General features: G+C 28.7%; 12 protein-coding genes, 2 non-coding genes and 1 pseudogene across 23 annotated transcripts; 6 read left to right on the plus strand and 9 right to left on the minus strand.

Moving 5' to 3' along the window:
• Nucleotides 1-2431: 2431 nt before the first annotated feature.
• Nucleotides 2432-8032, plus strand: LOC122850932 (hydrocephalus-inducing protein-like; the record flags this gene model as incomplete). The annotated part of the gene is made up of 10 exons (XM_044149981.1): nt 2432-2990; nt 3069-3341; nt 3570-3866; nt 4332-4663; nt 4802-5090; nt 5178-5497; nt 5567-5987; nt 6087-6541; nt 6621-6905; nt 6971-8032. Coding segments are annotated over 10 exons (4293 nt in total), but the record flags the coding sequence as incomplete, so codon positions are not given.
• Nucleotides 8033-20272: 12240 nt separating this feature from the next.
• Nucleotides 20273-21079, plus strand: LOC122852040 (60S ribosomal protein L35-like). The gene is made up of 3 exons (XM_044151594.1): nt 20273-20415; nt 20511-20647; nt 20737-21079. Exons 1-3 carry the CDS (start codon nt 20413-20415, stop codon nt 20966-20968), a joined length of 372 nt encoding a protein of 123 aa, XP_044007529.1. The 5' UTR covers nt 20273-20412; the 3' UTR covers nt 20969-21079.
• Nucleotides 21080-24758: 3679 nt separating this feature from the next.
• LOC122853576 lies at nt 24759-24877 on the minus strand. The gene has a single exon (XR_006373915.1). It is a non-coding gene; the product is annotated as a 5S ribosomal RNA (ribosomal RNA).
• A 1278-nt stretch (nt 24878-26155) lies between these two features.
• Nucleotides 26156-27434, minus strand: LOC122852041 (probable palmitoyltransferase ZDHHC24). The gene has a single exon (XM_044151595.1). The coding sequence runs from the start codon at nt 27092-27094 to the stop codon at nt 26240-26242; it is 855 nt and encodes a 284-aa protein (XP_044007530.1). The 5' UTR covers nt 27095-27434; the 3' UTR covers nt 26156-26239.
• Nucleotides 27435-29119: 1685 nt separating this feature from the next.
• LOC122852045 (borealin-like) lies at nt 29120-32059 on the plus strand. 2 transcript variants are annotated; one of them, XM_044151603.1, is made up of 3 exons: nt 29120-29439; nt 29678-30648; nt 30804-32059. In XM_044151603.1, exon 3 carries the CDS (start codon nt 30842-30844, stop codon nt 31757-31759), a length of 918 nt encoding a protein of 305 aa, XP_044007538.1. In that variant the 5' UTR covers nt 29120-29439; nt 29678-30648; nt 30804-30841; the 3' UTR covers nt 31760-32059. The 2 variants fall into 2 exon arrangements, with proteins under 2 accessions (XP_044007538.1, XP_044007537.1); XM_044151602.1 differs by having other exon boundaries at nt 29120-29435.
• A 97-nt stretch (nt 32060-32156) lies between these two features.
• On the plus strand, nt 32157-35661 carry LOC122852046 (methyltransferase-like 26). 2 transcript variants are annotated; one of them, XM_044151604.1, is made up of 3 exons: nt 32157-32268; nt 34860-34915; nt 34980-35661. In XM_044151604.1, the coding sequence occupies exons 2-3, from the start codon at nt 34893-34895 to the stop codon at nt 35611-35613; spliced, it is 657 nt and encodes a 218-aa protein (XP_044007539.1). In that variant the 5' UTR covers nt 32157-32268; nt 34860-34892; the 3' UTR covers nt 35614-35661. The 2 variants fall into 2 exon arrangements, with proteins under 2 accessions (XP_044007539.1, XP_044007540.1); XM_044151605.1 differs by having other exon boundaries at nt 32181-32268; nt 34864-34915.
• On the plus strand, nt 32187-34706 carry LOC122852043 (dnaJ homolog subfamily C member 21). 2 transcript variants are annotated; one of them, XM_044151601.1, is made up of 2 exons: nt 32187-32268; nt 32657-34706. In XM_044151601.1, exon 2 carries the CDS (start codon nt 32687-32689, stop codon nt 34688-34690), a length of 2004 nt encoding a protein of 667 aa, XP_044007536.1. In that variant the 5' UTR covers nt 32187-32268; nt 32657-32686; the 3' UTR covers nt 34691-34706. The 2 variants fall into 2 exon arrangements, with proteins under 2 accessions (XP_044007536.1, XP_044007535.1); XM_044151600.1 differs by lacking the exon at nt 32187-32268 and having other exon boundaries at nt 32740-32877; nt 32970-34706.
• Nucleotides 35662-35749: 88 nt separating the features above from the next.
• LOC122852042 (angiotensin-converting enzyme-like) lies at nt 35750-39743 on the minus strand. Of its 4 annotated transcripts, none has more exons than XM_044151596.1 (9): nt 39425-39743; nt 38974-39141; nt 38652-38902; nt 38256-38393; nt 37756-37914; nt 37574-37673; nt 37021-37514; nt 36085-36961; nt 35750-36011 (listed from the first exon to the last, which is right to left on the minus strand). In XM_044151596.1, exons 3-9 carry the CDS (start codon nt 38736-38738, stop codon nt 35911-35913), a joined length of 1956 nt encoding a protein of 651 aa, XP_044007531.1. In that variant the 5' UTR covers nt 38739-38902; nt 38974-39141; nt 39425-39743; the 3' UTR covers nt 35750-35910. The 4 variants fall into 4 exon arrangements, with proteins under 4 accessions (XP_044007531.1, XP_044007532.1, XP_044007533.1 ...); XM_044151597.1 differs by having other exon boundaries at nt 35814-36011; nt 38974-39127; XM_044151598.1 differs by having other exon boundaries at nt 35814-36011; nt 39020-39141.
• Nucleotides 39744-39803: 60 nt separating this feature from the next.
• On the minus strand, nt 39804-42210 carry LOC122852048 (coiled-coil domain-containing protein 113-like). The gene is made up of 6 exons (XM_044151608.1): nt 41847-42210; nt 41633-41755; nt 41335-41560; nt 40607-41276; nt 40356-40528; nt 39804-40268 (listed from the first exon to the last, which is right to left on the minus strand). The coding sequence occupies exons 1-6, from the start codon at nt 41926-41928 to the stop codon at nt 40226-40228; spliced, it is 1317 nt and encodes a 438-aa protein (XP_044007543.1). The 5' UTR covers nt 41929-42210; the 3' UTR covers nt 39804-40225.
• LOC122852049 (fas apoptotic inhibitory molecule 1) lies at nt 42205-43492 on the minus strand. Of its 2 annotated transcripts, none has more exons than XM_044151610.1 (5): nt 43408-43492; nt 42958-43190; nt 42702-42827; nt 42577-42626; nt 42205-42491 (listed from the first exon to the last, which is right to left on the minus strand). In XM_044151610.1, exons 1-5 carry the CDS (start codon nt 43425-43427, stop codon nt 42318-42320), a joined length of 603 nt encoding a protein of 200 aa, XP_044007545.1. In that variant the 5' UTR covers nt 43428-43492; the 3' UTR covers nt 42205-42317. The 2 variants fall into 2 exon arrangements, with proteins under 2 accessions (XP_044007545.1, XP_044007544.1); XM_044151609.1 differs by having other exon boundaries at nt 42702-42851.
• A 93-nt stretch (nt 43493-43585) lies between these two features.
• LOC122852047 (fumarylacetoacetase) lies at nt 43586-50011 on the minus strand. Of its 2 annotated transcripts, XM_044151607.1 has the most exons (9): nt 49742-50011; nt 46505-46704; nt 46064-46293; nt 45851-45991; nt 45527-45780; nt 44568-44774; nt 44359-44504; nt 44144-44261; nt 43586-43812 (listed from the first exon to the last, which is right to left on the minus strand). In XM_044151607.1, exons 2-9 carry the CDS (start codon nt 46586-46588, stop codon nt 43736-43738), a joined length of 1257 nt encoding a protein of 418 aa, XP_044007542.1. In that variant the 5' UTR covers nt 46589-46704; nt 49742-50011; the 3' UTR covers nt 43586-43735. The 2 variants fall into 2 exon arrangements, with proteins under 2 accessions (XP_044007542.1, XP_044007541.1); XM_044151606.1 differs by lacking the exons at nt 43586-43812; nt 44144-44261; nt 44359-44504; ... (3 more) ...; nt 46064-46293; nt 46505-46704 and adding an exon at nt 46719-49648.
• A 24649-nt stretch (nt 50012-74660) lies between these two features.
• LOC122852050 (glutamate decarboxylase) lies at nt 74661-106672 on the minus strand. Of its 2 annotated transcripts, XM_044151611.1 has the most exons (11): nt 106488-106672; nt 105707-105794; nt 105444-105534; nt 102788-103024; nt 96674-96990; nt 95371-95622; nt 95112-95179; nt 91676-91754; nt 86068-86217; nt 77466-77660; nt 74661-77376 (listed from the first exon to the last, which is right to left on the minus strand). In XM_044151611.1, the coding sequence occupies exons 2-11, from the start codon at nt 105761-105763 to the stop codon at nt 77203-77205; spliced, it is 1620 nt and encodes a 539-aa protein (XP_044007546.1). In that variant the 5' UTR covers nt 105764-105794; nt 106488-106672; the 3' UTR covers nt 74661-77202. The 2 variants fall into 2 exon arrangements, with proteins under 2 accessions (XP_044007546.1, XP_044007547.1); XM_044151612.1 differs by lacking the exon at nt 105707-105794 and having other exon boundaries at nt 106488-106501.
• On the minus strand, nt 77768-77887 carry LOC122853584 (annotated as a pseudogene).
• LOC122853583 lies at nt 95898-96018 on the minus strand. The gene has a single exon (XR_006373922.1). It is a non-coding gene; the product is annotated as a 5S ribosomal RNA (ribosomal RNA).
• Nucleotides 106673-142805: 36133 nt separating the features above from the next.
• Nucleotides 142806-143783, plus strand: LOC122850933 (leucine-rich repeat-containing G-protein coupled receptor 4-like). Its single transcript, XM_044149982.1, has one exon. It carries the CDS (start codon nt 142806-142808, stop codon nt 143781-143783), a length of 978 nt encoding a protein of 325 aa, XP_044005917.1.
• Nucleotides 143784-144179: the final 396 nt, after the last annotated feature.

Genomic DNA, 144179 nt, shown 5'->3' on the forward strand with positions numbered 1-144179 from the left:
TTCTTTTAATGATAATGAATCATCACGTTGTTCAAAAAATTATGAAGAATTTTTAAAAATTGAATATGAAAATCATCCAAAAATTGATTACATCAAATGCAGTGCATCTATTAATTATCCAAATATTCGAACAATTTTAAAACCACTCGAATTCAATGTACCTGTTGGGCAATGGGAAGAACAAGAATTTACACTACACAATGACGGACCAATTGAGGTTTATTTTACTTTATCAGAAATAAAAAATAAAAGAAAAATAAATTATTTATACACGACAACTTCTTTAATAACACTCGCTGAAAGTAATTTGTCGGGAGAGAATTGCAATTCCCCAGAGACTATAGAAGATTCAATAGGTAAATTGTTTGATATCTATCCCTCTGAGGGTTTCATTCCACCTTATTCAAGCAACTCAATATCTTGTTCTTATTGTCCTCGAGGAGCAATACATTTAACTAGTGAATTAATTTGTAATATTCAGCAGGGAAAACCTGAGAATATTAAAATTAAAGCTCAATCAGATTTTGTAGAATATACATTAAGTGACACAAAAATTTCTTTCAATAAAAAAAGAATTTTTGAAAATGCCATAAAGACAATTAAATTTGAAAATAAATGTGGAATTAAATTAAATTATCAGGTCAGTAATACAATATTTGATGATGGCAATAGTTTAGTTGAAATAAAACCAAACTGTGGAGCAATTGAGGCTCATTCAATTGAAGAATTTAAAATAATATCACAACCAATAATCCCAGGATTTTTTCAAACGTCATTTAAATTTGAATTGGTAAATATTGAAATGATTGAAATAACTGTTGAAGGTGAGGGAATCATTCCACAGATATACATAAACTTACCACACATTTGGACAACGAGTAATTTAAATTCAGTTAAAAATGAATATTTAGCAATTCAATCAATGAATTTTACATATCACACTGATGATGATGCTGATGATAATGATATTAATCCAGAAGAAAAACAAATAAAAAATTTACTTGAAAATGAATGGGATTTAATTATTGATAGGGACTATTTGCCAAGTATAATGGAAATCGACATGGCAATTGAAAAATTGTATATAAAAGAATATATAAAAGAAAATAAATTATATTTAATAATGTCATGTGCTGACTCCAAGAATTACATAAATACACCACTACCATATTTATTATCAGCTGAGTATGTTTTAGACATGGGTTATACCGTTGTAGAAAAATCAACTTGTCGATCAATACTTGTACGTGCTTACTCAACATGTAAAAATTTAATTCGCATGAAGAAATTAACAAAAAGTAATTATCTTACAAAATATGGTATTGTAGTAAAATTTAAAAATCATGCTGTTTTATTACATGATGAATATTTGTTAATTGAAATTTCTATGAAACCACCACGTGATATAATATCAGAAATTAATAAAAAAATAAAAAGAAAAATATATGTAGAAATTGCTGGTGGTCTTACAATTCCTCTTACAATAATGTCAATTATAACATCTCCTAGTTTGATACCAGATACATGGACTATTAATTTTGGTGATGTTTATGTTGGATATTGTAAAAAAGCATATTTTACATTAAAAAATAATAGTCCAGTTGATTGTGAGTGGAATATTAAAACTTATTATTATAGAAATGATAATTTTCCTTTAACTTTTTTACCAACCAGTGGCATATGTTTGTCAGGAAAATTGACAAAAATAAGTGTGACATATACACCAAGAATGAATCAAAAAATAAGCCAAGAATTTTTAATTGATGTTAACCAAAGTTTACATCCTCTTAGTATCATAGTGACTGCATGTGGTGTTGAATCAAAAATAAAAATAATTGAATCACAAGTTAATTTTGCTGTTGGAACTCCTCACGTTACAATGGAAGAAAAATTAATTGTTATTAAAAATGTAAATGATATACCTGTAGAATTATCATGGCAACATTTGGATGAACTAAGCCTTAATGATAATCGTATAATTCGTGTACTTGCTCATTATTATATGACAAATGAATTTATGCTTCCACCAAGGGAAATTGGATGTAAACTTTTGCATGAATCTATGTATTCTTTTTATGATTCTTTGATCAATACAATGTTAACAGAAAAAAAAGAACAAATAAAATTACTCGATCACGTAAAGCCAATTCACTCCCAAGACAATAACATTTCACCGTCAAAGGATATAAAAGACATCGTAAATGTTGGTGAGTTGAAGAAAAAAAAATCAATATTATCGTTAGAGAGAGTAAAAATAAAGTCACCGATATCCACTATTCAATACAGCTCTGATGAAATTGAAATTTTATTGCACAATTACATTGATAAACTTCAACAAAACTCAGATAATTTTAAATCAACAATAAAAAATCCATTTGATGATATATTTCATGAAGAAAAAGAAGAAATAAAAGGAAATAATTTATTGAAAATTAAATTATGTATTGTTTTTCATGGTGCTCTATTTACTCAGTATCAAGAAAGTGCTTGTAAAACAGCAAAAAAACTAGGAGTTAATTTGTTAAATATTGATGATTGTTTTATTAAATCAATTGCACATTCACAAAACTCAACTATTCGAAATTTAATTGATTCTAAATACCAAGAATTTTTTAAAGATTATGTTGATTCAAATATTGAAAATCATCAATTAGTTAAAGATCATGAAGTGTTAGTTTTTAATAAAATACCTAAAATTGATGTACTTAATTCTTTAGATTTATTGAGTCAATATGAGTACAAAATTGAGGCAATTCATTTATTAGAAAATATATTAAAGATAACAGGAAAATTAAAGAGTGAAAAAAAAAAATCTAAAAACGATACATTTCTTGATGTTGATATAACCCAACTTGTAAAAATTTTACAAGATGGATTATTGGCTGATCATTTTGAAGATGGTATTGTCATTCAATCATTAAAAAATAATTTTATAATAAATGAAACAACAATGCTTTCGACAATCATTCAGCTACTGTCACCAATACATTGTGTGTCATTTATAACTTTTCATAATTCATTTGAAAATTATAAACAACAAATTGAACTTATGGAAAATGAAAAAATAGCTGAAGAAAAAGAAATGTTAGAATCTAAGCTTAAAAAAATCGATGAAATGCCTGATGAAGAGTTTCATTTACTTTCAGAGGATGATAAAAATTTATACATTGAAAAAATTCAAAAACCAAGAATTGAAGAAGCTCAATTGAGACGTCAAAAAATGTATAAAAAAATATCAACATTAATGAGTCCAAATTTAACAGAAAATAATGATACAAAAGAAGTGAAAGTGAAAGATTCAAGCTCCGATATAAATTCAGATATACAAAAAACAACAACAGGTGTTAATACAGATAAAAAAAAATTAGAAAAACGAAATAAAAATGACGAAAAAAATATATCATCAATGAAAAACAATGTTGCGGAAGAAATGAAAGCTTATCAAATAAACTTGACTTCAATAAAACATTTTATAGAATCAAAAAATGATAATATTTATTTTTGGCATGTTAAATCAACTGATCCCTGGAATTCAGATTTATATGAATTTATTGTTCAACAAATTTCAGACAATGTAACTAACAGTAATATTTTAAAAGATGATAATGCTCATCAACATGCTTCTGAATCAAATCTTTATTCGATTTTATCACCCATGGAAAAACCAAAAATTCATAAAAATCATCAATTCGAATTATTGGACTCAATTAATAATGAAAATCCAGATTCACGTATTATTATTCAGGCTGGTGAATCAAGAGTATTTAAAATTATATTTAAACCCAAGAAAAGTGGTAAATTTAAAAATGAATTTGTCATTAGTATTATTGGAAGTAACGGTCAATATCGTCGTATATTCATGACAGGTACAGCTGTTATTCCGTATTTAGATATGACACCAATATCATTATTTTCAAAGGTCATGAATAAAAATTTAAATAATACAAATGAACCCACATTTTTCACCGACACATATACATTTGATTTTGGTTCATTATTTGTCACTCAAAATGACAGTATAAAAATACATAATAAAATATCTGAAATAAAGTTTTATAACTCATCATTGATTGACATTAATGCTTCATATTGTCTAGAAAATTCTGATAGCAGTTTTATTATCGATAAAATCTCTCAATTTATCAAACGCCGGGATATTGATATTCTAAAAATAACAGCAGCAGCTACAAAAATTGGAACAAATATAAATAATTTAATAATAACATTAAAAAATAATCCACGTGTTAATTTAATTAAATTGAAATGTCACGGTGAAAATTATAATATTACTTGTATTAATAATAACATTAAATTTGGACGTATATTGCAAGGTCAAAAAAAAACTAAATACATTGTATTAAAAAATAATTCAACTTTAATTCCTGTATTTTGGAGAATAAAAAGATCTGAAATATTAAATCAACAAATTATTGTACCTCAAAAATCCGGATGGATTTATCCAACAATGGAGTGTAAAATTGAAATATGTTTTATTGGAATGTTGATTGGTGTTATGGAACAATCATTAATTCCAATCTGTATATTTTTATATGAGAATGATGATGATCCATTCTCAATAGAAACAATAAGAGTAGCTGGAGAAACATTTGATGTAAATATTAATTTACAAGATTCTCTTCCAATTAAATTTGGAATTGTTAGAGTAGGTGATGAAGCAATTGGCAAATTTAGCTTAGAAAATTGTGGACAATATGCATTAAATTATTCTATTGAATGTGAAAATGATAATGCATTTATTAGAAAAAGTGAATTTAATAAACAGCTTATCAAAAATTTACAGACAAATCTTATAATTAATCCACAAGCTGGAAAGCTTGAACCAGGTAAAGTTTTTATTATAAATATATTTTTTACACCAACTATTGAAATGGATATAAAAGAAATTGCACTTTTAAAATGTAATTTGTATGATGAAAATAATACGACTTTGGTTGTAACAAAAATTCCATTGACAGTGTCGATATTTGCACAATATCCAATAGTTAAACTTCATCCTAATTATGAGTTGATGTTCGGCCCAATGACTATGAAATCATCCAAAAAACTAATTTTATCTATTGAAAATTCTGGTATATTTCCAATTAATTATAAAATAACACCAAGCCAATTTAATAATAAAAGAGTTGACACAAAAAATGATAAAAAGAAAAATTTAAAAATTGATAATAATATTGTGACTAATCAAATGGAGATAGGTCCATTTAAGCTTGAAAAAAATGAGGGTTTTATTGAAATTGGAAAAATTGAAGAAATCATAATTGAAGCTTATCCTCAAGTTATAGGAAAAATTGTTGAAAAAATTTTAATAAAAATTCTTGGAGGTTCTCCGAGTGATGCCAATGGAAGACTATTAAAATTATCATTAGAATCTTGTATGCCAAAAATTGATTTTAATGACTTTAAATTAATATTTCAAGATAGCCATATTGTTAATGAGCCTAATGATTTTATATGCTCACTTGATAAAGAATACACAGTATTTTCAAAAAATAATAAAACATTGATTATGGAAAATATTATTGTGTCATCTTCTTATTCGTATAATTTGCGACTACGTAATTCAGGTCTTGTTGCGTCAGATGTTGTCATTGATATCATTAAAAATTCATCAACATCAAAATCTTTAGTACCTGTATTTGTTGTTGATCCTGTTAAAGCAACTATTTCTCCGCTGGAAACTCATGTATTTACAATTACATTTAGTCCAACAATAATAAAAAAATACAGCTATTTTTTGGAAGCAAGAGTTTTACTTCCTCCAGATATGACCTCTGATAAATTGTACATTGAAATTATTGGCAACAGCTGCGTGCCAGAAATTGACCTCATTGAACCGTCAATAGATTCTAAGCGAGGTCATGCATATTTGAAATTTGGTCAGTGCCTTGTGGGTGAGACAAGCATTAAAAATATTTCATTCAAAAATACTGGAAAAGTCAAAACTCAAGTACTCATTGAGATTCATAGCAATTATTCTAATTCTATATTTTTAATAAAACAAGAAAATGATGATAATGTCATGAATAAATATTCAAGCAGTTTAATTAAATTAAATTCTCATCCAGGGGAATTTACAAAGTTAATAGTTCTATTTAAACCAGATGAGCCAATAATAATTGAAGCAAAAATTTGTTTATTTTTTACGAATAATCCATATGAACAATTGACAGTTAATTTACAAGGTGAAGGTTTTATTGAGCCGGTTGTTTTTGAGGGTTTACAACTTGAAGAAAAAATTTTAATAAATAACTCTGATGATGACAGTATAAAATCAAAAGAAAAATTAGAATCATCATCATACTTAGTTTATAAAATAAATATGGACTCGTGTTTTATTGGAAAAACTGAATCCGTATCTTTCAAAATTGTCAATAAATCTAGTGACAAATATTTTAAATTTGAATTAATAAGTCAATATTCTGATATTTATTTTTTACCCTCTGTTGGACATTTGGGATATTTTGATTATAAAGATATTACTTTGTCATTTAGATCATTATGCCCTGTTCATTATACTCAAGTACACAATGATAATTACTAATTATTATGATAATATTTAAAAATTACAAAAATATATTATTCAGTTATTTACTTTTCAGACGTTATTAAATTGCAAAATCAATGAAATCAAGTTATCAAATAGTCCCCGAGGCATAGCTTGGGATAATCAATGTTTCACGGTTGATTGGAAAACACCAAAGCAATTCTCAAATGAAAACCAAGTTTTTTTAACTCGTATTCAGAATATTGCAGATGAACCACAGTACGAAATTGTCAATGACATTGTCAGAACGATTCAATTAAATTTTTCAGCAACAGCAGCTTATTCTGTTTATTCATGTTCTACAGAGAAAATACATTTCGAAGATACATTCATCTTCCAGGTATATTTATTATTATAAAAAATATTTTAATACATTTTTATTTATTTTAATCATTATTATTCCAGAAAATCAAATTATCATTTCATATTGATAATTCAGGCATCGTAGATTTGATTTACAAATGGAAAATTATTAAAAAAGATAAATCAATAGACTCATCATTTAATTCACTTGAAAATTTATCAAGTTCAACAAGTTTAACACAATTTTCTTCTTTAAAAAATGTAGTAGTTGATGAAATATTGCCGTTTAGTATTACACCTGAATTTGGTATTATTAAACCAGGAAAAACACAAGAATATTTTCTCACTTTTATACCAAAAGTTGTAAATAGCTATCAAGTAAATGTCGTTTGTGATATTGATAATCTTGATCCAGAAATAAAAACATTAAAAATTGTTGTTGACGGAAAAAGTTTGCCAATTTATTATCACATTGATTTGCCAGAGAGTGTTCATGTAGATAATCATCATTTAGATTTAGCAGAAGACACAAGATTTCTTGAGTTTAATATAATTGGTGTCGGTGAAAATCATACGAAAACATTCAATCTAATTAATCTAACAATAAAACCTTATCATTTTTCATGGACTGAAAAAAAATCATTAAACAAAAATGATAAATCTTATTTTCATTGTAAATTTAAAAAAGGCATTGTAGAAGCTGAATCATCAACAAAAATATCATTTGTATTATCAGCTCAAGATGTTGGAAAATTTGAATCATTGTGGACACTTTCGATTGAAGAATACAAAATTGACATACCATTTGTTTTAATTGGTAATGTTAAATTACCTCATGTTGCTTGTTGTACAGTCAAAATAAATCTTGAAAAAACATATCCAGGACGACAAGTTGAAAGCACCATTAGAATTGCAAACAAGGAAAATTTGGCACTGACATTCAATGTCACTAAACAGGCATTACAAAAAGGCTTAAGAGTTGAACCTTCATTTGGTATCCTCGAGCCAAATAAAGATAAATTTTTTCGAATTATATTTAAACCATGGCAAATAGGTCCCTTGAATACAACCTTGAAAATTTTTGTAGAAAAAATGAAAAAACCATTGAAAGTTTTTATAACTGGTGAGGTAATTGAATTAAAATCACGTATAACATATAAATGATTATAAAAAATTATTAAATTCGATGTTACAAATACTATAGTAAATTACAATTTTATTGTGAAGCGAATATTTGTACACCACGTAATAAAAATATATCGATTGATAATAGTTCCAGGTAAAGCCACCAATTTACACTTGAAGTTGAAGCTTATATGAAAAAATAAATCTCAACAATTACCTGGTCTTATTGAACATAACGTTAATTCAATTATCGCTAATATGTTCATACTGCTTCTTTTTTTTTTCAGTAGTAATAAAACTTACATTTACTAATATTAATGTTCATTTAAAAAAAAATAAATAAATAAATAATATAGTATGTTATAAGTGTTAAATAGTCTTTTATTTATTTTAATGAAAAGTAAGTTGTTATCCGGAAAATTGATGAATTTTTTTAAATTTTAATATCCCTGATATTGTTTTGTTATTTCTCATTCTACACATTGTAAAATTCCTAGAGTGTATCTTCAAGCATTCAATATTTCTTTTTCAAAGGATACTATTTTTTCTTTTAGATCGTATAAAGATTACTAATCTACTAAACAATTTAATCAAATTGCTGATTTATATTAGGATCATAGAACAAGTTAGAAAATAAAACTTTCTTTTTTTCAAATTTTTTGAATCTTTACAAAAGTATTTAATATCGCAACTCCTCACATACCCAGCACACTAACAAGACAATTTTATATACTTATGTAATATATTTTCATGTTTTTTTTAATGTGATGCATTTCTCGCAGCTGCCTATGAGGAGCAACATATCTAATAGAACTATCTATCGCTAAAAAAATTTACATTGATTTTACAAATATTACATTTTAATTTGACATTGATGCAAATGAGAAAATAGAAATAAAACTCCGCAAATGGGGCAATCATCAAAAAGTTGACAAATGTTTATACCATGTTTGGATTTTTAAAAAATACTTAATTGCCAGTAGGAATTTTGTCAACTACGATCCGTGACATTTTTTATTGTCATCCATGTCATGTCACCATAAGAATATTAATATTTATTACTAAACCATAGCTGCAGTTAACATTGTATATGTTAATTGTATTTTTCCTGAATTACGAATAAATTGTTCCCACAATAGACCACTTTTATTTTGTAGAATTCAAGCTCCAACTCTAGAAGTAACATACATAACTAACAAGAATACATTGAAAGCAGGAGATTGTTCAATGCTTGTTAAAAATGCAAATATATTAAAACACAATGGAACTTGGAAATGTCAACTTGCTTTCAATGAAAGCAACATTGGAAGCACAATTATTGAATACTTTTTTTCAGTGCAAGTTAGAAGTAAGATTATTTTTTTTCAATAAAGCAATTATTATAGAAATTATATTGTATATAAATTTAATATTTTTTTTCATTTCAACAGATTTTTATGTTAGATCTCATATGGAATATATTAACGAAATTAATGAGGGGATAAATAAAACAATAATAAAACAAGTAGTTTTTCACTGTGAAATATCGAATTATTTGAAAACGTATGACAACAATTTGATTGGAGGTCATTGCTCGTTTATTGCTCGTGGAAACATCCAAATGGATCCATCATTTTGAAAAATTCAAATGAATACACAATCACTACTTTTACTTTATCCTTACTTACTTACTTACTTTACTTTATTATCATTACATTTTCATGTGATCTTACAATACACAGTTAATTATAATTATATTATTATTTATGTTGACTTTTTATAATTATATGTATATATGATTTTACAATTTTTTTTATTTTAGAGTATAAAATTACTTCAGAGCTGAAACGTAAGATTACTACATACGATGACCATCACAACATTGCATCAACTGCAGGTTCTGATCTCGATTGTCACATATCTTCAGCAGTTGAAGCACATATGATTAGTTGCAAATGGACTAAAATTAATGGTGATCATAATTTCACAGCTGGTGATATTGATGATTCACATTATTTTCCTCGAAAAAAAAACTCTGTATGTGAACTTCGATTAACTGGTAAGTATATATAGATACTTGTATTTATATTGATTATAGAATTATAAATACAACTTGTATACCATAATATTCAAATATATATAGTTATACATGTATTTAATGTCAATTTAATAGAGTGGGTAGAATCTGGTGATAAATCGGATTATGGAAAATGGAGATGTTGCGTTAACATTGTCGACAGTGTGGATTCAACAATTTGTCAGGACATTGAATTGCCAAATGAAGTAGATCGTCCTGCAAAAGAAAGAAATGGAATTTATATATTTATTTCAATTATAATTATTTTTTTACTTGCTATTATTTGCTCTTGTTGTTATTTTATCATAAAAAAATTGAAAGAAAAATTATTTAAAAAAAGAAAGAAAAAACAAAGACTGCAGTCAAGAAGATCAAGATCATCACGCTGACGAAGTCGAGCAAGATCAGCAAGTCATCAAAATCAAGCAAGGTCATCAAGTCACCCAAGACAACCAACTTCATCTCTACCATCGAGCCAACAAGATGCTCAAGCTTCGTAAATATTTTAGAGATTATCAGCGTCGGCAATGTGTTAGTATTTGTTGTAATAGAAAATTGAGCTTGGTTTTGCTGATGTGTCTTGCGCAATTCTAAAATTATGATCAGTTTAATAGTCTCATCTGAGCAGCCAACAACATGAAGTGGTTTTTATTCTTCGTGGTTATTAATACGATGCATGCATGTGTACATATACGCATATGGTATGTTTATTTATTTGAAATATATACAAAAGAAATACAATTATATTATAATTAATTAATGCACTAATATATATATATATATTGTTATACTTATAATAATTTTCAATAATTCACTTTTTTAAATATAATAGAATGAAAAGTGTTTTTTCGAAAAAAAAACTATATAATTGTCCGTGTTTTTAAAGGCATCAATTAAGGGATTACCACCACCAATCAAAAACGCAGATAGAGCCTTGAAATTTTTTGAGCAGATTAATGAAATAATAATACATACGCTCAAATTTTTTGATAATTTTCTTGTAGCTAATTACTTAGTAATTAATTACTAAAGTAGGCTACTTTTTTGAAGGTTATACATAGGTTCTTATGGAGAGTCTGGTTTAGTTTTTAGAAACCTGGTTAGCCATTTTATGGAAAACGCAGATAGCTTTTTCAAAAACTACAGATAGATAGAGGAAATAATAAGGAAATTCTGATATAAAAATTAATAGGGCTTTGAGACCTTTTTATTTTACAATAAATAAAAATAAATTTTTGTCTTTGTCTAAATACTCAAGTTGAAGTGAAAAACAAGATTTTCTCCTTCTTTTTTATCTCGTTCGCACTCATAGAAATATTATGTTTCTAAATTTTATACGCAAGAGGTCTCTAGATATGCGGTGGTAATCCCTTAATCTATAAAAAAATAAAATATATCCCTATATAAAAAAGACAAACATCATCGGTCTTCCGAACATTTGATTGGTCATTGTTTTTCTCTCACTTACTCTCATATGAATTTCTTTCTGCTTGCCTTTTCCTATTATTTTTTTATTTATTTCGTTAACTAACTAATTAGCAACAAAAAAACAAAAAAAAAAAAAGAGTAAGTGAGACATAGTTTGTTTTTTTGTTGCTAACGAAATAAATCAAATAAACAAAGAGTGATCTTCGAAGAATTAAATCGGTAACATATACGAGCGCTTGATAGACCGCGCGACACATAAAATGTTTATTGTTTATTATTGTTATAAACAAATGCATCAGTAGAAATCTACAAAAAAATATATTTTACTTCTTCAAAATGTCCTTCATTTAATGGATTTTTTATAAATACTGTGCAACAAATATTTATTGTAAAAAAAATTGTTTCAACTTTTAAAAAAATTTTAACTTCATAATTTTCTACTGGTTTTTTTAGTTTCAATATTTTTTATTCGATATTAACAGATTCGACGCGCAGTGTTGGTAGCCCTGCTCAGTTTCCGAACGTTTCTTCATCCAAGTCGATTCGAAGAAAATTCGAAAAAAAATTTTGATACCTTTCTTCACTTATTTCTCCGCATGGGCCAATTTGCGAGAAATTAAGAGTAATTGCGGAGAAATTCGGAGTAATCGCGGAGAAAGTCAGGACAAATTGCGGAGAAATATTTTCACCAGGGATTTTCCGGAATTCATTTAGTTCTCCAAAGAAGCTTTTTCGATTTTTCGCGAACTTTAGGAGAACTATTCTCAGAAATTTGCTTTGTGTTTTAACCACTTGTTAAATATTGACCTAGAGTGGTCAACTTTTGTAGGAGTCACAACCTTCTTTTCAGAAGACTTTGTTAGTCGAACGATTCTATTTAAAAGTTTTTCTTGGCAGTCCAAAATGACTTCACGATTATTTTTGCACATTCAGCCGCATTCTTAAACTTGTTTTCCGTTTGAAATCTGAAAACAGCTTCCTCCTCTTCCTCGGGGGAATCTAAATCATCAACAGATTTATCGCCTAAAACAGTCAAATAAAGCATTGGATTTATGATCATATCTTTATTATAATAATAACGATGGGTGGTTATTAAGTAACATCATTAAAATTAGTCCACGAAAAAGTATTAGTAAGGTATTTTATATTCTTCGAGAAGACCCAAAAAAATAAAATATGACAAAAAACTGGATAAATTATTTAAAAAGTATTTGAAATTACATCCAAAACCAATTAATCCAAATACAAAAAAAATACCATCAAAATTCGATACTTTAGGATCAAGTGAAATAGTTGGTGATGTACAAAAATCATATTTGACTATATTTAAAACGAACATAACAACTCATAGGTATACCAGATTGATCAAATACGTTTTTAAACAAATTAAACAGCAAGAAAAAGAGGAGGAGGAGGAAGAAGAAGAGGAAATAAATAAGTATAATTATTATCATAATGAATCAAGAAAAACTATCAAGTACTTTATTACTAATAATATTCATCCTAATATGCAATTATTTGAAAAGTTTAAAGATTTAAATTTTAAACAATTTAATCATGACAGTAGATGGCATTTATTTTTACCATTTTTTGTAAAACTACAAAAAATTTCAATGTTAGCAGTTAGATATTAAAAAAAATTGATTATGAAAAATTATGGGATGATACCCTGGTGAAAATGATTTCTCCGATTTTAAAAAATCGGAGTAATTCAGAAAGAATCGGAGAAAATGCTAACGAAAATCGGAACAAGTCGAAAATAATCGGAGATAATCAGAAAAAGTGATTTTTGTTTTACTCCGATTTTTCTTCGAAACTTTTATTTAACAATATGCGGATAAAATCGTAGAAATAACGGAGAAAAACGAAAAAAAATCGGAAGGAAACTAAAGAACATCGGAGAAAATCAGATAAAAATCGGAGAAATCATTTTCACCAGGGATGATGAATATTAACCCAACAACAAAGTTGAGTTAAAAATTTGCATTAACAGTTACACAAATGCCGTTAAAATATCATTATTATTGATAAAGTTAAAAAAACAACAACATTAGTTGAAGAAGTTGAAAATAAAATGGACAATAACAGATCCAAAAAAAATGTTTCATATTATTATTGATATATATATCAATTTTTCCTTTGATAAAAAATTTAATTTTTATGTCTAATAATAATGTTATAAATAAGTTGTTATCAAGTTTCATATATAGATGTAAATAGATCTATTTAGATGTGCCTATGACAGCTGCTATACGATAGACCCAAATCAATCTATGTAGACCTGCGTTGATCTACATCGTCCAAACATATTTTACTATTATATTGTTTTGTCGGTTGAATAGAAGCGTTGAACGCGTAGATCTACAGAAACACATCTATTGAGAATTTGAGATGTATCTTATTTTTTCCTGGGAGCTGTCATATCACGTCATAATATTGATGATATATAAAACAGAAATTCCACAAAATTTGTATCAATTGATCCAGGAATAAGATTTAAGAACTTCAATAACAGGTATAATTTTTGATGATTATAATGATCTTGGTGATAAAGAAAAAGAACGTCGTTATTGCCAAAAACATACATCATTATTATATAAAAGTACTTTTTATAGAAATGAAAAAAAGAGAAAAAAAATAACATCATCAATTTCAATGGGCCAATTCCGGAGCAATACGCAGTGATTTTAGAGTTTTACGGAGTGTTTCTAGAATTTTACGAGATATTATTTTTCGAGAAAGTATTTCCACCAGGGTAATGAGTCAAATACCAAATTGAGTTATTTTTTAGGTTTTTTTATTGTCCAACCCGAATTTATAACATGCCGAGCGCTCGGAGCCGGAGGCCCATAAAACGTAACGTTGTTCAGGTTAAATTTACAAATATTTAAAAATGATTTGAAAAAAAAAAATACCTTTAATTTTTTTCAAACAATTTATATTCAATTACGATTATTTAATGAATTAAAAAATGAATAGTTTAATAATTTTTTTTTCAAAAAAAACATTATTTTTCCAGGTCTAACTCATCATAACTTTGTTAATAATTGATAAATCGTCTTGAAACTTGGCATATAAATTTGTTATTCTCTAGCAATAATAAAAGTAACATCAAAAATATTATTTACTTTTACTGTTTTCTTTATACGTTATTTGAACTTTAAGATAAAAAAGTGTCGAGAAAATTTTAGAATTTAAAAACTTGTCAATGGCAACACTGTTCATATATCTATATATCAAGAAGTTTTTCCCAAATTTTCAAATTTTTTTAGCAATAATTTACCAAGTTATTAATTCATTAACAAATTGTAAGCTGTAAAGCTGCCGATGCGATCGCAGGTCCGTAGCAAACGGGTTCCATATACTTGGTTGGCAGGACTATGAAAAATAAAAAACTGAGATATACAATCGTTTGGGAAATGATTCTCATAATTTGGAAATGCATAGTTTAATTAATAATTGATAATCAAAGAATGGGTTAAAATCCACTAGATGTATGCGCACAAGCTTATTGCGCATGAAGCATGATTTACACTGCCATCACGCACCGCTATCTTTACATTGGCTTGCATCGGCTTTGCAATATGTTTGCATCAGGATTCAGGGGTATAGCACTACGTGTATTTCGGTAAGGGCTTCCCATTATTCCCACCAGGGGAATGAGTGCTATACCCCTGCATAGCAAATTAGCAATCTTGCATTGTGGACACTTTACTTAAGAACTAAAGAAATGTCATGACACCATAAGGCCAAGAAAACTATGTTATTTTTTCATATAGTATTAATTTTATTCAATTACTTAAATATCAATTAGTAAATAATCTTAATTAAGAACAAATTAACGATTCGAAATGATTTGCCAATTGTAATTTTTTTTAGTGTTTTTTTATTTGATTTATCCCACAAATTTTTGAAAAATCGATTATCAATAATATTGTTGTTCATAATCTAACATTTCTCATCAATAACTTCTGTTGTGTTATTCTTAACTAGATAATTATTCTGATGATGTTAATAAAATGCATAAAAATTTTTAACGTATTGACAGTGCTCCAGGCTTCTTACAAAAATAACACAAATTAAGGGATTACCTCGGCCAGTCACTAATAATGAGAATGCTTTGAAATTTTTACAGTAGATTCTTGAAATACTGATACATTTTATGTAATTTTTTGGTAATTGTTTGGAAGCTCGTTATTTTTTTATTAATTTTCAAAGTTGACAACTTTTAACATGGGCTCTTATGGAGAATACGATTTTTGTCAAAAAAAAGTCCATTAAAATACCGATATCTTTAATCGAAATAATGACATCGTGAAAAAAAACCTATTGGGCTATGAAGTGAAACAAAACAAAACGTATGGAAAAAAAATTGAAGAGGTTTGGAGCTTAGTTTTTTTATAATTAATAATTAAAGTATGAAAAAATTCATCTAATCGAGCAGTATATATGACGTCTACTATATTCTAATGTACGCTTGGCAACACCGAATAGTGATCCGCCATGTTGTGGCGCGTAGGTTTAAAAACGCCAGTAATAAATCCCACATTGATACACACATACTGCCACAGCAGCTATATCATACACTAACACAACCGCACTCTCAGTACAACCAACTGTTTTTTTTTTTTTGCGGTGTTTCACGATTTACACATTTTTTTTAACTATTGAATAAATGTTTAAAAGAATAAAAAGTTGATCAATTATATTTCAGGGATTAATAATATTAGGTTATTATACAAAAATTATTTCAAAAAACTATTGTTTTATCGAAAAAAAAAAATAAAAAGTTCATCTTTTTGAGGTTGGCAATGGCTCTCAGACCAATGTATTAAACATAGGCTTTATCCCCTCTCCTATACCGCAAAATTTGGCCGAGGTAATCCCTTAACATAAGTTAATATTTACTCCAAAATGCTCGAAAAAAAATAATTGCTGATTATTGCTTCCCCATTTTCATCGGGTTTCATTTAGTAACGGCGCAGAAAAGGAGGCGTTGCGTGATGGCAGTGTAAATCATGCTTCATGCGCAATAAGCTTGTGCGCATACATCTAGTGAATTTTAACCCATTCTTTAATTATCAATTATTAATTAAACTATGCATTCTCAAATTATGAGAATCATTTCCCAAATCATTCCCAAACGATTTAATTGTTCATTTTTTTATTTTTCATGATCCTGTCAACCAAGTATATGGAGACTCAAACGTATGCGCACTCTCTAGTCACTTTAAATACTGGGATCCGTTCAGAAATTATCATTTTTGTCGGATCTTCAATATGGCAACGAAGCACATGTATATGTACTGCTTGTATATATACGCAATTTTATACACGTGTTTCGCCGCCATATTGAAGATCCGAAAAAACGATAATTTCTGAACAAACTCCTTACCTCTTGCGCATGCAAACGTATAAATGGTGGTGAATTTTCTAGGGATTTCCAGTAACAGCATATATACGATATACCAAGAAGACTAGAGACTAGGGGTACGTTCCAAAATCTTCGTTCTGTTCGGTATATCAAGACGGTGGATTTCAGTGTTTTTTGACATTTTTTTTTATCGCAATAATAAGTTAATCACTTATACTTATTATTGATTAGAATAAAAAACAACCCAGAAAAAAATCGCGTAGATCTACGTATATCAAATTAGATCTAACTGCTTTAGATATAATTAGATCCGCAAAAAGGCGCGATCTACTCGTATATAACTAGATCTCATTAGATCTAATTAGATATACTTAGATATACTTAGATCAAATGAGATATACTTAGATCTAATTAGATATACTGAGATCTAAGTAGATCTACTGAGATTCCAAAAATTTATTGATTTAAAAAAAAAAAAAATTTCAAATTTAAACAATTTTATTGGTGTTCCGTAGGACACTTACGTTTTCGCTTTTCTGTGACTTTTTGTTATTTCGAGATAAAATGTGAAGTCCTGAATCGAATTGGCTTGTGAGATGCTCATTTTCTTTATTTTTTTTGGCCAAAAGCAATCGTCATATTTATTTCCAATTTTGGGGCCTTATTAGATTTAATATGCCCATTTTTGGACATGGCCCAATTCCAAATATTGACCGATCAATTCCAGCAATGTTTTAATCGACGACGCTTTATCTGTAGACTCTACGATATTTTTTTCAAATTTTTTGGTCGTTTTTTTTTATTCAACGATATGTAGTGTCACAAACTGTTTTTTTACAATATTTTTGTAAACAGCAAGAAAAAAAATAAAAAATCCTACGGAACACTTAGGGTGCGCACCTTGGGAAACTTGACTATCGTTTTTTTTTTTATTTATATAATTAATGATCTATTAGACCGAAAGATTTAGACCACAAATTTTACCATCACCTGGACTTGCACACGGTGTCTTCTTGATGAAAGTACAGAGCCTTACCTACTCAACCATAGCAGCAATAATTAAAGACAACGAAAATTTGTTTTAATTGAATATTTATCATGACAATCCGAGAATCAACCCACACTCGGCTGATGATCGGCAAATTATATATGCATAAAATAATATTTATAAATATTAAACATAAATTTCATTTGTATTAGTTTTATAGACCCCGGAATGTATTTTTATGATCTTGCTGCATTTTCGATATGATTAGATCTGATTATATCTACTTAGATCTAATGAGATCTAGTCAGATCTAATTAAATCTAATTATATATGCTTATATATAATTCGATCCCGCAGCATTTTCGTTATGATTAGATCTGATTATATCTACTTAGATCTAATTTGATATACGTAGATCTTCGCGATTTTTTCCTGGGAATTAACTAATATTATTCTCCTTCCTCTACTAAAAAAATATCAACTGACAGTCTGACACTAATATAGAAAAGTTTATAGGGGTGATAGGGGTGTTTAAAATTTTCATATATTTGATTTGAATCGCTGCCATCTTGATATACCGAACCGAACGGAGGTTTTGGAACGTACCCCAGCACCCGTATTCAGCACCCGTATTCACAGGGCATTACAATTTAGGGCTTTTTTCATCCACCGGTGGCGCTTGTAGAGCTTTTATATGTAAAATCTATATAAAAAAAATTTTATAAGCGCCATCAGTGGCAAAAAAAAGCCCTAAATTGTATAAAATTTGCCCTGTGAATACGGGTGCAGAGGATGTTCTCATTAGGGCGTTTTTTTTCGATGGTGGCGCTTGTGAAGCTTTTCCATGTAAAATCTATATAAAAAGTTCACAAGCGCCGCCATCGGAAAAAAAAAGCCCTAATGAGAACATCCTCTGAATACGGCACCCGTATTCACAGGCATGAAGAATAGAGAACAGGAGGACGAACTCCGTAAGCTAAAAATGTGTATAAAAATCGACTCGTGAATTAGTTTTAAAATTTATACAAAGAGGGCGAAATAGCGCTCTTGGACCACCCAACTGACAGCTGTGAGCTGCTGAGTGTGTGTCGTTGTTTATCAATGTTTATTATTATTAACTAATAAATAAAGTAATCATTTTTATTATTTATTATTTTTTTACAAAATAATAAATAAAAATAATAATATTCATAATAAAAAAATTAATAATAAATTGTCAACAACATAAAATTGATTAGTTATTACTCTTTAGATTACTCCAATGTAAACAATCTTGGTGTATAATGAAGATAAAATAAGTACATAGTTTTTTTTTTATATATATTCATAATAATATAATAATAATAAAATAATGAAATTTAAGTCAAGAAATTAATGCATATAATTTTAATGATAATTACTATGAGTTTTAGGTATGGCTACTAAAATAGTATTCGGCTATTGACATATATATAAAAAATAAACTTTAAAAATGTTTTTAAACTATAACAATATCAACTAATTTATTATATTAAAGGTAACTTACAATTATCTGTAAATAACAAACTAAAACAAATAATGATTAACATAGTTCAAAATTTGTTTTTAAATCACTTTATTTTTGTTATTATTTGATAGATGCTAAATTGTTAATATTGGAGTCAATATTTTTTCAAAGCACTTATGAATTGAAATATAGAAAAAATAAATTCTAAAAATAACGAACATGTTTATACGAGTATTGTATTTCCGACAATATTATTTTTTTTTTTTAAATTAATTTTAATCAAGATTTCTTTTTTGATATAAATTCAATTGATAAATATTTTTATTATTGAATCATGATCAACCTTGATTTTTTTAATTTTTTTTTATAATCATGTATACTTTCGCGCATACTTTTTCCGTAAAATTGTAATTTTTTTCTTTAATCTATTCAATATAATTGTTAAAAGTTATTAAATATATTGTTTAATAAAAAAAACATTAACTTCACACATTGATATGATAAACATAAACATTGCACCTACACATGTAAAGATACCGTTTCATATATTATCACACGTACGTAACTACCACAACTAAAAGTGGTCCGAGCCTCGCAGCAGAGCTATCTACAGGCCAAAATAGAACTAATTCACCTTGTTAGTTTTTGTAGCGTTTTTGGCTCGATAGCTCCATTTTAGTTCGTCCTCCTGTTCTCTATTCTTCATGTTCACAGGGCAAATTTTATACAATTTAGGGCTTTTTTTTGCCACTGATGGCGCTTATAAAATTTTTTTTATATAGATTTTACATATAAAAGCTCTACAAGCGCCACCGGTGGATGAAAAAAGCCCTAAATTGTAATGCCCTGTGAATACGGGTGCGGGTGCTGGATAGCCACGGAACGCACCCACTTATGCAAGGCTTGCACGAAAAGCTAGCATAGTGGACACTCTCCTTTATAGTTCAACAACTCCCCACCCGCTCTACTTGTTTGTTTTCTCTATCTATGTGTTTCTGTCTAGTATCTCTTTTTTTTTTATAATTTTTTATCTCGCGTGACGCAAGTTGCGTCGTGTTGGTGTCGTTTCTCTTTTCAGTAAAACAAGATGGTTAGTTTGTGATTTTTTATGATCTTTAAAAAAAGTTTGGTTAAGTGTAACATGTGTCAAGTGTATTATTAATTTTGGATTAAATTTTCTTTCAGGGTAAAGTCAAGTGCTCAGAACTCCGTACCAAGGACAAAAAAGAGTTGCAAAAGCAACTTGAGGATTTGAAAACTGAATTGACGAACTTGAGAGTTGCCAAAGTCTCGGGTGGTGCTGCCTCAAAATTGTCGAAAATGTCAGTATTATTAACACACGCCATGATTTATTGAATTTTCATCAATTGTTATTGAATCATTTATTAACTATTTCCTTTTTTATTTGAAGATGTGTAGTACGCAAAGCAATTGCCCGTGTATATATTATTATGCACCAGAAACAAAAAGAAAATATTCGTCTTCTTTATAAAAACAAGAAATACAAGCCTCTTGATATTAGACCAAAAAAGACAAGAGCAATCCGCCGGAAGTTGACTCCATTCCAGGCTGGTCTTAAAACACTCAAGACTGTCAGAAAAATGTCAGCATGGCCACAAAGAAAATTTGCACTTAAAGCATAATTTATTCTAATTTCTTAATTGAATAATAAAAAAAATGTCTTATATTCGAGTTTATTTCTCGAATAAAAAAACAAATAAAGGTCTCATTGAATTGTTTTAATCAAAAAACTAAAACATGTTTTTATCTTTATTTAAAATTTTTATAATTATCATTTTAATTCATCTTTTTTTTATTTAGCTTCAATCTTCAATCTCATTGGTGACGAAATCTGAAAGGAAAATAAAAAGTCACAGTTAAAAGTCGAGTTGAAAATCAAAATAAATACCATTATACAAATAAATAATAAACAAAACAAATCTACGATTTTTGTACTCAAAAAAGTCTCAATTTTTTTGCTCCAAAAATCGTAGATTTATATTTTGTTTATTATTTCAATAAGATTCTGATTATTGCTTGTTTTATTTTCTATTTTTGTTTGAATTTATGGAATAATTGAAAGTCATTTTAATTACAGATGGTTAAGTAATGAAACATTAATCTATTGACTGATGGTAGCCCTCAAGGTTTTAAAACATTCATCAGTTTTGAATGAAAAGTTGTTTGAAAAATTACTAATGATTATAATTTAAAAGAATTTCAAGTGTTTTATTCAAATAAGCAAATATTGTTTCCATCATGAATAAATTACTGGCCAAGTGGATCATGCAACAAGTGTTTCTAACCGAATGTCACAAAAATTGATTACTCACCATAAGAAATCCAATTGAATCTTCAGTTTTGTAAAGATTGATCTCGACAATTCATTTATTATCAATCCATCAATAGCTTTGAATTCTTCAAGTGTTTTAGTTGTGATGAAACAACACATCTACAAGCATTAATTCCATAATCAATATGTTGCATTCATTGTTATATCACTTATATACAACTTTTTTAAATTTTGGTAGAGCTACTTTATATGTAATTCCAAATATAATTATCCAATTATCCAAGTACAATAGTATTGTACATCATCTTGATGTAAAACACATGTATGTTCAACTTTTTTATTGTAATACATAAAACGTGATTGACTCAAAAAACTAAATATTACTGCAATTGAGTTGGAAATAATTCACTCGATGATAAAACTACTGTTATTAAACGCCGTAATTTTTTTTTTGCAAATTCTACAATCTTATTCAAGCGTTCGATAAAAACTGCCACATATTTTTACATTCTTGCAAAACAACGAGACATATTTTTAATTTAATATATAAAATATAACAATGACTTGAAAACTTTTATTAATTTTTTTAAGAAAATCTTTTAAACAACACTTTCTGATTTTGTATTGAGTCCTAGTTGTAAAAGCACAAATAAGTAGGTGATAATTGGACTGAATAGCTGTAAATAAAAAATAAGATAAAATCAGATTTATTGAATATACTTATGTATATCTATGGATATATATACCAACCATTCGTAATAATTTGCAATTTAAAGGATATAATCCAAGAATAGAAAATTCCTTTGTTGTGAATTTCAGCTCTAATGAAAAAATTTTTAACTAAACATATCAAATCAATTTAGTATTTAATGTAAACAAAGAAATTTTTTTTTTTTAATGCATCATTTTAATTAATTTTCAATTATACCCATGTAATTTGATGATCTGTAAAATATTCAGATTTGATGTCAACAAGAATATTAGAAGTCATGCGCATCTAGGAAAATTAAATAAACAATTCGATAAAAATTTAAATATAAAATAAAAATATAGAAATAATCAAACGAACAATAATTTTTAAGCTTGAATATTTACATTTCTAAATATAAAGATAAATATTGAGATAAACAAAATAATTGATTTTAATTGTTTTTAAATTCTATTAAAGGTTAAAAAAAAAAAAAAGAATGTTATACGTTATTAGAAAATTAACACTTAAAAAACTAAGCTTTTTTCTTTATTTGATATTTCCTTTTCAATTGTGAAACTATTTTGTCATTTAAATAATATTCAATTTTATATTTTTCTAATTGTGTAATATAAAAATATAATATTTTATACCTGATTTTCAAGATGTTGAATACTAACACTGATAAATATCAACGGATATAAGACAATAATAATCCACAACATAAGATTAAAATTTACCAAATTAAACTCATATTTACCCAAAAAAAATTGTGAAAAAAATGTATGCAAAGAATTTAATAACGATAAAAAATTATAAGTAACAACAAAAAACATTATCAATGAATAAAATTTATTCATATCATTAGCAGCACCAATAATAATATTTCGAGCTTTTTTAATAATAATTAGCTGATTAAAAATACAATCTTCACTGATCAATCGTGCATGATTAGCTGGATAAATATTTACTGAATTATCGTTATTTGGTTTATAAACAAACTTTTTTAATGAATCGTTTAAAAATTTTAATTTATCTTCAAGTAACATGATTGTCATTCCATAATTCATCAAAAAACATCCATTTATAATTTCCGGTATAACATAAGTTGGAGTAATACAAAGGTAAAGAGTTATTAATCCCAAAATAAGACGAACTAATATTATTATTATCCATCCTAATAAAATCATAATAACTGGATATATTTTGCGTTCATTTTTATATAAAATTGGTAAATTATTTTTTACACCTTGTTCAAATTCAATAAGTTTAGAATTCAATTGTGTGATAATTTTTTTTTTTATAACATGTATTGCCAGACCAATCAGTGATGTTAAACAACCACATATAGCCACTGCAATATTCAGAGTATTTGTAAAACTAACTCGAACTCTATGAGTAATTTCAGCAAGTTGTGGAATTGAAATACCGTACATAATTGTTAAAATTATTATAACACTGATACTGTAAATGAATTTCAAACGTGAATATGAATTGTGATGCAATAATGAAATTTTATCAAATAAAATTTTAAATACAAAAAAATTAAATGGTGAAAAATATAATATAATTATTATCCTTAAAACTAATTGATTTAAAAAATTTATTATTTCTTTTTTCAATGACATTTTGTTATTGGTAAATTCTAGACAACTTGTTTCGTTAATTTCTCGCTTTCAACTGACATTAGTAACAAAGGTAAAACAATTGTTATACAGAATATTGATAAAAAAAGAAAAAGGCAAGAATATAATAATTTTGTACTATTTACACGTAGTGTCATAAAACTTATTACTTAGGTATACATATTGTGTAATTTTCTAACAACTGATCTAAAATTGATACGTTACCTGTAAAATAAACAAAACAATTTTATTGCCTGTGAAAAAAAAAAAAAAAGAAAATAATACAAGACGTGGGTCGGTAAATGTTTTTCCATTACGTAAATTTTTAAATAACATTCGTACACATAAAATTCATATACAAAATGAATGATTATTTTCATATTATAATTTTTTATCTAATTCCAATGTTTTTAAAATAAAATTATATCTATTACCTATATGAATCAAAGAAGAATAATATTCGTAATGACTGAGATGAGTAATAGTTCAAAATTTCACGTAAGGTGCCTTTGTTTATTTTGTTTTCTGTTTGTAAATCGTAAAAAAAAATTATATAGGTGTATGTTATGTCCTTGGTTGTTGTTTTATTTTTTCAAATTTAATATAGAAAATGTGAGGATGACACGATATATTTTATTAATTTTTTTTCAGGAATAATCAATATAATATTTGTATTCTCTTTCTATACGCCACTTTGTACTCTTGTATTGAATCTTAGTTGTAAAAGTAAAAAAAAAAAGATTAAGAAAATATATGAATGTGGCATTAATTTTTAATATTTAAAATTACTAATTGATAAATCAAAATATATTTAAAAAAAAAGCAAAAGATAACGACACGTGGTGTTCCCAAGCGGTCACCCATCCAAGTACTAACCACGCTCAACGATGCTTGACTTCAGTGATCGGACGAAAACTGGTATTTTCATCGTGATATGGTCGTTATCTGAAGATTCAGTTACTCCAAACCATTTATCACCAGCTTCTTAACACTTTTCACCAGGTTGATTGCATAAACCAATACAAAAATTCGATCATAGTTAGATCTAAACTAGTCTGATCAAATTTTCGTTTTTACTCGATGCAAATGACATGGAAAAAAGTGTAAAGAAGCTGGTCATAAATAGTCTGGAGTAACTGAATCTTCAGATAACGACCATATCACGATGAAAATACCAGTACTTGGATGGGTGACCGCCGAGGAACACCACACATCTTTTTTTTTTTTTTTTTTCTCTCTCGATATTAACTAATGTTATTTAACATTATTTAAAATCTATGTTACAATTAATTACAATCATTTCCTCTGTCTACTTAAAAAAAAAACAATAATATTTTTCAAGTTTTTAATTAATTATTTATCATCATTTAGAATTTTGTTTGCATCAAGGATGAGAAATAAATAAACAATGAAACAAAGTTTAACAAATTATCATTGACAAATTCGATTATGAAAATATCAATTTTTGGTATTATTAATATTTATAATATTAACAATAATATAGATGTTAATGTTCAAAATTTGTAGATTAATATATTTTTATTTTTTTTTTTTCACTATATAATTTTTAAACCCTGAAAAATTTTTACTTACACAAAATAAATTGAACAGAACATATTACGTGGTCTGACGTGAACATTACTAGCTGTCCACCAACAGCAACAAGTCCACGCTCTTTGTATTGTGGAAACATTTTATGTCTTGCTAAAAATTTTAAGGATCTTACACATTATAACTACACTCATCATATAGAAGTAAACGATCTAAGACGTCTAGTCGTAGTTCTCTGGTGAAAACTATAAAATTTTCGAACTTCTTATTTTTTTACAATTAATACAATAATTTATTTTTTATATTTTAAAAATACTCAGTAAAATAATTATCAATATTTGCGATATTATGTAAAACAATGACGACCAATAACAAATAAAATTGCCAATGAATGATAACTTGAAACATCTTTATCAGCTAAATCATGTAAAATATCAAGCAAATTTCGCAAAATATAAAAGTATTTGGCATTAAAGTAATTTGTTAAACTTTTATTTATATTACAACAGCTTAATTATTTATATAATCTATTTATTGACAAAAAAAAACATGGGTCGTACATCAAGAAAATGTCCAAAAATATAAACTCAATTATCATTAAATTTATAACATATTTACATAGTGGGACTATTTTTAGTTTTTTTTTTCTTTTCGATAACACATATTAATGAGGTATATACATAAATAAAAAATGTTGACGCACGAACCCAATAATAATAGATATCATAAAAAAAAAGTGAAATACTAAATACTATTTTCATCTATTTTTTGAATCTTCTTTCCATGTGGCTGATGGTGGCCAATTTGTTCCATCATGTGGAAGAGTTGATTTGATGAAAGGTGTTATCCAAGTCAAATACCATTTGTCACCAAATACTTGAATAATATTATCACGCCAGCCATTATTGTATTTTGTAATGTTTTTTGATTTTTCATGTGCAACACTTCCAGATAATATCAGATGAACATGATAAACACTGAGTACACCAGTAAATATCATTCCAATGACACACACAATGTAAAACATCAAGTACAATTGTTCCATTGAATCATCAAATCCAAATGCAAATATTGCAAATGGAAATATAAATTTAATAATTGATAATGGAAATTGAAAATGAATACGACCCCATAGAAAATAGCTGTTATAAATAAATGAGTATGTTGTAGCAATAAATAGATACAATAGAAACATTGTGAAGTAACGATGATTAAAATGTCCAACACAACAGCCAGTAAACATGCAATGATGATCACGTTTTAAAATGCATATTTCACATGTTGAACAGTGCCAAGAACGTGGTGGAGCTATTGACTCACATGCTGAACAAAATTGCCAGCCTTCTTGGATTCTTGATTCACTCAATGATTGTTGTATTATTGTTGTTCTTGTACTGGTGTCACATAGCACAGAATAGATGTAATTACCCACAATGTTCATCATTAAAAATGTACCAAATATAAAATGTAAATAATACACCAGTGATGTGGTTGGATATAATTCTGGCAGTACAATTGTTAGCTCAAACATATAAACTGAAGGCATTATCAACAAAACAAACACCATTGATGTCGCATCACCTGGACTTTTTGGCCAAAATTGTTTTCTCATTTTTTTTATTTTTTAATTAAAATTTGTAAAAAAAAATACCGGCAGTTGAGGTTGGGTTATTTGTTTATGTTGTTGATAAGAAAAAATGATTTTTGTAAAACTTCACTGTTGCTGATGATTATATATTTTATAACTTAATAAATTTTAAAATTATGACTATTGTCAGATAGTAGACATTTTTTAATTCGTTTAATTATTTAACAATATTTTGACAAGGTAATTTAATATTCCATTGGTTGCTACAACACAAAATTGCACAAAATATCTATTTATAATTTAACTACTTAAGAACTTAAGAAGGTTTTCCACTGTGCAAGATTTCTATGCAAGACCGTTTATAACTAGATTTTTTAGGGCCGGTTCAGCAGTCCAATTCAATTTCACAGCACCCGTATTCACAGGGCATTACAATTTAGGGCTTGTTTCATCCACCGGTGGCGCTTGTGGAGCTTTTATATGTAAAATCTATATAAAAAAATTTTTATAAGCGCCATCAGTGGCAAAAAGAAGCCCTAAATTGTATAAAATTTGCCCTGAGAATACGGGTGCAGGGCATTACAATTTAGGGCTTTTTTTCACCACTCACAGTGCTTGTGAAGCTTTTGTATGTAAAATCTATATAAAAAAAATTTTTACAAGCGCCATCAGCGGCAAAAAAAAGCCCTAACTTGTAAAAAATTTGCCCCATGAATTGGACTCAAGAAGACTAGAAATACAGGAGGACGAACTTACCTCAAAAAACCGTTCCGCTATGTGATCGCCGCATAATTGAGGGGCGCTAGTAGTACCACGGTAACGTGCGCGACTTCTATCGCTTTTTTTTTACAATGCGCACAATACAAACATACTCTGACAAACATCATGTGTATAATGCTCTACATATTAGTGTTTGTCACAGTATGTTTATTATTGTGCAGTAAAAACAGTAAATCGCGCACGTTACCGTAGTACCTAGCGCCCCTCAATATGCGCGGTTTTACATAAGGTATGAGATAGGAGTAAGTCCTCCTGTATTTCTAGTCTTCTTGATTGGACTGCAGTCCATAGTTACATTTTTTGGTATAGTCTAACGTTTCTCTTCTCTATACTATACTATACTATACAATGTTAACTTAACTATGGACTATCTACAAAACCGGCCCTTAGTGATTTATGAGGCATTGGGTGCATTCCTTTAATAAAAAATTTTTTTCCGTTTTGCGATTTCGCCCTGTAATACCGGCCAAAATTTTATAGGAAAAAGCTGTTTCTTGTAGTGGCAGTACTGGCACATGACATTATTTTTTTTGGCTTCCAATTATTAGATGGATAACTGTTCTATGTTTATATCAAACTGCAGTCTAATTCACAAGGCATTACAATTTAGGGCTTTTTTTCACCACTCACGGCGCTTGTGAAGCTTTTGTATGTAAAATCCAAGAAGACTAGAAATACAGGAGGACTTACTCCCTATCTCGCCTGTATATGAAAACCGTTCCGTTAGGAGTCGCCAGAGATTGAGGGCGTTGTAGTAGTGCGATTGTATCTTTTTACAATGCGCACAATACAAACATACTCTGACAAACATCATGTGTATAATGCTCTATTAGTGTTTGTTAGAGTATGTTTGTATTGTGCGCAGTGTAAAAAAAAAGCGATACAAGTCGCGCACGTTACCATGGTGCTGCTAGCGCCCCTCAATTATGCGGCGACCACAGGCGACCATATAGCGGAACGGTTTTTTGAGGCAAGTTCGTCCTCCTGTATTTCTAGTCTTCTTGAGAAATAGATAGAAAATTGACTTGTTGTGATTGTTTGTTATTGTCACATAGGTCGTAACTCGTACCACACATTATCGTAAACTGTAAAGCCTGGAATATTGCATAGAGAATTTTATCACTTTTGTCGTTGTTTCTGTTCTAGTTTTTAGTCGGTATTACAGGGCAAAATTGCAAAACGAAAAAAAATTTTTTATTAAAGGAATGCACCCATTCTTTTCTGAAAAAACTTAGTTGTGTCTGGTAATATCCTAAAGTATCCTCAAGAAGACTAGAAAGAAGGAGAGTCAACTCCGTACATTAGAAATGGGACAAAATATGTCCTGTACCTCGAGCTTCTCAAATTCGCCAATTTGGCGCTGATTGTTCTCAGCCGTACTTATGCGCTAACTATTTTGAATTAATATTGTTATAGCGCAGATTCGTTTGGGATAGCGTTTTTTATTTTTTTTTTTTCTGTCATGTAATTTATATACATGTTTTATATCAAAATTATACGTAAATATTTCACGAGTTTGTTGCATCAAAAAGTGCTCGGAAAACCAAAAACAAGAGTGATTTGACGGCTTTTTCAGATACCAAAAGTAAGTAAGTTCAACATCGTTAGACCAACACTTTGATAAAAAAGAATTCTTGCCAGAATTTAATTGTTTTTGTTTATGTTAACAGTTTATCATTAATTGATGTTTAAAAAATCATACTTCTTTCATGCTTATAAAATCATTGATGTATTTGTTTTTGTTAAAACCCTATTTATTAACTTTTCTACTGATAATCATTGAATTTAAATTTTGTTTACTATTTTCATGTTTCTTATTTTCTGCAGGATGCTCGTGTAACATGGCTTAATGTGATAGTTGTTAACAATTTTTGTGAACTATATTTTCAAGAAGAAGATATAATTTGATTATTTCATACAATAAATCCCAAACATTGTTGATAATGTCAATAGTGAGACCAAAACGTAGATGTGCAGCAAGACAAACATAATCATAGTTTTGATGATTCATGTGCTGTATTATCTAAGTCAGCAACTCAAAAATCGCGTGATGCTGCAGATGAAAAATAATTAATTTTTGTAATGTTGACAAACAAAATTTATTGTCAAGTGAACAAGTTGATATGATTTTATTACAGTAATATTTTTTATGTTACTTGTTAATTTTTAAAAACGTTACTTATCGATCATCATCACCCAGTAAATTTTTTTGTCTGTTTAATATGGATCAATAAATTGATAAACCTGATATATTCCTTTGACATTGCTCTAAGATGATCGAATAATAAACCTGCGCTATAACAATGTTTATTAAAAATAGTTAGCGCATAAGTACGGCTGAGAACAATCAGCGCCAAATTGGCAAATTTGAGAAGCTCTAGGTACAGGACATATTTTGTCCCATTTGGCCTATCCCCCACTACAGGGAGTTGACTCTCCTTCTTTCTAGTCTTCTTGAGTATCCTAAAGGCTAAAATGCTCCAAAAGAAATATAAATTGTGGTAAATTGCCGGAAAAGAATACCTTGAGGGTCCACTGTGCACTAGTCAAGTCACTAGATAGTTGGTTACAAAACATTACAAAAACAAGAGAAAAAAAAGTTACCAGATATTTCCAGACTTCTCACTACAGCAACACTAAATTAACAATCCCGCCTATTCAATAAAATATGGCTGCCGTATTTGTTGTCTGATTCTCGTATGCAATTCAAAGATAAACGGAAAATAATTGAGGGAATATTGCTCTAATTAATATTATAAATGTTCTTGATATAAACTTTAAACAATATACATTTTTTGGTGAGTAAATATTTTAATTGAATTATCAAAACTGATTGACTATTGTTATTAGAAAGACATTTTTCTTTAAAATATTGTTGATTATTGTTTTTTTTATTTTTTTTTTTTTTTATTCAATTGAAGCTCTGTTGATAAAATATTTTTTTTGTTTTCAGAAAATAAAATATTAAAGACTTGATTAATAATTATTAAAATGCCTCGCACGAAGCAAGTACGAGCAAGACCAAGTAGTCTGGCAAAATCAGCTGAGAGTGAATCATTGCTCAAAGATTTTGAATATCATTCAAACATGCATTATCATAAATTAGAAACTGATTTTAATAATTTCCTACAAAATTTGGAAAATCAAATTGACCTTGCTACATCACGTATACCATTGGAAATTCGTAAAATGACAATTGGACAACTTCTTGAATCAGATTTACAAGAAAATGATTCTGATGAAATAATGTCACCAAAAAACAACAATGAACGGTTAATGGTTCCACCATCAACTGTTAAAAAGTTGAAGAAAAAAACAATAAAACGTCAAACAGCAGCATCATCAATGGATGATGGTTACGTTACTGAATCAACAACAAGTCAAACAAAACATTCGTCAAGAATTGAAAATAATCGTGCATCATCATCATCAACATTATCATCAGCTTCAGTACCATCAACAGCTACAACTAAGACTGGACGAACAACACGTAGTAGTTCCAAAGGCCCAGTACGTGTTCCACTAAAAGATAATGAAACATCAACACGTAAACGTGGTTCATCTGCATCAAGAATGAACAGTAAAATGTTTACACCAGCTGTATCAAAGCCTAAAACAGAATATGATTGTGTTACTCCAAAAGTCAAACCAAATACACCTCTCAATATGTTAAGACGTCCAAAAGATGGAGAAATGGTACTCAGTATGCAAGGAAGTCCAATTCTTGTTTCAGCAATTATTCAAGAAAGAACTGCAAATATCAATGTTCCACTTAGCAATGGCAACATCATATCATTGCTGCCAAATGATGGTCTTCGACTTTCACATATGCCACATCTTGATGAAGAAACCAAGAGGCAACTTAAGACTCTCAAGGGTCACATTGAAAAAGTTATCGGTCATCATTGATGAATTTGTTATCATTTGCAGTCCGGTATACAGTTTTTTTTTTTCTTGTGATGTTTGTTGTGTATTGGATGCAAGTTGAATAGCTTTAATATATTGGGAACAAATAAAAAAAAAAAAAACATGACATAAATTAAAGTATCTTGTATGAAAATATTTAAATTTGTCAAAGCTACTTTTTGATAATAAATTTTCTTTTAATTGCTTTGCCATATTAATATTTTGTAATAAATTTTTTTTTTCATCATTTTATCAATACATCTATGTTGTTTATTTTTTTCAATACACAAAACACTATTTAATATAATAATAATAAAGTTGGCTGAATAATTTTTTCATTCTCTGTGTGTATGTGTGTTAACAAAATGTGTTAAACAAAAATAAGGTTAGAATGTTCGGAGTTGTAAGAAATATGTAAATGTGACAACAGTCGAGACAATAACAAGACAACAAGTTCGTTGTTTACACTTGATACATTGAATTGTGACAGCCTGAAGAATCCCAACAATTGGGTATGTAGTTGTTATAAACTAATTTATTATTGTAAATAATATTTGCATTTTTAAAAATAATTAATATTTCAATATGTTTATTTTTAAATTTGTAACCTGCATTCAAACATGACAGATATTTTTATTTATAAAATAATATAATCTAAGTAGTTCATTTCATTGGTAATTAATTAAACAATCAATTGAAAAAAAAATTACAACATCTTCATTATTATTTCTTTGTCATTGATGATAAACCTTCGTTTTTTATTCAAATGAATATGATGGAGCTGACGTATTCTTTTTTCTAGAATCTAATTTAATAAATGATTAAAGTCTAAGCTAAATAAAAAAATGAAGTAATATAATAAAATTTATGGACATAAATAACAAGAAGATATTTCAATAGCATCAGGTTGCTGAGAAGACATCAGTCAAGATGAAGTGTCACTACGAAGTCCTAGGAGTTCAACGTGATGCAAGCAATGATGATCTAAAAAAAGCATATCGAAAATTGGCATTAAAATGGCATCCTGACAAAAATCTTGATAATCCACAAGAAGCCAAGGAACACTTTCAAATTGTTCAACAAGCATGGGAAGTATTGAGTGATCCACATGAACGTACTTGGTACGATAATCATCGTGAGGCAATACTTAAAGGGGGTATTGGTGATGATTACAAAGATGACTCCATTGATCTTTTCCAGTTCTTTTCAACAGGTTGTTTCAAAGGATATAATGATGATGAAAAAGGTTTTTATACTGTCTACAGAAATGTATTTGATACATTGGCTGCTGAAGATGCTGAATTTATTAAAGATGGAGACTCTGATGAAGAAATACCAAGTTTTGGTGATTCAAAAAGTTCATATGAAGATGTTGTTCATTGTTTTTATGCATACTGGCAAAGTTATTTAACAAAAAGATCATTTGCATGGCTAGATACATATGATATTAGAGATGCACCCAATAGAAAAGTCGCTAAACTTATTGAAAAAGAAAATAAAAAAATTCAAGACAAGGCAAAAAAAGAACGTAATGAACAAGTTAGAAATTTAGTTGCATTTGTTAGAAAAAGAGACAAACGAGTTCAAGCACATGCTGAAAAATTAGCTGAAAAAGCCAAAGAAAATGCTAAAAAAGTTGAAGAACGTAAACGACAACAGTTACGTGATAGACAGAATGAACTTAAAAATCATCAAGTTTCAGAATGGTCAAAATTTACAAATATTGAAAATGAATTGAAACACATTGAGGCTAATCTTGCTGCGGAATTTGGTCATGAAATATCAGGTGATTCTGATGATAATGAAGATGATAATAGTGACGATTTAAATGCACTTTATTGTGTTGCTTGTAATAAAATTTTTAAAACTCAAAAAGCATTTACAAATCATGAAAATTCCAAAAAACACAAAGACAATATAGTACTAATGAAGGCAGAAATGATTGAAGATGATGAAGAATTTACATCATGTGATTCAAATGATATGACAGAAGCATCTGCTGTTAATTCATCAGGTGTTAAATTAGCGACTGGATCAGAAATGCCAGACTTTTTATTGCATCCAGAACAACAAAATGACATGGAAGATGATGATGTATCTGATAGTGAACTTATCTCAGATATTGATGATGATAATAATTCTATCAATATAAAGCAAAAAACTAAAATTAATGAAAACTCAAAAAAAAGAAAAGAAAATAATACTGATGGATCTGAATTTATTTGGCCAGAAGCATCAGAAGATTCATCAAGAGCTGGTAAAGATGATAAAGAATCTACAGATGAAGAAGAACGTGTGTCTGATCAAAAAGATGATGAAAATTTACAAGATGAAGAAGTGATATTAGTTAGAAATTCAAAGAAAAAAAAGAAAAAAGGAAAAGTTATCAACAAACCAGTAGAAAACTATTCAAATGATGACAGTGACCATGACACTGATGATAAAAATTTTAGTCTTGATATTGGATTATCAAAAAAACAACGAAAAAAACGTAACAATCTTAAAATAATAACAGAAGCAAGAAAAAATGAGCAAAAAAATGAAACTCCAACTGAATATTCTGCCAGCAATAATCAAGATGAAATTGATGAAAATACTTCTGATAAAATGTCAATTGATAAAAATGATACAGCATCATCAACACGTGTAACAAAAACAAAGGGTAAAAAAGCAAAAGAAATGAGAAAAAATAAAAAAAAAATCATTGAAAATGAAAATAAAAATCATACAGTTGAAAAAGTAAAAAAATCAGCATTAATAGACGATAATACAGATGTTGATCATTTTTGTGTAGTATGTAAATCAGAATTTCTTAGTAAAAATAAATTATTTGATCATTTAAAAAAAACTGGACACTCAGTGTATTTACCAGATACAGTTAAAAGTAAAAATAAAAAATCAAAGGCCAACACAAGTTCTGATAGTGATGATTAATTGTGTTTTTTTTTTTTTTTTTTTTATCATCATCAAAATTGTTTTATGAGAAATTAAATGATGATTAATAATAGTGTAATTAAATAAAATAAATAAAATATTAATTACTGCAATTGAATGTATGTTATCTTGTTGATTTTTATTTGAATTTGTATCGATTAATTTTCAGAAAGACAGGGAGAAATTATCTGCAATATTGAAAATGAATTCTGCTGTAAAACACAGGTAATTTTCACCACTGATACGACTAGTGATGAGCATACTAATGAAATAGATAAATAAATTTTAGGTCAGCAACATCTGTTGTCAAAAAGTTGATATATCCAGCAGCTGATCGTAATAAAGATCCAATATTAAAAGTTATCAAGCGTCTCATTCAACCAATGCCAAATCAGACATTTATTGAAATAGCATCAGGCACTGGGCAACATATTGCTCACTTTGCTCCTCATTTTCCACAAGTGACATTTTATCCGAGTGAATATGATTCTGAGCTTCTTGAAAGTATATCTGCTCACTCTTTAGATCTTGGTAATGTTGAGAAGCCACTTCATGTTGATATTACAACTGACTTTGAGACTTGGGGTGATGGAATATTCAAAGGTTGTAGCATTGATTACATATACAGTGCAAACATGATACATATTTCACCATTTAAATGCACTCTTGGGCTCTTTAAAAATGCTGGAAAATTATTAAAACCAAATGGAATGTTAATAACATATGGTCCTTATGCTAGTGATGGTAAAATTACACCAAAAAGTAATGAAATGTTTAACAAATCTCTTAAGTCACAAAATCCTGAATGGGGAATACGTGATGTTCGTGATTTAGAAAATATTGCTCGTGAAAATAATATTGAACTTATTGAAGTTATTGATATGCCTGCAAATAACAAAACTTTAGCATGGAAAAAAAATTAAAATAATCTAATATTTATTCTTAAAACAAACACAATTAATTATTCAAATTACGGTTTAACAATTTTTTTCTTTTTTTTGTTTAATTTTTTGAAATGCTAACTTTGAATATAAAATTCTTACAAGCGTAATAAATTGTTGTTTCATTTCATTGACATTTATTGATACATTTTATATTTTTTTATCAGCAACATTAACTCTATATAGCTTAGAAAAAAAAGAATAATGTATAGATAGTTTTAAAGTTTTATATACACTTTTTAAATTTAATTTTAGTCTTGTGATACATTGTTTTGTCCTTTATTGAATCACCAGTATTGTCATGAGTGCTAATAGACAAATAACTGGATTACAAACAACAAGAGCATTTGCAAAGTTTCCATACCAATGTGCAAATAAAGCTGTAAGCAGAAAAAAAAAAAAGAAAACATAATAATCAAAAAATTGTAGTTGAAATAATTTGAAATAACTTGCCTGTGTCATCTTGACTGGTGATCCAACCAATAACTGGTTCCATTTGATTTTGTCGTTGCAGCCATTGATAGAGTGGTTCAAAATATCTTAAAATTGCTCCAGCATCAATACGATTAGTACGTCCTCTTGTCATTTCTCGAACAATATCCTGCCAAGGTCTAGAAGAGCCCTGTGATAAAACATCAGTTAATAATCTACCAGCTTCTCGAGAACGATAAATATCGCATAAATGAAGATTTCCTTGATGTCCAGAAATATCACAAAGAGATTCGTACAATTGAAACTGCATTATAATTCCAACAAAATATTTGACATACGGTATATCAGCTGGAATATGATATTTTGATGCAGGATCAAAGTCTCGTTCAATTCTTGGAATTGGAGGAACGATACCTTGATACTGGAGTCTCAATTCCCACCATCTTGTTGTCATATCAGAAACTCCATCACTAAAAACTCTCCATCTCCATTGATCGACAATATAAGCAAAAGGTAAATACGCTACTTTTCTTAATGCCATCAGCATTAAAAAATTTATATTGCTTTCGTAGTCCTCGGTAGAGTTGTTGTACAAACCAATTCTTTGTAAATGTCTTGGATTCATAACTGACAACTCGATGGCATCACTTACTGCCTCGTGAAATCCAGGAAGTGCCTCATTTCTAAATAACAAAGGCTGATCTTTATACTGAAGATAATATTGCACATGTGCCATTTCATGATGAGTTGATAAAAGATCCTCCATTGTAACTTTTGTACATTGTTTTATTCGATAATCAATTTTATTACAAAAATCCCATGCACTTGATGTACATTTTGCTTGACGATCAATTGGTTTTTCAAACATTGATGATCTCCAAAATTCTGGTGGCATTGGCTATAATTTAAAATACATTATCATAATGAAATTAATATTAATAAGTAATTATTACACACCTTCATTCCAAGTGAAGTAAAAAATTCCTCAGCCATTTGAAACATTCTCAATGGTGTAAAACCTTGAATTATCATATCCAAGGTGATATCTAACCGTTTTGCAGCTGGAAAAGGTTCAACCAAATTGTATATACCTTCCCAATTTTGACTCCATAAATTTCCTAATAAATGAGCAGGCATTGGACCATCTGGGCGTACTTTATCACCGTATCTTTCAATCATTTTTGTTCGGACATAAGTAAATAAATGTTTATAGAGTGGTGTTATTGCTGATATAACTTCAGCAATATTTTGTTGAAAATAAGCATCTTCATATGCCTCACGCATTTGATCACCAGCATCAGAAAAACCATTTAATCTTGCAGCTTGATTAGCCAATTGAACGTAACGAATATATTTATTTTTTAATGGAGGCCCAATAGCTTCCTGCCAGGCTCGCCAATAATGCAACAATTCATCATAATCACGTGATTGTGCCATGATTTTACTCACATCTAATTAAATAACAATACATATTTATTTTATTTACAAAAATTTGCAAATTTATACTTACCATGGTCCATATCTAAATCACAAATTATTCCCATTTTTTTATATGGACAGAGTCTTGTTCGCGTGTATAATTCTTTCATCTCAACGATAACATGATGAATCTAAAAATTAAATAATCATATTTAGTAAGTTCATTGAGTGAAATGATAATAAATATTTTTATTTCAATATTAAACTATATACTTCATTGAATTTATCTTCTGTCAATGCATTTCTTCCCTTAACAGCAATCATTTTTAATTGTCTTCTTGCCAATGGATCAGGTAGTCTTGACCATGCAAAACTTACTGCTTTTTTCCACGATGATCTTTCAAATTTTATCTTTGAAGTTTGTTCATCTAGCTAATAGAAAATACTTTGTAAAAATACTAAATAATAATTGCTTTGAAGAAAAAAAAAACCAAATAATTTATTTATGAATAAATATTATTAAACCTATTGACAAAAAACCGCTGGAACCTTTTACCTCTGTGATTAACGACATATTTTCAGTTTTTTTTAAATTATTACGTGTCTGTGTCGCGATAAATTTATAGAAAAAATAAATAAAAAGCAAAAATGAGAACCATGTAATTAGTATTATTAAATTGAAGGATAACAAGGAACATCCACACAAAGCACAACCATCGATCTCGTATTATAAAATATATAATTATAAAATATTAGATATAAAATATTCAAACCATTTTTCTGCGATTTGCATCTGTTATATTTGTTGCAAAATTCCATTGTGCTGTCATGGTTTTAGTACATATTGAAGATGCCTCACGATCATATTCTCGAAGAAATTGTAATGCCTCACCCAAGTTTATACTGAGCCCCTTAAATAAATAAAAATAAATAAAAATAAAACATTTGTTAAAATACAATTGGATTTCAATGATAGATGGTCAAGTATAAATTATGATAATTATATTGTTTACAATGAACAAAGACTCTATCAAAATGTATATCATCTCCAAAGCACCGTTAATCCTTTTCTTTTTTTATTAGAAAATAACAATTGAAAAATTTTTAAAAATATGATAATCTTGATGAAGATTAAGTAAAGATAATAAATAAAATATTATTTTTCTTACCTCCAAATATTTTCCATTGCTATTTTGAACAACAAACAAAACTCCAATTACACCACCAATTATCCCAATTAATTTTGATTTTTTCATGTTGTTTTTTTGTAATAAAAGTTCAAAAATAAATAAAATAATACTACTGTTTAGTCTATTTTACTGTTGTGTACTTTCATATTTTCTTTGTTATGGTCAATGTATTTATTTTACGCAAATTCATTCACTCTCTGATCCGTTAACTTGGACAGCATGTGTTACACCTGGAATAATAATTGGTTCACTTTGATTATGTATTACACCGGTTTAAGTTGCTATGAAAAAAAAAGCATACTGCTTTGTTGAGTCACCCAGAGACTCGATCGATGTACTGAATTCACCTAGGTCCGTAAATTGTTTGCAGGTAACATAAGGGTGATAAGCTCTGTGATACCGGCGCCAAATACATTGTCTTTCTTGCAAACTACCCATACAATTTTACCAAGTACCTGAGTATTCGGGTCTATTAAATTTAGACTTATTTATTGATTTATTTATTTAAAAATTATTAAATTTTATCATCAAGTTATTACAAATTTAATTTATTTTAAATTCGTAATTTTGTTTTTCAATCATTTTTTTATAATTCTATTAAATATTTAAATGCTCCAAAATTATCTAGACTATATTATTTGTATTTCGAAGGTCATTTTTTAAGTGACATTTATTGAATAAATTTTTATTCTTATTAAAATTAGATTAATAAATTGACGATTACAATTTTTGTATTATTTTTAAATAATTACCTTGTGTTTATAGCTGCAATGAATATTACTGATACTTGACACTGTTGATATATCGATTGCTTGGTTAAAACTGAACAATATGATGAGACAACAATGAGAATATCCAGAAGAAGAATATGCTGCATACAGTAGGCATCTAGAGGAAGGGACAGGCATCAACAGAGCATGAAGCGTGACCTCAACGTGGCACGAGCCAAAATCTTCAACAAAATATCACTTTAACAACACTACATATTCATGATTCAAGTTATTTTTTAGACTTTTTTTTTTTATATCTTTAAATCAAAATATAAAATAAAATAATTTTGACCTCGAACCTGACAGACCTTAGACATAAATTAATTTTTAAATATATATAAAGTCATTCTCATTTCCATTGTTTTTTTTTTTTTTTTAAAACTATTTTTTATTGTTATTTTTGTTTTTTTATTTTGGTGCTTGAATTTGTGAGCATTGACCTCGATTTCAGCATGTATCTAGATTGTATACTAATTATGATGAATTTTTTTATTTTCAAGATTTTGATAATATGGCTTAATTAACAAAGAAAAAAGAAAAAATATTGTCCTTTCGTGATTACTTAAGGTTGATGGAAGTTTAATAATTATTATGATGAATATCATCATCATTTTCATGATGCTTCCGTTGCGTTTTTTCTCAAAGGACAACCGGTAACTTCAATTATCTTGTAGCGCAATTTGTGACGGTAATTGCTTCTTGAAGTAATTGCATCCACTCCTTGGTTTTTCTTTTTTATGTTTTATTTATTTTTTAAAGAGATATTTTTTGACAATTTTACATTCAATTGAGAAATATTTGTGATTCACGTAGACCTTCGAAAAATCTACAACAATAAAAAAATAACAAACCAAATGTATACGTATTTTTTAAGATTTTTTGATATTATTTGAAAATTAAATTATAATTTTACTGAGAATGATTTGATGTTTTTGTGTCAAGTTCATTTTTATATAACTGTCGTTTATTTTTTATGTTGGACACTGCAGTTTTTTGAATTTTTTGATGTCTTTCTAGTCTATCATAAGTTTTTTTCATTTCTCGAAGTTCAGTTTGTACTTGAATAAATTCCATGACATCTGGCAGCTAAAATTATTGTATAAATAAAATAATTATAAGTAAAATTATCAAAAAATTTATATAATTAATTTGATAAATTATTACGTGATATTTATCTGTTAATTTTTTAATATTTTCAATTTGTTTTTGAATATCTTCGATTTCCGTTTGTAGACACTCCTCTTGAATTTTTAATTTTTCCATTTGGTATTGTTTATTACTTATTTCTTCTTTCATGTTATTTAATTTTATTGTTTGTTCAGCTAGTTTATTTTTGTGTGATATTAACTTTAAATTATAATGTCCAGTTACCATTTTTAATTCTTCAAGTTGTTTATTTTTATTTTCGATTTTATCAAGTATTTCTTGATTTTCAATAGCTACAGCTTGAAAATCAATTGGATGAAGTGATTCGCCAAGTTGTTGTTTTTGTTTTAATTGTTCTGTTACATGTTTAATTTGCCCTTTTGTTGTAAAATTTTTGAGTCTTAATTTTTCAAGTTCACGATCAGCTTTTTTTGTTAAATCATTCATAAATCTAATGAATTTTTTAGCAGATATTTTACCAGTTAATGGATCAACACCTTTTTTAACAATATTTTCTTCAAGATGATTTTTCGTTTCATGAATATCCTGTATTCTTGTTTGTATTTCTTCCATTTGCGCTTGTATACTTTCTTTTTTTTTCATTGTTTCTTTCTCTAATGCTAACATATTTTTTTTCGTTTCTTCAGTTTCCTCAGTAGCCATTTCTGCACGACGTGTCAATGTTATCCTATGTGCAGTGTTTTATTATTAAGTAATATAAATTAATAAAAAATAAAAAGACTCACCGTAGACGTTTTACATGTGGTATCAACTTGGAAGAAAATTGACCACTTCCTGATAATGTGTTAAGTGTCTGAGAACTTGTTAATTTACTTGGTGATCTCGGTATTGGTTCATATATTGAGTAAATACCTGAAGTACTTTCAACTAAATTTTGATCAGATGATTCTGGTATAAGTTGTGAGGCAACTCTTTGAATTCTTTTTGCAGTATCAAGTACATGTGTCATTGCTTTATAATTGATTAATAAAAATGTTGTCTAAATTAATCTTTTATCAATTTAATTATTATTTAAATACATACCAATAAGTGATTGAGGATCATGCCTCGACAAATAATGCTCGAACATATCATTTTCCATTTCTAAAATTTTATTTGTACGAATTGATGAATCTAGACATTCTGTCAGTTCTTCAATAGTCATATCTAAATTATTATTTTTCATATCAATATTATTTCTTGTCTAATGAAAATTACATAAATTAAATTTTTATTCAAAAATATTTTTAATACACACCATCATAGCGTGGCTCTTCCTCAAATCCATATGTTGTTCGTGAAGCAAGACTGGACCCAATGCTCTTTTTTATTGACGACATTATTTATTAGTCATTAGAAACTTATTATCATTGAAATTTATCCAAACAAATAAAGATACCTATACATAATTATAAAAGTTAAAAAAAATAAAAAATATATAAACATAAAATTGTGACTACGACACACGTGTCTTGTTAACATTAAAAAATGACAGTAGAATATCGATTAGTTATTTAATCGATAGCTTCAGGTAGATACACATCATTATGTTTAAAATAAAAAAATAACCAATGATTTTATTCATCATTTTATTCAAATAATTATTGACTCTATAAGTAAAAGATAAATATTTTTTTTTAACATTGATTTTTAACAAACACAGTGATTAATAGTATTATTATAAAAATCATCTATTGTTTGTGATTGAATTAATGCATGATTAAATTATTTATGCATCCAAGACTGCTGGTGATAGCAATCCTTGATCAGTAACTTCTTCTTCATCGATGTAGAGTGTATATTTAATTCCTTCTATTTTTGATTCCGAGTTGCAACATCTTATTACAGCTGGTTGATTATCAACGACAAATAATATTTCAGCTCCACCATCGATGAATTCATTCTACATAAATGAAATTTTATTAATTGCTGTTTATTTATTCAACAAGATTTTATCAATCATATCTGATTAAATATTTGATACTCACTTGAACTTCAATTTGTTCACCGTTAATCCAAACTTCTTGAGTTGTTTTATCTGTTAAATAAAAAAATTAATTCTTAATTATTTGTGTGGATAAATTAATTTAAATATATTAAATAGAAAACTGACCTAAAACAATTCTATATTTGTTTTCTTCAATAACCGTTACCCATGATTCCAATATTTTAGATTGTGATTGAATAAAATTTTGAAAACTTTTTCCATTGACAAAGAGTGTGTAAGAATACTTGAAGCCTATCATAATACCAAAAGTTATATCTATATTATCTCAATGAATAATCAATATTTGATTTAAATTTATATTATTTATTAATATAGATTTGATAAATATAAAAAATTAAATTATTATTTTAAATTATACTACCTGGTATTGGATCGACACGTATAATAAATTTAGTATCATCAAGCATTACTATTTCATCACCAACAAGTCGAAACATCCATTCTCTGTGTACAATTATTTTTCCATCAATTTTGACAACTCGACGTCCAGTTGCTGTGCCATGATCAAATTCAATCACATGATTACCGTCACTCAAAGGTACAATCCACTTTGCAGTTGGTTCACCCATTGATGTTTCCAGCTCTTGCAAGCTTCTTTAAATAAATAAAAATAAATTGAGTTATTAAAATACTGATGCATTGAATAATAATTACTAGCAAATAATTTTATGATTATTATTCTTATTATCCACAATAAATATATGAAGATTAATCAAGTTTACAGACAATACAATGTCAAGATTATTAGCGGTCAACACGTGGACTCTATAGAAATAAGCTAAGCTACTATTTTATTTTTCTATATACCTACCGTAGTAGAAAACCTGCCATTATAACATAGACTTACTCGTTGGTGCCTCGTGTTGTACACCTGTTATTGATCGACAAGAACCTGAGCAAGGCCGGCTAATCAATATCACTCACCACACATTTTATTTCTTTACACAATGTTTTAATATAAATATCAAGTGATACATCAAAAGTCATTACAGTTATCGATTTTTTTTTTATTTATTTATTTTTCAAGAGGTAGCAAATGGTAAACAATATTTATATTTTATTCAGTGTGAGCAGGAATAAGTTTTTCCAAAGCCAACTGTATAACCGTCACCAACCAATTGTTAAATGATATTTATATTTTATTCAGTTCGAGCAGGAATAAGTTTTCCGGAACAGGTGCCAAAACCAACTGTGTAATTGTCACCTACGCAGAAACCTATAATAATAATAGTAATAATAATAGTAATAATTTTAATAATAGTAGTAATAACAAATTACAATTCGGGTATACTTTCAAAGGTATTTTTTTTATCCAAATATAATGCAAAAGATTGTATGTTAATCAACTAATTGTTAATTTTTGAAATAATTGCGAGATCAGTACTATTGTGAATAATTGCGTATGTCTGCAGACTTGGTGTAAAAAACCAACGCAGTAGCCTGAATAATAATGAATATATAATAATAATAATAAATAAATAAAAAATTAATGAATAATTAATTTTTGAATGACACAATTTTAATAAGTAGAATAAAAAAATAGTCACCTCTCATGGTAACTTCGTCACCATCTTGAAGGAATTTTCTGGTTGTTCCATCTTGCATAGTAATGGACTTTGTTCCTTTCCAGGATAATTCTAACATTGATCCGTATGAATCAGGCAGCTTAAAAATGGAACAAAAGTTCAGTAATTGAAGTTCAGTAAATAATTATATGTAAAAAATAAGAAAAAACAGTGAAGCTATTCATAGCTTAATTTACCTCTCCACTGATTGTACCAGAACCCATCAAATCACCTGGATTTACGTTGCATCCAGTCACAGTGTGATGAGCCAATTGTTGTTGAGGTGTCCAGTACATAAATTTGTAGTTGCTACGACTCACTGTTGTTACTGATTCATTTGGTGCTAAAATTAAATTAAATGTTGACAGTAAGATAGATGATAATTAATTAATAACTATTGACTTACGTTTTATTTCAACTTCTAGTTTTATATCAAAATTACAAGAATTATCATGTTGTAAATATGGAAATGGTGGTGGATTTTGAGCCATGTTTGGGACTTTAAATGGTTCCAGTGCCTCCATGGTGACGATCCATGGAGATATTGTTGTACCAAAATTTTTAGCACCAAATGGACCTAAAGGTACAGATTCCCATTTTTGCACGTCTCTTGCTGTATTTAAAAAAGATAATTAATATTATTATTTGTTATGAATTGAGGGTCCGGATGCAATAACGACCTGCACGCTCGAAAAACGGTAGAAGTATTGTCCAATGGCTCGGACAATTCTTAATTTTCAAAGTCGTCAAAAAAAAAATTAAAAAATATAGGCATGTAGGAAAAGTTAAAAAAATAATATATTGCTTTTATGGTTTTTTTTTTTTTTAATTATTTTAATTGAAAAAAATTAATTGAGAAAATTATTCCATCTCTGATTTTTTTCATTTTTCAATAATAATACGAGTATATCTCTTTTGTTTATCAATAAAAACTCTTGAAATTTTACCTATATATATATTTATTAACAAAGAATAATAAATAAAAAAATTTTCAGAAAATAATGATAATATAAATGAATAATATCATTATTTTCTAAAAATTTTTTTTTTTCATTATTCTTTGTTAATAAATATATATATATGTAAAATTTCAAGAGTTTTTATTGATAAACAAAAGAGATATACTCGTATTATTATTGAAAAATGAAAAAAATAAGAGATGATAAACTAATTAATTTTTTTCAATTAAAATAATTAAAAACCATACTTTATATTTTAACGCCTATACCTATATTTTTTTTTGACGACTTTAAAAATTAAGAATTGTCCGAGCCATTGGACAATACTTCTACCGTTTTTCGAGCGTGCAGGTCGTTATTGCATCCGTACCCTCAATTATGAGGTTTTATTTTATTTTATACTTACCACTCCAATCATTCATAAGAACCATTCCAAAAATATGATCTTGAGCTTTTGAAGCGGGAATTGTATCACCAAGTTTAGTTGGTGGACCACCAACGAAGAATGCCACTTCTAGTTCAAAATCCATGAGCCTTGAAGGGCCATAAAATGGTGTACCATTCTCGACAGGAATTGTTTGACCACGCGGACGACGAATTGGAGTGCCAGATATTACAACAGAACTTGCTCTGCCATGATAACCAACTGGCAAGTATTTCCTGTTCAAGGTAATAAAAATTAACAATAAATAAAAAGTATACATATAAAAAAAAAAAACGTTAGCTTTACCAATTTGGCATGAGAGCATTTTCTTTTCCTCTAAACATTATTCCACAATTTGTTGCATGATGAATTGATGAGTAAAAATCAGTGTAGTCACCAATTCTAGCTGGCAAATGCATGATAGCATTAGGTTGTTCAACAAAAGCCCTATAAGTTTATAAAATTTTAATGCTATATTTTTATTAAATAAATCAAATAAAGATGATTATCATTATTTACTTGGATTTTAATGGCTCATCTTGAAGCACATGATTGGTTGGTGATAATAAATTTTGAATCATTTGTCTTGCTTCAATCCAGGCTGGTCTTCCCAGGGCCATAAAATTATTTAAACAATCCTGACGAAAGACATCTTGTTTCATTGACAACAGTGGTCCAGTGAATAAATTTGAAATTACATGAAGATCAAGGATCTTATAACCGATTGCAACTCCAATATGTTTTTCAGGCTGTAATAATTTTATTTTCACTGTTCTGTTATCATAATATTTTAATAAATTCATTTGTTATTTTAATTTTCTGATGTACAGTAGTGATTCACGTCAAGTATGATAAAAAAAAAAAATTTATTGTAAAAAGTCTTGTAAATATATAGAATATTAAAAACAACATAACAATCTAAGTACTACAAAATTCTGAATAATTAGATTTTTAACTCACATTATTGCGGGTGGAAAAAACACCATATGGAAGATTTTCAATTGGAAATTGGCAGTCTGGAGAATACTTAATAAATGACTCCATGATTTTTAGCAGATAATTCCTTGATTTGTTTGTGATATTGACTGAATGTCTACGTTACTGATACCAAATTACCATTTTACCAACTGATACTTAAGTATGTGTATATCTAGCCAAACCTGTATGCGTATTAAAAAATAAAAAAAATAATGACGACAACGAATTAGTGATGTCAAGACGAGGTCAACCAGATTTTAACAGGTCATTGTAATTTATTTTCTTGTTTTCATAAACTTGTGATACCAAGAACAGGTTTAATTATTATTTTATTTTTAAACAAGAAATATTAATTAGTAATTACAAAAGAGTAAAAAAACAGCGTTATTTTGGATTTATATTTGATCAATAATAATTTTAAGGCAACAATCAAAACTTGTTGATAGTTATGTCATAATCATGTCAACAACATGTTGTTGGATTCTTTATTTTTTATATTTCATTATATTTTATATTGCTGAATTATTTTTATATGCTATTTTTATTCGTTAATTACTAATTATTATTTATTATTTTCGCAAATCATGATAGCGCATGCGTGAAGATAATATCTATATCTTTTTCGACATGAAAAATTAAGTTCCCTACTCGAAGCCGCTGAGTTGGCTGATAATTGATTAGTTTGATTGATTTTTAAAATTAAAAAAAAAAAATCTAGGCTCAATGGTTCAATTTCGACGAGCAACCTCAGAAGTTTAAAATAAAAATTTTCGGAACATATCACTAAGACATGAGATTCAAAAGCAAGACATGTAAATGATGATTGAGATATATATAAAAAAAAAAATCAATCGTCTTCCAACTGATAATAGATACTCGTTAAAATAAGTAATCATGAGAATAAATCAAAAATTAATTTAACAATTTAGCTTTAATATTTATAAAAGTAATTTTTTTAATTTTGATAAAATATACATTTGTTGAAGAAAAAAATTAAATATTATTTTATTTTTTATTTTAAAATTATGTTTCTGTAGTTTCTATCGCTCGGTTTTTGTTTGGCTCAATTGGTATATTAGATTTTTTTTCCTGGTCATGAAAATACGACATGTTATTCTGGGATTGAACATCATCAAGATACAGTGTAAAAAAAGGATGAGCTGTGCCCGATGTGGTGGTTGATGTTGTTGAGTAATTGTGAGGTAATATAAAATTAGCATTGAACTCATGTTCATCATGATAAATTTCAAGTTCTTGTTCTTGTTTTATAGCACAATCATTTTGTAAACGTTCAACATTTGGTATTGGTGAAGATGATGATTGTAATATTTCATCTGAAGTATTTTCAAGCTCTAGTTCTTTTTTTATAATCATCACATTAACATTTTGCGAACATTCATCATTTGTTATTGGCGTAGATGATGATGCTGACATTTCATCAGGATAATTGTGAAGTTCTTGTTCTTTTTTTATAACACAATAATTTTGCGATTGGTCAGAACTTGTTAATGGTGCGCATGATGATGGTAATATATTATCAGGATTATTTATAAGTTTTTCTTGTCTTTTTCTAGCCCGGTAGTTTCGCGTTCGTTCAGCACCTGTTAGTGGTGGTAATGATGCTAGTAATATATTATTAGGATTATTTATAAGTTTTTCTTGTTTTTTTCTAGCCCGGTAGTTTCGCGTTCGTTCAGCACCTGTTAGTGGTGGTAATGATACTAGTTCTTTAACCGGGTTGTTTAAACGTTCTTGCTCTCTTTTTTTAGCACGATAAATTTTCATACGTTCAGCTTGTGTCATTGGTGCAGGTCGTGTCAATATATTATCAGAATTATTAAGACGTTCTTGCTCTTTTCTTCTAGCACGATAATTTCGTGCACGTTCAGAACTTGTTAGTGGTGGTAATGATACTAGTTCTTTAACCGGGTTGTTTAAACGTTCTTGCTCTCTTTTTTTAGCACGATAAATTTTCATACGTTCAGCTTGTGTCATTGGTGCAGGTCGTGTCAATATATTATCAGAATTATTAAGACGTTCTCGCTCTTTTCTTCTAGCACGATAATTTCGTGCACGTTCAGAACTTGTTAGTGGTGGTAATGATACTAGTTCTTTAACCGGGTTGTTTAAACGTTCTTGCTCTCTTTTTTTAGCACGATAAATTTTCATACGTTCAGCTTGTGTCATTGGTGCAGGTCGTGTCAATATATTATCAGAATTATTAAGACGTTCTCGCTCTTTTCTTCTAGCACGATAATTTCGTGCACGTTCAGAACTTGTTAGTGGTAGTAATGATACTAGTTCTTTAACCGGGTTGTTTAAACGTTCTTGCTCTCTTTTTTTAGCACGATAAATTTTCATACGTTCAGCTTGTGTCATTGGTGCAGGTCGTGTCAATATATTATCAGAATTATTAAGACGTTCTTGCTCTTTTCTTCTAGCACGATAATTTCGTGCACGTTCAGAACTTGTTAGTGGTGGTAATGATACTAGTTCTTTAACCGGGTTGTTTAAACGTTCTTGCTCTTTTTTCTTAGCACGATAATTTTGCATTAGCTCAGCATTTGTCAATGGTCCAGTATAACTTGGTTGATGAACTACAGTCCAAATCACAATTTTATTGTGTTGATTTTTAACAAGTATTTCATCAGTTTTTTCAACATGAGAATCTGGCTCTTTTGAATTCTCACTAGTCTCAATTTTGTGAATTGGTACTGCCATTGATTGGTTTTATTAATCAGTTGTTCTGGTTGTTTTTTTAATTAGCTTTCATTCTGTAATATTTACGTGATTAATTATTCAATGAATCAGTTTTGTTTTTTCATATAATTATATTATTTCCATTAACTAAAAAAGAAGCTGTGGACGTTCTGTATATTTTAGCTAGCTGCGTCAGGTGAACTCAGCATTTTCAATAGACAGCGTTGAATATAAATAGAAATAAAACTAACAGTTATAATAATTACAACCTTCAAGTTTTTCTTTTAATTTGCTAAAAATAAAAATTAATTATAGTATATTCGTTTATACTGCCAATTATTAATACATGGTATCTTGATAACACTGAATCAAAAACCCTTGTTATTATTACCCTGATACAATATCAATTGAGCCAAATTATGCCAACTAAAAAGAAAACACTCAGAGTAGGTATATTATAAATTTAATTAATTATTTATTTATTTAGTTATCTAAAAAAACACTCAATATTGTACTTACTTGAAATGTTGGTTTTATTTTCATTTACTACTATGCTATCTACAACGCCGAGCTCAGCTGATGCAACTTTTCTCATCAACACTCATAAACTCACATGAAATATTTTTACAGCACGCTATCTTTCGTTATCACTCCTCACTGAATAAACTAATTTTGTTTGATTATAATTATTTAATTTGAGTTTATTGTATGTTATTTCAATTTGCACGTCAAATAATAACAACGGCAGGCTCAGCTGATCAGTGATCACAGCTGATAAACAAACGACCATGTGTGCATGTGTACAATAGTCATGCGTACCCATGGTAGAAATTGGTAGAAATACTACAGGTATGGCAGTGCGCAGCCTGGTTTGGCCGCTGTGATTCAACCAATCAAAAGGTCGCCTTCTCGCCACAAAAATGGAAGACTTTATGCGCGCGCGATACAAATTTGTTAAAAAAATTTTCAAGTTTTTTTTAAATTTTTCAAAAGTTATCATATTTATTCAACTAGATTTGGTATATTTTATAATGATTCACATACATCAATAATAAAAATTAATTATTTATATTAAATAAATGAATCCAAGTATAATAAATACAACACAACCTCTATTGTTTGTGGCATCAAAAAAAACAACAACAATGAAAATATTATAATTTATTTGTTAAACTGTCTTGGTTTTTTTATTTTTTTGATTTTTTATAAACATGCTCCACATATATTTATTAGTATTTACAACAATATAAAAAATAGTTGTCAAAACAGTATGTTAGAGAGAGAGGATCTTATAATAGAGATTGCGTGTTAGAAAGAAAAGCAAAACAGCTCGAAGGCGCGTTCTTGATTGGTTGAAAAAATAAGGCTGCGCAGAACGCGACGAAAAAAGCATGGACTACTGCCATACCTGTAGTACTTCTACCATGATGCGTACCGGTTTTATTTCTCCACTCACTCTCCACATTGACGGCTATATAGGAACGGCTACCCAGATAACCAAGTGTTCGTACGATACTAGTACGATGTCCGTACGACCCGTACGGCGTACTGTTACGGTAACTTTGTTGTAATTACGAACCACAGTATTACGGTGCTAGTACGGCGTGCTAGCACGGCGTACGGACACTGTGCCGGTATCATACTCATTAAAAACAAAATGATAAATTATTGCGTACGGTCACTGTGCTCTCACAGTTAATTAATAAAATTTTACCGAACGATTCAATATTTATAAGCAAAAAATTACGTAAATTTTAGAATTCAAATGAGTAATGACTACATACAATGACATTTACAATTGGATCAATTTGTTTTTTACTGAACAGGGGACTTGAACTGACCGGGGTTTGAACCTACGACTCTACCTAAACCTATCCAACCTATATTCTAAAACCCCGTACGTTATCCCCTAAGCCATCGCGCGTTATTGAAAATATCAAAAACTTTCGTCCTTATTAATAATGACCTTCGATGATTACAAGAAAATACATGAGTAAATTAATAAAGTAAATGAATCGAGACAAAAAGGTATGTAAAAAAATTTTATAAATTAAAAAAATAGGAGAAATGAAAAATAAAAATAATAATTTCTTTGGAGAAATTAATTTAATAAAAATTAACATTTCGCAACTTCCATTCCTTAGATCATTTTTCCCATAGCTTTTTGTCTATTTCAAAAATTAAAAAGCTATAGGGAAAGCAGTGGCTAAGGGAAGGATGTGGCTAAGGAATTAATGTTGCTTAAAACATAATTTTTTTAGCAACTCTAATTTCTTAGCTACATCTTTTCCTTACCTACTGCTCTTTCTTGGACATTTGTATTTTAAAAAAATAAATTTACATGTAATTTATTTATAAAATAAATAAAAAATGTCCAAGGAAAAGCAGTAGCTAAGGAAAAGATGTAGCTAAGGAATTGAGGTTGCCAAAGAATTATGTTTCAAGGAGATAATTCCTTAGTCACATTAATTCCTTAGCTACTGCTTTTCCTTGGACATTTGTATTTTTAAAAAATAAATTTACATATATTTTATTTATAAAATAAGTAAAAAATGTCCAAGGAAAAGCAGTAGCTAAGGAAAAGATGTAGCTAAGGAAAAGATGTAGCTAAGGAAAAGATGGAGCTAAGGAAAAGATGTAGCTAAGGAATTAATGTGACTAAGGAATTATTTCCTTGAAACATAATTCTTTGGCAACCTCAATTCCTTAGCTACATCTTTTTCCTTAGCTACTGCTTTTCCTTGGACATTTGTATTTTTAAAAAATAAATTTACATGTATTTTATTTATAAAATAAGTAAAAAATGTCCAAGGAAAAGCAGTAGCTAAATAAAAGATGTAGCTAAGGAAAAGATGTAGCTAAGGAAAAGATGGAGCTAAGGAATTGATGTGACTAAGGAATTATTTCCTTAAAACATAATTCTTTGGTCACCTTAATTCCTTAGCTACTGCTTTTCCTTGGACATTTGTATTTTTAAAAAAAAAATTTACATATATTTTATTTATAAAATAAGTAAAAAATGTCCAAGGAAAAGATGTACCTAAGGAATTGATGTGACTAAGGAATTATTTCCTTGAAACATAATTTTTTGGCAACATTAATTCCTTAGCTACATTTTTTCCTTAGCTCCATCTTTTCCTTAGCTCCATCTTTTCCTTAGCTACTGCTTTTCCTTGGACATTTTTTACTTATTAAGGAAAAGATGTAGCTAAGGAATTAATGTGACTAAGGAATTATTTCCTTGAAACGTAATTTTTTGGCAACATTAATTCCTTAGTCACATCCTTCCCTTAGCCACTGCTTTCTCTATAGCTTTTTAATTTTTGAAATAGACAAAAAGCTATGGGAAAAATGATCTAAGGAATGGAAGTTGCGAAATGTTAATTTTTATTAAGAAATTAGAGTTGCTAAAAAAATTATGTTTTAAGCAACATTAATTCCTTAGCCACATCCTTCCCTTAGCCACTGCTTTCTCTATAGCTTTTTAATTTTTGAAATAGACAAAAAGCTATGGGAAAAATGATCTAAGGAATGGAAGTTGCGAAATGTTAATTTTTATTAAATTAATTTCTCCAAAGAAATTATTATTTTTATTTTTCATTTCTCCTATTTTTTTAATTTATAAAATCTTTTTACATACCTTTTTGTCTCGATTCATTTACTTTATTAATTTACTCATGTATTTTCTTGTAATCATCGAAGGTCATTATTAATAAGGACGAAAGTTTTTGATATTTTCAATAACGCGCGATGGCTTAGGGGATAACGTACGGGGTTTTAGAATATAGGTTGGATAGGTTTAGGTAGAGTCGTAGGTTCAAACCCCGGTCAGTTCAAGTCCCCTGTTCAGTAAAAAACAAATTGATCCAATTGTAAATGTCATTGTATGTAGTCATTACTCATTTGAATTCTAAAATTTACGTAATTTTTTGCTTATAAATATTGAATCGTTCGGTAAAATTTTATTAATTAAATATGGGTCCGTAAAATATACGGGCACTGTGAGAGCACAGTGACCGTACGCAATAATTTATCATTTTGTTTTTAATGAGTATGATACCGGCACAGTGTCCGTACGCCGTGCTAGCACGCCGTAATACTGTGGTTCGTAATTACAACAAAGTTACCGTAACAGTACGCCGTACGGGTCGTACGGGCATCGTACTAGTATCGTACGAACACTTGGTTATTTGGGTATATAGTATAATAGGTTATCCAGCGGTCGGTAACTGTTACCATGAGGCAATTTTGAATATTAATGAATTAGGAGATATCTGACATATGTCATTTATAAGTGAAAAAAATATATATTCAATGAAAATACAAAATCAATTTATTTTATATTTGGAAAAAATCTCAAGTTAATTTAAATATATATCTATTTGGACAGACATAATCAAAATTGTTTTAAAATTTACTTTTCGTTTTTTTTTTGTAAATTTTTAAACATATAACATTTTGTTTTTTGTTTCAAATCAACTATAAAACACATACTTTTTACCTTAAAAAATCTAAAAATGACATTGTATACAAAGTCTAACAGGTATAACTGAAATTTATTTACAATTTACTTTTTTTTGTAAATAGACAATGAAATTTTTTTTTTTTTTTCATAAACATTAGTCAGTTGAACGTTTCAGCTGCATATATTACTTTTTATCGATATTTTATCGATATTTTTTTAAAAATGTATACAATTTTTTTTTTTTCAAAAAAAAGTCGAAATTTTTGTTTTTTTTTAAAGAAAAACTGCTAATTATTGATTGTCGCGTATTGTCAAGCACGAATATATATTTTTTTTTGGAAAATAATGAATATATCCAAGTTTATTTTACTTGGTCGCTAGGTTTTTTACTTAGCTATATTTTTAACTTAGCTATATTTTTTACTTAGCTACTTATATATTTTTTACTTAGCTATATTTTTAACTTAGCAATTTTTTTACTTAGCTATATTTATAGCCAAACACACAATATCTACATAATTTTATCAGCTATATCTTTTACTTAGCTTTATTTTTTACTTAGCTATTTTTTTTACTTAGCTATATATTTATAGCCAAACACACAATATCTACATAATTTTACCAGCTATATTTTTGACTTAGCTATATTTTTTACTTAGCTATATATTTTTTACTTAGCTATATTTTTAACTTAGCAATATTTTTTACTTAGCTATATTTATAGCCAAACACACAATACCTACATAATTTTACCAGCTATATCTTTTACTTAGCTATATTTTTTACTTAGCTATTTTTTTTACTTAGCTATATATTTATAGCCAAACACACAATATCTACATAATTTTACCAGCTATATTTTTAACTTAGCTATATTTTTTACTTAGCTATTTTTTTTACTTAGCTTTATTTTTTACTTAGCTATATTTTTAACTTAGCAATATTTTTTACTTAGCTATATTTATAGCCAAACACACAATACCTACATAATTTTACCAGCTATATCTTTTACTTAGCTATATTTTTTACTTAGCTATTTTTTTTACTTAGCTATATATTTATAGCCAAACACACAATATCTACATAATTTTACCAGCTATATTTTTAACTTAGCTATATTTTTTACTTAGCTATTTTTTTTACTTAGCTTTATTTTTTAATCAGCTATATTTTTTACTTAGCTATATTTTTTACTTAGCTATATTTTTTTACTTAGCTCCATTATATTATCAATTATGAAACAATTATTATTAACATTAGAAAGATATCGATAAATCAAAAACATTTTCTTCTCCCTGACGATCTCTATTGATTGCCATTATTAAATTTGAGAATTAATCGTTATTTCAATAACTATACGACATACAACCGATAAATAGCCGTTTTTTTCATATTTCAACTCCATTTTTAACCACTTTGCGCATTCGTAGGAATTTTTCGTAGAAACACGCCGAAGATGTTTACACATAATAAACCCGCGAGTCTAGATGGCTCACAAAATTTTTTTTTTTTCTTAAAAATTAAAAACCCAAATATTTACAGGAGTCTACGGTTATAACATCGGTAGTATCATTGTTAAATCACGCATCTTTCCCATCATAAATTTTTTTCCTTAAAAAATATTAACCTGAACATTAATGTTTTTTAAAATTTTTCATTAATAAAATAGTTATTTGTCAAATTATGATACAAGTTTTTTATTTTTTTTCGCGCCACCTATGACTAAAAAACCGTAATATTTTTTTTCGGGAATATACCAATTAATTTGAATGGGACTCCCGTAAATATAAAATTAAACAGGTTTTTTTTTATTTTTTATTCAAGTATATGCAATAGCAGTAGTCTCCTGTATTTTCTACGTGTTTTTTTTGTTAAATATACGGGAGACTCCCACAATTATAAAAATTTTCGGGTGCATCCCGTGAAAATTTCACGTGGATCCCGTAGTAAAATAAGGATTGTCTATCATAAATGAAATATACATAATCCCGAGTAGAAATTCAGGTCAGGTTTGGATCAAGCCCTGATCAGGCTTGCCTGATTTCAAATCCAATCTGGATCCAGATACTGGATCCGAACCTGATCAGGATGTAATGCTTTTTGGTAAGGTTTGGATCCAGAATGGATCAGGATACCTGATCAGGCTGTAGTAAAGATACATGATCCATAATGGATCCAGATACTGGATCCGAACCTGATCAGGATGTAACGCTTTTTCGTAAGGTTCGGATCCAGAATGGATCAGGATACCTGATCAGGCTGTGGTAAAGATACATGATCCATAATGGATCCAGATTCCGGATCAAAACTGGATCAGGATACATGATTTATTCAAAAAAAAAAAAAAAAATTAATAATTTCAAATTTATTTTTTTTTTTAATTTGAAATCTAACGCTTAACAGAATACAGATAAACTTTATTATTACAAACTGACCTAATTGATAATTTACCTAACTAATTATTGCTACGACCGGGGTTCGAACCCTTCGACACGGGATTACAACGCTAGTACTTGACACGCTCGGCCATTGAGGCATTCGATAATTCGTACTAACTTTTTGTCCTCATAGGTTCTACAAATTGCCTGGTCAGGATAGCATCAGGCCATCTCTATTTTATCCTTAATAGGGATAGCCTGATCCATTCTGGAACAAGACTGGATCAAGAAAAAATTATTTGAAAAAAAAATAAATTCAATAATTTTTTCTTGATCAAGATTTGATCCAGAATGGATCAGGCTACTCTATTAAGGATAAAATACAGATAGCCTGATGCTATCCTGATCAGGCAATTTGTAAAATTCAAAGACGCAAATTTGATACTTGTTTCTTCATCCATTTTGGATCCAGCTAGCCTTACTCTATCCTTAATAGAGTAGCCTGATCCATTCTGGATCAAGACTGGATCAAGAAAAAATTATTTGAAAAAAAAATAAATTCAATAATTTTTTCTTGATCAAGATTTGATCCAGAATGGATCAGGGCACACGTCTAAAGATAAAATACAGATAGCCTGATGCTATCCTGATCAGGCAATTTGTAAAATTCAAAGACGCAAATTTGATACTTGTTTCTTCATCCATTTTGGATCCAGCTAGCCTTACTCTATCCTTAATAGAGTAGCCTGATCCATTCTGGATCAAGACTGGATCAAGAAAAAATTATTTGAAAAAAAAATAAATGCAATAATTTTTTCTTGATCAAGATTTGATCCAGAATGGATCAGGCTACTCTATTAAGGATAAAATACAGATAGCCTGATGCTATCCTGATCAGGCAATTTGTAAAATTCAAAGACGCAAATTTGATACTTTTTTCTTTATCCATTTTGGATCCAGCTAGCCTTACTCTATCCTTAATAGAGTAGCCTGATCCATTCTGGATCAAATCTTGATCAAGAAAAAATTATTTGAAAAAAAAATAAATTCAATAATTTTTTCTTGATCAAGATTTGATCCAGAATGGATCAGGCTACTCTATTAAGGATAAAATACAGATAGCCTGATGCTATCCTGATCAGGCCATTCCTACTCTATCTTTAATAGGGGTAGCCTGATCCAGTCCGGATCAGGACTTGATCAAGATGAAATTATTTAAAAATTAAATAAATTTAATACTTTTATCTTGATCAAGTCCTGACCCGGACTGGATCAGGCTATCCCTATTAAGGAAAAGATGTAGGTGCCTGATCCAGGCTTGATCAGGATGTGATAGAGTTACTTGAATAGGGATAGCCTTACGATATCCTGATCAGGCCTGGATCAGTGTTCAGGCTATCCTGAACAAGTTTCTACTCGGGATATACTACGGTAAGAATGCTCGTTTTCTCCCGGAAAAAATTAGGTAGGCTCACGAGCTATCAAAGTTACCTGAACTTACACTGTACGTTCCCGTAAAGTTTTCTCGAGATCCACCAAAAAATAAAAAAAAATCCTTAAAACTTTTGTGAATGGACGTTACGTATCATCAGTACAGGAATATCCCGTAAATATAGAAGGATAATTTTCTCAGTGATTGTGACGTGATCCATCATTTATGAATTCCGAGTATGATGATACAATCATCATTGCTGATAATTTCATTTCATCATATGACAAACACTTGGCTAGTATCTTAAAAATAGAAAAAAATAATGTATATATCAATTACTAAAATTAATTATTAAATAAATAAATAAATAACAATGTATTACAAGTGGTGATCTTTCTCTGTCTGTGCCAACATTTTCCCATCCATTGGTGCCTTTTCTATTATTAATTACTAACCAACGATCATTTTTACCCCAAAATGAAATTGATCGATTATCAAGTAGACGCTGAATAAATTTTATCAGATTCATATTTTTATAAAGTGCTTTTTCGACAGGTGAGCCATTTTCACGTTTATATTTTAGCCAGGCTGATATTAGAGGCAACATTGCCTCGTGTATTATTGGATATACTGAATTAGCATTAGACTGAAAAGTTATAATAATAATATTAATAATATTAAAAAATAAATAATTAATAGATAATATATACTGACCTCAAGGATATTGATGGGAATATTCTGCTTTTTGAGCCAAATAGATTTGACTATATCTATAGGAAACTCAACTGGAAAATTATGACTTTTTTCAATAAGAGCTGAGAAACTAGTTAGCGGTGGTATTAATAAATTAATTCAATAATTAATCAGTTTGTTCGTATTATTATTAAATTTACTTATTGGATTTTGCCAAGACATTATTGATGAAACTTCCATTGTAATTTAGTAATTACTTTCTTCAGTTCAAAGATTTTCCTATTAAAAAAAAAAAACAAAAAAAAAACAATATTATATATTGTTAGACACAATAGAATAATAACATTTTATGTTACAAGGGCAGTGGGAATAATGTGTGAATTTCCAAAGCGTAAGAGGGGTAGTGCGCTTTTTGGAAATTCACACATTATTACCACTGTCCCTAGTAACATAAAATATGGTTCGTTACATGTGCCCAATCAGAGAGCCCGCTCACAACTCATTTGGAGGGGAATCACTCGCCAAGGCTCGTGCTTGCCCCTCCAAATTCGTTGAGAGCACACTCTCTGAGTGGGCACTTGTAACGAAATATACTATTTTCGGTTTTTTTCAACTTTTTGATTTTTAACCTCGTTTTAGTCTCGTTTCGACGTCAAATCAAGGTTAAAAAGCTGTTACGCCGAGACTGAATAGAAAATTACCTTAAAATTTATTAATTATATTGTTTTATAAATAATAATTAATAGTTTTTCTATAATTTACAATAAAACTATATGAAACAATAAAATAATAACTTTTTTTAGGTTTTTTTTCAACTTTTTTTTTTTACCGGTATTTTATTTTTGATAACAAATACGGTACAAAATACGGTGTTGATACGGTAATTTACCATTCAATACCGTATCAATAATTTGTATGTATAAAAATACGGTATCAGTGGAATTTTCGTTACCAATACCGTATTTACAACTATAGAGATGTAACTTATGGTATTAAAAAATAAGAAAAATTTGAACATAACTTGATTTTATGTAACAATAAAAATAAATGAATACAAAACTATAAATGATGAATAAATTCAATAAATCCCGGGATAAATATTTTTGGTACGGAAAAAGTCTTGAAAAATAAGACTGAATAAGACTCAGTTTTGAAATAAGACCAATCCTGATGGTTGCTAAAATCACTACTTTTTCAGGACTGTTCAAAAATCCTGAAAAAGTATGGAAAAATAAGATTTTTGGAAGTTACTTCTAACAGGTACGGAATTTCAAGACTTTTTCCATACTATAAAAGTATTGGAAATTAAGACTTATCCAGTACTTTTTTCTGTGGTCCTGATTAAACAATCATAATTATGCTGAGAATAATTGAAAAATTTATTGTAAATTGGTGTTTAATATTAATTTATTACCACCCAGGTAGGAATCGACGATTGGGACAAGCTTGTCCCAGGTAGAAAACTTCCGTCGGCCCGACTGTTGGCCGACTGAGTGTCCCGACTTATTAAGTCGGAGAAAAGTCGGGATTTCAGTCGGGCCGACGTCAGATATTCTGTTAAATTTCCTGTAAGTAAAAAATTTAGAATATCGATTGCATTTTCCCAAAGAAACTAAATTATTAATGGATAGACTATTTATGTTTGTACTTTGTTTCTAATCATTCTAATCATGAATATTTTTCAATAGATTAAGTATAATGTTTGTTTTACTCGAATTAACTTTAAGGAGGTTATGCACAAATTACTCTTTTTTTAAAAAATATAATGAGAATGTTCTAAAATTTTGTATACAAGTAGATCTTTTCATTCTGAATACAACGGTATAATTATTTTCTTATGTTGATCGGTTAAATTTTTTGTAATTAATTATTGAAAATAATATTTAACATTGGCTCTTATGGAGATTTCAACGATTTTTTTCGGATAGAAAAAATGATGAAAAAGTCTTGAAAAAAATCACACATATACTAGAAACCGAGTTTTATTAATTGCGCGAAAATTTTTATATGTTGATCGGTCAATTAATGAGTAATTAATTATAAACTTTACAAAAATTAGATGTGGCAACGTATGGCATGTTCAAACACACACACATACCCGCAATCCCATATATTGTATAAAGGGCGCAGGCGCTTTTCACTTTATTTTTTTACAGTGTAGTCGGATTTCAGTTTTGTCTGTGACGTCAGAAGCGCCCCGCAACACCCGCAATGGATTTGTGCATAACCTCCTTAAAATGACAGCTTGAGGTTATAGTCGAGATTTTAGGCCACATTTATGAGAAAACGGTTCTCATCCAATGACTCTATATCGAAAATACTAAGCCTGCGATTTTACCGGCAGGCTAGCGACGAGTAATTTTAAATATGCAACTTTAACAATCATGTTCATGTTTGGATCGGTTTGGATTAAAAACAACAAGTTTAATAAATCAAAAAATCGTCTTGAATATTGTGTTAGAATATAATTACCGATTGTTTTAACATCTGTATATTGTATTGTTGACTCAGGTATATTACTATTATGATGATTATCATTATCATGTAGGAAATAAGGTAGCTAACCATACTGCTTTTCCTTGAACATTTTTATTCATTTAATATAATAAATTCATGTAATTTTATTTAAAAAAAATAAAAATGTCCAAGGAAAAGCAGTAGCTAAGGAAGAGATGTAGCTAAGAAATTAATGTTGCCAAAGAATTATGTTTTGAGGAAATAATGTTGCTCAAAATATAATTTTTTGGCAACCTCAATTCTTTAGCTACATTTTTTCCTTAGCTACTGCTTTTCCTTGGATATTTTTATCTATTCAATAAATAATATTCATGTAATTTTATTTTCAAAAAATAAAAATGTCCAAGGAAAAGTAGTAGCTAAGGAATTAAGGTTGCCAAAGAATTATGTTTTAAGGAAACAATGTTGCTTAAAATATAATTTTTTGGCAACCTCAATTCCTTAGCTACATCTTTTCCTTAGCTACTGCTTTTCTTTGGACATTTTTATTTAATTCAGAAATAAAATACATGTAAATTTAATTTTTAAGAATTCAAATGTCCAAGAAAAAGCAGTAGCTAAGGAAAGAATGTAGCTAAGGAATTGAGGTCGCCAAAAAATTATATTTTAAGCAACATTATTTCCTCAAAACATAATTCTTTGGCAACATTAATTTCTTAGCTACATCTTTTCCTCAGCTACTACTTTTCCTTTGACAATTTTATTCGTTTTAAATAAAATTACATGTATTTTATTTATTAAGGTTGCTTATAAATAATTACACGGAAAAAAATTTTTAGCTGCAGCAACGAGCTGGATAGCTGTCTCTCCTATCCACGGCTCACTAACCTTTGGATAGTTAGCAGAGGATTGTTATTTTGGCAATCCACATTTGACAGGTTACTATTCTTGTGAAAACAGCGTGCCTACTCGTTACATTAGCTACACTTTGGATAGCTGTGGTAGCTATCCAAAGCCTGACAAGCTGGTATCGCTGTAGTAGCTATTTAGGATTGCGTATATGCATAACTATAAGTATATAGACATACGAAGTACAAACAATATATTAATGTACATTTACTAATTTTTAAAATTATTATCTAATTAATTTTATACTAAATTTGATGTACCAAATAAACGCCAACTTGAATACAAAATCTTATGCTAAATTTTTAATAACTATATGGATTATTTTAGTCATTGTTAATAATAATTTGGTGGATCTGTCAAAAAAGAGAGGTTATGAACACAACAGCTGTTGACATTGAGATTATAATCATTGAGATCGAACCTGACGAGTTGGTTAGCCACGCTAGCTATCCAGTCGGCTGGAATAACTAACCGATTGTCTTTTTAATATATCGGGCTTGATTATTAAATCAACTATCCTTTTTTAACTATCCAAACGCCTCGTGACTGCAGCTAAAAATTTTTTTCCGTGTAAATCGTCACTCAATTTTTTTTTTTTTGGCTCATTTTTTAAATGAAATAAATATCTATACTCTCAATTTTTTTCAATTTTTTCTGACGTCGTATTTTTGAGATAATTAATATTAAAATTGACAACTTTTATACGCGAGGATAGGACTATAAGTTGATATACCGTACATTTTTATTTTCAACGAGTTCGTTTTTCACTAAAAACTTTTCAAATTACTATCAAATTGTAGTGCTCGGCAAGACGAATACGATAAAAAATTTTGAATTTTTTCTGACGTTGATTTTTAAAGATATTTAATGTTAAATTTTGAAATTTTCGTCTTTCTCGCAACGAGAGGACATGAGAGAATTGCGATCCGGCAACACTGCTCTCTTCTCCTTGTTTACTTTTCACTTGCCGAGCGGGGTGTACACCAACGTGACATACACTGATACACAATGATGCGCTGTAGTAGTGGTACTATACAAGAAGACTAGAAATACAGGAGGACGAACTTTAAAACCGTCCGCTATAAAGGCGCCTGAGGGCGCAAGTACTTAGGTTTAATGCTTTATCAATACTACAAACATACTCTGACAAACACTAATAGAGCATTATACACATGATGTTTGTCAGAGTATGTTTGTATTGTGCGCATTGTAAAAAAAAAGCGATACAAGTCGCGCACGTTACCATGGTACTACTAGCGCCCCTCAATTATGCGGCGACCATATAGCGGAACGGTTTTCATATACAGGCGAGATAGGGAGTAAGTCCTGTATTTCTAGTCTTCTGGTACTATAAAAATACAGTAGGAGTTCTTTCACGGCGGTCGACCGCTGAAATATTACCTTCCATTTTTCTCCCTTTCCATGCTCAAACTGGCTTGCGCAAAAACCGTATTTCCAACAAATCTGCGCGTAGAGCAAGTGGAAAGGGAGAAAAATGGAAGGGGCAAGTTGTGGAGGTGGTATTTCTGGCGGTCGACCGCCGTGAAAGAAAACTACTATTAGATGCGTTCTTTCGCTAGCGGGAGCCTGCGGGTATCCCCACCTCTAACGATCCCTCTCTACTTTTTTTCCCTTTTTTCTTCTGATTTGCGTGGAACTGGAAGCGCAATAACGAAATTTCACGCAAGTTAGAAAAAGAAAGGGAAAAAGAGTAGAGAGGGATCGCTAGAGGTGGGGATACCCGCAGGCTTCCGCAAGTCAAAGAACGCACCTATTGTCTCACGATTTCCATTTTGCTTGCTGGAATAGTGTTGGTGTCTATCTGTTTACACACACACTACGATTTTTAAGACAAAAGCGTAACAAAATTTTTAAAGAGGGGCCACAAAATAAACGTAGTGGTATACGAGTCCTCCAAGCCTAAATAATAGTACGACTATGTCCCTTGTAAGCAACCTTAAATGAATAAAAATGTTCAAGGAAAAGCAGTATGGTTAGCTACCTTATTTCCTACATGATAATGATAATCATCATAATAGTAATATACCTGAGTCAACAATACAATATACAGATGTTAAAACAATCGGTAATTATATTCTAACACAATATTCAAGACGATTTTTTGATTTATTAAACTTGTTGTTTTTAATCCAAACCGATCCAAACATGAACATGATTGTTAAAGTTGCATATTTAAAATTACTCGTCGCTAGCCTGCCGGTAAAACAGCAGGCTTAGTATTTTCGATATAGAGTCATTGGATGAGAACCGTTTTCTCATAAATGTGGCCTAAAATCTCGACTATAACCTCAAGCTGTCATTTTAAAGTTAATTCGAGTAAAACAAACATTATACTTAATCTATTGAAAAATATTCATGATTAGAATGATTAGAAACAAAGTACAAACATAAATAGTCTATCTATCAACAATTTAATTTCTTTAGGAAAATGCAATCGATATTCTAAATTTTTCACTTACAGGGAATTTAACAGAATATCTGACGTCGGCCCGACTGAAATCCCGACTTTTCTCCGACTGTATTGAGTTGGGCTTGACACATATTTTTCTACCTGGGCGTGTCAAGCTTGGATTCCAGGCTTCGAAGCTTCGAAACATCGAAATAAATGTCATGTTTACGCTTGGTATACCAAGCTTGTGTCAAACTTGTAATCCAAGCTTGTGTCAAACTTAAAATCCAATCTTGACACGCAAGACTGATTTCCAAGACTTTGTGTGAGCCTATAGGGTCAGACCATCGTAACAGGCTCGACACCCTGGTGAAAAAAATCCGGCAGATTCTGGTAGATTCTGCAAGATTCGACAAAAAATGAAAAAATCTGGCAGATTCCGGCAGATTCTGCCAGCCAAATATTCGGCTTTCAACAGTCTGCCAGATTTTTTTGTTTTTAGAATTTTTTGGTAAAAATAGTCTGGCAGATTCTGGCAGATTCTCACAGATTCTTACAGATTCTGTCAGATTGTTACAGATTTAGACCGGTTTTTGGAACAACTGCCAGATTCTGTCGGATTCTTACAGATTCTGTCAGATTCTTACAGATTTAGACCGGTTTTTGGAACAACTGCCAGATTCTGCCAGATTCTGACGGATTCTTACAGATTCTGTCAGATTCTTACAGATTCTGCCAGTTTTTTTTCACCAAGGCACAACCTTGAAACACAAGGGTTGGAAATTAAGCTTGTAACAAGCCTGTTACAATCGTTACGGCTGGGCGATTCCTACCTGGGCAAATTTATTTATAATATAATTTATATTCATTTATTTTTTTTTTATTAAATTGATGAAATAATTTATCAGATCATACTCAAATCAATATTACATAACACAAACGTATTAATTAATTAATTAATTAATTATAAGTCGTAATTTTCTAAAATAAAATTGACTCTACATTTAAAAAAAGCTGTGTATTTAAAAAAATCAATTATTTTATAAACCTTTTATTTATAAATTACTTTTTTTTTACTCCACTTAAAAATTTTTCAAGTGTATAAAATGAAGGACTTAGAAAATTTTAATTTTGCTGAAATAAAACTAAGTCCAAAAAAAAAATGAACTTGGTTTTTTATAGCCGATAAAAAAAATTTTCAAGTTTTTTATTAAATAGTACTCTGGTCTTGGATTCGAGGACTTTTTTAATGTTCACAACGTATCCAGAAAAAAGTCTTGAAATTAAATACTTTTTCCAGACCAAATTTTGAGAACAAAAAATGACTGTCCTGAATATCAGGACTTTTTCCAGACCGAAATTAAAGGCTTCAATCAAAATAATAATTTTGTCGTCAGATTCGTACGTTTTCAGGCCTTTTTGCATACTTTCAATACTTTTTCTATACTTTTTTAAGCCTCAAGACTTTTTCCGTACTTAAAATTTTTATCCAGGGATAAATTAAATAACAAAATTAAAATATAATATTAATATAAAAAAAAGATAATGTTTGTTTTTAAAAAAATAAAGTTTTTTTTTAAATAAAAAGCTAGTAACATTGGAAGAAGTATTCGTTTCAATCAATTTTGATTCCAGAAAAAAGTTTCTTTGTTCTTATTTAGAATAATACAAAATACAATGTCAATATGGAATATGGACCCACGTCCTGGCACCCCACTTTATATCGTAGAAACTTCTAGTAATGATCATTTTAAAGGTCTTAATTTGTAGAAATTTGTAGTGTAAAGGGTTTAATTTGTAGTTCAAAAATTAAGGATGAAGAAAGGGTTGAAAGGTACTTTCTGCAAAATTTGACTCAGGGCAATGAAATTAAGGCCAATACGTTTGTTAGAATTTTAACATATTAAAAATGCATAACTTTTTTCTTTATAATAAAAAAAAAAAAATTCTACAATTATGTTAGATGAAGAGGGACTCGAGAAGAATAAATAAATTTTTATTGAACCGTTTTCTTTAAAAAAAAAAAAGGTCCAAAATATATATGTCAAAAATGTCAAAAAAATATATTTTAAATAAAAAATAAATATATATATATGGGGCATTCTGAGTCAATTCAGCTGGTCATCTGCCTGACCCTCTCGGATTGAGTTGAAAATTTTTTTATACATTGTTTTTGGCTTTTTATGTAGCCTGAATTTTTTCGGAAATTTTATGACGTATTTTAGCCGGTAAAGTAGAGTGTTTTAATGTTAATTCTCTTCTTTCATAAAAAAAGCCCAAATTTAAATACATGAAATTTTTTCCATAAAATAAGGTACTCAATCCACGTGTGTTCGATCAAAAATTAGAGTGGGCCGAGACATTTTTATGCATTTTTTTTTTTTTCAATTTTTTTTTTTTTTCAAAATTTTTTGAAAAAAAATAAAAAAAATTAAATTTTTAAATACAAAAAAATAAAACAAAATTAAAACATATCTTGGTAAAATTTCATTTTCGGCATATTTTAAAACTTAAAAGTGGAAAATTTCACGAACATTTCGTTAAAAATTGAAATTTTCCACTTTTAAGTTTTAAAATATGCCGAAAATGAAATTTTACCAAGATATGTTTTAATTTTGTTTTATTTTTTTGTATTTAAAAATTTAATTTTTTTTTTGAAGTGAAACTTCTTTAGAATGGGCAGTAAAAAAAAAAAACAAAAGATGGATGCAACGAAAGTAACGGTTTGAAGGTAAGTAATTTTAAATTATTTTTTATCTTGTTTTATTTATTTATTCCCTTGACAACGATACGAAAAAATTTGTTTTAAATTTGTTTCAAAATTTTAGCTCCATAAAAGATTCAAGAGACAAAGGTGAATATTAAGGTTAAAACTTTTATTATATACAATATATAATTTATTATGTTATTTTTGATCAAATAATGAGTATTTAAAATTAATCTGTTAAATAAACAAATAATACACAAGATAATAGTTATTCAAGTGCTTGACATAATACGACAGCAACATCATAATCACAATACCAAACAACAATAAATAATATGTGGATGAAATGTGGTACCACGTGAACGTAAAGATATAGTAAAGATGGTATTTTAGATTGTATAGGATTTCAAGAAACAATTAATGACATTAAAATATTAGCAAAAAAATGTGACAAATGTACTGGTAATCCTAAATCAGTAAAAATTAAAATACGACGAGGTGCTATACCAATGTCTGATAATTTTGATGAGACTTGTAATGGTGGTTATAATAATATTTTTTAACAAATAATGAGTATCTAAAATAAATCTGTTAAATAAACAATTAATACACAAGATAGTAGTTATTTAAGTGCTTGACATAATACGACAGCAACATCATAAACACAATACCGAACAACAATAAATAATATGTGGATGAAATGTGGTACCACGTGAACGTAAAGATCGTATTTTAGATTGTATAGGATTTCAAGAGACAATTAATGACGTTAAAATATTATTAGAAACATGTGATGAATGTACTGGTAATCCTAAATAAGTAAAATTTAAAATACGACTAGATCCTATACCAATGTCTGGTAATTTTCATGAGACTTGTACTGGTGGTTGTAATAATATTTTTAATCAGATAATAAGTATTGAAAATGAATTTGTCGAATAAACAAATAAAACCCAAGATAGTGGTTATTCAAGTGCTTGACATAATACGACAGCAACATCATAATCACAATACCAAACAACAATTAATAATATGTGGATAAAATGTGGTACCACGTGAACGTAAAGATAGCAAAGATGGTTATTTAGATTGTTAAGGATTTCAAGAGACAATTAATAAGACTGAAATATTATCAAAAACATCTGATAAATGTACTGGTAATTCTAAATCAGTAAAATTCAAAATACGATTAGATCCTATACAATGTCTGGTAATTTTCATGAGACTTGTACTGGTAGATTTAATAATATTTTAAATCAAATAATGAGTATTTGGAATAAATCTGTCCAATAATCAAATAATACACAAGATAGTGGTTATTCAAGTGCTTGTGCTTGTTATGATCGTGCTTGCCATGATCGAAATAAATTCAAGATCTTGAATGAATTTTTTAAAGACAAAAAAATGGAACAGATGATTAAATATTGAATCATTCCATGAAACAACAACAACAGGAGTAAATAATAATTCAATAAATGATGTGCCGAGTGGAAATCAAAATAACAACAACAATATTGATCATATATAAACAGCAGCAATCATAATAGAACAAATACATGGTGGTGGTAGTGGCGGCGATGATGCACCATCATGTGTTTGTGGTTAATTCGCTCATAAAAAAAATGTTGAAAAAATCGATCAATATTTGACATTAAATTTTTTTAACATCAAATAGTTCGTTTTGTTTTTTTTTTTTTTTACGGTGGCTAGGAGCCATAGGCTCAGCCGCAGTCTTGAATTCATCGGCGAAAAAAAAAAACTCTCATAACTTACGAACTAAGTAACCGAGAGACTTCGTACCAGGCTCAAAAGAAGCGCATTAAAAAACTCTATCGCCCGCGTAATAGGTTTTTTGCTCTATTGATAATAGTTTTTAATCGAAAAACTAAAATGCAAGATTTGAAAAAAATTTTTTTCTTACTTAAAAATTTGTGGTGTCTAAACTTTCCATCAAAGAGTATTTATCACCAGAGGTTTTTTGTTCGTGAATCGTTTCTGTTTTATATTTCATCATTCTTAAATTATTATTTATGTAACTTAAAATATTACATACGTTTTCATGTGAAAATTTTACAAGTTATGAAAACGGTGCAATAAATAACTCAACGCGAAATCAAAAGAGAGACTTCGTATAAGGCTTATATTATGCGTCTCAAAAAACTCTATAGCCCGCATGATGGATTTTTTCCCCTATCTATGATAGTTTTTGAGAAAAAAAAAAAAAACCTTCAAAATTAGAAAAAAAATTTGGATATTTAATTTTTTTGCTCGAAAACTGTTATTAAGAGAAAAAAAAATCCGTAATGCCGTCACTAGATTTTTTTTAGGCGCATAATTTGAGCCTAATACGAATTCCTTATCTTGATTATAACAAAAGTTATAGCTCACCGAAAAAAAAATAAAAAAACCGACCAAAAAATGTCATCATAGAGTTAAATGAGAGAAATTTTAACTAAGAATTACAAACGTAAAAGACAAAATTACAAAATAAATAGTAAAAACTGCGTTCCCCCGTCATTTATAAGAATTATTCGTATATTGATAGATAATTTTTACAATAAAATTATGTAAAAAATCTGGCCATTGACTATATACAATACTAAGCCATAAAATTTACACAATTTTATTTAATTTCTGTTTAAAAAAATGACTAAATTCACGACACTCACAAGTAAATTTTAGCAGGCTGAGAATTTACCCACTACCGGTTTTAAAATTTACTAAATTTTATTATAAATTTTATTTAAAAGTTGGACATTTTTTGTGTTAAGTTCGGCAGTTTGTGCTAGATTCACGGAGAATAGCAATCAATTCCCGGCAAAATTTTTTCTTTTGTGTTTACACGCTCAAAACTCGAAAACTGATTGTTAAATAGAAAAAAGTTATTCTTGATAAATTGTTTAGAAATAAATAACCAATATTAAACCTCGCTTAACCCCATACCTATCTTCAACAGATAAGGCTGTAGAAATGCTTAAAATTACATGACAGTTCAATCATTTATTCAATCGGTCGGCCATCTTTGTGTTATTTCGCCCCAGGAACAGAATTTTTACAAAGCTATATAGTAAAAAATATTTAAGTTTATGCTAACTTTTATATGTCTATATGATAATTTTTATTATATATATAAGAATATTTATTAAATTGTGCAGTATTTTTTATTCAACCATATAATAATTTTTATTCTTTTTACAAAACATGTATGTCTTTATTTTAATTAACTCATAACTCATTATCTAAGAGATTAATCAAAAAAAGTAATTCTTTATAAATTGTTTAGAATTGAATTTTCAATAAAAAACTTCACTTAACCCCATGTCCATCTGCAATAGATAACGATGTATAGAGGCTTGAAGTAACCCAACAATTTTTTGACATTTTACCTATTTTACATAATTTTATTGTAGAATTCCATTTCTCGCGGCCAGTCCCAGAAATAAAACAAAAATTACAAAGCAGTATAGTAATTTCTATTCAACCGTGATTTCAATTTTTAGTTAAAATTTCTCTCAGTGTTGAAATAAAATATTTATAAGGCTCCAAAAAAAGCTTTGAAAAACTCTATTGCCTTTCTTTTAAATATGAATAATGTTTTCGTTAATTAACGGTAAAAATATGTCTAAGCAATAAAAATAAAAATAGCCCTAGCCGAAGTATTGAAAATTTTTAATTTTCAACGGGTAACGCTGGCCACATGCCCCAACAAATGTTACCAGGTCTTTTTTTTTTATTCAAATATTGAAGAGATAGCTACTAAATTAAAATCAAATTTATTTTCATTATAATTTGTATTAATTTTATTTATATTTTTCAGGCTGTAACATGTCAGATTACGAGGCTGAAATTGGGTCAATATTCAATAATATTGAAAGCTTGAATCATCTAAAGTTGATATATCGGGAAAATATTAAAAGATATCATCCCGACAAAAATCCTGAAGATAAAAGAAGAACTGAAAAAACTCAGTATTTCATGAATATATATACATAAAATAAAAAGTATACATAAAATAGTAATAGAAGTGTTTGGCTGACTAGTTGTTCAATAAATAAATATTTATATAAAATTATATGTATATTCTGTGTTAAGTTTTTAAATTAGAATTTCATCTACATAGAACCTTAATATTATAACTAATCAATAAATTTAAAACTTTCTATCGTAATTTTTAATGACTGAATGAACATAATAGTTCACTCGGAATGAGAGCGAAAAAGACAACTAGTCAAAAATATATTAATGCAACGAGAGATCTTTCGATTACTATTTATTAGAATTACTGAAGAAGTTTCACTTTCCTGTGCGTACAATAACACACATCTTTTTTTTTTTTCAAAAAATTTTGAAAAAAAAAAAAATTGAAAAAAAAAAAAATGCATAAAAATGTCTCGGCCCACTCTAATTTTTGATCGAACACACGTGGATTGAGTACCTTATTTTATGGAAAAAATTTCATGTATTTAAATTTGGGCTTTTTTTATGAAAGAAGAGAATTAACATTAAAACACTCTACTTTACCGGCTAAAATACGTCATAAAATTTCCGAAAAAATTTAGGCTACATAAAAAGCCAAAAACAATGTATAAAAAAATTTTCAACTCAATCCGAGAGGGTCAGGCAGATGACCAGCTGAATTGACTCAGAATGCCCCATATATATTAATAACTTTTTTATTCATAGACCAAAATTAAAACTAAAATATCAGAAAGATACAGGAACACTCTACCTAATTTGTAGTGAAGAAATTAGAATTTGTAATTGAACTGTTTTTCCAGAAAAATGAGATTTCTTATATAATACCTTAATAAAATGTTGCGTAACTTTTTTTTTTATGAACGAAAATCAAAACTAAAATATCAGGTATATATATCTATAGATGCAGGAACAATCCAGCTAATTTGTAGTGAAGAAATTAGAATTTTTTATTGAACTATTTTTCCGGAAAATACTTGACTTGAAAATATGAAACCCGAAAATTTGTACAACAGTTAAACCACAATTAAATTGATTATACGTGCATACTTATTGGCATACCGTGAACCAAGAATTTATATTTATATGAACATCTATACATCAATGTTCAGTTAGTGATTTACTTGATGTACCAAATAGTACACTTGCTCAACAATTATTAAAAATTATTGAATTTATCCATTTAATGTTGAATCAACATTTAAGGTATGTTTATTAAATTATTATTTAAAATACATAAAATAATTGGTTATATATATTTTTTTTTATTTTACTTACAGTGTGTTAGATGTAGTGTAGTATTTCCTGCAAGTTATTTTAATTGAAAAAAACTATGTCCAAAATGTAAACGAAGAAAAACACGACAAGTACGAGGACGGCCATAAATATGTACAGTTAAAGCTAGCTGTATAGTTGACGATTTTTTTTTTTTCATTTGAACATTTTTACAAAGATGAATCATCATGTTATCACCAGTGCCAGGAACTTTGATGATAAATTTTATCATAAAACATATACATATAATACTAGCCGATTAACCGGGCCTTGCTCGGGATTATTTTTACAATTTTAGAGATGTTATCATTTATTTAAAAAAAATTGAAGATTTGCTAGCTCCAAATAATATTCCTATTCCAAACTTAAGGTTGAAAGTTAAATAAATTTCCCGTTATTCAATTTTCGATTTATTGGTAGCAAATGAAAGCCAGAAAATTAATTTATTTCGATGCTTGTGTAAAGAAAAATTACCCCCGTGTAAAACTAATCCGTGTACGCTTTTTATGTGTAAAACTTTTATCTTTAAAATAAAAATGCGTAATAAATTTAATTCATTTACGTAATTTTTATATGTGTAATTTTTAATGTGTAAAATAATTATGTGTAAAATATTTAGTGAAAATTATTATGTGTAAAATTAAATGTGTAAAATATTTATGTGTAAAATTAAATGTGTAAAATATTTATGTGTAAAACTATTTAGTGTAAATTATTATGTGTATGATTATATAAGTCAATTTATTTGATATATTTATCCTGACAGTATTTTGGTCAGAACCTGATCAGGAAGCCTTATTCAGGATATTCTCAGGTTTCCTGTTCCTTTTCTGAACAGGAAAACTGAATGGAAAAAATCATTAAAAAAATTTTATTCGTTCACCCTGATAGTATTCTAGTCAGAATCTGATCAGGGAACCTTATTTACAATACGTTAAGGTTTCCTGTTCTTTTTCTGAACAGGATTGAATAAGGTCACCTGATTTAAGGAAATCTTCAGGTATCCTGACCAGATTCGAGCCAGAAATGAGTCAGGTTTCCTGAATAAGGAATCCTGATCCGTTTCCTATCAGGTTCTCAGGTCAAATAGGGCATCCTGAAAATTTTTCCACTCGGGATTTTTTCACTCAGTTTTCCTGTTCAGAAAAAGACCAGGAAACCTAAGCATATCCTGAAAAAGGAATCCTGATGAGATTCTGACAAGAATACTATCAGGATAAATATTTTTTGGATTTAATTTTAATTCTAAAACAAAATGACAACGGACAATTAAACAAATTGTTATATTTTATTTTTACGTTAAATTTACGTCGCAAATTCTAATTTGAGTTTTTTTTAGCTGATGTAATTTATGAAAGTAAAAAATCACATCAGATCATCGATAGACGGCATGGCCGCGCGTGTTAAGGCCCGTAGTTGTAATCTGAAAGTTCCATGGTAGAAATACTACAGGTATGGCAGTGCGCAGCCTGGTTTGGCCGCTGTGAATCGACCAATCAAAACGTCGCCTTCTCGCCACAAAAATGGAAGACTTTATGCGCGCGCGATACAAATTTGTTAAGAAAATTTTCAAGTTTTTTTTAAATTTTTCAAAAGTTATCATATTTATTCAACTAGATTTGGTATATTTTATAATGATTCACATACATCAAAAATAAAAATTAATTATTTATATTAAATAAATAAATCCAAGTATAATAAATACAACACAACCTCCATTGTTTGTGGCATAAAAAAAACAACAATAATGAAAATATTATAATTTATTTGTTAAACTGTCTTGGTTTTTTTATTTTTCTGATTTTTTATAAACATGCTCCACATATATTAGTTTTTATTAGTATTTACAACAATATAAAAAATAGATGTCAAAACAGTATGTTAGAGAGAGTTCGCGTCCCTCTAGTGGTTAGGTAATTTAAGTTATGTTAGGTATATACAATCTTATCGTTCAATCTGTTTCATCATTAACATTGCTATAGTCAATTAGTTATCCGATTTACAAAACATCAAATAATAAAAAATTTTTTTTTTTTAAATTACTTGATCCGTTTCAGATCAGGAATCCTGTTCCATTCCTGATCCGATTCTGATCAGAATCCTAAAAAAAAGCGTTACATTCTGATCCGTTCCTGAACAGGATTCCTGGTTATATTCTAGTCAGGAATCCTGATCCATTCCTGTTCAGGTATCCTGGCTCTAACCCTACAATCTGGCCAGGTTTCCTGATCCGGTTCCGATCAGAATCCTAAAAAAGAGCGTTACATTCTGATACATTCCTGAACAGGATTCCTGATCCGGTTCTGATCAGAACCTTAACTAAATTTCCACTCGGGAGACTTTGTATTCCCTGGTGGAAATAATTTCTCCGGGAATCTCTCCGTAAAATTCCGGAAACACTGCGTAAAACTCCGGTATCACTCCGTAAAATTTTATATTAATATTTTATTATCGTATTTGATGATTTATATTATAATTAGGGGTTCTGTAATATCAATTTTAATTTGCTCTGTGATAGCTATTGATTCGTTCTTGTAAAAGCGCCAAAATCAACTCTTGTCATTTCCGTCAGGGCAGATCTTTTTTTATTTTTGTATTACTCGTGAAAACAAATATCAAAATACCAAATTGATATTTTGATTTTTTATAGCATCTTGATAAGGAGGTAGGCAACAATACATATGATAAGTCATTTAGAAAATTGATCTTGTTTCATGCATTTAAAAATAATAATTACCAATAATATTGACATTTTTTTTTAAATTTTTATTCATAGGGTAACAGCATTTTATTAGACATTGATATACAGTATACAATTAGATGGTGTTATTATTAAAATGAACATTTAACAAGACAACAAAATACCACAATTTCATATTATCATTATCTTTGACTGTTTTTTTTTTTCGATTAATAACTTTTATTTATCAATTATCCCTGATGTATCATCATTTTTATATTATTATACGGATCGGTAACTTTTTTTATATTCATATCGGACGATCTGGACAATCTCTTTTTTTTATATTATTTATTTGAAACTATATAGGTATATCAAACATCAACATTGACTCGAGGTTCACTAATAGTGTTAGTATTAGTAATTTTGATAATTATTTTTTTAAAATATATGTATTTATATATCTATCTCTTATTGAATGGAAGACATGAGATTTTGTTGCTTAATCCAGTTTCTTTTTGGATTTTGATAACATTTTATCTAATTAATTTTAACTTCTTATTAATTAACTCATACGATGTAGTTGTTAAAAAAAGGTATTTAATGTTGCGTATTTCATTTAGTTACAGTCTTAATAAAAAAAAAAATTACGAACAAAGTTTGGCTTCAATATAAAAAATAATAAAATTAGCACAATAAAAAAAAATTTTAATAACTTATCTCAATTAGAGACTAATAATAGTAATAGTAATAAAATGAATAAATTGTTTTACTGGAAAAAAAAACGAGTAACATTTATAACAAAACGTAAGATAATAATATTTCTAAATTAAATTAAAACAAATACTTTATACAATTAGTTTAATATTCAATTGGATTAATTATCATTTAAAAATCATGAATGAATTGATATTGTCCGGCAATAGTGTCAACTCTGTGTAACAGTTATTGAAATGAGTATCTATTTTTACATAAAAACTTTGTCATTTCGAATTAAAATTCATTTTATTTTATTTTTCAACAACAGTAGGCTTTTCTAGCAAAAAAAAAAAAAATCAAATATCATCATTTTTCATAATATTTTAACTTTTTTTTCCAGTTTTTGTAAACGTAGCCAGAATAATCATTTTATTCTTTTTATAAATTCTTCATAGATTTAATATTTGTGTAATATATCTCCTCAATATTTTTATCTTCACTCAGGTATCTGTTTTTTTAAGCGATAATGATTTTTAAAAAAGAAAATACATCATTGTCTTAAACAATCTTCTTCTTATAAATAATTTTATCTTTCTTTCCTTTCATAATTTTTCGTGTGTTGCTTTAATGTCAGAATAATTAACTATAAAAGTAATTAATTAAAATAATTGTTTAATTATTATAGTATCATTTGATTGATCTATTATGCGACATTTATACGTTTAACGATCACCATCTATGAGATCTCGAATTGACACTGATATATTCTTATTGCCCATCTACACATATATATTCTATTTTTAACTTTAATTTATAATGTTTAAACCCATAATTAGTTAAACAAAACAACTTAAATTGAACTCCATCAATGTACATTGTATAATTTTTATTTTCCTATGTATTTTTTTTATTGTTTTTTCATCAATTGATAGATATAATTTAATATTGTAAAAATTACCGACAAGCATTTTTCGATTATTCCTAATTTTTTAAATATCAAATTAATTTTTTTTCTATTTTTTCAGGTAATAATAAATAGCCATCAATTATTAATAAATAAATTACATATCATTTCAAACTTCAACAAAAAAAAAGAGTATTTTTTTTTTAACTAATAGTAGTCATACTGCTGAAAGTAGACATATATACTTTCACGATTTTAAATATTAGACATTTGAATATTGAAATAATTATTCTTTGGCTATACTAACAGAGTAATAACTGGATAACTCAAATTTTGCAGTTATACAATGGAATATTTAATTAGTGATATGTCACTGCGATTTTTTTTTCAAATTAATTATTATCATTTATCTTCAACAATTATTGCACATCTCAGGTGTGATATTCATTATTTCTTTTTCCCTATTCGCAAAATATTTCATTCACGAACGAGCCAGCTCGCTTCGTACAACAACACATCTCAGAATATTATTTTCTAAATGTTTTTTTCATGACAATTTTAATTATCTTCTATTTTTGAAAATACATATTTTTTTTATTTATATGGACTTTGATGACTGAGAACCACCATATGGATTATCAGTAAATTTTTTTTTTTTTATTTTTATAACTTTATATATATTTGAAATTTATGTATTTATATATTTTCACTTTTGTAAGATTACCTAAGCCAACTTTCATTAAGAATCAAACAAAAAGTGAATCGTTTTTTTTTTATTTTGACTAAAACTTTCTTTTTCGATAAATTTTTCTTGCAGTGGTTTTTTTTTTCAATTTTATCTATATTTAAAATTATATATGATACAATTGAAAAATAACAAATGCTTCAAAACTATATAGTTTATATTACTAATATTTTTTTTCTTTTGATTATGTGTTATTTCAATATTCATGGTTGTCTCCAGGGAAGCCTTAAAATATTATTTTATTGACTAAATTACAAATCATGACCAAGTCGATCCATTTCTGTCAATAAAAAGTCAATGTCACTTTCCTTAACGGCTGCGCTGGAGATGATATTTCGGAAAAAATTTGGACGGCGGTCATCTGGTTGATAACCGACCATCAAGGTACCAGTTTCCATCATTCGTGCTTTTAAGATTGGACAAATCTGTTGAAATAAATTAAAAGAGATAGGAATAAATATTTTATGTGTTTACTTTGATGTATTCTTAATGAATTTGTCAATATGATTATTACCTCGCCAAGTATGCTTTCTCGCTGTGAACTGTGAGGCATATTTCTAACTCGTGTTGGAAGATACCAGAAACAAACATTCACTAATTCAGGCTCGAGAATTAAGTAAAATTTATCAGACATTTCCTTGATTCGTTTAACCATGTATTCAGTTAATTCCATCAATCGATTCATGTGTTTTTCAAAACCATCAGTTCCCTAAAGTATTAATTGATTTAAAAATTGCACAATTTTTTTTTGACATTGAATTATTGAATACGGTGAACTAGATTTTTAATTTATTAATCAACGATTTCAAAAAAGAAAGATAACGACACGTGGTGTTCCCAAGCGTTCACCCATCTAGGTACTAAACCACGCTCAACGATGCTTGACTTCAGTGATCAGACGAGAACTGGTATTTTCATTGTGATATGGTCGTTATCTGAAGATTCAGTTACTACAAATCATTTATCCCCAGCTTTTTTACATATTACCAGGTTAATTGAATAGAACAAATATAAAAACTGGATCCGACTTAGATATAAACAGGTCTGATCGAACTTTTGTATTTACTACATGCAAATTACATGGAAAAAAGTGTCAAGAAGCTGGTGATAAATGGTTTGGAGTATTAAATTTTCAGATAACGACCATATCACGATGAAAATACCAGTTCTCGTCTGATCACTGAAGTCGCCGTTGCGTACTGAATGGGTGACCAGGGAACCACGATGCCGTTGGCATTATTTTTTTGCATCAATAAATTAATTAATAGTGAGTGAAAAACAACAAACATTTTATTAATTTATGCTTCAATTAGTTTTAAATAAGTTTAATTTTCGTTAAACGTGATAAAAAAAACAAAAACAATAAGTGAAAGACCTACATTTGATATAGCCGAGGGCTGTCCCAGAGGACATAACCTCACAATGGCTAACAACAGTTTCATGAACAATAAAATTAGTAGTCAAGCAATAAAAAAAATATTAGAGACATCTGCAAGAAGACCGTACTCCGCTCGAAAAGACCAAGAAATCATAAAAGCACTTCTTGAAAAAGAAAGGTCCAAAACAAGTCAAGATGCAGAAATAACAGCTGGGCAATCAAACTCAACAAGACGTAAGTTGACCTTGGTCGATAGTGATGGATTCACATCACCAAGAAAAACAAAAAAAGCACGTAAACCTGATATTGATGACGAAGCTATCCCAAATCATATGAATCAATATGAACCACTTGATATTAATACACAAGACATGGAGACAGATACAACAACTGATACAGCTGTTGAAAATACAAATAATAATGAAAAAAAGAAAACAAATGCACCAACAACAAGAAAAGAAATAAGACCACCGCCTATTGAAGTGATGGGCTACAACAACATCAAAGAACTTGCTAAAGCAGTGCCGTAACAAGGAATTTTTGCGCCCTGGGCAAAATTATATTTTGCGCCCTATTTTTATCGATATAATATATAAAAAAAAAATCATTTGTTAGGTGTATTTAACAATAATATATATAACAAGCAAAACCGCCAGAATATATTGAAATTATTTTTTTTTTTAAATAAAAATTGTTGTGGATAATAATATAAAAGACAAAATATTTTAAAAGTGATATAGATGAAGAATGAATCATTACAAAATCAAAACAGTTTCTGTCTTCTGGCGTTGTCGCTGAAAAATTGTGTCATCGAAGTCTATTGAAGATACAATTAATTTGGCACAATGATTCTATTGTATTATAGAAAATATTGCAGAGAAATTGATCTAGATAATGAAATAATTTATTTGGTTACATCCAATCTTTAGCAACAGTCACCAATAGCTTTTTGATTAATAAATTATCTAGGGATGTATCTAGGGAAAGAATGTAACCAAATACCGAGAGTCCCATTTTAATTTATCAATGAATTTTCTTAAAAAAATATGGCACAAATTCTAAAATGTTTCAGGTAAAAGTTGTAGGGTTTGGAGGGGGACGGAGAAAAAAAAAAAAAAAAATTCGAAAAATCCAAAATGGCGGAGTTTCCAGTATAAACATAGTTTTTTTAAATGGATACTGCATTTTTTTTTTTCACCAAAACGTTTTCTACATCAAAACTAACACTTTTTATTCGAAAAATTTTTAGATAAAATGACTTTTTTTTCGGCCCGATTTTCTCTGTTTATGAATTTTCCTGAAAAAATATGGCTTTAATTAAAAAATGTTATCTAAAAAAGTTGTAGCGCTAAAAAAGACAAAAACAAAAAAAAAAAAAAATTGGCAATAGCTTTTTTATTAATTAATTATGGCAAATGTTGCTAAGAAAAGGATGTTACCAAATAAATAAATTCGTAATCTGAATTAATTTCTCAGCCATTTGCCATAATCATCTGAATTTTCGTCAATTAAAAAAAGGATAGGCAAACCTTTGGCATATAGTCAATACAAGCAGAATAAAAATCGGTCCATGTTAACCGGCGTTAGTGGTTAAGTCGGTTATAGTACGATGTTAGTGATAGGTAGCATGGTAGAAGTACTACAGGTATGGCAGTAGCAGGCAGTAGTCCATGCTTTTTTCGTCGCGTTCTGCGCAGCCTTATTTTTTTCAACCAATCAACAACGCGCCATCGAGCTGTTTTGCTTTTCTTTCTAACACGCAATCTCTATTATAAGATCCTCTAACATACTGTTTTGACAACTATTTTTCATATTGTTGTAAATACTAATAAATATATGTGGAGCATCTTTATAAAAAATCAAAAAAATAAAAAAATCAAGACAGTTTAACAAATAAATTATAATATTTTCATTGTTGTTGTTTTTTTTGATGCCACAAACAATAGAGGTTGTGTTGTATTTATTATACTTGGATTCATTTATTTAATATAAATAATTAATTTTTATTATTGATGTATGTGAATCATTATAAAATATACCAAATCTAGTTGAATAAATATGATAACTTTTGAAAAATTTAAAAAAAACTTGAAAATTTTCTTAACAAATTTGTATCGCGCGCGTATAAAGTCTTCCATTTTTGTGGCGAGAAGGCGACCTTTTGATTGGTCGATTCACAGCGGCCAAACCAGGCTGCGCACTGCCATACCTGGTGTATTTCTACCATGATAGGTAGAATTAGGTAGAATTTTAGAGTATAGAGGATCGTGTCTTGGCCGTTGTCAGAAGAAACAAAAAAAAATTTCAATTCAAATTATTAAGTATATTTTTTATTTTACGTCTTATTTTGCATTTTTAATATTGTTCTAGGACGATTGTCTCTAAACGACAAATGACAATAATGAGGACAATTAACTTCAAAATTCAGAAAGACAATCATGTTTATGTAATATCTGAATGATCATAAATGACAGTAGTCAATTTTTTTCCTGAAAATATAATTTTTTTTTTAATTGTTTAAAAAAGAATATTTTTTTTTCTTGTGACGCGCTTCTAAGTGCGCCCCCCTTTCCACTGCGCCCTGGGCAGTTGCCCCTCTTGCCCACCCCTTGTTACGGCACTGTGCTAAAGCATGTTCTGACAGTGGCATATTAAAAGATGAAATTACTTTTCGTAAAGTCAATGATGACTTAACAATCACAACAAAAAATACCAAAACACACTCAAAGTGTAAAGAAGTATTACAAAAAAAACAAATTCCATTTTTCTCGTACACTCCAAGAGAATTACGACCAAAGAACTTAGTCCTCAAAGGAGTCAATGATGGAAACTTCAGTGAAGCAGAAATATTGGAAGAGTTGAAAGCAGCTGTTGACAACCAAACAATAATAACCAAAATAACCAAAGTTAATTTTAATAAAAAATACCCCAATACTTATCATCATATTATACAGATCCAGGCTGATCAACCAACTGAACCTCTTACCAAAATAAAAACAGTAGCATACCAACCTGTAAAATGGGAAAAGTTGAGAAAATCAAATATATTCCAATGCAAAAGATGTCAACGAGTAGGTCATGCCAGTTCTAACTGCAATCTGGCCTATCGCTGTGTTAAATGTGGACAATCACATGAAATTGGTGGTTGTAAAATTACAAATGAATCTAATAAATCATCATTATTCTGTGCTAACTGTAAAAAAATGGGTCACCCTGCTTCATATCATGGTTGTGATTACATAAAACTAGCAAAAAAATCAATTAACGACCAAATAAAAATAAATAAAAATATCACACAACTAAAAATAGAAAAAATAAACAGATACACAACAAAAAATGTAACATATGCAAATGCATTCAGTAACAACTACATCAACAACAACCAAAATCAAATACAACAAAGACAACAACCACAACAAGAATACGAACAAAGGTACCCAAAACTAGTACGTCAAACACATCAACCACAAAATCAAAACAATAATTACTTATCTGGCAATGAGCAAGAACATTACAATAATGATAAAGCTCCTTACTGGGTAAAACAAATTTATGACAAAATTGAAGAATTATGTACTATAACAATAAATAAAATGATGAGCAAAATAACAGCCAAACTAAATGAGCTCGAAGATAAACTTGAAAATCAACCATTACAATATGAATAAAAAAACTTCAAACAACAAACAAATTAATAATAAACAATTTAGTAAAACACTAAAACTTGAAAAAATAAATATAGCTGCATTAAACGCAAACTCCATCATCACAAAAGCAAGAAGAATGGAGCTAGTAAATTTTACCGAAAAATACAATCATGATGTATTACTCATTTCAGAAACTAAATTAAATATCAAACACAAATTAGAATTTAAAGACTATAATTTTATCAGAACAGACAGACCAAAATCTAAACAAAGTGGTGGTACTGCTATCATGATCAAGAAAAAATTTGACTACAAAATTATTACAAAACCATCATCATTAAACAATGAAATAATAGAATACACCATAATTGAAATAACAAACAAAATGAATGTTAAATTTTTTGTAATCAGTGCATATGCTAATCATGTAAACAGAACCGTTTACACTGATGAAATAAATAAATTATTTGAAGGATTGAGCTTAGATCACAGGCATAATTATTTTATTATGGCAGGTGACCTAAATTCTAGAAGAACAGATTGGGGTGACAAATGCACCAACACTAAAGGAGCTCTATTGGCTAAATGGGAAAATCAAGACGGAATCAAGTATAAAACGAAAATATACACAACATCAGAACCATCTCGACCAGCATCTGGTTCTTACATTGACATATGTCTAGCTGATAAACGTCTTGAAATTGATACTGATAATAATGACAAAATACAAACACTTGACTATGATAGTGATCACAAGGCGATTTCATTTACAGTCCACTTACCAAATGATATAAACAACAACTTACTCGTTAATTCTATTGATAATAGACCGATGTTTAAAAAGACTAAATGGAATAAATTTACAAAACATTTAGCTTCAGCAGTATATGTTCCTCCTCCATCAAATCGTAATTTATCTCTAGATGAAATAGATAAACACGTATTACAACTAGAAACAATCATCAAAAATTCAATTGATAAAATAGTGCCAAAACATTACGAGCAAAACTGTACTAATATATACACAAATACAAAAACAAAACAGTTATTAAAAGAAAAACAACAGTTACAAAAGTTATTAAGATTTTGGAGGAAAAACAATACTAATGACAAAGGTAAAACAGTTAAAAAACTTATAAAAACAATTAATGAAACAAAAAGATTACTTAAAAGTGAAATTGATAAAGCTAATAACAAGTATTGGATAAACAAAATAAGAATGATCAATCACAGAGATGGAAACACATTTTTTCCAGACATGAAAAAAATCTTTCAAGAAAAAAAAAACAATATCATACAAACTATCTCTATTGATGAAAATGAAAAAACCTTACTTGATAAAATGAATGTTGATCTATCAAAAACAATTAAAATTAACAATGAATATACTTTCACAGACAAAGTTGAAAAATTGAATGCAATTGGCGCTTTCTATGAGATGATCAATTCGCCAAGGCATTTTAATAAAGTACCAACCTTGACATCAACCATCAATGAATACGCTGAAATATTAAATCACGAGTTCTACAACAACAGAATAAATAACATCACGGTAACATCATTCAACAAAAAGAATAAATCAACAAATCCTGTTATTATAAATAATAAAACAACAAACTTAAACAAGACACCAGTAAGTTTTAAATACTTTTGTAATGGACAGCAAGTTGAAAATATTTTGAAAAAACTACCAAATAAGTCATCTTCAGGCCCTGATGCAATACCACCAATAGTGCTGAAACACCTACCAAAAACAATAATAAAATATTATACCATTTTGTTCAACAATGTACTTAACTTACACTACTTCCCAGATCACTGGAAATTAGGGCACGTTATACCAATACTTAAAAAAGACAAAGATCCAAGCAAACCTACCAGTTACAGACCAATTACACTTACTCCAGCAATAAGTAAAGTTTTAGAAATAATCATCAATCAAAACATCACTAACTTTTGTAATAACAATAATATAATACCCGACAATCAGTTTGGATTTAGAGACAAACATGGAACTGTACATGCACTACACAAATTACTGTCTGATACAAATGAATATCTCCATGATAATAAAATGGTAGGTGCTCTCTTGATTGACCTGGAGAAAGCATTTGACAGTATATGGCTAGATGGTTTATTGTATAAATTGAATAATGCAAAATTCCCAAAACATTTAACGCTCATGATAAAAAGTATGATATCAAATAAAAAGTTTGTAGTGCACGATGGTATAAATAAATCATCACTAACATTTAAAATTGAAGAAGGTTTACAACAGGGAACTGTTAATTCTCCAATATTATTTAGCATATTTAATGCTGAAATAATAAACTTATTTGAATTAAATGTACCTGGTAACATGACTCACAGCATCGCATTTGCTGACGATCTGATTATATATGTAGCCGATAAGAGACCAGATGTAATTGAAACAAAGTTAACACATTTAATGAATAACATTAATGATAATTATATGACTTGGAACCTTCGCATCAATCCAGATAAATGTCAAACAATTCTGTTTAGAAGATCTTACAGAACGGTAAACACTGTAAACAGATCAAAAAGACATACGATTACAGTCTATGCAAATAAACCTGGTACCTCAACAAGATCAGCAATACCACATTGCAAAACTGTTAAGTATCTTGGTGTCAATATTGATGAGATGATCAGACTCGATGAACACCTAAAAAAACAACTAACCAAAGCAACCAATGCATTCAGAGCAAACTCAAATATATTTTTCAATAAAAAACTATCAAAAATTGCTAAACTAATCTGCTATCAACTGTTAGTAAGACCAATTATTACTTACGCCTGCCCAGTGTGGTGGAATACAAGTTCTACAGTAATCGAAGAAATCAGAAAGTTTGAACGAAGATGTCTACGCACTTGTACTAACATCAACTTCAAAAAAGAACATGACATAACAAAAAGAATCAGTAATGAAATATTATACGAGAGAGCTCAGATACCACGTATCGACTGTTTTACCATAAAACTAACTAGAGATTATCTAGCAAATATGAGAAAAATTGAAAATAAAGTCATATTAAGATTAGCAACACCAGACATTGGTAGCTATGAAAAGAGAAGAAACAGTGGTTATCTAACTCCGCAAGATTTCATCAATTGTGACACAGATGGCTTGATTCAAGATGAAAACAATATTCCAGTTATATATCACTGGTCAAGACACAGCAGAAACAAAAAAATAACATGGACCTACAATGATGTATTACAGCTAAATGCTGAAAAATTTAAATATTCTAAAGCATTGCCAACAAGAGATTGGCATGATCATCATAGAATATTATCAAAAAAATACTGGTGGTTAACACACAGTGCTAAACATATTGACAAGCTGAAGACAAGACTGCTGAAATTATCCAAATAAGATGTCTACCAACATCAGGAAGAGACTGATACCACGCAACAACATATCACCTACTCCTTCTTCCCTTATCCTACCACTAGTCCTCTCTTTTGTAAATATTGTAAATAGAAAAATAGTATCTAGTTTTAAGTTAAATTTAATATAAAGAGATGAAAGGTATTGTTTTTATTAACATCTTGCTCTAGATCAACTAGAAGCAATTAATTTTTCAATACATCCACATTATAATTAGAATCTTCTGTTTCTTTTTTAAATTCAAATAAAACAAAGCGAAAGGAATAATCCGAAATATTTTTGCAAATAAACAGATGGAGCAAAGAAGAAGTCATCAAGGACAATTCTATCTCAATATAATTAATGTAAGGTTTTTATTTAAGTTACATTTTCACCTCTGAAACAAACATGTATTACTCCAAAGAAAAAATAAACTTTATTAAAAAAAAAAAAACCGCTTGGGAACACCACTTGTCGTTATCTTTTGCTTTTTTTTTAAAATATATTTTGATTTATCAATTAGTAATTTTCAATATCTTTCTTTTGCCACAATTACAGCTGTCTTTAACAACTTGAACCAAGTTAATTTCATGTACGGTTTAAATCTATTTTTTTGCAATAACAAAATGCCTGTCATTAATAAATAATAAATTAATCATTTTTGAAAGAATCACAAGAATATTTATGTATTCATTACCTTTGAGCGCCATTGCAGCCAAAGCTTAAAAATGTCATTGTGACGACCACACTGTATTACCTTGTCACCAGTGTCATATTTAACATCGTAGAGTTTATCTGTCATAAACAGATATTCAGCAGACATCTGATTACAGCTAATGAGTAATCCCTGAAAAAATAATTAAAAAAAATAATTAAAATTAATCGTATAGAGCATAACTTAAGCCTAACTAATACCGTCATAAATTCTATAAAATCGATTTAAATAGACATTAAATTTTATAATAATTACAAGCATTCTATAGGGATGAATTATTATCGAGTAAATTTGCGTTTACGTAACGGAGAAAAAGGGTACGAACATTGCGCATCTGATGAAATTTTTGGTCGATAGCAACCAACCTGGTAAGACATGCGCTCTAACCCGGGATAAAAATTTTAGGTACGGAAAAATTCTTGAAAAATACGACTTCGAAATAAGACCAATCCTGCAGATGGTTGCCAAAATAACTACTTTTTCTGGACTCTTCAAAAGTCTTGAAAAAGTCTAGAAAAATAAGATTTTTGGAATAAGTTACTTCAAAAAGGTACGGAATTTCAAGACTGCGTTTTGGTACTTTTCAGTGTTCACAACGTATCCAGACAAAAGTCTTTAATTCAAATACTTGTTTCACACCAAATTTGAAGACCTTGACAAAAAAAATACCGTCTCCTGATTTCTGAATATCAGAACTTCTTCCAGACCAAAATTAAGAGCTTTGTTTAAAATAATACTTTTGTCTTTAAATTGCTTCAGGTCTTTTTCCATACTCTCAATACTTTTTCCATACTTACTCAGTCCTAAAGACTTTTTTCGTACTTGAAATTTTTATCCCGGGAAGTATTTTATTATGCAATGAAAATTTAAAAATGGCGACTGACTCATCTAGGTTTCAAAATAATGATCGTGTTTATATCATGCTATATATTGTAACTCCCACATTTAAGTATCATTATAATTATGCTTTTACTTTTTCTGAGTTAAACGATGACATTTTTAAGAAAATAGAAGAGGAAAAAAATAAAGACAAACACATACACAGTTTGGGTTTATTTTGAGTGATAAAACATTGTTGAAAAAACTTGTTTGGGAGGTCCCTGGAAAAAAACTCTCCGTATTTCTTTGTAATTGAGACTTCTGCAAATAGAGTTTTCTAATAAAAAAATTGTGGAAATATTTACATCACATCACATAACATCTGTTCAAACGTGATCAGCACGTGAAAATAACTCTTTTTTTCTTAGTGTGAAATACACCTAAATCCGTTTTCAACTTCTGAGATTTAAAATTTACGGCTTTATCTATTATTACTACTTTATTAAAAACTCTAAAAATCTACGTATCAAAACAATAGTAAAAATCATAGCAAATCAATAATATACCTGTTAAAATATATTTCAGACTCAAAACATAATCTAACACAATAAAAAATTTTGATAGTAATATTAAGATCCAAAATTAAAAAATTAAAATTATAATTCAAAACAAACTCTAAACTTTTAAAATGTAAAATTAAATATAAAAATCTCACTTCAAAATCCAGATATAAAATTAAATTAGAAACAAGGTAAATTTCGAAATGAAATGTAAATAATTAACAATATCTGAATTAAAATATAAGAGAGATAATTCACATATTATTAGTATAAATTACCTTAAGGGTAAATAGTTATATACACAGAGAAGGATATGTTAACAGTTAACATATCCTGTTTAATGTTAACATATGCCATGTTAAAATGGGTGGTGGCTGATAAGTTTACATCAAAGATATATATATTAACATTAAACATACGTATCTTAATAGTTAATATGCGTATGTTAACTATATTAAGATATCTGTAAATGACACAATTTGAAGGTTAGGCTGATAGTTGAAGACATTTACGTATGTAAATATGAAAATTGAATGTAAAATTAAGAATGAATTTACAAAAAAACTAAATTTAAATAAATTTATGACAACACGAGTACATATATTATATTATATTACAATTAGAATAGTATCACAATATAATGTCAAAAAAAAAAAAGATGACAAGAAGTAGACTGGCGCATCAAAATATTTGGCCGCGTAAAGATACGTATGTTAACTATAAACATACACTGAAAAAAATTTTTTCTATTTTTAAGACAAAAAGTTCTTAATAATAGAAGTTTTCTTCTTGCAAAAAAATGGATTTGGATTAAGAAAAAGTTGATTTGGATTGAGACAAAGACTTCTTAATCCAAATCATAAAAAACTTCTTGAATCATGAAAAAAACGTCTTGGTTCAAAACAAATTGTTCATGTTTTTAGAAGTATACTTCTTGGATTATGAACAAATGCGTCTTGGACCGAGACAAACTGTTCATGTTTTTAGAAGTATACTTCTTGGATTATGGATAAATGTGTCTTGGATCGAGACGAACTGTTCATGTTTTTAGAAGTATGCTTCTTGGATTATGGATAAATGTGTCTTGGACCGAGACAAACTGTTCATGTTTTTAGAAGTATGCTTCTTGGATTATGAACAAAAGTGTCTCGGTTCAAGACATATTGAACCGAGATACGTGGTAGTTTTAGTTCATTTGTTCATGTAATAAATTTAAAAAAAAAAAAATATCTTGTCACTAAAGTAATACAAATAACTTCCCGTTTCCATATCGCGCCCGTGGTTAAGCGAGCTAAGGCACAGGTTTAGATTAGATAGGTTTTACGGTCATAGGTTCGGGTCCCGCGTTAGGTAAAAAAAAAAAAAAATTGTAGGAAAAAAAATTATAAAATAAAAATTGCAGGAAAAAAAAAATTACAAATTACAAGTTTGTAATTGAAAAATTTTTTTTATTTTTTTTATTTTCAATCCTATTGAGAATAAATGTTCATAAATAAAAACAATATTGCCTTGAACCAAGAAGCATACTTCTAAAAACATGAACAGTTTGTCTCGGTCCAAGACACATTTATCCATAATCCAAGAAGCATACTTCTAAAAACATGAACAGTTCGTCTCGATCCAAGACACATTTATCCATAATCCAAGAAGTATACTTCTAAAAACATGAACAGTTTGTCTCGGTCCAAGACGCATTTGTTCATAATCCAAGAAGTATATTTCTAAAAACATGAACAATTTGTTTTGATCCAAGACGTTTTTTTCATGATTCAAGAAGTTTTTTATGATTTGGATTAAGAAGTCTTTGTCTCAATCCAAATCAACTTTTTCTTAATCCAAATCCATTTTTTTGCAAGAAGAAAACTTCTATCTGACAGAAGTTTTTTTTTTCAGTGTACGTATGTTAACAGTTAAGATATCTATGTTTATTGTTAATATATATATCTTAACATTAAACTTTTGTATGTTTAATGTAAACATATTGGTATGTTAACTGTTAACTTATCCTTCTCTGAGTGTATAAGATAGAAATTGAGTAATTTAATCCTGTAAATAGTCATAGTGTACTGTTGGGTTAATGATAAATAAATTACTAGACGCCATTTAAGAAAAAAACAAAAGCCCGAACAAGCTAAACCAAACATAAACTTAAATTATTTGACATGTCATTTATTTTTGTTGCAAAGGTAGATCAAGTATGATGAAAAGTCATTAAAACATTTTGGGCACCATGACCATTTTGAGCCACTCTTCTGTATGTACAGTGAAAATAATTAATGAATTTATTTTTCCTTTTTACATTTTTCGAAAAATATATCTGGGAATTGTTGCAGTGCGCAAACTATAAATAAGTTATCACCAGTGTCAGAAAGTTTAATGACAAATTTTATGGTGACCCTGTTGGAAAATATCTCTCCTGATTTTCTCCGGGTTTCTCCAGATTTCTACGTAATTAAGATAGAGTTTTCTTATAAAAGAATTACCGAGATATTTACGGAGAAATCTCTAGATTAGAATCATAATATATATCTCCGAATTTTTTCCGGAACTTTCTCGTCAAAAAACCAACTGACTAAAAATGTAAAAATGAATAAAAAAAAACAAGAAATAAGAGACTACATAGAAAACATAAATAGAGAACTTTTTTTCAAAAAAATCCGAAAAAACTCCGGAAAAAATATCTCCGGAAGTTTCAATTGCGTAGAAAACCGTACAAATTCTGGAAACATCTGAAGAGATTTTTCCAACCAGGGGACACATTCATACGTATACATAATATGACCAAGGCACCAAGTCAACTACAATTTATTAAAACTTTGAGGAAAAATAAGGAATGACCCCCACGGAAAAATCCATTCATTCAAGTTTTGTTTTGATGCAATCAAGTGTGGACAATTCTAAAAGATGTGATTGTAACATAAAAATTAATTCGCAAAATTTATTGCTTAATCAAAAAACTAAAATTAATCGTAGAGCATAACTTGAGCTTGAACTAATACTAATAAATTCTATAAAATTGATTTAAATAGATATTAAAATTTATAATAATTACAAGCACTCCAGGGATGAATTATTATCGAGTCAATTTGCATTTACGTAAAAGAGAGAAAAAGGGTACAAGCATTGCGCATCTGATGAAGTTTTTGGTCGATATAGGAGCAACCTGGCAAGACATGCGCTCTAACTATTTTATTATGCAATGAAAATTTTAAAATGGCGACTGACTCATCTAGGTTTCAAAATAATGATCGTGTCTACCATGCTGTATATTGTAACTCCCACATTCTAGGTGGCCTGCCTACCTATAATGTATATAATATACAAATTCTACAGTACAATTACAATTAATATGGAAATTTGTGACTCTTGTTTGTGACAGTTAGAAAAAAATATAAAATTCTACATTTTTCAAGTGACAGTTTGACTATATTCAAGCTGAAACTACTTTTTTTTTTTTTTTTTTTGTTGTAACTCCATAATTAAATAGACATTGTGCACAGTCTAAAATTTAAGAGAAATATCGATTCAATTGAAAATTTAATCCTGTCAAACTGTGTAATAAAAAATTGTAAATAAAAAACAAAAAATAATGTCAAAATTTATTGTATCCCCTTGATTTTGGGTTAAAAAAAAACAAATTCTTTTTTTTTACTCATGCAACAGCCGGCTGTAAGCGGAATTTTAATATCTATTGGGAGTAAGAAGATGGCTCGTATATGTATAGGGGACAGGGGTGAGTTAGCAATAACTACAGCGTGCCAGAATAACTGAGGGGATCGCACCCTCTGTCAGCAAGCCAGCCTTCCATTCCAACAAAGCCTTGCCGTGGTAACATATGTTATCTCTCATTTTAATTAAATTCCAATAGTCGCCTGTCCAGGCATTTACCCTGCACCTAGCTCAAAAATGTAACTATTTTCATAAACATCATTGCTTTACTTTGAATGCTCCTAAAAGCCAAAATTGTGACAGACACACAGCTATTACTTTGTATCTAAATCCAAAATGATTTATTTATATGTAAACTTATGTATGTAAACGTCAAATTACTATTATTTTTACATTTTTTTTCTCTTGTATCTTTTGATTTTATTAATAATGCAGTTGTTTTAACAATTTTCTAAATCATTCACAAGCTCTCAACAAATACATAAATTAATTTTGACATAATTTTTTTGCCCAATTAGTTATAATTATAATAATTGACTTACATCTTCCTTGAAGTGAATAGACGAACACTGTAGTAAAGCACCCATAAGTTTATGAGGATTCCAAGTAACTGAATCAGCACTGCAAACAATAATACAATATAAAATTTTGATAAATCAATCAGTATATATATTTTGACAGCTAATCGTAAAAGATACATGGGAAGACTCAGCTGGTTTATAGTCCCTTGGGTTTTGGACTTTTTGAGACTCCATCAATTCACATTGAGTCTGATGCCAATTTAAATAGAAAAGGGATTTATTAATACATATAGATATAACTGTGGAAATGAATTTAGCCTGGCTGTGTACCCGCAAAACTCTTGTGGTTGGATTTTCCACCCTCGTTGAATAATCCACTTGAAAACTTGGCGTATAAAAAAAAATATACGCGATATTGGTTAATGTGTATATATCTTTAAATATTGCAGCTAATGGTTTTTATCGTCATTTATATATTTTTTTCTTTCACCTATGTAGAATATGATTTTCTTCACATTGTAAATCAATCAAATGACAAAAGCTATCGATATACCCGGTAAGTGACATCAATGCTTAAATCTGTTAGAATATGTTTGGGGTGAAGATTCTCCCTTTTTATTTTGTCCATTCTGCGGCTGATACGAATAAAGAGGGTCATTTTGGACTTGAAGTGGTATAAATCGTAAGTTTATGTCACACACAGATACCACTCCATTAGTTACATTTCTACGTCATTCAATGTTTACCCAACTACTTTATATAGTTTCAATAACAATTATAACTTTAACCGAGAAAAAAATTTAAAAATGATTTTATAATTTTTTGAGTTTTATGATATAAAAAGTTTTGTAATTTATAAAGGACATTGATATTTTTAAATTTAATCAAACTTTTAAAAATCACTAGTCATTTAAATTGAAAAATACAGTTTTTTTTTGTTGAATTTATTGAATAAAAAAATAAAGGAAATGATGGATTATATGCCCGATCAAGTGAAAATTAATTTTAATCGTATTATATATGTTTATAAAAAAAATTAAAAGCTTAAAAAAAAAAACGATTGCAGTAAAATGTTAATGTGCATTGGAGATTGATTAATGCGATTCACAGCTGGGCTTGGCATTTATATATATATATACTGTAATTGTCCTCTATCCCTATAATACATTCTAACATCCGTGGCAGAGCAATAGGTGTCAACCCCAAAACCCAACAAAACCCGACGACCATATAAATTACTTCCAACTCTAGATGCTAATTATCCAAGCCACTAAATGGATGAAATGCAAAAATAGAAAAATAATTAGAGCTTATTTTATTTGATAAATAAATCAGATAAATTATTATTAATTTTATAAAAGAAGTTTCCTCCGAAATTTCAATGAAAACTTTTATCCATTATTTTCGAGAACAATTGAACCATAGATGAGTCAAATATGTTTAAGAAAAAAAAAATAAAGAATGAAAAAACCTTGACTTTACTCTGAATTTATATTATTTGACTGGCCTTTTTTACTAATTATTCTCGACTTGATCGCGATGTTATGAAAAAAAAAAAAAAATGATATAAAAAAGGGGAAAAATAATGAAAGATATGTGACAAAGCAAAGTGAAAAAAGACGTTCTTTGTGCTGCTTCAGTGAGTTCAATCTTGCATTGTTGAATATCGACAGAGACAATAAGGGTTCGCAGTTATTTTTTTTCTCTTATTTTTTGAGTATTGCAATGTACGGAAAGCAAACGAAAATGAGAACGAGGACAAGTTTAGAGGATGATAGTGTTCACTCTCTCGTCAGTTTGGAGTATTTTTTTTTTCAATATAGTACACTTGTCAAATGTAAAAGCAAAGAGTATAAAATCTTGTTTTGGCTAAATGTGCTCCAGGGAACTGATCCAGCTGTTGTGAAGTTTATCCTAGTGACGGATTGTTGCTTGATGTGTTGGTGATGATGGTTGGAGATAGGGGATTGTTTAATTACAGGCCCTCCAGCTCATCAAACACTCATAGAGAAGATGTATAAAACGTAAATTTGTGTAACAATTCAACAAAATGGTAAATCAATGTTTTTCACTATTATCAATTTTTTTTTGTTTAAATAATAATATTCCTAATAAATCAATAGCTAATAAATAATAGTGTTACAATTCATTGACAAAAAATTATCAGCAAATACCCCCGTGGGACTCATCATTTGAAAATTACCCTGCAGTCAATTTTATTCTTAAAAAATATAAAATAAGGGGTCGAAATGAAGAATACTTGAATTGAAATATATATATAAAAAGAAGAATAAAAAACAGCGAACAGATGCGCTGTGGATGCAAATCGAGAATTAATCTTGCCACCCCGAATGTTGGCAGACGAGGCCTTATACACTTCTCTTTACCCCTCACACTTGCATTCTGGCACTCTCTGTGTAGCTGAATATTATGAGGGAGTATAAAAAAAAGATGAAAAAAAAAAAAAACAGCTTCATGTTGAAATGAAAATTTCTTTGTTAATCAATCTTTTATTTGTAGGTTTTAATAATATCTTTCTTTATTTGTTCTTTTTAAAAATACTTTGTATAAATAATGTAAAATTTAATATTTTTTAAGTGTTAAAAAAAGACATGTATTGTTTTTAAAATTTAAATGAACATTTAATTTAAACTTATGTTAAATATTTGAGATAAGATCTAAAAAAATGCTGACTTGGGATTTTTTTTCATGTTGATTCAAAAATTGAATCAACTTTTGTTTTATTTGTATTTTTATTTTAACAATCGTTTTTGTGTTTATAAAAAAAATAAATGTCAAAATATTAGTTTACCATTCAGGGCAAAAATTAATTTAATGTTGTTAAAATTTCAACATTCACTTCTCTATATATTTTACAAATTTTTTTTCTAACTATATATATACTTACTGTAAGCTTCATGATACGCAAAAATAATAATAGCTTTTCATATATATATATATAGGTATGTAAATCACTGATTTTATTGCTAAATTCCATTTGGTTAGCACGCAAAACCTATTGATATGTAAAATTGCATGAAAGGAAAATGAAAAATAAAAAACATTAAATGTATTGATTTTGGTATCAAGTTAAGCTTTGGAAAGATGCTATTGGTGACTGAGTGTGTTTTTGCCCAAGGACTACATCAAGCTAAGCTCCAATAAACTATAAAACTGGATGGCTTAAGTCGCCCCGAGTAGCTTTTTTTTTCTGGGAAAATACTCTTGGGTTTCACTCAAGCAAATATTCACCATGTGCTAAATTTAACAGGGTCATATCTTATGACGAGTGTGATAGATTTGTTTATAATGATCGTAATATTTTTTATTTCCTTTCTTTCAGTGTTAAATAATTTCCATTATTAAATATTGACATTCATTCATATTGCTTTTTAACATTATTTGATATTGATGTATATTTTTTTGATTATATAATATTTTTTTAAATTTTACTTACCGTTCGATACCAGTCAATCTGGGATGCCTATATTTTTTTGATAATAGCAGGCCACCACCCCAAGCCGCCTAAAAAACAGAAATGAAAAAAAAACATGGTGAAAATTCTTTTCTTTATTTAAAAAAAAAAGTTTTTTAGAAATTAGCAACTTTAATAAAAACTGAAAATTACTTCGAATAAACGACAATGTTTAGAGTGAGTATTTGTTGACTATAGATGGATAAATAATTATAAATATTTAAGAAGACATTCAACTTACATCAACGTGAAGCCAGAGACCATATTTTTCGCAAATATCAGCAATGTCGGAAATTGGATCAAATGCACCAATGACTGTTGTGCCAGCAGTTGCATTGACAAAAAATGGAATGTGTCCTTTTCCTTTTCGTTCAATAATAAGTTCCTCCAGTTTTGAAGGAATAATATGACCACGTTCATCACTTGGGACCATTACACAGTTGTCAGTGCCAAGTCCACAAACTGACGCACAAGATTTGACGGAATAATGACACTAAAAATCAATAAAAAACATAAAATTTAAAATATGTCCGGTGAATTTTATATTTTATATTATGCCTGTATTTCATCATACAAACGTAGACCATCTAAATGCCAGTCAAAATCTTTTGGTGATATTCTCAGAACTACGAAATTTTTCGAACTCTTGTGAAATCATCTCAAGCATAAGAAAAAACTGTATTAAAAAAATAGACGAATGTAGCATAAATTTTTAATATTTAAAATTACTAATTGGTAAATCAAAATATATTTAAAAAAAAAAGCAAAAGATAACGACACGTGGTGTTCCCAAGCGGTCACCCCCATCCAAGTACTAACCACGCTCAACGTTGCTTGACTTCAGTGATCGGACGAGAACTGGTATTTTCATCGTGATATGGTCGTTATCTGAAGATTCAGTTACTCCAAACCATTTATGACCAGCTTCTTAACACTTTTCACCAGGTTGATTGCATAAACCAATACAAAAATTCGATCATAGTTAGATCTAAACTAGTCTAATCAAATTTTCGTTTTTACTCGATGCAAATGACATGGAAAAAAGTGTAAAGAAGCTGGTGATAATTGTTTTAAAGTATTTTTTGCCTTTTTTTTTATATAATATTTTGATTTATCAATCGGTAATTTTGAGAATCCAACACCACACATTTTTTTTTTTTTTTTTTTCGTTCTAACTAGTGTTATTTAACATTATTTAAAATTTGTGTTATAATTAATTACAATTATTTTCTCTGTCTACTTAAAAAAAAACAATGATATCATTCAAGTTTTTAATTAATTATTTATCATTTAGAATTTTGTTTGCATCAAAAATGAGAAATGAATAAACAATGAAATGAAGTACAACAAATTATCATTGACAAATTCGATTATGAAAATATCAATTTTTGGTATTATTAATATTTATAACATTATCAATAATATAGATGTTAATGTTCAAAATTTGTAGATTAATATATTTTTGTTTCTTTTTTTCACTATATAATTTTTAAACCCTGCAAAAATTTTTACTTACACAAAATAAATTGATCAAAACATATTACCTGGTCTGACGTGAACATTACTAGCTGTCCACCAACAGCAGCAAGTCCACGCTCTTTGTATTGTGGAAACATTTTATGTCTTGCTGCAAGAAAAGCATAGAGATTGCTAATGGATCCTCCTGGTGCTAAAATTGAGTCACCTGTGTTCCATCCAATGAGTTCTCTCATTTTTTGCAGGACCACATGTTCCATCAAGATAAAAACAGGTGCAATTTCATATGTAAACATATTGGTATTTGCAGTAGCTGTCAGCCATTCCCCAGCCATTGAAACCAGGTCCAGACCACATGACAATTGATTAAAGAAATGTGGATGACCTGAAAATAAAAAAAAAATAAAAAATGATATTATATGATATGATATATTGATATATTATATGATATTATATGATATTATATTATATTATATTATATATTATATTATATATGATATGATATTATATTATATGATATTATATTATATGATATTATATTATATGATATTATATTATATGATATTATATTATATTATATTATTATATTATATGATATTATATGATATGATATATTGTCGATATATATATCAAAATTATATAATCATAAATTATAAAGTCACATTCATTTAACCAACGATCATGTACAGATTTATCAATAAATCTCTTTTTGACTGCTGACAATTAATTGATTCTGACACAGAGAATAATTATCTCAGCATGACGCAGTCATATCAACGAGTGTTTTTGATGTGTTATAATAAAAACGTTAATGTAAGATCTTACAGTAGGGGATAAAAAGTAAAAATACAAGAGGGGAGACAGGGTTTACGTCATGTAGATAGGGGTAAAAGGTTAAAGATGAAAAACGAAAAGAGCTCTAAGCCCTGTTTCAGCTGAGTATGTTGTCATTCGGCTGACTGAACATCGCACTTGGATTAAGCTTAATGCCTCTGCTTGATGGCTCTACCCCGCGTTGTACACCTACCCAAAGGAAAGGGTGTAATATGGTTCGGTGCAACTACTTCCCTGAAAAGTTTTCAATTAACGTGATGTGACTGCATGTAATCTGATAATACCATTGCTTTATTTTTTGACAAAAATAAATTTATGTGTTTTTTTAGTTTAGCTATATGATGTTACTAAATTTATCAATTACTATACATAGTCTTTATTTTTGTTATGATCAGGCCATCAACGTATCGTTGAAATTGACGTTATCATAAAAAAAAAACTATATATACTCCTGATGATTTTCTATTTATTTTTTATTCCAATTTCCACGACGTTAATCTTAAAGAGCACATCAGCTGTGAAAAAACACAAGATAGACGTATACAAAGCATTTTAATCTACGAAGAATTACCAGCTTGATTGACGTATGTACGTTGCCTTGACGTATATATAAAATTGCAAGGGCTGACTATAAGCACCATTATTTTTTTCTTCATTCATATAGTTATATTGCAATATGTGGGATTTGCCGAGTGTAAGAGAACTATTGATGCAGTCAACTGGGTGATTTTTGATCATTTTTCCAATATACTGATCCCCCAGTTTTAACATTAACCTCAATATTATTTTTCAAAGACCTTATTTATTGGAGCAGAATTATTCTCATAATATAAAATACTTGCTTTTTCAAAATAACACGTATACTTTGGTATAAACAAGTAAAAAAGTGTCATCTTTAGCTGTTTTTTGTATCACTTTGCTATACTGTTTACACAATCTAAATAAATCTATAGTAGTTTCTCTTGTTGGTATATCATTAAATAAAAATTAAAAAAATATTTTTGCAATCTTTTCAAGCAGATTTTTTGGACTCTCTACATAAAGTAAAAAACATTGTCCGCCAAAATGCGAGCTGAAGTATATCTCAATCGCTATACCTGCATTGTTGCAGAAGCTTATGCACCTGTTGTGTTACATAAAAAAAACAAATAGCTATCAGGATGATTTTCCGAGTCAGCGTATTTATTTTAGACCATTGTATACAGAATTTTTGTTATGCATTCTACTCTAGTTCACTATTAATAATCATCGATCAATCAACTAGTTTTCATAAAAATACTTTCGAATAGTATTGAACGAAATTGCAAATATTCCACATTTTTTTATCATACATATCAACTGTATATTTATTTCGTTCGAGGAAAAAAAATATTTTGCTTTTTGATATGGTATTGCTTTTTTTTCAATACATCAAACACTCAACTATTTATTTTTTCATTTTCAAAATCCTATTATCCAACACAGCAATGATATATTTTATTGGAAAAAAAATTGTTTCTTCAAAGGATCAGATGTATGTGATATATAAAATCAAATTTAGAACAAGTGGAGTGCGTATCAGGATATCCTGCACCCCACTGGACAATCCAAAATCATCAACATGGTGTATATATATATTTTATTCAAGAAGAGTTTGTCGCACATTATATCTGCAATTATTTTGGTCAGTGACTCCAGGCACGCATCCGGTCCAATTTTCACTAGGGGTTGATTGTATTGCTTGCTCTTGCTTATTTTCTTTCTTTTTTTTTTTACATCAGTTTCTTTTTGGTGCGCTTGGAGAAATGCTACCGGATTGGACAGGGTGCAGGGTTTGTAGTTGAGGGTTGATGATCCAAAGAGCCCGCATTTTGCGCGTCACACGCGTCGCTGAACGACTAGATTGTTTGCAGAGGCTCTCAAAACCCATATATATTCGTGTGACGAATGGTAATCGTTTTTATTTTTATTTTTAAATTTTACTATCAAAACAAATGGACCAAATGATTCGAGACAAATTTTTCTAAATATCATTTATCTACACAGTGGGAAAAACAAAATATAGAATTTAAGATTTTTCGAATGTTTTTAACTTGGCTCAAAATTTAGCAGCTCAAAATTAATACACGGAGAGAAATCCGCAGCATATATTACTGTAGTGGTAGTTTATTGTTTTTATTTTATTCATGAATCTAAATAAAAATGCGGTGAAACACATGAAAATTATAAAATAGTTTATTTTTTAAAAATTCATAAACACGTTACATTTTTATTTTAATGTTTAAACAATAAAGTTTTATTTAGCTTTTTGTTTTGTTTTGATTAAAATTACTGAAGTGTAGTAGGAAATTCTAGTCGATCCTGGTGGCCTCCCCACGCAACTTCTCAATTTCCAGTAGGCTACAGTAAAATTTGTTTGATACTCTACAGCATTGTTTGCTGCGGATTTCTATTTTCTCTCCGTGTATAGTAAAAAGAAAAATGTTTAAACAAAGAAAATGTAGAAGTATTCATTTAACATTCGGGGGAAATATTAATTTAACACTTAAAAATGTTAGAAAATTGATATTTACATTTTAAATTTTCTTATCTAAACTGTCAGTTGATAAAAATATTTTTTAACTCTATTGTATATACAAGTATATTGATACAAAATGAAATAATATATATAATGTATTTTATTGAGTCATTGATTTAGCAGGGTAATTTATCCGACTAATTTGAGTTAAGCTTACCCTTGAGACTATTGTAAATACCAAAATGATATATAAGAGTTTATATATGTGACTGTTTGAGGGAGAGAGTAACGTTAAAGTTAGCTGTTGCAGGCAGTCTAAGCAGTTTTATGATAAATTAGGGGGCTCAGGATTTGTATGAAGAGAAGTGTGTAACCCAGGCTCAACTGTAATACCTCACCATTAATCATATATACTTGAAAAAATATTTTTGATATTGCTTGTTTCTTTGAAGGAATAAACAAAACGAGAAAATAATTTATTTACCCACCAAAAATTTGTAATAAATATATTATAAAAAAATAACAAATAAAAGTTAAATTGCTGTTTATTTGATTTATAAAATAATTTAAAAGTCAAGTTTTAAAAGTAAATAAAATGAATACAAGTATTAAAATGTCTATAAAATTGAAATTGTATTTTTCTATCTATATATTGAAATTTGAAAAAAGAAAAAAAATGAACAAAACGAAAATTAAAATCGTTGAAAGAATTTAGAAGGGTGGCTTTTAGTATTTTCATGTCGTCGTTAAAATATCGACGAATTCTAGACATAAAGACGCACATGGAATTTGGATGCCAATTTAAATTCCACCACTACAGTGGATGTTGTTTATAGGTAGCCAAAAAGGGATCGGAGAGTATACGAAGACAAAAATGTAATGTCAAAATACATTCTATGCCAGTCATATCATGTGCGATGGTAAAAAAACAAAAAAAAAGTTAGGGAGAGAAAACAGAACACAATTCAGAGGACTAGAATCCCTTGTATATCTCCCTCGCCCCTATTTACTGTTTCATCAGACTTTACCTAGTCTTGGGTCCAAGCGGACAGGGAGGAAATCGTGTAGAAATGCCTCTTAATTACACCAATTCCATTGAATTTGCTCTATTCTATAAGTAAAAGTAGGGCTATACCCTCGAGTATTGCAAGTGGTACTTTATTTTATTTTATTTTTTTTTCAATGTTTTCACAATTGTTTGATAAATTTTGTTGCGGAGATTTTAAAACTTTTTCTATACATTTTTTATGTATATATATTTTTTTTCTTCGATATATAGTTGAAATAAAAATCAAATATTTAAAATAAAATGTAATGTTTTTAAAGTAAAGAAAAAACTTTTGATATTGCCATTTGTCAAAAAAAATTAACTGAGATTTCTACATTTATTTTAAAATAAAAATTTAATTTTTTTTATAAAAATATTTAATATTTTATTCAATTTCCTTGATTTATATGAGAAACATCAATCAAAAAAAGTGCCCCTTATCAGATATATTGTGTTTTTTGTCACCGGTTACAGACGTTGCCAATCACCCTTATCACCCCTTATTGTCCTCACCACAACCTCTGGTCATCATTTTCATAACTAACCCTCGTATTCGTTTTCAGTCTCTTTAAAAAAAAAAAAAAAAATAGAATAAGTCAGTTACAGGCAGCCAAAAGGATAAGAAAAAAATAAAATAAATATCTGTAATATTATATATATCAAGCCCCCTTCATTGCTGCAACATGCAGTCAAACTAAACATGAAAGAAGCAAAGGGTGTTGAAAATTTAGGGCTATATAATCTAATAACGAGTTTTTGTTGGTATCATTTTGATTTTTCATACAAACATTCCCCTATGTCATGTATTTACATATCATATCAGAATCAATGTGCCAATGAAAGTAAAAAAATTCAATTCGTTATTTTATTCGGTATTCTAAGCAAGTATCTTTTGTATTTTGTATGAGATGTTTTAGCTGACGGTATTGTGCATTAGTATCCCATTGAAACATTGATAATCGAATCTTGCGTTGAGTTATCAGTCACCGTCGGGGGATCTGCGGTTGGTTTCCGACTTGTATGAGAAATATTGAATTACAATTGTAGTATAGCTCTTCACTCAATGGCTAAAACAAGATTGTAGCAGAGAAAAAAAAAACAAAAAAAATTCATTTACCGGATATACGCATCATACTATATACTCTATTTGTTTTAAGACATATATTCAATATTTTGTACCTGTATAAATAAAAATACATTTGATAATACATTTTTTAAATTCTGAATTATAAACAATAAAAAAATTCAGTTATATTCAATTCTAAATTTGTATTTATGGACTTTTTTAATCTCTTCTTTTTTTCTCAAATAAACTACACAATGTAAAGTGCGTTTTATTCTAGTGGTTCTTATCTTACAAGTGTCACTATTTATATGACACGTGCAGAAAAAAATAAATAAATAAATCTACAACTCAACGTTTTTTTGTTCATGTATGTTTTATCAAGTTATAACTTTTTTATAGCTGATTTTTTTACTCTCTTGTAATCATTTTTTTTTCTGGTGTCATGTTTTTTACCATAAGCTATTTATCAAGTTTTAATGCACGTTCATATATATTCCAGTTTCGATATAGTTTTGGCTTTGGGACGAAGTATGTAAAGGGGGATGGTGCTATCTCCGGTGGCACCTTATCTACAAACCCGGGCGGGCGTATGCTAAATTGAATATGAAATTATGTGGCTTATCATCACCAACTATATATATCTACTTTATATGTATTTTTTTAAACAAGTCTGAAATTTTGTAAATATATACATAAATTTATGATAATTTATATGGTAAAACAAAATTTAAACTTACCAGTTTTCACTTGATATTTAAGAGTCGTTGAGCAATCCAACAAAAGTTGTTGCAGTGTAACTCCACTATCGGGAATTTCCAAATCAAGAAGCTGCAACATGTCAGCTGGATGATGAAATTCAAGTATTTTTGAATCTCGGTCATTGGAAGATTTAATAAAATCAAGCAAAATATCAACGACTTTCATCAAAAATTCTTTCGTTGCTGGATAACCCTCAACATTTTGAGGGAGTATGTCTGAAAAATTAATAAGACAGCAAATTAATTGTAATTAATTATGATTTTGTTAACATAATATTGTCCAAATTTTATTTAACAATGGTTTTTGTTGTTTTTGTTATTTTTTTATTAATGGGTATGAATATTGAAATGATTTCACCTCATCAAACAATTGAAAGTATAGACCTAAATTGACACACTCTCACTTGTTTGGTGGGATGACACCATCCATCATCTCATCATTGTCCTCTTCAAGTTGAATTTCAGTTAACAACTAGTCTTGTTTTTTTTTAATCAACAAAAAATTATCAAGTATAAAGAATGATAAAAAAAATGTATTAAAAAAAAGACAAAACGTTCATTTGTTTGACAAAATAAGCTGGATCCATAAAGTCTGATTTCTTGAGAAAATCCTTCGTAGATTAAGTTGTCTTTTTTTTTGCACAGAAACTATAAAGTATCTGTCGTATTTTCCAACAGTTTTTTTTACAAAGTCCCCCTTTTATCTCTTCTCTTTATGAAATCTAGTCTCTTTTCCATTACCGCGATCCGACGGATAAGCAACCACCATCATTTCAAGGAACTTGCCTTCAGGGATTTTATCTTTTTTTTTTTTTTCCTCTATCATAATTCAATTCTCCAAGGTATTCAGTTGCCTCGAAAATTATTTTTATCATCCATAAACAAGGCTCTATTTTTTTATCTTACAAGAATTTTTTATCTTTTCAAGATATAATAAGTTGATAGATTTTTTTTTTTCTTTGAATTATCAGATAATTTTTTTAGGAATTCATATTTGAAAATAAACTATTTATATTTTCAATCAATTGATAAAATATTTATCAATGACTTTAGACTGTTATATAGATTATGTAAATTTAATAGAATTTTTTTAGCTGAACTTAAGTAAATATTTTTTTTAAATAATTAGTATTTACATTAATGGTTGTATTATGAAAGAACAAAATTCTCACGATAATATTTTTCTTATTTGATTATTCATTGAAGAAATTTAGTATAGAAACTTATAATTTTTTTTTTGTGAATTCATAATAGATATATGAAAGTGTATATATATACATTTTTTTAAAATTAAAAAAAAAAAGCCCGTGTGTGGGCCACGAATAAACATTCAATGATTGATTTAAACTAATTTAAATATGTTTTAAAATCAGTAAGGGAGCGTTATCATGGTATAACACTTGCCAAAGTGTAAATATCAAAATATCAGGGGACAAAGTGTTGAAAAACCCTTCCGTTGCTTGGAAATACCCCTTGTGGTGTGTAATCTTTTTTTAGCCAGTCGTCAACTTGAGACTGAGTGCGAAAGCCAAAATCCTCAATTATTATGCACCCCAGCATCAATCCGACGGCCCTTGGGCTCATTTGCAGCTAAATCAGGACAATATTGTGGCTTCCGTAGATGAATGACAAAAAAATGACGATATACAAGAAATGAGGTTTAATAGGCTGTTGTTGTTTCTTTATTATTTTCTTTATTTACTGCGAGGGGACTAGTGATTGATTGAATTTTATACAATTTTTTAAAATAATAATATATACATATAAAAAGCATTTGAATGTATTATATCTATGATCGAATTAAATTTTAAATTAATATTTTTAAATTTATTTTGTTTACCCAAGTGAAAAAAATATATTTATTGGAAATATAAAATAAATTTAATTTATATTTAAAATATATGTGAATTAAATTTGATTAATGTTTTAAAAAATATAAATTAAATTTGATTTACATGTAATTTATATTTAATTCATATGTAATCTATATCTATACAAAAAGTAAATTTATTTCATATTTTTGAAAAATATAAATTAAATTTGAAGTACATCCGAATTTTTTTTTTGCAATGTCGAAAAAAAAAAAATTTTAAGTAAATTTATTTTATGTTTTGAAAAAATATAAAATACATTTACTTTTTGTATAGATATAGATTACATATGAATTAAATGTAAATTAAATGTAAATTAAATTAAATTTATATTTTTTAAAACATTAATTAAATTTAATTCACATATATTTTAAATATAAATTAAATTTGTTTTATATTTCCAATAAATATATTTTTTTTACTTGGGTAAACACAAGATAAATGTTGATATGAAAATGAGAATAAGAAAAATGTTAAAAGTTATTTCATTCAATTTTAAAATTAACACAAAATAAAATATTGTTTAAATTTTAATATAGAAAATTAACAATTGAAATTTGTTATATAAACAAGTTAAAAATTGGTAAATTTTTTTCATTTTTTAAATATTAAATTTCAGCATTCGAAGCTAAATATTAAATGAACACAAAAAAAAATATATAAATCTCATTTAAGGTTTGAATAATATCAAATTTCATAATGTTAATTTATTTAAAAACTAATTATCCCTAAAAATTAATATAAAAATGAATATTTTAACTTACCAGAGTATTTTAAATTGCAATGTTCCCGGCTAAGGGCATATGTATTCTCGGAACTCATTAGTCTGGTTGGTGAGTGCGTCCTTGCAAAGTTCTGAAATATTTATATAATAAAAGAAATTGTTTTTTTAGTTTTTTCAAAATTATTAAAAAAAAAGAAAAAAATTAATAGTTACTTTAATTAAATTATAAATCTAATAATAATGAAAAAATCATAATAATGAAATGAAAATATGAATGAGGTTGGGATTCTATGACCTCCTTACATATAAGTAATCCTTGATCGCGGTGATTTTAGTCCCGATCATTTGCACATTGTCCATGTCTGTTGTTCTCGACCCCACGTCACAGTCCCTACAACAGTCAACATTAACAACAACAATGTGCGTTATTGTCTTCTTTTTTTCATCAGCCAATCTCCTATCAATCTCCTACTTGACAATCGCGAGACCACCAACCGATATCCATTTTATATACATACATTTATATGAATATTTTTTATCTATTATAGAATCCCAAATATTACCATTAAAAACACGAACAAATAAACGCGTAAAATATAGCATTGTAATTAGACTGACTTGAATTAAATTATAATTTTAAAAATCATAATTATCAGTAGATTATTGTCACGAGTATACTTCCTTGATACTGATTTATATGTAGCTGATATACACAAGCTCGATTGTCAACCAGACGGGTGTGAAAACAAGTTATTAAAAAAAATGTTTGAATCAGCGAAATTATAAAATTTCTATTGTCTAACTTTTGACAATTATTATCTAAAATAAAATATCTAAATGTGTTTTAATGGATTGTAAACAAATGAAATAAAAAAATTTGTGAAATTGATTATTAATTGTGAAAAAAATTATATTAAATTTTGTTGAAATCTATAATTTATGAATAATTATTAAATTTCTAATACAACTATTTTAATTTATTGTATATAAAATATAATTAAAAATTAACAATTTATTTATTTTTTATTAAATAATCGAGTGATAAAAATCTTTATATAATTATGATGAACTAAATGAAACTTACCTGATAAAATTTGCTTTAGCTTATTACGATTTTAAGGTGCTAGTAGTTATGACTAGAAATAGTCAGACAAAAATAATGGTGGTGGATGATTGTGTGTGACGACGGACGGGCGTCGGGGTGGTTTCCACGGGACTGCGAGGTTTGTCTCTCGAGTCTCAGACCAACTTGGCTGGGGCTTTTCTCTGGTTGACCCAGTTTCCGTTTTCACTGAAACGGGGGTGAATTGTTGGGGGCGAGAGGGCGTGGTTATACTGATGTCTAGGGAACGTAGGATTTTGCGGGGTAGTAAAAGCATTTTGTTGAATAACGAATACGGGCGTGGAAAGCTTGAACCAATCACAAGTTAGTTTAACATTACTGGGGATGATTTGTTAAGGTATTCGTATGGCAATATGGGGATGGAAAAAGGTTGGAAGAAAGAATACCGATGGATTTTCTTGGTAAATTGAGTGGGCACAATACTTTTGGATACAAAGTGTGGTGACTCCAATGTATTTGTGGTGAACCAAATGTTATTAAAATCTTACACTAATTATTAATTAAACATTTTGATTATATGATGAATATTCATTTTTAAAAATTGTATATATTAATTGAAGAGGTATTATTGTTGTTGCAATGTCTACAATCATTTTGCTTGTCATAAAACAGTACTAATGAAAAAAATGAATTCGATATTTTTAGAATTTTGTTGCTTAGCGTTGATTTTTGTAGATTTTATATAATCGTGGAAAAATGGTTTAGTCATCGAAAAGAAATCATTTGAAATGACTCGAACATTTTGTCTCAAAAGTCATTATTAATTATATCGGTATTATTAACATTTTGTTTTACTATACGTATATATGGTTTAATTATCATGATAGAATTATTTATAGGTTTGAATAAATTCATACAACCCTAGATATGAATTTTGAAAACAACTATCGAAATGAATTTTTTATTATAGATCACTTATAATGTTTGGTTTACTTTTCTTCTAGTTTTATTTGTTAATTCATTTTTTGAAGTTATTTTATTCTGTTAAATAGATAGTTGATGTCAACTCGATATGCAATCGTCTATAGACTTAATTGTCTTTCTTCAATTTTTCTTTTTTACCGTCAATCATCAAAAAAATAAATAATTGTTTTTCAACGTTCCCGTGACTTGTAACTCTACTTTTAAATATTTTCTATAATGAAATATAACCAATTTAATGAAAATAATGTGATGGAATAAATTTAAATTGTTCGAAAATAAATAAAATTATTTCACAAATTTTGTCTTTTCACACTGCAAGATTTTAAATATTACTTTTAAGTACTTCACATGGATTTAAATTATGTGTTCTATAAAGTCAGGTATAGAGTTATGTTGATGATATAATAATTCAAAAAATAAATAAACGAAATATCTGAACAATATAGTAAAAACATGAACAAAAAAAGCTAACAAAACAAAAGAATAAAAGTTTAAAATTAGAAACGGAAGACATTTGAGAAATTTGAATAGATCAGAGTACAAGACATGTAATGAGCATTTGTGAATACATGTAATTTGTGTTTACATGAAATATTCAACTACTGCAAATAGCATCACGACTTGAAAGATAAATATCCAAATACTTTTGCGTAAAATCATGACAGTGTGTGACTGAGACACATTGCACAAGTTTGTTGCAATGATAGCATCAGTAAAAGAAATCTCAACAAAAAAAAAAAAAAAAAAACAAAAAAAATTGAGTGGTTGCAGAAGAACAAGGATGAGGAAAAAATGGAGGACAACCAATGGGAAGCTGGGACAAAATGGCTGACTGAAAATTTAATCAATACGGTGTGTGGCAACTCGGAGGTTTTCCGGGCGAGGAGTAAAGGTCACACTGTTCGAATTTATCCCAGGAACATAACTAGTTGTTGTAATGATTCAGTATATTTTTTTGAAAGCTAAAAAAAATATATAAAAATAAGAAAAATATTAATAACAAAAATAAAATAATTACTTCAAAACGATTGTCAAATGCAGAAGTAGATTTAAGCTATAGGTTAACCTTTCGTAAATGCACTGAGAAAAAAGGTTTCATTACTGGAAAAACGATTTCTTTGTTCGAGAAAAAGTATTAACATTTTTGAAGGCCTGATTGTAAAACAATTATTCATTTTTTAGTATGAAATATTTGTTGTCTTTTAACTTGAATTTCTCATATCTGTTTTTGAAATGAACAAGTATAAAAACAAATATTTACTTGATTAGAATTCAGGGTTTTATTCGAAAATAAATTATTTGTAAATTAAAAAAAAAAAAATTCAATTTAAAAAGATTTTATTGATTTAAGAATTTTTTATTCTAGTCTACTTTTTTTATCACCTATAAACGAAAAACAAAAAATTGTAACGATAAAATAAATGGATTTATGAAAATTGAGTTTTTTTGCATGTCTCAATTATAATCGAAAAAAAAATTCTCCATGCTGCAACGATACAAAAAATATAGTCATTTATATGAACAAAGTTGAATTAACTTTCAACAGAGTTGTACATTTTGAAATCATTGTATATACAAAAGATTATATCCCAGAAAAAAGCTTTCACGAATTTTAAATTTAGTTGTTGAAGACGACATCCATTTATGCATTTATAAAACAAAGTTTTTGCACAAGTGACAGTCACACCATACTTTCAAAAATAATACCTATATAATTTTCTAAAACAAAAGTTTTTAAGAAATATATATCTATTTATTTTAAGACGTAGTATTTATGTGAGAGTGTTTTCACTTGGCTCTCCCTTTTCTCTCTCATTTTTCTCGGTTCAAACTTTTTCATATATAACTTGGCAAAGAATAGCTTCTTTGTAACAAAAAATTCCGGCAAAATATTTTATTTTATTAAAATAATAATAATAATAATACTTATAAAATTCATCATCTCATTTTTCTCATTAAAAAAATTAAAATATCTTGGGGCTAATTTTTTGTATTTATCATATTCCTTGGAAACGATCCAATAAGTTTCATTTTGAAACTTTTTTTAATTTCACTATTTGAATGTACCTAGAATATTTTATTGGTGACCTAAATGACTCTGTTGCTATATAGATGATATATTTTTATTAAAAGTAAAAAAATATCCTGCAGTTGTTGATGTTAATTATTTATGAAAATAAATTTAATTTTTATTTACTAAAAAAATTTTATTGGACAAATGTTGAAGTATATATATGTGATGTGAACAATTGTTTATGATATGAATGATAATGGCGTTTGCAAAATAAATTGATGAGTAAAGTTGGGCTAAACTTTGATATCACCATGGCGATAAGAGTTTAAATGTCATCATTAATTAATCAGAATTTGAGACAGTATTAAGGTGTATCTTCTCAATAATAGCGAATGGCAAAATAGAACTTTTAGTATTGATTAACCATCGGTCTCAGATGACGATATAACCAGGGTGATTTAGGGAGGGGTGACAAACTAGAGGCTTGTCATAGTCGATAAAATATTGGGCAGTTCCAAAACGGAGGAGTGTGTATTGTAAATTATATAAAAATAAATACGCATTTTAGGACATGCGCATTTCCAAGAATATAGTGCTGTATTTTCTGCTCATGTTGTCTACAGAAAAGGAGGAAATTCAATGGTGTACAGACATCCAGAGCTATTAGTGTAGATCAGTCGGGTTTCGGAGCCCTTACAGGGCTCCAGCCCTTGTCTGATAATTTATCTTAAAAAAAAAATACAATAGTATCATCACAAGTGTTATCAAAGTGAAAAAAGTTTAAGCAGGACATTAACAAAAATTTTTAATTTAACTTATGTGAAATAAACAAAAGTTGTACATCTGCAGGATAAATTTAAAACAGAGATGTTTAAACTTCCAAGTGACAGTTGGTGAATAATGAAGACCTCATCAACAAAGTCGAGCTAAAGAAAAAAACTACAACAACATTTGATGAAGAGTCTTGATTGGCTGGCAGAGCTGAAGATTCAGCTGTTCCACTGAAGACAAAAGTGTGAAGGTTCTCAGACATAAAGAAAAATTAAGAGACAAGCTGCTATGAATGAACATATCTTGTAGAAATATAATGACACTGTTTTCATTGTGTCATTTACATTTATTATGCACCAGAATTATTTATGTTCTTAAACAATAATTATTAATTTGATTTTTTTTTCTCCTTTATGTTATTTACTAAAAATTGACGATTTTTTTAACAACAAAATGCTAAAAAAAAAAGAAAAAAGAAAATAAAATTATCTAAGTAAAAAATGTAAATCATAAATATAATATAAATATTCTCACCGAAAAATTTAACACTACGAGAAAATATATAATCATGTTTATCATAATAATAAAATTTTAGAACTTGATCGTATTTTTAATTTATCATGCTAAAGTGTTTCGTTGCCATGTGAAAATGTTTTCCGTGTACAATATGTGTATTATGCAATAAAAAATATTAACATGTATATATTAATAATAATTATGATATTAAATTTTAAAATAAGACTATTTATTTGTATATAATTAAGTAATATTTAAATAATTGATAATTATGTTTAGTCTAGTTTTTTTTTTGTTTTAAAAAATTAGCACACGAAATCCAAGTCTTCCAAGCAGTATTAAAATTATAAATAATTATAATAATTAAAATTAATATAAACATTGATTAATGATAATAATAATAAATTAATAATTGTAATAATTGATAAGTATAATTAATTTTTTATGTATTGATTTAGTTTGAATTGAAGCCGGGCAAAAAAACAATATGACTTTGAGTATTGTGATTTGATTCGTTATTTAGAAACGGTGGATAATTGTATTGAACAATTACCATGTTTATATTTATACCGTTCAAAAACAAGTTGTGACACGACAATAAATAAGTAGATTACTGGTTGCAATTGCAGAATGCAGTTATCGTTGCAACTTTTAATATACTAAGTCCAGCTAATTGTACATGGATGATTATAAATAAATATGTATAACTTAATGCTATATTATATAATTGTTGTAATTAAAAAAAAATAATTTAAAATTAATTAATAAATAAATATATGAATAAAATTATTTAATGATTACTTCTTTTTAATTTTGTGTTAATAAAATATTATTTCATTTTAATAAGAGGTCATTGATTTTAATTTCATTGGTTTTGATAGGTCAGTCACAAACTATATAACGTTTATTCATGTTCATTCATTACACCATCAAATAAAAATATTTGAGTAGGTAGTTCCATAACAAGCTGTATGAAGCTAGACCAATATAGACTATTCGTCACGAAATAGGTTTGTTGCTGGGTCCATCATCATTACATAATTATTCTATATTTTGTTAAACTTGGTTACTGTTAACATAAGTGTCAACAAACTCATTTTAATTACAGCAACACTGTCAATTTGCTGTCGATAATGACTAAGTTGGACCAAATGGAAAATGAATTTGCTGCTTTGTTACATTTTTTTTTTTACCATCTTGATATCAATCCTTACTGGCTGCACGATACTAGAGTGTCTGAAAGTGTTACAGTTAACCAACGGACTCGCCGACAGATCTAATGTTGGCAAGATAGATTTTTGCAGCTGGTTTTGTAGAACAACTCTTCATTATCAGCAGAAGAATTAAATTTGGCATAAAGTCATGAGTCCATTGCGCAATGGACCGCAGCAACTACAATCAATATTCATACAATATATTTCATATTTCTGGAAATTTAATTGGCTGTGTTTATTTGAGTTTGAATCTTAAATTTACTTGTTACTAAAAAACTTGGAAAATTCTGTTTTGCTTAAATGCACTTGAGTACATTCAGTTTATAACAAAAAGATTTAATTTTATATTATCAGGTAAAGAACCAATGTCAACAATAACTGGTTTCATTGGTGATACATTTGATTATTAATAAAATGTTTATATTATTATAATCCATTAAAAATCAAGAGGCACGGTAGCCTCGTGTCAAGTATGAGAAAAAAAGAATATGTTTAATTTAAAAAAAAAAAAAGTATATACATACATGTATTTTTGAAAAAAAACGAACATCAGTGAATAAATATTTGAACTACAATAAAAAAAAGAGGTATAATATTTTTTATATTCTTGTTACCATGCCAAAAAACACTGATATATTTAAGTATGAACAATTAATTTTTTTTTCAATACGATTAGTTGTCTAACATTAAGTTAAACTGTATATAAATTTTAGTCTTTAGAGCTGAGGAAGATGGATATTTTGATGATAAACATGTAATTTTTCTACATTTTCACAAATGGCCAGAGATATATTCTCAATTATGGCAACAATTGTGCCATAAAAATGTCTATTTTTCCGTAGCAGGATTGGGCATGATAATAACAATCTATTTAATATGAGTATAATATAATTTTTAAAATAAAAGGTCAAGACAAGATTAAAATAATACAAATAGACCAAACTAAGACTAAGACGAAACGAATATCAATATGAGACCAAGACAAGACTGATTTTTTTGATACCAAGACAAGAATTACATATTTCGTACCAAGTTCATTCCATGTTGCCAGTCTTGGCATATTTGGATTTAAGTTAAGCTGTCACTCATCATTGTTAATAATAAATATGCATCAATCAATAGATTTATCAAAAAATTTGCTTTTATTTACATCAAGGGTAAGAGACAACAACTGAACGTTTTTTATTTTCAATAAACTCGATATGAAAAACATGAGTAAATAAAAATTCGTGGCTATCTTGGATGATGGTGTAAAAATAATATGGCACGTGGATAGACAACTGATCTCATTTAAAAAAAATCGTGTTGCTTACTTAAATATCAATGTTTTTTGGCATGTTAACGAGAACATAATGTATTCCACTTTTCCTTTTTATTAAAGTCCAAATATTTGTTAACAGGATTAATTTCTGCTCGTGTCAGTTAGTTAGTCGGATTTTTTGGCTGATATCAATGCAATCTTTTATGTTATAGATATACATGTAAACACATATATCAGTATGTCGTAAAATGAGTTAGACGGCACCCTGAATACATAAAATAAATTAAAACAAATGGTGACATCAAAAGTCGGTATGATGAGAAAAATAACGTCAAGCATGCGAAGACAACTAATCGCATAATAAAAATAATTTATTGCTGACACTTCAGTTAAAAAAATAAAAAAAAAAGAGAAAACAAAAGTGAGGTATATTGTTATGCTGTGCAAACATTTTAAGATGTACGCAAGATTAAAAATAAAAAGCAGTTATTAAGAACATATATGGAGAATACAGAAACTTTATAGAGAATTTTTACTTGATCAAGACTGGATCCAGATTGGATCAAGATGTCCCTGTTAAGGATAAGTTAAGGTTATCCTGATCTAGAATGGATCAGGCAAATAGTATTGAAAAAAATAAATTATGTGGTAATTTTTACTTGATCAAATCTGGATCAAGATTGGATCAAGATATTCCTGTTGAGGATAAGTTAAGGATATCCTGATGTTATCTTGATCAGGTAATTGGTATTTAAAATATAATTTATTTATTAATTTTTACTTGATCAAGTCTGGATCTAGATTGGATCAAGGTATCCCTGTTAAGGATAAGTTAAGGTTATTCTGATGCTATCCGGATCAGGCAAATTGTTTAAAAAAAAATAAATTATCAGATAATTTTTACTTGATCAAGTCTGGATCCAGATTGGATCAAGATATCCTTAATAAAGATAAGTTAAGGTTATCCTGATCTAGAATGGATCAGTTTGTGATAAAGATACCTGAATAGGGAAAGCCTTATCATATCCTGATTCAGATTGAATCAGGATGTGGTAAGGATACCTGAACAAGGATAACCTTACGATTTCCTGATCCGATCCGGATCAGGGTTCAGGCTATCCTGAACACATTTCTACTCGGGTCGTTTAGCAGCAGCATTGACGGCTCTCAACTCCGTCACTGTTTTCAAACCTCTTTTGTAATTGATATCACTATGACTATAGAGATGGATCAACTTCTAAAAATCTTGCATCAATATGAAAACGAAGAAAAAATAAATTGATTTATAATCTAAATTAACTCCATAGCCGTTTGATACAATAATTTTAATTTAATATAGGAAAAATTGCTGCGAAGTTAATCTAGGCTTTGGATTAATTTATTTGGTTACACCCTTTCCTTAGCTATTTTTGCAATGATTAATTAATGAAAAAGCTATCAGCAAATGTTCCTAAGGAGAGGATGTAACCAAATAAATTACATCGTAGTCTAGATTAATTTCACAGCAATTTTTTCTATATTAAATTAAAGTTATTGTGTCAAATGGCTGTAGAGTTAATTTAGATTATAATATTTTTTTAATTAATTAATTATGGCAAATGTATCTAAGGAAAAAATAAAGGCGCAAATAAATTAATTAACAGTCTAGATTAATTTCGTAGCAATATTTTCTATAATAATTTGAAATTATTGTGGGAAATGGCCGAGAAATTAATTCAGACTACGCATTAATTTATTTGATTACATTCTTTTCTTAGCAACATTTTCCATTGATAATTTATAAAAAAAACTATTGACGAATGTAACAATCGGCAGAACCAAACAAAAACCAAAGAATTTTCGTGAATATTGAACTTATTTGCATGAAATTTTGAAGATCTATATAAAATTGCATGGCAAAGGGCATGACTCTTTCAAAAATTGTTATTAACAAAAAAAATTATTAATAAATTACAGTTTTCTGCAAAATTTACATAAAAAAGAAATCCAACGATTTTCATTCAAAAATGAAGTTTTTTTCTCCAAAATTTGCAGGAGTACTCAGAGTATTATAGCCGAGGGCGTGATTCTCTCAAAAATTGAAAATTATGAAAAAAAATTTTATTATTTATTTTGATAATTATGACCTTTTTATCATCAATCACCACGTCATTCTTCAACATTTGTAAAAACTAGATGGCACTAAGAACGCTTTTGCAATTTGGGGGATAAAATTTAGGTTGGGGGCCCATCATGTGAGTTTTGAGTACTTGTAGAGATTATAATTATAAAAATCAATTACAGTAAAAAACCGATTATTATTGAGAAAAAAGTTTTAAAAAACGATTTTAAGAGTCTGTGTTGTGCCAGATAGTAAAAAATTGGATTTTGGTTTTACTTTGTATGTAAGTAGTTTGAAGAAAATACTAGTTTGTTTACATCTCGTAACATCAAGTTGTCAAAAATAAAATTACAACAATTACAATTACATATATGCTATGAATTTTGCATGGTGTTTTATATTCAGCATGGTTTTTTATATTCTAGTAGTTCCTAATAGATTTGCATGCAAGTATTCTTAAACATTGCTGTAATTATAATAATGACAAAATTATAATAATACCAGCAGTGCCAGAACCGTATTATCAAAAACAGATATGTTATGAAATTTGCATGGTTTTTTATATTTAGCATGAACGTCAAATCTTGACAAAAAGATTATTAATAATGTAAAACTCTAGTGACCAGTTATTTCATAATTGATATATGATTTAATATATATATAATCAAAGTGCATGGTATTGAATTATAATAATGACACATAATAAGTCACAATATTATTCAAGTTTTAAACGTCACTAGAATTCATTATTGTATGCGCGTGTAATTTATTTTGTTTGTTAAATTAAGTTGCATGATTAAAAAAATAATGTTTTGATTGGATTCAAAATAAATATGTAAAATACATTGCATAATTTTGAGATTATTATTTTTTTTTTTTTTTGCATGCAGCCTGGCAAATAATTATATTATTTTATCTATGTATTAAGAAAATTATCAAGACTTATTTCAATATACATGAAAGATAAATATAATAATCATTTTAGCATAAGGTTTTAATATTATATATTGTTTAACAAATTAAAGTATGTGAAACCTTTCTTGTTGTAAAGCATGGTTATACAGATTTAGGGTAAAAAGTATCCCGGCTATGCCGGAGTATGGGCCCAATGTACTTTGGGACTCATAGATGGGGCGGGAATTCGCTCTATCGATAAATATAGGTTAGGGTGCACTTGAAACCAAAGGTATTGTTTCGCCTTAACAGAATTTTTTTTTCACAGTGTATGTATCGAAGCATAAATGGTCGCTCCTATGGTTCCTAGATTTTAGACTAAAATTGAAATTAAATGAGTTAGCTTAAAAAATCTACATATGGGTATTTGTCAAAATAAATTTTCATCTCAAATACCTTATTCGTTAACTGACATTCGTTATACAAATGGTCCACTTAAAGAGTTGCAAGCAAATTCAATGACTTGTATTCCACAACTTGAAAAATTCACGATAATAAATACTCAGCTGAGTACTATTCAAGCTGGTGCATTCAAATCAATGGATAATCTCAAATACGTAAATTTGGCATATAATCAAATAACAATGATTCATAAAGATACTTTTGATGGTTTAAGTTGCAATTTTCTTCATTTGTCACACAACAAAATTGATATTATTGACCATGATGCACTTAAACATACTGACATAAAAAATCTGTACGTATTGAATATTACTTTTAATGTTGAAGGCAAATTGAAATTCTGGGGCTTACAAGAATCAACTCGTGTTTATTACGAGGCAAATGAAGATAAAGATTATGGAGTGTATCTCAAACACCTCAAGTCAAAATGATCATGATTATCTGCCCGTGTAAAAAAAATTTGTTCACCATGAACTGATCGTAAAATTTATCGCAAAAGATCACGAAATGCAACAGTGGAAATTCATATGTGATTTGAAGTGATGTTTGTTATAAGATTCCACGCTTCAACAAAAAAAAAAAAGATTTACTATATGTAATGGACCCAGTTAATTTATTGAAATTTGAGTGAAAGTGTTTTTTGATTAAAAAATTAAATTACATATATACATATACATATATATGTACATCATGAACTTTACTTTGCCTAACAAATGAAAGCATAACCAATAAATAAAATACTTCGATATTAATACGGCATATATATAACAATAAATAAATAAATATATAAATACTCGCATTTAAATTAATCTATACTACAGAACGCCTGATGGTAACGGTTACTGACCGATTACCATGGCGCTGCATGGCGCAATGTAGACTGACAGAAAATGGATTCCTGCCCAGATTCGTTACCGGATCTGACGTCTAAACTCAATTTTTTTCCTTTTACTCCATACCCAACCCGCGCCTAAAGATGTTTACACATCAAAAAATAAAAAATACTCATTTAAAGTCACCTTTACCTTCAATTATTAATATTTTTCAATGAGATATTTATTTATGATTGGGAAATATATTTGTTTTCTGTAATAAAATTGATTGATTGTAGCTGAAGGTGACTTTAAATGCGTTTTTTTGATTTTTTTTGTACTCTTGATCTGTTATACGGTTTTTCTGAAAAACTAAGAGAAAATTAAAAATTTCATGTGATGCTGTCAATGTTGAGAAAAAAAAAAATACTTCTCATTGAGTGCCCACTCTATTGTAAAGCCTCAAATACTTGTTTTGCATCCTTGAATTTATTATCAAAAATTCAGCAAAAAAAGAGGCTTTTTGAGATATCTTGAAATTCGATGGTGACGCCACCAAAAATTTAAGAAAAAAAAAAACAAAATACGGTTTTTTTTAAGGACAAAATCAACAACATATCAAAAAATGGGGGAAATTGCAGAGGGTCAGGCCGCGAATCCCGTCACTTGGCTAAAAACGCCACATATACCCGAGTGGAAATCTGGTCAGACTCAACGGATTTGATATGCGATCGTGATCAAAAATTGATCGAGTTACCTTATTTCAGGAAGCTTTATTGAATCCTGATCAGGATTTGATCAAGATATTTTTTTGCGTTCAATTTCAAGTTAACTTGATCAAGGTAGCATCAAGTATCTTGACCACATCCTGATCAAGTGAACCTGGTCAAATCTTGATCAATAAATCATCAAGTTGAATGATTTCAAATAAATATTTTTTTAAAACAATTTTTCCGGTTCAAGATAGGATCAAGTATTTTGATCACTGTTCCGGGTCGAACCACAGATGTCTGTCAGTCCCAAACTGACCAGATTTTACTTCTTTTTATTTTTCAATAAAACTACAATAAAATTTAGTATTTTTTAATATTACTCGGTTTTTTTATGGCTATTTGAAATAAACTAAATTCATGAGAACGTTTTGGACTTTCAGGTCGTAAAATCTATATTTTTTGTTTACACATAGTACTTTTATGCCACCCTTTGGACCACACAAGGTCCAATTTCATGTCTAAAAATCCCACCACCTACACATAGTTTTTTACCCCTCTGGAACTAATTTTTGACCAATTAAAACTAATTTTTTAACTAAGTACACACCCATTTTTTGGACTTAACAATTTTCAACAAACTGAGAAATCAGTTGCTCATCAACACTCGTTTACGTTACATCTCTAATTAATATTGATTCGCGTACAACGGGATTTCTTTATACTTACAATATAAAATAGTAGTGTCTGTCCATGACAACACAATGAACGAATTTTTCTTACACGGACAGATAATCATGACCATTTCGACTTGAGGTGTTTGAGATACACTCCATAATCTCCATCTCCATCTACCTCGTAATAAACACGAGTTGATTCTTGTAAGCCTCAGAATTTCATTTTGACTTTGACATTAGAAGTAATATTCAATATGTACAGATTTTTTATGTCAGTATGTTTATCTGCATCATTTTCAATTATATCAAATTTGTTGTGTGACAAATGAAGAAAATTGCAACTTAAACCATCAAAAGTATCTTTGAGATTATCCATTGATTAAAATGCACCAGCTTGGGGAAACGGTGAATTCAGTTCCAGGCACTCCCGGGGTGCTGAACGTGACTGATCGTCCATTCTGGCTTCCATGACTGTCCGTAGTCATTTTTATTTTTTGACTAGTTTCGTATAGTTTTGCCAAGTTCAAAATATTGGACTTAGAAAAAAAAATTAAATTTTACAAAAAAAAACTAAATCCCTTAAAAAAAAAAAATTTGAATATCCACATCATTTTACTCAGCTAGATTTTTTACTTCCCGCATGGAAAAAAATATCTCCTTTTTTATGCCCCGAATAGATCTCGATCAAAATATATTTATCATATATTTTATATAAACCTAGATACATCTGAAATATACTTAAAATATATTGAGTAAATATAAAAGTACACACACTACCGGCTTTGTTTCGTTTTATTATAAACAGAAAAATCAAGTAAGGCAGACCTGTCAAATTTTATTTTTAATGTTGCATTCAACTCAAAATCATCTGAAAGAACTTTCTGACGAGGACAATTTGTGAATGTATTTTCTATTTTAAATTTTTTCATTTTTACAATGTTACTGAGTGAAATTTATTTTGTCTCAAAGGTTATAATTTTTGTTGATGTATTCTTAGTTTTTAATAAATCAATCAAGTAAAATATTAAATAATTATTGTAACGTGACATCGTTACTTTCTCACGAAATAATTAGATTTAGATTACAGGCTCGGATCAACGAATTTTCCAGACAAAAAGGGGTGGTAAATTTATTTTACGACGCTAAAATGTACCTAAAACATCACTACAACTAACGGAGGCTTTATTCTACGACGCTAAAGCCAACCAAGAAAACGTCACTAAAACTACAGAGATTTTATTCTACGCCGCTAAAACCACCAAAAACGACAATTAAAACATGCTTTATTCTACGCCGCTGAATCACCAAAGTGACCTTAAAACTAACCAAATAAACTAAATAACCAAATAGTGCACAATAATCCAAATAATCCAAATGTTGATCCAGACCTAAAATAGTGAATCTTAAAATTAAGTTGAGGGCCGTTGTTTGCCTGGTGCCGCTTAGTATGTTGGTTCGTGGAGAAAGGGCCGGATAAAGAATAGTAAAATTAAGTCACTGTAATAGTAAAACAATGGGAAAATACAATAAATTACTCAACAAAATGATACTTAATGCAGACAAAATTAACCAAGTTTATTTATAATTAAATACAAAAATCTATCGTTGAGAAATACTAAACATCCAAATACAACACGATAAATGATTGACCAAATACGCTTACCAAAAAAGGGGAGACAAAAGAACCACACAATACTAATAATGGCCAAGGTAAGGGAAACTCTTAGGATGGACGACTCCTACTGGCTGTTACCGAGTTCGCTCCCAAGCCGGATTAAGGCCTAAAAAAAATCCGAGTTCGCTCCGAATCGCGATATTTTGGTTTCCGAGTTCGCTCCCATCGCTCTCTTTCTAATATTCCCCTACTTTCGTTTTGGGTACCCCCTCCCTTTACATTTCCCTTCACATTAAGGCTAAGTAAAAAAATCTAGCTGTGTAAAATAATGTAGACATTGATTGTTTGGCTACAATTACAGCTAAGGAAAAGATGTAGCTAAGTAAAAAATCTAGCTAAGTAAAATAATGTAGATATTGATTGTTTGGCTATAACTAAAGCTAGATCTTGAGTATAAAAATGGCAATAGCGAGCTAGAAAGGTGGAGGGGGAACTGTAGGGGAAGCGTATGGAGCGAACTCAGATTCTTCATTTTTTTAAAACGGGAGCGAACTCGGATGAACCGGTTTGCCCGAAAAATTTAATCCGCTTATTTCTTGGGCTTGGGAGCGAACTTGGCAATTGCCTTCCTACTCCTAGACCTTGGTAGAAGAGATGGCTCCACTTCTAATTGGGGGAAAGGGGGGAGGGGGGTGCAGTATTTTAAGAGAGGATGACTCTTTCTCCTAAGGCCATGGAACGGATGACTTCAATTCCAAGGGGGGCAAAAGAGGGGTTGTCTGAGGTTCTGGGATGACTCGCCAGAGAACCTGAGCCGTCTGCGGCTGTAAGCAAGAGAGGGGAATATTCGAATTCAGTGCCGTGGCCCTCGCGGTGAAGGACGTGACTTATCGTCCATACTGGTCTCCATGACCGTCCGTTGTCATTTTTATTTTTCGACTAGTTTCGTCTAGTTTTGCCATGTTGAAAACAATGGACTTAGAAAAAAAAATTAAATTTTACAAAAAAAACTAAGTCTCTAAAAAAAAAAAAAAATTTAGATATCTGGATTATTTTACTTAGCTAGATTTTTCACTTAGCTGTAATTGTAACCACACAATCAATATCTACATTATTTTACTTAGCTAGATTTTTTACTTAGCTGTAATTGTAGCCACACAACCAATATCTACATTATTTTACTTAGCTAGATTTTTCACTCAGCTAGATTTTTTACTTAGCTTCAATTATAGCCACACAATCAATATCTATATTATTTTACTTAGCTAGATTTTTCACTTAGCCAGATTTTTTACTTAGCTGTAATTGTAGCCGAACAATCAATATCTATATTATTTTACTTAGCTAGATTTTTCACTTAGCTAGATTTTTTACTTCGCTACATCTAAGGCTAAGCTGAGTTCCTTTTTTTTTCTAAGTACATTATTTTCAACATGGCAAAACTAGACGAAACTAGTCGAAAAATAAAAATGACAACGGACGGTCATGGAGACCAGTATGGACGATAAGTATACATATATGTATATCTTCATACACAGATTGGAGATATTGAATAATTTATATTGGAAATATTTAATATATACACAGGAAATAGTTTTCTATAAAGATATGAGACATGGTAGAAATATACAGGTAGGTCCATGCGCATACGTTTTTTTAAGCCAATAAGAAGTGCTGACCACCGGTTGCCATATTGGCTAAAGTGGCGCGACTTTATTTAAATCATAAATTAAAATACATATTAAAGATGATCTTAATAAAAGATTAAAATAATAAAAATACATAAACACATGATTAATTATATAAAAAATAAAAAATAAAATACATATTAAGCTTTGTTACATATTTTTTTCAACTTATTTTTCTTTTTTTTTTTTTTTATCTTCTATAATTTGCTCATTAAAAACTCTGAGTCAAATGTACGTACAAGTATGTACCAAACATTGTATTGCATCCCGTGCAATATTTATATCGTTCTTTTTATCCAAACTTCTAGTTTGTTAACTAAATATGTAAAAATTTCTTTTATTTTTTCAAATTGTTTTTTTGTGAAAAAGTAAAAGTTCAATTTCTAATTGTTTTGCAACATCTATAAATACGTAGAATTATCAAATATTATTTTTAAAGTTTTTATTTATGATTAATGCAACTTTTAAGCATGCCATACATAAATAATTAATAGTACAATAATAATAATATGACGGACACACAGATTTACACACATGCAAACAAGATGGCCGCCAATGGTCTGCGCAGTAGATTTTTATTTTCGTCCGAGGCATGGACATACCTGTATATTTCTACCATGATATGAGATATATTTAACGTATGCACAGTTCGGCGCTTTTCGAATATCTTTTATATATCTATAGATATTTGAGGGTATTTTTAAGATATTTAAAAATTATATTTAAAAAATTTTCTGGCTTGAATCTAAGATACATATTTTTCCACGCGGGTTAGCTGTCATTGTAGCCACACAATCTATATATATCAACATTATTTTACCATCAAAATTTTTCACTTATCTAGATTTTCACTTAGCTGTAATTGTAGCCAAACAATCGATATCTACATTATTTTACTTTTTTGAAAAAAAAAAATTACAAAGAAAAAACTTGGAAGAAAAAAAAAACTAAGTCCCTTATTTTGAACTTAGCAAAACGGCTGGTACCGAGTTCGTTCCCAAGCCGGATTAAGGCCAAAAAAAAATCCGAGTTCGTTCCCGGGGGCGGTACTATTGCAGCCGAGTTCGTTCCCATCGCGATTTCCCCTATTTTAGTTTTAGATACCCCCTCCCTTAACATTTCCCTCCACATTTTTTCCAGGCTTAGGATTGGCGGCAAATTGCAGGCATGTTTAAAAATGTGTTTTATATACATATAATGTATATTGTATATATATATATAATATATTTTTTCAAATATAAGTCAAAGTAAAATATAAATGTCAATATAAAATAATTTATTTTGAGTGCTTAAAAATAAATAATAATAGATGAAATAAAATAAAAAATAATAATCTAATATTATAAATATTATATATTTTGATATGATATACATAAATATAATATTTTTCATTATTTAATATGTACATTTATATTCTTTAAAATATGTAGTAGAGTAAAATAGAGTAAATATAAAGGTCAATATATAATATAGTATAAGAAATTCAATAATAAATGATAAAATAACAAAAATAAATAATAATATAATAAAATAAATACGATATTTTGATACAAAATACATCTATGCATATTGTATGTTATAAATATAATATTTTTTTTTATCAATTATTCATTATTTTTATTTATTTTCTTCAAATATAAGTCATAATTAGTAACTTTTTGCTTATAAAATAAATAACCGTATAGAAAATAAATTCGATATATATGTCAATATATAAAAGTCAAACTTTATATTAAATAGTAATCTCAATTAAAATTAATTAATTAATTAATAAACTAATTATTAAATTGGTATTTTAATTAATAAGTCAATTAATGAAGTATAAATATTTGATATTAATCAATAATATCTTAATAATACTAAAAAGTCGTGCTACACCGGGTAGACTCGGTTAGATTCGGGCATGCTTGATCGATGGTTGGTGGAATTACGAATCGTGCTGCACCGGCTAGACTCGGTTGAATTCGGTCTCCGGAAAAAAGCGAACTGGCAAAGTGGAGGGGACACGGTAGGGGAAACGATTGGAACGAACTCGGATTTTTTTTTGGGAACGAACTCGGATGAACGTGCCCCGCCCCCCAAAATTAATCCGGGCATTTCGGGGAAGCGGGAACGAACTCGGCAATTGCCTAAATATCTTGATAATAATCCACTTGAGATGATAATAATGGCGTAATTGTTAGTTAATTAATGACACAAATCAAAGTAAATTGATTTTAGAAATAATTATTAAACTGTTTTATTTAATGATAAAATTTATAGGTATGTAAAAACTACTTGATTTATAATATGCTAAAATGTCTGCTACCGAGTTTGTTCCTAAGCCGGATTGAGGCCAAAAAAAAATCCGATTTCGTTCCTGAGGGTGGTACTATTGCAGCCGAGTTCGTTCCTATCATGAATTTCCCTATTTTCGTTTTGAGTACCCCCTCTCTCAACATTTTCCGTCACATATTCTCCAGGCTTATGACTATCTAAAATAATGTAGAGTTTGATTGTCTGGCTATAATTAAGACTAAGTAAAAAATCTAGCTAAGGAAAAAATGTAGCTGAGCGAAAAATTGAGCTGGTAAAATTATGTAGATATTGTGTGTTAGGCTATAATTAAAGCTAAGTAAAAAATCTAGCTAAGTGACACCCAACATCTACATAATTTTACCGGCTTAATTTTCTACTAAGCTAGATTTTTTACTTAGAGCTGTAATTGTAGCCAAACAATCAATATCTAGCTTATTTTACTATTCAAATTCTTTGGTAAATTGTGAATAAGGGAAATATTTAAAATTAATTATAAAAAAATACTAGCTGACCCGGCAAACGTATATATGTATATATTGTATTCAAAATATATATACTTTACATTCAATCAAGTAAAAAGCTAAATTAATGGTCGATATTGTTATAAACAAAATTTATTATAAAGAATCCGAATCTCGATAGCATGCTATATAAAAAGTTTTTGTTTAAATATTTTATTTAAAAAAAAACCAAAAAAAAATTATACTGAACAAAAAAATTTTTTATTTTTTCGGTGACGCGTTGGTGGTGAGAAATAGTAGCTCTTATTGCAAAAATGCTTTCTTTAAATTTTTCGTTTAATAATTTCCTTCGGTTTTATCTAAAATATAGAATATTTTGATATTTTAAGACTAAAAACTGCTATCGATTAAATAATTTATCTGGAAAAAAAAAATTTTTATTTTTTTTTACGGGGAACATTTTTATTTTCTCTGAATGTTCTAGAAAAATATTTTAAATTTACGATATAGTTATAAACGAAATTTTTCATAAAATAATTAAAGCCCAATTGCAATATTTACTTTTATTTTATATTATTATTTTATGTAAATTTTTCAAAATTTTGGCCGCGGATGCGCTACAAATAAGAGGAGTAAGAGAATACGCGTCCCCTTCCCCAATCGACCCGAGATAGTTTTATCGATATTTTCAATCGCGGTTTTCCCTTTGACATACGCAAAAAACCCCCGACAACTCAATCGAAGCCCATGTTTTGCCCTATAACTATTATTGAAACTATTCTCTCCAAAACTTCTTAGTTTTCGCAATATTCACAAAGAAACACCCATTTTTAACCCTTTTTGATTTTCCTCACCCTTCTAAAAATTTTCCCGACCATTCAGTTTCTTATAACTTCTGACAACTACTCGATTTTTTATAATAATAATAATATAAAATAATAATAATAATAATAATAATAATAATAATAATTTCTGTTTGAGTCATATGAACTTGTGAGAAAAACCGGATTCGATGTTACCGACCGTCAGGTGTAGTATGGTAATAGTGTAGTATAGGGGTGAACTTTGGGGTGTACCACCCTTATAATTTAGGGGGTCGAAAAATAGATAACTTTCTATTCTCAGACCTAAGAAACATCCATGCAAAATTTGAAGGAAATCGGTTGAGCGGTTTCGGAGGAGTTTATGGACAAACACCACGACAAAACGCGAGATTTTTATATATAAGATAAGAATCAAACTTGAAGAAAAATTAGAAAAAAAACTTTAAAAAAAAAAATTCCAAAGAAAAAACTTGAAAAAACAAAAATTTCACGAAAAAAAACTAAGTCCCTTATTTTGGGGAAACTATGCAAAAGTAGCCAAAACTAAATAAAATGCAAAGGGAACTACGAATGGTTGAATAGACATCCACAATAAGCCCCAAGAACGTAAGTAAATTCGGCAATTGCCGAGTTCGTTCCCGCTTCCCCGAAATGCCCGGATTAATTTTGGGGGGCGGGGCACGTTCATCCGAGTTCGTTCCCAAAAAAAAATCCGAGTTCGTTCCAATCGTTTCCCCTACCGTGTCCCCTCCACTTTGCCAGTTCGCTTTTTTCCGGAGACCAAATTCAACCGAGTCTAGCCGGTGCAGCACGATTCGTAATTCCACCAACCATCGATCAAGCATGCCCGAATCTAACCGAGTCTACCCGGTGTAGCACGACTTTTTAGTATTATTAAGATATTATTGATTAATATCAAATATTTATACTTCATTAATTGACTTATTAATTAAAATACCAATTTAATAATTAGTTTATTAATTAATTAATTAATTTTAATTGAGATTACTATTTAATATAAAGTTTGACTTTTATATATTGACATATATATCGAATTTATTTTCTATACGGTTATTTATTTTATAAGCAAAAAGTTACTAATTATGACTTATATTTGAAGAAAATAAATAAAAATAATGAATAATTGATAAAAAAAAATATTATATTTATAACATACAATATGCATAGATGTATTTTGTATCAAAATATCGTATTTATTTTATTATATTATTATTTATTTTTGTTATTTTATCATTTATTATTGAATTTCTTATACTATATTATATATTGACCTTTATATTTACTCTATTTTACTCTACTACATATTTTAAAGAATATAAATGTACATATTAAATAATGAAAAATATTATATTTATGTATATCATATCAAAATATATAATATTTATAATATTAGATTATTATTTTTTATTTTATTTCATCTATTATTATTTATTTTTAAGCACTCAAAATAAATTATTTTATATTGACATTTATATTTTACTTTGACTTATATTTGAAAAAATATATTATATATATATATACAATATACATTATATGTATATAAAACACATTTTTAAACATGCCTGCAATTTGCCGCCAATCCTAAGCCTGGAAAAAATGTGGAGGGAAATGTTAAGGGAGGGGGTATCTAAAACTAAAATAGGGGAAATCGCGATGGGAACGAACTCGGCTGCAATAGTACCGCCCCCGGGAACGAACTCGGATTTTTTTTTGGCCTTAATCCGGCTTGGGAACGAACTCGGTACCAGCCGATATTTACCATCTACAGGGTTGACCATCCAGATTGACAATGTCTTACAAACCTTTTTGATATTTACGTTTAACATCTTAAAAAAAAACTACGCACATTTACCTCTAATCCTGTTACCTGGTTGGGAATAACAAAATAGAGGATTTTAAAAATTGTTTTGGGTCTTGTTCATTTGTGTTGTCTTGAATGGTTTAATATTTATTTTCTCTTGAGTTCAACTCAATTATTTTTAAAAAACTAAAATAAACCTGTTACTTACCAGCAAGTAATGGGAAAATCTTAGCAAATTTTAATGGGCAAGTTTCAAAGACATTTTATATATTCTTTCTCTCTCTCGCCCACTGTCGGGGTAACCTGTAACCTGTAAGTAAAAGTGGTTCGGTGAGCAAGGTAATTTGAGGTGAAATCATGCGTGGCTACGGGTTGACCTTGCTTATTCGGAGGATATTTGGTGAAGCCTGTAAGTACCGAAATAGGGATATTCTGTTATGGCGGATTTTCTGGCGGATTTCTACCTCCAATAAATGTCTTTTCTTTTTAGAAAAGGGTATTAAATTTTTTATCTATTTTTCAAATATTTTTTTCTTGATCAAGTCTTGATCCAGAATGGATTAGGCTATCCCTATCGAGGATGGAGTAGAGATAGCCTGATGCCTGACCAGGCAATTTGTAAAATTTATAGAAATAACTTTTTTCTTCTTCTATTTTTGATCTGGCTAGCTTCACCATATCCTTAATAGAGATAGCCTGATCTATTCTGGATCAAGACCTTGATCAAGTTGCGATCCAGAATGGATCAGTCTATCCCTATTGAGGATAAAGTAGAGATAGATCGATGCTAATTAGAGATGCACACGAGACGAGACCAGTCTCGGCACTTTCTCGTCTCGTCTCGCGAACTTGAGACGAGACCGAGACGAGACTGACAATTTTTCAGGCGAGACGAGACCGAGACGATACTAGCATTAGTCCGAGACTTCTCGCGAGAGTCTCGTCGTGTCGTCAATAATATCAAATTTAATTTTCTTAATTTTTTTTTTTTTTTTTTGTTGTGCCTTTTTTAGTTTCAAGTTCTTATACATCTTTATAATAACCATAAACAAACAAAAAAATATATAGAATGAATAAAAATTAAATTGAAATCCAGCTTAATTTAAAAAAATAATGGTAAATTATATTCTGATTTAGACGTACGAAATAAATAAAGAACATCTTCATTATATATGTTTAATCAAAGTATAAATAAGCATTTTTTTTTAATTTAAACTTAATTTATTCATTACGGAGGCTAGGAGCCATAGGCTCAGCCGCAGTCTTGAATTCATCGGCAAAAAAAAAAAAAACGCTCATAACTTACGAACTAAGTAACCGAGAGACTTCGTATTAGGCTCAATTTATGTGTCTCAGAAAACTCTATCGCCCGCTTTGCAAAATCCCTTTCCATTTATAATAGTTTTTTGAGAAAAAAAAAAAAAAACTATAAAATTGAAAAAAAAAATTCCGATATTTAATTTCGTTGATGAGAGAAAAAAAAAACCCCTAATGCCGTCACTAGATTTTTTTAAGGCGCATAATTTGAGCCTAATACGAACTCCCTATTTTGATTATAACAAAAGTTATGCCTCGCTGAAAAAAAACTGAAAAACGGCGCAATGAATAACTCAACGCGAAATCAAAAGAGAGACTTCGTATAAGGCTTAGATTATGCGTCTCAAAAAACTCTATCGCCCGCATAATGGGTTTTTCCCTTATGTATAATAGTTTTTGAGAAAAAAAAAAAAAACTTCAAAATTTGACAAAAAATTCGGATATTTAATTTTTTTGCTCGAAAACTGTTATTGAGAGAGAAAAAAACCCTTAATGCCGTCACTAGATTTTTTTAAGGCGCATAATTTGAGCCTAATACGAACTTCGTATCTTGATTATAACAAAAGTTATGGCTCGCCGAAAAAAAAATCAAAAAAACGGACCAAAAAATGTCATCATAGAGTTGAAATAAAATGTTTATAAGGCTCCAACAAAAGCCTTGATTCGAGTAATGTTATTGTTGATAAACCATTAAATTATATTTCAGCAATAATTTGAAATAATCATGGCCCTAGCCGGAGTATTGAAAATTTTTAATTTTCAACGGGTAACGCGGGCCACACGCCCCAACAAACGTTACCAGGTCTTTTTATTAATTTATATTCATTTTATATATTTTTTTGTTTGTTGTTCAGTACAATCGACACATACTTTTTGAGTTAAAATAAATGCAATATTCGTTGTTAATTAATAATTGAAAAAAAAACTAATAAAGTACTCATACGTTATAAAAAAGTAAAAAATAAAAGAAAATATTCTATATGCATATACCTATTACAAGAATGTATATATTTAAAAATGTTGTATTGATAATAAAAAAAAAAAGTTTACTTTTGTTCACTTTATATTTATACAGCCGAGACTAGACGAGACTCTGATTTTTTTTACTCGAGACGAGACCGAGACGAGACTCTGATTTTTTTCAGGCGAGACGATACCGAGACGAGACTGTTGTTTTGGTCATTTTTCGAGACCGAGACGAGACTCGATCAAATCTCGTCTCGTCTCGTGTGCATCTCTAGATGCTATCCTGACTGGACGATACCAAATTATAATTTTGACAAGCCACTGTTAGTCCGGATCACCATATTTCATTTCACGAAGGCGTAATAGCCTACTAGTATTGTTTTTTATACGACTAAATGAAAAAATGATCATATTTCTTAAAGTAAAGTAGATAGAAAGTTCGTACTAGCACCAAATTAAACCTTAGAAATAATACTATAACCAATAATATGATAGAAGTTTGCGCAATTTTTTATTAATTTATTATTAACAAAAGAAGATTGTTGATAAATTTTTAAGACGAATTATTAAGAAAACTAAAAACAAACCATGGATGCATTTTTTTGCCACAATACTTGAAATTGAAAAATCCATTTAAGGAGGTTATGCACAAATTACTCTTTTTTTAAAAAATATAATGAGAATGTTCTGAAATTTTGTACACAAGTAGATCTTTTCATTCTGAATACAACGGTATAATTATTTTCTTATGTTGATCGGTTAAATTTTTTGTAATTAATTATTGAAAATAATATTTAACATTGGCCCTTATGGAGATTTCAACCATTTTTTTCGGATAGAAAAAATTAGGGGTGTGCGAATATTCGAAAATTCGAATAATTCGTATCGAATACGAATCGAATTATTCGATTGGAAAGTCGAATCGAATTATTCGAATTTTCGAATAGTCGAATAGCTACGAATAATTCGACTATTCGCCATTATACGAATATTCGAAAATTCGAATAATTCGAATAATGACGAATAGTCGAATAGTAACGAATAATTCGACTATTCGACTATTCGACTCTATGTTTTTAATTTTTCGAATAAAAATGATTTAATGCATTTAAAAATTGTTCCAAATGGAAGATAATAATTATTGTTAGAATATTGAACCCAAACATGAGATAATTTTTTTATTTATATTATTTTAATGAATTTATTAGGTATGTAAAATTAGCACATACATTGTAGCACAATCAAACTGGACTATATCAAAAATTACGTGCGAATTATGTGTTATTCATGTGCGAATAAATCATTATAAAAAATTTTTTTATTTTCATTTTTTATAACAAATTCAATTTTGTTATTATTGAAAAGACCTAGGTTTAACTTTTTTAATAATATTCTTATTTTCATGAAATTAAATTTTGTGTTATGTTCAAATAAGTAAACTTATAAATATCTAAGAAATAACACCGAAATAAAAAATAAATGAAAAAAATTCTTCTTTGTGCACATAGTATCAATAAGATATTTAATATTATTTTAAAACTGTAATACTTCATGTTAAATTATTGTAAGAGTATATAAGAAAAATTATATTTTGAAAACAATTTATAACACTAGAAAATAAATATAGGTATATGAGTTTATCATAAAAATGACTGAATTTCTTAAATAATTTGTTGCATGTCGTTTTAGCTCTTATTGAGGTTTCAGTTGCAAAAAATTGGATTTGCACTAGATAATTGTAAAGAATTATTTATAAGTTTACTTATTTGAAGATAACACGAAATTTAATTTCATCGAGATCGGATTATTATTAAAAAAGTTGTTATAAACAATTAAAAAAAATTTTTCTAATTATTTATTCGCACATAAATAACACATAATTGGCACGTAATTTCGGGCCTACTTACATCAAGATCTAATCATTATATAAAAAGTTCTGCTAGCTTTCATTTGTCAATTATTAAAAATGTTATTAAAAATTAAAAAAAAATTTTTTTTTAAATTTATTTATTCGCACATAAATCCCACATAATTCGCACATAATTTTAAACCTAACTTCATCAAGATCAGATCATTAATAAAAAAGTTTTGCTATAGCTTACAGTGAAAGCTAGCACAACTTTTTAAAAAAGGAAAAAAAAAAAAAAAAAACGCACAAAAATTGCGGATTCCGCACAAAAAACGCACATGATCCGCACGCAATTTTTGATATAGTCCAGTTTGATTGTGCTACAATGAATAGGCTAATTTTACATACCTAATAAATTCATTAAAATAATATAAATAAAAAAATTATCTCATGTTTGGGTTCAATATTCTAACAATAATTATTATCTTCCATTTGGAACAATTTTTAAATGCATTAAATCATTTTTATTCGAAAAATTAAAAACATAGAGTCGAATAGTCGAATAGTCGAATTATTCGTTACTATTCGACTATTCGTCATTATTCGAATTATTCGAATTTTCGAATATTCGTATAATGGCGAATAGTCGAATTATTCGTAGCTATTCGACTATTCGAAAATTCGAATAATTCGATTCGACTTTCGAATCGAATAGTACTATTCGATTCGATTCGATTCGAAGACTATTCGCACACCCCTATGAAAAAATGATGAAAAAGTCTTGAAAAAAATCACACATATACTAGAAACCGAGTTTTATTAATTGCGCGAAAAATTTTCATATGTTGATCGGTCAATTAATGAGTAATTAATTATAAACTTTACAAAAATTAGATGTGGCAACGTATGGCATGTTCAAACACACACACATACCCGCAATCCCATATATTGTATATGGGGCGCAGGCGCTTTCCACTTCATTTTTTTACAGTGTAGTCGGATTTCAGTTTTGTCTGTGACGTCAGAAGCGCCCCGCAACACCCGCAATGAATTTGTGCAAAACCTCCTTAATTGAGAAATAACAATTTTTTTACGAATGTTAGAAATTTGTTAACGAAAAAACTAATTTAACGTTTTTTTAGATTTCGTATAACTTTTGAAAAATTAATTAGTTATTAACAATTGTTTATAACAATAAGTACTATGCACTATCCTATAATGAAAAAAGATCTGGTAACGTGTGTTGGGGCTGGTGGCCCGCGTTACCCATTGAAAATTGAAAATTTTCAATACTCCGGCTAGGGCCATTGCGTGGCCGTGTTACGCGATTTTGTAAATAAAATTTTTTTCAACTTTTAAATTTTAAAATGCTTACGTTCAATAATGGCTATTGCTGCTCGACATTAAATACTAAAAAATAAAGAAAATAGACAAATAACTTCCAAAATCATAAATTTATTTAAAACTTTTTTATTTAGTTTTCCAATCGTTAAAAAATATTTTATTACTTTTAAAATGTTTGTTAATATATGTACAACAATACCATAAGAAAAAAAAAAAAATAAATGAAAAGCAACAAGTACATAAATATTTATATATTAATTTTTTTTTTTTTTTGTAACGATTGAGTTTTCGATTTCCGGTCTTCATCAGTTTTACTGTTGTTATTCCTTAGAATCATTCCTTATATTAAAATGACGATATCAAATCCTGAAGATGAAGAATTTATCCTGTTTTTTAGATAAAAAATAAAAATTAGATTAAAAAAATTAGTGCTAATGAATAATATTTTTTTGAAAAAAAAAAAAGAAAAAATATTAGGCTTTAATTCAGCGTCATTCAAAACTCTATCACGGTCTAACAGATCCAACTCGTTATAAATTTTTTTTTTCCGAGTAAAATACATCAAAATCGAAAAATGAAAAAAAAAAAAACCTTCATTTTTTTTTTTCCTTAAAAATTATAAATCATAGAAAAATAATTTCATATACAAGTGATGAGTATTTGAAAGACGTATCTTTCGGGCCTTACATAAAGTCGCTGCGATTATTTTATTGAGAGTTATCGATTGAGTAACGTTACGCTAACCATGTAATAACAACGGGAACCTCTATAACTCTTGATAGAATTGTCGTAGGGTTTTCGTATATAGCTTAAAGAATGCGTCTTTTGAATACCATATATTTTTCTACAAAATTTTTTTTTTTTGAATTATAGTTTTCGAGAAAAAAAAAAAACTATTTTTTTCAATTTTTATTAGTTTTTTTTTTTTTCACTAAAAAGTATAAATAATTAAAAAGTAATTTTGTAGGTGGGTGGAAGGTATTGGATAGACGCTTCCTGGAAGCCTAACATAACCTTGCTACGATTATGCTATCCAGAGATATCATGGTAGAAATACTACAGGTATGGCAGTGCGCAGCCTGGTTTGGCCGCTGTGAATCGACCAATTAAAAGGTCGCCTTCTCGCCGCAAAAATGGAAGACTTTATGCGCGCGCGATACAAATTTGTTAAGAAAATTTTCAAGTTTTTTTTAAATTTTTCAAAAGTTATCATATTTATTTAACTAGATTTGGTATATTTTATAATGATTCACATACATCAATAATAAAAATTAATTATTTATATTAAATAAATGAATCCAAGTATAATAAATACAACACAACCTCTATTGTTTGTGGCATCAAAAAAAACAACAACAATAAAAATATTATAATTTATTTGTTAAACTGTCTTGGTTTTTTTATTTTTTTGAATTTTTATAAACATGCTCCACATATATTTATGAGTATTTACAACAATATAAAAAATAGTTGTCAAAACAGTATGTTAGAGAGAGAGGATCTTATAATAGAGATTGCGTGTTAGAAAGAAAAGCAAAACAGCTCGATGGCGCGTTCTTGATTGGTTGAAAAAATAAGGCTGCGCAGAACGCGACGAAAAAAGCATGGACTACTGCCATACCTGTAGTACTTCTACCATGAGAGATATCATGTAATATCGTGTGAAAATCGAATAGCGAAAAAACTATAAATTCGATAACTCTCGATAGGATTATCGGAAAGACTTCATTCTAGGCTTAAAAGAAGCGTCTTCAAAAACTCTAGAGCCGCGTTTAAGAACCACTCTCCGAGGCATTATTGTTTTTCGCAAAAATAATAAAAAATAAAACAAGTTTTTTTTTTTTTTTTTTCCCAAAAACTATTTTGCCTGGAGAGATAGTTTTTCGATGCGGTTCTAGAGTTTTTAAAAACGCTTTTTTTGAGTCTAAGATGAAGTCTCTACGATGATCCTATCGAGAGTTATCGAATTTATAATTTTTGCAATATGACGTTTTTACACGATATTGTCTCAATAACATAATCCTAGGGAGGTTATGTTAGGCCTAAAAGAAGCGTATTTTCAATACCTTTCACCTACCTACAAAATTACTTTTTAATTATTTATACTTTTTAGTGAAAAAAAAAAAACTAAAAATGGAAAAAAACAGTTTTTTTTTTTTCTCGAAAACTATAACTAAAAAAAAAAAAAATTTGTAGAAAAATATATGGTATTTGAAAGACGCATTTTTTAAGCTATATACGAAAACTCTACGACAATTCTATCAAGAGTTATCGAGGTTCCCGTTTCTAAGAATTCTCTAAAATTGCCTTAAAATCGTCATTAATGCATCTATTCCTGCCCAAAAATATCTTTTATGAACTTATTCTTATACAGCTGAATCTCTGGAAGAAAAAACATCACATGATTGATAATCTAACTTCATTAGTTTTCACTCTATGATTTTTTGAATGATGAAAAAAATCATCTAATTTTAAGTTTTCTTAAGTTTTCTTAAAAAGAAAAAAATAATGAAGAAATGTTTTCTATTACGTGCGATAGTGTTCTCAGAGAAGCATCCTTTGAGCCCTAAACGAACTCTCTAGGACAATTGTTTTATAAGTTATAACGGTTTTTTTTTTTTTGCTGATGATTTCAATACTGCGGCTGAGCCTTATGGCTCCTAGCCTACGTAAAAATAACCATGGAGGATTGATTTTAACGGTTTGTTTGAAAACAGTGTGGCTATCAGAAATCTAATTAAAAATTTTCTGAGCTTTATAAAATTTTTCTACGTTGATTTGTTCAAAAGTTATTCAATGCCTAAACAAGTATTATTAATTTGGTTTTTCATATTTTTTTAGAACGACTCGCGTTGATGCTGCAAACCTTCTTTACCTTGCCCGCTCGATCGGTAAAACCGGTATTTACGTTGTTACATAATTTAAAAAATAAAATATTGAGATTTTTAAAAAATAAAAAAAAAAAATATAAACTATTTCTTTTCTTTCACTATATTTTATTACTTATTTTCTTCTTTATATTTAAACTTTTTGCAATTTTGGCGTTTTTTCAAAAAAAAACAAACACAAAAGGATAAATTGAATGTTTTTACATAAATAAAGTGGTTTTAATATATAATTTAATAAATTTAATGAATATTCGATCTCAGAGCTATAGGGACCCCAAAAGATTTTGCCGAAGTTTTGAAAATTTTCACTTTTCAACCGAAAACGCATTTGTTACCAAAATTTTTTTTCAATTCAATTTTCGATAATGATTTATGTATTTATTTTCTTCTATTTGTTAATATTATATATTTTTTTTGATTCCGGAAAACATATAAGAACAAAAAGTTAGTACCAAATATCGAATGCCTCAATGGCCTCAATGGCCGAGCGTGCTGAGTACTAGCGTTGTAAACCCGTGTCAAAGGGTTTTTGAACCCCGGTCGTAGCAAAATCTAGTTAGGTAGATTATTGTTAAGGTCAGTTTGCACTGATAATTTATTTCCGTGTTTTTCTAAAAAACTAAAGAGAAATTGAAAATTTCATAGGAGTAAATTTCGTTTTCTTTCTTTTTTTACAACCGAAATGATGTAAAAAAAAAATACAATTTAAAAAAAAAAAAATTTTTTTTCCAAAAATCAAAATTTCAAAAATAAAAAAAAAATACTTCCCGAGAGTGCCCACTCTATTGAAGGCCTTAAAATACTTGTTTTGTGTCCTCGAATCCATGATCAAAAGTTCAGCAAAAAAAAAAGGGGCTTTTTGAGATATCTTGAAGTTCGATGTTGGCGCCCCCAAAAATTGAAAAAAAAAAAAAAAAAATACGGGTTTTTTTTAAGGCCAAAACCTACAACATATCAAAAAATGAGCGAAATCGCAGAGGGTCAGGCCGCAAACCCCGTGGTTTGGCTAAGAATGCCACATATACATATATATATATATTTGTTTTTTATTTTCTAGTTGTAATTCCAATTCTCAACAAACTAAAAAAAGTTAACAGTTATCTCATTTTCTTACTTAGATCAAAAATTTCTACTATTTTTATTTTTTATTTTATTTTGACTATTTGAATAAAAGATCGATCTTACCGATCGGAACATATTATTTGATGAGCGCATGCGTACAAACTTTTTATTTAGAAGAAATTGTTATAAATAATAAATCGGTAATTGTTTGGACACTTGATAATTCCCAGGTAGGAGTTCTCGGGCTTGAACAACTGTGCCAGGCTTGTGCGAGGGTCGTGTATCGAGCCTGGAAAGCACAGGCTTGACACAAGCTTGTGCCTATTGTTTTCTCCGGCCTTACACGAGCCTAGTTAACACAGGCTTGACACAAGACTGTCCCCGTTGTCTTTAACCGGCCTCACACAGGCCTTAATAATTCAAGCCGGTGTCAAGTCTGTGTTTTTTGTTTTCCCCGGCCTCACACGAGCCTCGTTAACACAGGCTTGACACAAGACTGTCCTCGTTGTCTTTAACTGGCCTCACACAGGTCTCAATAATTCAAGCCGGTGTCAAGCCTGTGTTTTTTGTTTTCCCCGGCCTCACACGAGCCTCGTTAACACAGGCTTGACACAAGGCTGTCCCTGTTGTCTTTAACCGGCCTCACATGAGCCTCGTTAACACAGGCTTGACACAAGGCTGTCCCCGTTGTCTTCAACCGGCCTCACACAGGCCTCAATAATTCAAGCCGGTGTCAAGCCTGTTTTTTTTGTTTTCCCCGGCCTCACACAAGCCTTGTGTCAAGCCCGTTTTACCAAGCCTCACACGGGACTTGACTTGTGCATATATTCAATTAAAAAAAAAAAATAAATTAATTAGATCTATAAATTGTAAATAGACATTTTAAATAAAAATTATTAGGTTTTGACTATCGTGCCAGGCTTTTACAAGGACTGTATATTGACTTTCGAATAAATTCATTCATATAAAAAATTTTGACTGACTCTTTCATGAATCCCCCGTGGTCGACTTGATAGAGCATTGGAGTTCCACGTGAGAGACCTAGGATCGATCCCCCGTTACGCCGTTTATTTTCGTTCATATAATCATCGATAATTCAAATTGTATCGCGTAAAAAATAATAATGTCAAATTAATAAATTAATAATAATTGTTTATTTATATTTTTTTATAATTTTTTTTGCAAGCCGGTGTCAAGCCTGGGAACACAAGACTGTGTCAAGCCTGGGAACACAAGCCTGTGCCAAGCCTGATACACTAGTCCGACACCAGTAAATACATCGTGAACATTCCAGACTTGACACAGGCTTGTGTCACAGGCCTGACACAGGCTTGTGTCACAGGCCTGACACAGGCCCGAGAGCCGGGTAATCAGGCTTGTCCCAGGCTTGTGCCCGTCGTCACTTCCTACCTGGGCTTTTGAATAAATAAACGCAAAAAAATTATATTGCATTCAACAAATTCTTTATAAAACTTGCCACAGCCAAGGATATGATAGAAATTCCAAGTCCGAATTTTTAAAGACTATTTATTTATTCATTACAAAGTTCGCAATGACACCTATTATTATAAAGAATCACCTCACAATTGCAAATGGGTAGTTTCAAAATTGTCGAAGATAGCCTTGGTTGTAGAGATTTTAATGAGAAAAATTTTAAGACCAAATAGAACTCTGTAAGATAATTTTTAAAATAGTTATGAAGTGCCTGAGGAAACCCAAATTCTGATATTCTGTTAATCAACAAATTTCTAGCAACAATAAAAATAAAAAAATCTTAATCTTGTAGAGCCCGTCAAAAAAACAATTCTGGCAAAAAATTTCATTAATGATTTGTTCTTAGTTTTCTTGAGGTTGTTTTCAAATGAAATTCCCGTAATTTAATTTTCGATTTTTTTTTTTAATGTTTAAATGAAATAATTATCTATTTGGTGGAATTTTTTCGTAATTTTCCTCTGCGTCAAAATCTAGATAATTAGTGTCAAAGTTGACAACTTTAACACGCAAGGATAGGGAGTATAGGTACGTTTGCGCTTGTACTTTTAAAACTCTTAATTTAAATTTTGATTTTTTTCTACAGATTTGTACACTTTACAAATACGAAATCAATGAAAAAAAAATTATCCATTTTCTCAGTGCCGTTTAAAAGATATTGGCTAATTACTTTTTAAATTTACGGGTTTTAGCCGGCTGAATTACATTGAAAATCTGGGGTACGTTCCAATACCGCCGCTCGGTTTTATTCTTCTAGCTCTATCCTTCTCTCTATCTCTTCTGGCTCAATCTTCCATCTCTTCTTCTATCCTTCTCTTACAAGAAATGTACAGTTTTGGAACTTCCCCCTGAATGTTTATTGCTAGAGTAGTATTAGTGTCTGTAAATATAAGCCGGCAACACTCACACTACTTATGACGCATCAGTAAAGTGAAAAGATTTTAGGCATGAGGGGGCGCTATAATTTTTTTATTTAACATACGTTTGTAAGTACCCTTGGGAGCGTTCGATAGCTGGCCGAGGCCAAAAATCTGGCCGTTTTTTTATCATAGTTTATTTCATATGCTTGTAGTGCCAGCACTGCTCCATTATAATTCAAAATATTTGAATGGGTTTTTCTCATAGTGAGTTTTCGATTTATCAAGTTGTCATTCTGTTGGCCCAGGCCGAGGCCCTCGGCCAGCTATCGAACGCTGCCCTAGTGAACCCAAAACGTCGCCCGGTCATGCGATTTAAAAACAACCTTAATATTTCGAATTTAAAATTTTTTCATTTTAATCAACAATTAATTAACTAATAATCAAAATTTTTTCTTTCATATCATTGGCTATAAATGCTTTCAATACCTTTCATTTAAGCTTATTTTAAACTCTCTATCTCAAATAGTTTAGAAAATATAAACATTATTTATTTTTTGAGATTGATTTCAATACGTATGGCTTTGCCTCCGTAAAAAAAAAAAATTATTATTCCTAATTAATTTGTTTCAACTATATATATCAATTAATAAAGTATAATTTTTTCGTATTTATTTTTTAGATGTAATAAATAATTATTGATACATATTAAAATGTACGATTTAATGAAAGAAATATTATATGAGCTGTCATAAGCTGTATATTTTAAATATGATGGAACTTAAAAAATTCTAAACAAGATTCGACCAGGTTGACTAATTGAGGATGTGGTAAGGATACTTGATGCTATCTTAAACATAGAAAATTATATGAAACACTTATGTATTTTGAAGGATGTCTAACAAAACGTAAAAATACAAAGAACGTTATAAAATTTTTACTTGTAAAGTTTATGAAAAATTTATTTCATATAGAATTAATTTAAATATGGATACGAATGTGTAGCTATTAAGTGATACATGGATAACGCGAGGTTGCGTATATGTTGTTTCAAGAAAAAAAATCAAGATAAAGTTTATGTTATCACGACATCAATTTTTTATCAACTGTGTGATGAATTATTGTGATTTATGACGCGTTTATGAATTGTATGAGAGATACAAAAAAAATTAAGTTAGTTGCTTAGAATATCATTATGCTTAACATAAATTGTTTAAATATTTGCACTACGTTAAAAAAAAAAAACGTCCATCTTGATTATATAAATGTTATAGACAATATTTATGGCATGACGAAAATTCTGCGTATAAAATCAAGCTCAGTGATACATTCAAATTAGAGTTCAGAAATACTTAGAGTACAATGTATAATATCGGAATGCTTTTGATTATAATCAAACTACTAATGATTTATTTGTCATTTGTTCATTCAAAGGCAACTCGGTGTCGTACAAAGCCTGATACGGCAAGTGATATTTTTTGTAAGTCGAATAATTGGACGAATTTCAATGATAAAGATTCAATCATTAAAAAGTATCCAAGTAAACTCCACATAACAAATAAGAAAGCTAACGCGTTTATAAATGATGCATTCAAAAATATATCATTTTCATCAATTGAAACGATCCAACTTGATTTGGCTGATAAATTATTGTACATTGAACCAAGTTTCTTTTCAAGGTTACAACATATTGAAAGACTTGAGATTAATTCAGCTTCAATTCTGCTAGATCCTTATAGTTTTTATGGACTAAGCAATTTGAAATATCTGAAAATACAGCTAGCCAATGAAACAGCACGACATCTGAATAAAGTATTGTATCAGCATACAAATTTAGATGAATTGGAACTTTTAAATCATCCCAATACAGATATTTGTAATTCAACAAAGAAAAATATTTCTGTTAACATATCTCAACTTCAATATACGGGTGGTTCTTTCGATAGATTAACTCAAAAATCATTTGAATGTTTGAGAAATCTTCGTACTCTTACAATCACCAATAGTAATCTAATGTTTCTTGAACCGGGTAGATTCAATAGCTTGGAAAAATTAGAAACAGTTTCAATAGTATCAAATGATAAGCTCACTCACATACTTTCGGATGTATTCAATCTTGAAAGTTTGAAAATAATAAATTTGAGCAATAACTCAATAAGTAGGATTGATAAAGGTGCATTTACAGTTACAAACAATAACTTGAAGTTACTAAACTTGAGCTTTAATTCATTAGAAATCATAGAAGAAGGAGTTTTTCTAAAACTTCGATGCAAAGTAATTGATCTTACAGGAAGTGGAATCCTCGCTATTGTCGATGGAGCATTTGAAAACTCACGTGTTAATACAATTTTTCTCCTGAAAAATGAGATATTTAAACTCAATAATTTGCAATGGGGAATAAATTATACTACAACAATAGTCTACATAGAGTTCACAAATTTAGATATTTTGGAAAGCTACAATAATAGCCGTGATTTAATGATATCAGATGAAAAGACTCGTTTGAAAAAATCATACTCATGTTATTTCAGTCAATATGGTTATTTTGAACTTTGTAAAACACAGAATAAAACTCTCAATTTAGTCACGAATCTCATTGGATATTGGCAGCCTGCAACACTTGAAATACGGGACAATAAGATACCATCGATCGAGAATAACGCATTTAATAATCTATCAATTTCAACTTTAATAGTCGATTCTACAGAAAAGGAATTTCAAATAAGCAATTTATCCTTTACAGGATTGCCGAATCTTAGAGTTCTAAAAATTAGAACAAAACCAATCTATTTGACAGCACCTGTTTTTTATTATCTGGAATCATTGACATCTCTCGAGATTCCATTGATCAATCCTTCTAAATACTTATGTGAATCATTCTCTAATCTTGTCAGCTTGGAAAATCTGTTGCTAGTGAACTATGATACAATTGATATTTGTGATGGGATATGTAGCACTATTAATTTTAAATTAAGAAAACTTCATTACGAAAATATTACATTCACAGGTCTACGACCAATGGCGTTGTCTTGCTTGAAAAAACTCGAACATTTTGGCCAAAGCAATGGCAAGCTCAAAAGATTATTATCAAATTCATTCAACGGACTTGAAAATATTCAATCTTTGGACTTATCATCGAATCAAATAGCCCGTATTGATCGAAATGTGTTCGAGATATTAATCAATTTAAATTCACTGGAACTTAGTCATAATAAAATCAACTTCATCGAGAATAAAGCTTTCGAGAATAAGATATTATCTATTCTGGATTTGAGCTACAATGAATTAATAATCATCAACAAGTATACATTCTATGGTCTGAAATGTAAACATTTGGATTTATCAAATAACAAAATAATATCTATCGAAAATTCTGCATTCGCCAATGTTGATCCCCATATACTCTATGTATATAATAATAATCAGTTCATCAAAGATACTATGGCTTGGACGCTTGACGTTTCTACTATTCAAACGGATTGTTTCGATGATGAACTATTAAGAATTTGCCAAAAAGTCAACACTTTGACATCCGTAAATTTATTGACAAATCGTAATGACTTTACTGCTTCGCATTATGGCACCTGGTCATTTATTTCGACAGATAGAGAGAAAATTGAGTTATCTAAACTGCATACAATATCATCAATTGGTAGAAATGCATTTATGGATTTAGAAGTTCGAACATTTTTGAAAACGTTGATAATTCATAAAACAAACAACGTATTCATGATTTACCCTGAATCATTTGTAGGTTTGACACAATTAGAAAACCTGGAATTAGATGTTGGACCAATTTTACTTCAAGCTCATTTATTCGATAGTTTACCATCTCTTAAATTTCTCAAAATTGAAGTAATAGAAACTTTTCAATACCTGAGTCAGGTATTGGCACCTCTTTCAAATTTAAAAACTATTGAAATCCTTGGAAATCGTTCTGTGGGTATTTGTCAAAATAAATTTTCATATGAAATACCACATTTGTTGACTGACATTCGGTATACAAATGGTCCACTTAAAGAGTTACAAGCAAATTCGATGACTTGCATTGCACAACTTGAAAAATTCACGATAACAAATACTCAGCTGAGTACTATTCAAGCTGGTGCATTCAAATCAATGGATAATCTCAAATACGTGAATTTGGCATATAATCAAATAACAATGATTTATGAAGATACTTTTGATGGTTTAAGTTGCAATTTCTTTCATTTGTCACACAACAAAATTCAAAGAATTGAATCTAATGCATTTAAACATTCTGACATTCAAAATCTGTACGTATTGAATATCACTTTCAACGTTGAATTTAATAAAAAATTTTGGAGCTTACCGGATTCTACTCACGTCTATTCCAGTGCAAATGAAGATGAACATTATGGAGTTTATATTAAACCTCCCATGTCAAAATGGTCATGATTCTTGACTGAAATCAGTAAACAGTCAATAAATATTTTGTTTTTTTTTTTTTAATTGTACTTTACTTCAATTAATTTTCTTTCTCGAGTTATAAATCTTATTATATAAATTTATTGCAAAAATAATCGTTACAAAGAAAAAAAAAAAACAAAGATTTTTTTTACAAAAAAAAGTCATGTATTTGAAATTGTCACTATGATTGTGAGTATAATACTTTAGATGTCACACTAGAAAAGCAAAAAAAAAATATATATATATGACGCATGTAATTAAGTCTGAACTATCAAGAATTAAAATTTTATACTTGACCCCACCTGATTCTTTCAAAATAAAATTTCAATATTAAGTATAGATATATGTATTCTACATCAAGTGGGGTCAAGTATAAAATTTTAA

This window comes from Aphidius gifuensis, linkage group LG3 (genome assembly GCF_014905175.1).
Source record: "Aphidius gifuensis isolate YNYX2018 linkage group LG3, ASM1490517v1, whole genome shotgun sequence".
Lineage (NCBI taxonomy): Eukaryota > Metazoa > Arthropoda > Insecta > Hymenoptera > Braconidae > Aphidius > Aphidius gifuensis.

What these genes read in the sequence shown, in the direction of transcription:
- LOC122852049 (XM_044151609.1), bottom strand. Translation starts at nt 43,427, where the DNA reads ATGGCAGGTTTTCTACTACG. An exon ending in ACGTGTCGATCCAATACCAG is followed by an intron (nt 42,852 to 42,957) that starts GTAGTATAATTT and finishes GAGATAATATAG; the next exon opens with ATATAACTTTTGGTATTATG. An exon ending in CAAATATAGAATTGTTTTAG is followed by an intron (nt 42,627 to 42,701) that starts GTCAGTTTTCTA and finishes TTTATTTAACAG; the next exon opens with ATAAAACAACTCAAGAAGTT.
- LOC122852047 (XM_044151606.1), bottom strand. Translation starts at nt 49,243, where the DNA reads ATGGCAGTACCAATTCACAAAATTGAGACTAGTGAGAATTCAAAAGAG.
- LOC122852050 (XM_044151611.1), bottom strand. Translation starts at nt 105,763, where the DNA reads ATGGACAATGTGCAAATGATCGGGACTAAAATCACCGCGATCAAGGAT. An exon ending in TAATGTTCACGTCAGACCAG is followed by an intron (nt 95,623 to 96,673) that starts GTAATATGTTTT and finishes ATTGATTTTTAG; the next exon opens with TGTCATTATTCCGTCAAATC. An exon ending in GAGAAAGCATACTTGGCGAG is followed by an intron (nt 77,377 to 77,465) that starts GTAATAATCATA and finishes TTATTTCAACAG; the next exon opens with ATTTGTCCAATCTTAAAAGC.
- LOC122852046 (XM_044151604.1), top strand. Translation starts at nt 34,893, where the DNA reads ATGAATTCTGCTGTAAAACACAG. An exon ending in AATTCTGCTGTAAAACACAG is followed by an intron (nt 34,916 to 34,979) that starts GTAATTTTCACC and finishes AATAAATTTTAG; the next exon opens with GTCAGCAACATCTGTTGTCA.
- LOC122852040 (XM_044151594.1), top strand. An exon ending in GCCTCAAAATTGTCGAAAAT is followed by an intron (nt 20,648 to 20,736) that starts GTCAGTATTATT and finishes TTTTATTTGAAG; the next exon opens with ATGTGTAGTACGCAAAGCAA.
- LOC122852041 (XM_044151595.1), bottom strand. Translation starts at nt 27,094, where the DNA reads ATGAGAAAACAATTTTGGCCAAAAAGTCCAGGTGATGCGACATCAATG.
- LOC122852042 (XM_044151596.1), bottom strand. Translation starts at nt 38,738, where the DNA reads ATGAAAAAATCAAAATTAATTGGGATAATTGGTGGTGTAATTGGAGTT. An exon ending in TGATTTAGATATGGACCATG is followed by an intron (nt 37,515 to 37,573) that starts GTAAGTATAAAT and finishes TTATTTAATTAG; the next exon opens with ATGTGAGTAAAATCATGGCA. An exon ending in CACCAGTCAAGATGACACAG is followed by an intron (nt 36,012 to 36,084) that starts GCAAGTTATTTC and finishes TTCTGCTTACAG; the next exon opens with CTTTATTTGCACATTGGTAT.
- LOC122852043 (XM_044151601.1), top strand. Translation starts at nt 32,687, where the DNA reads ATGAAGTGTCACTACGAAGTCCTAGGAGTTCAACGTGATGCAAGCAAT.
- LOC122852045 (XM_044151603.1), top strand. Translation starts at nt 30,842, where the DNA reads ATGCCTCGCACGAAGCAAGTACGAGCAAGACCAAGTAGTCTGGCAAAA.
- LOC122850933 (XM_044149982.1), top strand. Translation starts at nt 142,806, where the DNA reads ATGGCTTGGACGCTTGACGTTTCTACTATTCAAACGGATTGTTTCGAT.
- LOC122852048 (XM_044151608.1), bottom strand. Translation starts at nt 41,928, where the DNA reads ATGTCGTCAATAAAAAAGAGCATTGGGTCCAGTCTTGCTTCACGAACA. An exon ending in TGATCCTCAATCACTTATTG is followed by an intron (nt 41,561 to 41,632) that starts GTATGTATTTAA and finishes TCAATTATAAAG; the next exon opens with CAATGACACATGTACTTGAT. An exon ending in AATTAACAGATAAATATCAC is followed by an intron (nt 40,529 to 40,606) that starts GTAATAATTTAT and finishes CAATAATTTTAG; the next exon opens with CTGCCAGATGTCATGGAATT.